This window comes from Aphelocoma coerulescens, chromosome 23 (genome assembly GCF_041296385.1).
Source record: "Aphelocoma coerulescens isolate FSJ_1873_10779 chromosome 23, UR_Acoe_1.0, whole genome shotgun sequence".
Taxonomy (NCBI): domain Eukaryota; kingdom Metazoa; phylum Chordata; class Aves; order Passeriformes; family Corvidae; genus Aphelocoma; species Aphelocoma coerulescens.
Genome location: NC_091036.1, coordinates 7,465,366 through 7,587,156, shown reverse-complemented (window position 1 = coordinate 7,587,156; position 121,791 = coordinate 7,465,366). Strand labels below are relative to the sequence as shown.

General features: G+C 53.1%; 6 protein-coding genes and 1 long non-coding RNA gene across 18 annotated transcripts in view; 2 read left to right on the top strand and 5 right to left on the bottom strand.

Annotated features, from left to right (window-relative positions):
- GPATCH3 (G-patch domain containing 3) overlaps positions 1-2,345 on the top strand; it is a 4,728-nt gene extending 2,383 nt beyond the window's left edge. Inside the window, exons 4-7 of the mRNA XM_068994397.1 lie at positions 615-674; positions 927-1,048; positions 1,221-1,348; positions 1,731-2,345. Coding sequence (XP_068850498.1) covers positions 615-674; positions 927-1,048; positions 1,221-1,348; positions 1,731-1,950 — 530 coding nt within the window. The 3' untranslated portion in view covers positions 1,951-2,345. The remainder of the gene's footprint in view (positions 1-614; positions 675-926; positions 1,049-1,220; positions 1,349-1,730) is intronic.
- A 735-nt stretch (positions 2,346-3,080) lies between these two features.
- On the top strand, positions 3,081-7,889 carry GPN2 (GPN-loop GTPase 2). 3 transcript variants are annotated; one of them, XM_069036174.1, is made up of 6 exons: positions 3,081-3,134; positions 3,688-4,133; positions 5,980-6,136; positions 6,424-6,584; positions 7,172-7,302; positions 7,725-7,889. In XM_069036174.1, exons 2-6 carry the CDS (start codon positions 3,717-3,719, stop codon positions 7,795-7,797), a joined length of 939 nt encoding a protein of 312 aa, XP_068892275.1. In that variant the 5' UTR covers positions 3,081-3,134; positions 3,688-3,716; the 3' UTR covers positions 7,798-7,889. The 3 variants fall into 3 exon arrangements, with proteins under 3 accessions (XP_068892275.1, XP_068892276.1, XP_068892274.1); XM_069036175.1 differs by lacking the exon at positions 3,081-3,134 and adding an exon at positions 3,136-3,157; XM_069036173.1 differs by lacking the exon at positions 3,081-3,134 and having other exon boundaries at positions 3,575-4,133.
- A 4,661-nt stretch (positions 7,890-12,550) lies between these two features.
- SFN (stratifin) lies at positions 12,551-13,929 on the bottom strand. Its single transcript, XM_069035999.1, is given in 2 exon segments — positions 12,551-13,724; positions 13,726-13,929. Coding segments are annotated over 2 exon segments (963 nt in total). The 3' UTR covers positions 12,551-12,965.
- A 2,555-nt stretch (positions 13,930-16,484) lies between these two features.
- ZDHHC18 (zinc finger DHHC-type palmitoyltransferase 18) lies at positions 16,485-28,687 on the bottom strand. Of its 3 annotated transcripts, XM_069036100.1 has the most exons (10): positions 28,428-28,687; positions 25,738-25,898; positions 24,208-24,357; positions 23,350-23,487; positions 22,868-22,916; positions 22,435-22,537; positions 21,138-21,247; positions 19,842-19,941; positions 17,993-18,084; positions 16,485-17,189 (listed from the first exon to the last, which is right to left on the bottom strand). In XM_069036100.1, exons 1-9 carry the CDS (start codon positions 28,685-28,687, stop codon positions 18,043-18,045), a joined length of 1,113 nt encoding a protein of 370 aa, XP_068892201.1. In that variant the 3' UTR covers positions 16,485-17,189; positions 17,993-18,042. The 3 variants fall into 3 exon arrangements, with proteins under 3 accessions (XP_068892201.1, XP_068892200.1, XP_068892202.1); XM_069036099.1 differs by lacking the exons at positions 16,485-17,189; positions 17,993-18,084 and adding an exon at positions 18,440-18,718; XM_069036101.1 differs by lacking the exons at positions 16,485-17,189; positions 17,993-18,084 and having other exon boundaries at positions 18,626-19,941.
- Positions 28,688-29,006: 319 nt separating this feature from the next.
- Positions 29,007-35,956, bottom strand: PIGV (phosphatidylinositol glycan anchor biosynthesis class V). 6 transcript variants are annotated; one of them, XM_068994449.1, is made up of 5 exons: positions 34,615-34,696; positions 31,652-31,805; positions 30,452-31,042; positions 29,897-30,337; positions 29,007-29,809 (listed from the first exon to the last, which is right to left on the bottom strand). In XM_068994449.1, exons 2-5 carry the CDS (start codon positions 31,736-31,738, stop codon positions 29,513-29,515), a joined length of 1,416 nt encoding a protein of 471 aa, XP_068850550.1. In that variant the 5' UTR covers positions 31,739-31,805; positions 34,615-34,696; the 3' UTR covers positions 29,007-29,512. The 6 variants fall into 6 exon arrangements, with proteins under 6 accessions (XP_068850550.1, XP_068850547.1, XP_068850549.1 ...); XM_068994446.1 differs by lacking the exon at positions 34,615-34,696 and adding an exon at positions 35,891-35,956 and having other exon boundaries at positions 29,897-31,042; XM_068994448.1 differs by lacking the exon at positions 34,615-34,696 and adding an exon at positions 34,819-34,850 and having other exon boundaries at positions 29,897-31,042.
- Positions 35,957-38,064: 2,108 nt separating this feature from the next.
- On the bottom strand, positions 38,065-91,753 carry ARID1A (AT-rich interaction domain 1A). 2 transcript variants are annotated; one of them, XM_068994441.1, is made up of 20 exons: positions 90,646-91,753; positions 70,153-70,365; positions 69,019-69,477; positions 67,882-67,995; positions 53,586-53,826; positions 53,155-53,244; positions 52,321-52,488; positions 51,306-51,621; positions 49,826-49,971; positions 49,636-49,745; positions 48,817-49,026; positions 48,142-48,349; positions 44,479-44,611; positions 43,986-44,158; positions 43,679-43,829; positions 43,422-43,553; positions 43,246-43,342; positions 40,668-41,532; positions 40,236-40,366; positions 38,065-39,801 (listed from the first exon to the last, which is right to left on the bottom strand). In XM_068994441.1, the coding sequence occupies exons 1-20, from the start codon at positions 91,735-91,737 to the stop codon at positions 38,077-38,079; spliced, it is 6,774 nt and encodes a 2,257-aa protein (XP_068850542.1). In that variant the 5' UTR covers positions 91,738-91,753; the 3' UTR covers positions 38,065-38,076. The 2 variants fall into 2 exon arrangements, with proteins under 2 accessions (XP_068850542.1, XP_068850544.1); XM_068994443.1 differs by having other exon boundaries at positions 48,817-49,023.
- A 4,684-nt stretch (positions 91,754-96,437) lies between these two features.
- LOC138098157 (uncharacterized) lies at positions 96,438-98,745 on the bottom strand. 2 transcript variants are annotated; one of them, XR_011146552.1, is made up of 3 exons: positions 98,654-98,745; positions 98,033-98,183; positions 96,438-97,425 (listed from the first exon to the last, which is right to left on the bottom strand). It is a non-coding gene; the product is annotated as an uncharacterized lncRNA (long non-coding RNA). The 2 variants fall into 2 exon arrangements; XR_011146553.1 differs by lacking the exon at positions 96,438-97,425 and having other exon boundaries at positions 97,950-98,183.
- Between the last annotated feature and the right edge of the window lie 23,046 nt (positions 98,746-121,791).

The window sequence follows — 121,791 nt, the reverse complement described above, 5'->3', positions numbered from 1 at the left end:
AGTCCAGGTCAACTGGAGCCACCAACACCTTGCCATGCCATGGCTTCTGAGCCTTCCCTTGGGCACAAAACTGGTCACCAGAGACCCCCCCAGAGCCCCCCGTGGTGCCATTGGGAGCCTCTTGGGTGGGCTCTGGGATTTGGGGAGTCTCTAATGCCATTTCCTCTGTGCTGGCACTGCTGAGGCACCACCTCGAGTGCTGTGTCCGGTTCTGCTGGCTCTGCACAGCTCCCTGACAGGAGAGGGCAGCCGGGGGGGTTGGGCTCTGCTTCCAGGGAACAGGGACAGGAGGAGAGGGAATGGCCTCAGGCTGGGCCAGGGGAGGGGGAGGGTGGACACCGGAGGCATTTCCTCATGGAAAGGGTGGTCAGGCCTAGGCAGGTGGTGGAGTCCCCATCCCTGGAGGTATCCAAGGAAAGACTGGATGTGGCACTCAGTGGTGACAAGGTGGGAACTGGTCACAGTTGGAGTGATTGGTCTTGGAGATCTTTTCCAGCCTCAATGATTCTGTGATCCCTTCCCATTTTGTTAGGGAAAATAGGGAGCTGGGCCACCAGCAAAGAGCTCCCCTGTGCCAGACCTCACCTAAAGTGCTGCTTCCCTTCTCTTGGCAGACTTTGATGAGCAGACGGCCGACGACTGGGACGTGGACATGAGCATCTACTATGACAAAGGTATCAGAGCTGAGCCACCCACCCCAGGGAAACCAGGGAAATTCTGACCATGCAGAATTTGGGGAGCTCTTTGTCATTCTTTGAAAGCATCCAAACCGTCAGAGAACCTGAAACAATGTTTTTCTGGTCTGGCAGCAAGCGTTGCCAAAAAGAACAGGTTCTGCCTCCTCTGCCTGGTGCTCTGGGGGAAATGCTGGTGCTGAGCAGCCTCCCTGAGCTGTGCTGCGCTGACTCTGGCTGCTTTCTCCCCAGATGGAGGGGATAAGGATGCTCGGGACTCGGTGCAGATGTGGCTGGAGCGGCGGCTCCGGGATGGGCTGGAGGATGGATCCGTGTCAGGGCAGCACATTGGCACCTTCGAGAGGTACACCAAGGTGAGCTCTGGGTGCCTGCTCAGGGCAGGAGGGGCTGTGCCAGGGGTGATGCCCATGGGGTGTGGGGTAGGAGGAGGAGAGGTCTTGGGTGTGGGAGGAGGGCAGAAGGCTCTGGGAAGATGAGGGTGGGATTTGTCCAGCAAGTCTGTGATGGTTTTTTCCCCTCTCCCAGGGCTTTGGCAGGAAGGTCCTGGAGCAGCAGGGCTGGACGGAGGGGCTGGGCCTGGGGAGCAGCAACTCTGGGATGGCCGAAGCTCTGGATAACGAGGGTCAGAACCCCAGGTGCAAGAGGGGGCTGGGGTAAGTAGCCAAGTGCCCTCTCAGCCCCTGTTCCCACCTCTGCCCAGGCTCTCTGGGCTCACAGCAGCTGAGAGGCTGCAAGGGGAGCCGAGTGGGGACAGGGCTGTGCCAGGGATCTGCCTTTCCCTGCACAGCTGGGGAATTCCACACAAACAGGCTGCTCTTCCTGACAATCCAGGGCTCCTTAGCGGAGCTGTGGTGTTGGAGCAAGGCTGGAACCACGTGCAGGTCTATGGAAGGTGTCCCTGCCCACGGCAGGGGGTGGAACAGGATGGGTTTAAGGCCCCCTCCAACCCAACCGTTCCAGGAAAGGAGCTGGGAAGCACAGGGATGCCTGGTGGCCTCTGCAGCCTCCCACCAAACCTTTCCTGCTTCCCTCCAGGTACCACGGGGAGAAGCTGCCAACTTTTATCAGGAGGAAGAAGCCCCGTGGGGACACTTCTGTTGTCATCTCCACCATCTACGATGACCCTGAGCCCCAGGACACGGGTGACCAACTGCTCCGGCGCCAGCCCCCCACGGCCATGAAGTACAGGCAGGACATGGCCTTTGTCCGGGCGTCCCACCCCGCCCTGGGCAGCCTCAGGTCCCAGCCACACTGAGCAGGGACTGTCACAGCCTTTGTCCTGCTCCCCAGTCCAGGCTGGCTCCTGGTCTCAGTGTGAAGCAGGGTGTTTATATATTTATTTTTAGTAAAAATACGGATTTGTAATAAAAATTGCCACGGTGGGGTTTTTTTCCCCACTAATTGAACCTTACAAATGAAAGGAAATGGTGTTCAGTAGGAATGGGGAAAGATGTTGGGGGGTTAAAACTTATATTCGTGCTGGGATCAACCAAATTTGTGTGTTTGGTGAGGCTGAGAAAGCAGAACTTGCAGCCTGAGAGCTGGGGAAGGACAAGCACAGACAGGGCACTGTAACTGTCCCACTGCTGCTGCCCGAGCGTTCCTTGGGCGTGGCGATCCCACACTGCTCGGAGAAACCCGTCGGGATGAAAGGCTTGTCCTGGCAGCCTGCAGAGGAATGCTCGGGGAGGCGGTGCCCTGCGGTTGGGCACCTGTGGGTGCTGCCTGCCACGGCTTTCCAGGGTGCTCTGCCCCGTTCTCCTGGCCCAGGCACGGCACAGGGGCGAGCCTCCGTCCCAGTGACCCAGAGCTGGAGGGCTAAGTGTGAATGGGGAAGGTCAGGCCCTGCGTGACTTCCTTAAGGGGTGAAGGGAGAGAATGCAGGGAGGGATTTCTGCTCCTACCTGACAGGAGGGTGTAGCCAGGTGGAGGTCAGGCTCTTCTCCCGGTCAGTGAGTGGCAGGACAAAAGGACATTGTCTTAAACTGCTCCAGGAAGGTTTAGGGTGGACATGAGGAAGAATTTCTTCACAGAAGGGGGGGTTAGACATTGGGAATGGGCTGCCCAGGGAGGTGGTGGAGTCACTGTCCCCCGGAGGTGTTTAAGGAAAGACTGAGTGTGGCACTCAGTGCCACGGTGCTGTTTGGTCAGAGCTAGGGCTCGATGCTGTCAGAGGTCTTTTCCAATCCTATTGATTCTGTGATTCTTTTGGAAAAAAAGCGGGGCTGGGGATGTGCTGGAGGGACAAGAGCCGGCACCGGGACTCGAACCCGCGACCCTCGCCCGGATTCGGGTCCCGGGTTCGAGTCCCGGCCAGGGCGGGGCCGCGCATCCCTCCGGCCGCCAGGGGGCGCTGCGGGACCGGCGGCCGCTCCGCGCCCGGAACGCGGCGCTGCGGGCTCGCGGCGACCCGGACCCGGCGCGGGGGCACCGGCGGCGGTGAGCGGCCCGCGGCACCGGGGGTACCGGGATCGGGGGGACACCGGGGGAACACCGGGATCGGGGGGAATACCGGGATCGGGGGGACACCGGGGGTACCGGGATCGGGGGAACACCGGGGGAATACCGGGATCGGGGTGAGTAGCAGGGGATGAAGCGGTCTGGGCAAGGAGGGGAACTGGGAGGGAGGAACGGGGAGTGGGGAAGGAGGGTCAGGAGGGCCCTAGGGAAGGAGAGGGGACGCGAGGGAAAGGGAAACACGGGGAGAAGGAGGAGGCGGGGATAAACGGGGTGTAGGCAGAGGGAGGGATTCGGGGGAAAAGGGGGTGATGGAGGAAAGAAGGCGTGGAGAAATGGGAATGTGAGGGGGAAAGGGGGATGTGAGCAGAGGGGGGGCAATGAGAGACGTGGGGGAAGGGGAGGAGGAATGTGGTCAAAAAGCGGGGTGCAGGCACTTTCCTTTCCTCTCCACCCGCTCCTGGCTGCGAATCCCAGCAGATCCCGTCCCTATAAGCGCAGATCAAACGATAAATGGGATGTTGTCCCGTCTCAGCCCGTGGCAGGAGGAGGAGATGAGCCACCATGTCTGAGGGCAGCAGGGGCAGTTCGCTGGCCTTTGGCCAGGTGGTCATCGGGCCGCCGGGCTCCGGGAAGACGACCTACTGCCACGCCATGCGGGAGTTCCTGGGCCGGCTGGGCCGCAGGGTGGCCGTGGTGAACCTGGACCCCGCCAACGAGGCGCTGCCCTGCCCCTGCGCCCTGGACATCGCCGAGCTGGTCACCCTGCCCGACGTCATGGACAGCCTGGGGCTGGGCCCCAACGGGGGCCTCATCTACTGCATGGAGTACCTGGAGGCCAACGCCGACTGGCTGCGGGACAAGCTGCAGGGGCTCGGGGGACACTACGTCCTCTTCGACTGCCCCGGGCAGGTGGAGCTCTACACCCACCACGAGTCCCTGAAGAACGTCTTTGGCCAGCTGGCCAAGTGGAATTTCAGGGTAGGGATGGGCTGGGTCAGTGCCTGGCACCCCACGAGCTCCAGGGGCCACGCTCTGTGGGCACAGAGCGGCACTGAGGGTACTCATGGCTGCTGTCTCCGGGAATTGTTTGGCCTTTCGTGTGAAGTGGCTTTATCAGGGAAGGAGGAGAATTTTGCCCTATTTTATGCTGGGAGGGATTGGCAAAAAATGGTGTGTTAGGGCTTTTAGTGGGATTAGGAGCAGGAACACAGATTCCTTCCCTCACGCTTAGCACAAAATCCCAGAATGGTTTGGGTTGGAAGGGACCTCAAAGCTCATCTCGTTCCAGTCCATTCCATGGGCAGGGACACCTTCCACGAGCCCAGATAGCTCCAAGCTGGCCTTGAACACTTCCAGGGATGGGACAAGCACTTGCTGTGCTCCAGGATCCTCCCCACAGCCCGGGTGTGTTTTACCCAGAGTGGGGTTCTGTGTGTGCCGGGAGCCTTGACACTGCCCTGAGGAATCCAGGGGCCATGCCAGGCCCCTCCTGCAGCCCAGCCAGGTCCCTGTGCACCCTGTGGGACGTGCTCTGGGCTCCCTTGCACAACGGGAGCTGCAGGTGAGAGCAGCCCCGGGAGCTGCTGACGCTGCGCTTGCTCTGCGGCGGGGCCAGACCATGAATGTGCAAACCCCGAGTGCTCTGAGCAAGAAGGGCAACTTCATTTGCCTGAGAATGTCACTGGGAATCTGCACATTAGAGCTTATTTTCATTGGAATAAATGGACATGGGATTGCAGTTGCTAAAATAAGACATTTACAGGGCTGTTTTGTGCTCTCCCAGGTACTCACGCCTGCCTGGGAGCCCCAGACTGGCTGGGTTCTGCTGCTGTGACTCAGCCTTAGAGCCCTGACTTGGAGTGACTTCCCCAGCTCTGGGACCACATTGTTACTGCCACACAAAACCCGGGGAACCGAACTGCTCGTTAGTGTAATTATTAATTATTAGTGCAAGCCACAATTGACTCTCCCAGCAGAACTTGGTGTGCTGCAGTTACTGCTCCCGAGTGGGCCTGAGCATTCCTGTGGGGAGGTGGGAATCCGGAGGCAGTTGTGTTGTTCAGGAGGGGAATTGCCTCAGCTCCCACCCCAAAAGCCCTGCAGAGTTCAGACGAGTGTGGAAACTTGAGCTGCAAAGAGAGAAACCCTGAGAAAGGGGGGAGCAGCTGCAGGGTGAAGTTTCTTGTGCTGGTGGTGGAGCTCTAAAAGCCTCCCCACAGCCCCTCCCTGGCTCTGAGCCGTGGTGGTCCAAGGGTGGGAATGTGGCAATAGACACTTTATATACATGGATATGTGTTCAGCCTGGAGAGAAGCTCCAGGGAGAGCTCTGAGCCCCTTCCAGGGCCTAAGCTCCAGGAGAGCTGCAGAGGGACTGGGGACAAGGGATGGAGGGACAGGACACAGGGAGTGGCTTCCCAGTGCCAGAGGGCAGGGCTGGATGGGATATTGGGCAGGAATTGTGGGGGTGGGCAGGCCCTGGCACAGGGTGCCCAGAGCAGCTGGGGCTGCCCCTGGATCCCTGGCAGTGCCCAAGGCCAGGCTGGACATTGGGGCTGGGAGCAGCCTGGGACAGTGGGAGGTGTCCCTGCCCATGGCAGGGGTGGGACCAGGTGAGCTGCAAGGTCCCCTCCAACCCAAACCATTCCAAGGTTCTCTGAGCCTGTGTTTTACGTGCAGGAGGTGGGAGGGGGGTGGTCCTTTCCCCACATGGCGCAGTCAGGTCTGAGCTGATTGTCCTGTGGCCATTCCAGACTGTCCCACGAGCAGCTGGATGGACTTGCCACAGCTCTGACCTTGTGTGTCCCTTTGTGCCCTTGCTGCCCAGCTGGCTGCCGTGCACCTGGTGGATTCCCACTACTGCACAGACCCCGGGAAGTTCATCTCCGTGCTCTGCACCTCCCTCTCCACCATGCTGCACGTGGAGCTGCCCCACGTCAACGTCCTCTCCAAGATGGACCTGATCGAGCAGTACGGGAAGCTGGGTAAGGGAATTCCATGGAACCACAGCGTGCTTTGGGGGCAGGGGACCTTAAGCCTCATCTCTTCTGCCTCCCTGCCGTGGGCTGGGACACGTTCCACTATCCCAGGTTGCTCAGAGCTCCATCCTGGCCTTGGACGCTTGAGGAATTTGAGGGGGAGGGATGTGGAATTGGGCTGTGTCAGGTGCAAATCAGCTCTTTGGGAATGGGGGTGGCTGGGGAAGCTGCTGTAGATGTCACTGTGCTCCTCAGCTTCCAGCTTGCCTTCAGAGATGCCTGTCTCCCTGCAGCTTTCAACCTGGATTATTACACCGAGGTCCTGGACCTCTCTTACCTCGTTGACCATTTGGCCTCCGATCCCTTCTTCAGGAATTTCCGCCGCCTCAACGAGAAGCTGGTGGAGGTGATCGAGGACTACAGCCTGGTGTCCTTCGTGCCACTCAACGTCCAGGTGACCCAGCAGGAGGGAACTGGGAGCCTTGCATGTGTAGCAGCTCCTTTTTGTCTGCTCAGAGCCACAGGGCTGGAAACCTGCGCTGTGAAGGGACTCAGGGAAACACACCCAGAGCTGTAAATGATCTGTGGCAGCCAAAGGAAGGGAAAAGGCTGATGAGCTTGGGGCTACCTGGGCCTCTTGTCCTGGGGTGGGGAATCCAGGCTCCCCCTTCCTTCAGCTCTTCTGGCCTTCATTTCAAGTCTGGTCTGAGGATCACCTAAACCCTTGTTAAATTAGGGAGCAGCAAACAGTGAGAAGATCGGGAGGAATACATCGGGGAGGGGGGGCTGGAAACGTCCTTGATCAGGCAGTTGGCAGAAGTGTCAACAGAGGCCAGTGGGCTGGGACAAGATGATGAAAGGGAATGAAAGGGTGGAGAGTGTCAGTACCAGTGTCCCTGTTTGTCCCTGTTCGTGTCCCCGGGGCTTCGGGCACTGTCCCGGTGGCCCAGAGCCCCAGAGAACATCCCCAGTACAGCCCAGCCTGAGCTCCTGCCTGTGGGGAAGGAGCAGGTTCCCAGGGAGCCGTGTCCCTCCTCCCAGGACAAGCAGAGCATGCGGCAGGTGATGCAGGCCGTGGACAAAGCCAACGGATATTCCTTCGGGGACCAGGAGCACCGCAGCCTGGAGGCGCTGATGTCGGCAGCTGTGGGGGCCGACTTCCACTTCTCTTCGTATCCTCTGTGGTGCTGAGTTTAATTTCTCTCTCCTTGGGGGACAAAGGCTGGGATTTGCAGGCCCAGGTTGTTCCTGACATCACCTGGTGGGTGATACACGTGTGGGGAGTGGGGAGGGCTCAGCCCAGCCCGGGGCAGATGCCGTGAACGTGTCAGGAATCTTTTGACAACTTTCCTCTCTCTCACTCTCCCTTGGTTGGGTTCTTTCCTTCTCCTTCAAACCATACAATTGATTCTCCTACACTTGTCAGGTCTGGGATCAGGCAGAGCCAGAAATAACTCAGGTGATGCTGCGTCTTCCTGATGGCCTTCAGGCTAATGTGAGGCTGGGCTGGTTCCTCGCTGAGAACGTTCAGAGCTCCTGCAGAAGGGAGTGTTTGAGCCCAGCCCCTCGTTTTCCTTAATTACTGTGTTATCAGCACCCTGGCAGTGCAGGAGAAGTATGTGCAATCTCAGGACAAAGCCGTGGAAGAGGAGGTGATGGATCTGTGACACGCCCTTCCCCCCCACTCCTCTGTTTTGACACCTCTCCTTTTCCTCCCCGGAGCTTAAGCTGTGACTCAGAGCAACTGAAAGCCTTTCCAGGCAGGGTCTGTACTCCCTCTCTGGGTGGGTTTGACCTCCCGAGCTTCGGCCCTGCTGCCCAGAGCAGGGATTTGGCAGAAGGGAGGTGGCTGAGGGTCTTCCCTTAGGAACAGAGAGATTGAGCCAGGGAAGGCAGGAATAGCAAGGAAAAGAAGCAAGATAAAGTCTCCTCCATCATGACCAGGACAGATCCAGAGAAAGAAAAATCAGCTGGAGCTGCCTCATGTGCAGGGAGACTTGAGGCACCAGTCCTGGGCTTGCTGCAGGAGCACCGTGCACGGGCCCCGTGCTCCGAGGAGAATCCAGGCCGAGACGCCTCCGCGTCGTCTCAAGGACAGAAAGATGTTTGTTTTTCTTTTTCTTAGAAATAATGATGGACTCTTTCTTAATAAAGCACTCCTCGGTCTCACTTTCATCTTATGAGTTTGCTGAACCTGAATAAATAAACCCAAGAGTGCTGCAGAGCCCGAGGCCAAAGCGCCTCCGGTGGGAGCGGCGGCAGCTCCGCGCCGTGAGCGGCAGCTCCGCGTTGGCCGGGGCCTGGCCCTCTCTGATCTGCCTGAGAACAGGCTCAGCGCTTGCTGGAGGGAGGGAGGGCTGTGGGACGGGAAAGCAGGTCACTCCTGGTGATCCAGGAGCGATCCGGAGGCTGGAGCGGGGCCGCGCGGAGCCCAGCGCGCAAAATGCCAGCTCGGCTCTTGGAGGCTTTTGGTTAAGAAAGCCCCTGTGTGACTCAGCCCATGGTTTGCATGTCGGGCCTTTCCCAGGAGCAGCCCGGTGTGTCCTCATCCACCTTCCTTTTCCTGGGCTTGCTGTCTCCACGTCCCAAATCCTGGGGCTTCCCCACCTGCCCATGGAATTCCCTCTCGCTGTCCTGCTGCAGCTCCCAGGGGCGGCAGCAGCTCTGAGCCTCGTGTGCCACTTGCTCTGCTCCCTGCTCCAGCAGCAGCTGGGGCATGGATCGGGAGGGCTGGGGGGTGACAAGTGAGGTGCCCACATCAGGGAGTCTCCGAGTGCCTCCCGGCAGCTCCACACGGGATGGGAGCGGGCACGACTCCCGATCCCAGCTCTCTGCAGAGTCAGCATCGCCTCTTGCCCAAGATCCTGCATAAAATACAACAGGATTTTCTCACAGGATGATTTGGCCCCTGGCAGAGGGATTGGAGACCGGATCCTCGATGGATCTGAATGTGAACAGTCTTGGGCAGCTGGGCAAGGAATTAAAATGAATTTTTCACACATCTCCCAACTCTGTGGCCAGGATCTGGAGACAAGGAGGAGCTCAGGGAGAGGACAAAGACATAAACACTTGGGCTTCAATCAGACCCCTTCCCAATGAAACTCAGATTTTAGATGTCAAGGTCAAACCCCTGTGCGCTGCCAGTGCCTCAGCTCTTCCCGAGAGCCCAGGAATTTCCCTGGGTATTCCTGGCTGGAACCCAGCAGCTGCATTTCAGTGCTGAAGCTCTGGAAGCCAATCTAACCATAACTGAGCTGAAATTCCATCCTCACCCTGTGGCTCGTGGCCTTGTCCTCGTCGCTTTGGAGCTCTGTAGTTGCTGTGAAGGGGTGGGAGACAGGATCATAAAAATATTAATTTTATAGTGGCTTTGTCATGGCTTTGAGAGATTTGGTGGCTTAAAAGGGTATGGTCAGGTCAGACTGAGTTATGCAAGAGCCATCAAAGCTTTTGTGGCTTTCTGGCTTTTTTATTTGAATGCCCTGGATATCTGCAGCCTCAGCCTTGCAGGTGCTGAGGAAAATGGGAATCAAGGGGGACGGAAACCACTCAGCTCAGGCCACGGATCCTCTGCTGTGCTCAAGCCAAGAAATGCTGAGGTCTCAGAGAGCTTCAGCCCCAAAACTGCAGCAGTTTTGCACCAAGGAACTTCCTATAGACGGATCAGGGGCTGAACCGGGACCCCCAGCCCAGCGGGGACCATCCTGCTCCTGCTCAGGGTGACCAGGAGGAGGCAAGGCTGGAGCCTGGTGTGAAATCCAGGTGTGAAACCCAGCCTGCTCCTGCATCCTCACATCCCCAGGCTGGGAGGGGACACGGCCGAGCTCCCGGGGCTGAGGGAGGTGACACTTTGGCTCCTATCGCTGCCTTGAGCAATCGGCCGGGGCCAAGGGCCAGGATGAGTCACCCCAACCGAGGCACATCCCTGGGAGGGGGCCCGGCGCTCTGCCGAGCTGGTCCTACCTGCTGAGCCCACCCTGACCGAGGGACTGAACCCGGCAGGGCACGGTTTTGGGGATGGAGGGATTTGAGCATCAATCACAGCCACGGATCTGGGCTTTGCTGGGTCCCCTCCCGGGTTCCAGCCCTAATTTGTGGCTCCATCACGGAACTCCCGCTCAAAAGCTGGGTTTCCCCAAGTGGTGCTCTCTAAGGGGGGTAAAAAACCTCTCCAAAAACCCCAAAGGCCCCAGAGCAGACACTGGTGCCAGCCTGGCAGGAGGCTGCCCCGAGGCCAGGGACGATGGACACCCCGTGTCTGGGTGCCCAGACTGGTGGTGCCTCAGCCAGGACCAGCCAGCCCCAGCCCCAGTCCCGGGCACAAAACCCTGGGGGGAGGCTGGGAGAGCTGGTGACAAGGACAGGCCTGGCTGTGGGTCCCACAGCTTCCACTCAGGATGGGCAGAGTCTTTTGCAGGCAGCAGAACATCCCTGCTGGCCCTCAGAGACCTGTTCTGGTGGCCTTGTCCCCATGGCTACCAGCCCCTGGGAGAGTGACTGCAGGGTGGGGGACACTCCCTGGCCCTGGGGCACCCAGTCCCTTTGCTCTAATGGTGTTTAGGACACTAAAACTCATATATTTGAGAGCTTTTCTGGATGCCCCTTCAGGGGTGCCGAGAGCATTCCACAGCCACTGGGCAAGGACCAGGATGGGGATCGAGGTCCTGATGTCTCCCTGGTCTTTCCACCTGGGTCCCACCATCCTGTGTAAAGCAGGGGGACAGAAGGACCCCAGAGAACTCCCCAGCAGCACAACCCTCTCACAGGAAGATCCAGGGCCTCCTTCCCAGCCTGGGAAAGTTGCCGGACCGGCTGGGAGCCGGGGAGCACCATCCTCCTACACGGCCCAGCCACGCTGCAATTTCAGCAGCTGTTGAAATCAGTTAACTCCTGGGAAGCCAGGGAGAACCCACAGCCCCAGGGATGGACAGACACCCCGAGTTAACCCTTCCTGGGCACCAGCACCCACAGCTCCCACCCCCCACCCTCCAGTTTAACCAGTCCGGGTGTCCCCAGGCCGTCGGGTCAGGGGCCAGCGCGAGCCCTCGGCTCGTTTTTCCCGTCGGCCGCCCCGCTTTGGGTAATTACAGGTCTGGGGCTGTTCCCAGGCTGGGAGCGCTCGGGGCCAGGCGGAGGCCGAGCTTTGGGGTCCCTCAGTGGGCTCTCCCCAGGTCCAGCCCTGACACCATTGGGGACCCCCGGGAGCCGCTGTCCCAGACCTTGGGGGGCCAAGGCAGCACCAGGCGATGTTGTGATGGGGCTGGGGAGGGGCTGGGGGTGGGTGAGGGCCAGGGGGGCTCACAGGGGTTCATCCCCTCTGCTGGGATCCGCTCCAGGTGTGAGCAGGTTCTGGTTTGCGCAGCCCAACCTCCCGCAGCAGAGCCCTGGCAAAGCTCCCTGGGTACCCCACGGTTCCTGCACGCACCAAGGGGTCACTTCCCTGCTCGTGCCTCCCTTTCCCCAGAGCCCAGGAGCCCCTGGCACTCCACAGGCTGGGATTTGGCACCACCAGGGCTCGGCACCGGCGCGTCCCCCATGTCCCCGCTCTGGGGCTCCCGCCGAGCTGGGCAGCACGTCCTGAGTCACCGCGCGTTTCCTCCCGGCACCCTGGTGCTTCCCATCAAAGGCTGGCTCCTGCCCAGCCCTGCTGGCTCTGGTGAGCTCATAGCCCAGGGTGCCGTGACTGTATTTTATTGTAATTATTTTTCGTGTTGAAACGCGCCGGTGGGGGGGGAAGGGGGAGGGAGCTGGGCCCTTCTCCGTGGCCTCGTGCCAGGGCCAGAAGTGCTGAGCTTTCACCTGTCCCAGCGCGTCGGGACCTTGAGAGGGATGTCCCCACCCCACCGACACCGCAGGGCTGCCCCTGTGCCACTGCCGGCGCAGCTTCAGTGGATTTTCCTCCTTGGACTTAGGGGAGCCGTGGGGGAGGAGCTGGGTACCCACACAGGGGAGTCAGTGGCAGGTTTTGGGGAACTGTGGGTTTGTACCAAGGGGGTGGGACACTCCACAGTGGGGTCAGGGACCTTGGAGCACCTCCTGGAGCAGCCAGCCCTGCGTGGGGCTGCCAAAACCCTCGTCCCATGGATGCCCAGCTCCCCAAGCCCTCCCACAGGCCGCAGTTCACCCCGAGACCCTGCTGTGGGGCTGGGGGCACCGAGAGCAGCCAGTGCTGGGGGACCCAGCTGCTCCCTGTCCCGATGGGATGGGATGGGATGGGATGGGATGGGATGGGATGGGATGGGATGGGATGGGATGGGATGGGATGGGATGGGAGGTGAAGCGGGTGCCCGGCGGCGGCGGGAGCTGCCTGGACACGTGTGCAGGGAGAGACGAGGCAGACGAGAGCAGAGGTGCAGGAGAAGGTTTATTGGAGATGCACAGAGGCTTTGGCAACACGCGACCTCCTCCCAGAATGGGGGGACTGCCCGGACCCCCCTCGCCCCATCCCAGCCCCTCACCTCCTCCTGTCGCTGCTCCAGCCCTCTGGGACAGGGGGTTTGGAGCTGGCACGAGCCAGACTGGACACCCCCCACAAAAAAAAGTTAAATAGTTGGGGGCTGGAAGCTCTCTGGGATGGAGGTACCCCCTCTCCTTCTTTTCCCCCTCCCCAGAGCAGAGGATGGGGGAGAGGGAGGGAAGGGCCCTGCCAAAACCACCCCCACTCCTGGTATCCAGGCTGGGGGGGCCGTGGAGGAGCTGAGACTCCTCCCCCCCAAAACCAACCAACCGAAAAAAAAAAAGAAAAAAACAACCAAAAAAAAAACCCTATGAAGAGATGCCGAAAGGTCTGGAGCGGGGGCAGGTGGGGGCCGGTCCCCGGCTCGGCTGGGGACGTTCAGTTCTTGGGCTCTTCGCCAGCCTCGCCGCCGTCTTCGCCGGCGCACTCGGCTGTCCATAGCGTGAGGTTGTCCCTGAGCAGCTGCATGATGAGGGTGCTGTCCTTGTAGGAGTCTTCGCTGAGCGTGTGCAGGTCGCCCATGGCCTCGTCGAAGGTGGTCTTGGCCAGGGAGATGGCCTGCTCGGGGGCGTTGGCGATCTCGTAGTGGAACACGGAGAAGTTGAGGGCCAGCCCCAGGCGGATGGGGTTCGTGGGCTGCATCTCCTTTTTGCTGATGTCCATGGCCTCTCGGTAGGCTTTCTGGGCCTTCTCTATTGCCGACTTGCGGTCATCCCCGGCGGCCACCTCGGCCAGGTATCGGAAGTAGTCGCCCTTCATCTTCAGGTAGAAGACCCTGCTCTCGGGATCGCCCTCCTTCTTGATGAGATACTTGTCCAGCAAGCCCAGGACGCTGTTGCAGACGCTGTTCAGCTCCTGCTCCACCTTCTCCCGGTACTCATTCACCAGCTGCGCTTTGTCGTCGCCCTCTTCGGTTTTGTGCTCGATGCTGGAGATGACCCTCCAGGCCGAGCGCTGGCAGCCCACCACGTTCTTGTAGGCGACCGAGAGGAGGTTGCGCTCCTCGTTGGACAGCTCGTCCCCGTACTCCACCACCGCCTTCATGAAGTCTGCCATGTCCTCGTAGCGCTCAGCCTGCTCGGCCAGCTTGGCCTTCTGCACCTGGTGGTTTCTTGCCATGGCTGGGGCGCGGGCGCGGGGCGGACGCTTGGGCGAGCAGCGGGACCGGGAGCCGTCGGAGCCTCTGCCGAGCGCTGCCGCCGGGATTCGCTTTTGGCTGGGCGTCGGAGCCTCGAGCGAGAGCAGGAGGAGCCAGCCAGGTCCAAGGAGTGTCCTCCTCCTCCTCCTCCTCTGCTTCCTCCCCGCCGAGCGCGGCCTTAAAAGGAAAATCGCGGTGAATCATCGCCCGCGGGCGGCGGGCGCTGGGGAGGGGGCGAGGGGGGCGGCCAACGCCCTGCCCTCCCCGTGGGTGCAGCACCCGCGGATGCCCCGAGGGTCTCCCCAGAGCCACCGCCCACCCCGGCACCCAGGGAACGCCCATCCCGCTGCTGAGAGGGTTTGGAAGGGCGACGGGCGCTGCGCTGTCCTTTGGGGAGGACGGGGACGCACGGCAGCGCTCCGCTCTTCCCACCCCCCCGGAGAAATGGGCCACGGGGTGCGGCCGCTCGTAAAAACGGGTTCCTCCCCCCCTGAAAAAGTCATATCACTGTCGTTTTTAACATGGTGATTAACTCGCCGGTAATTGCGAGGGCTTGACGGGCAGGTATTTATTCCCACAGGTGGGGAAACCGAGGCAGAGGCTCCGCACCTCTCCCAGGCGCCGCGGGAAGGACCGTCCCGAGGAGCGGGGCACGATCAGCCCTGGCCTTTGAGCCGCCCCGAGTGGGACCACCTGGAGCCCCCCAAGCACCCCGCGGTGGGAGGAGAGAGGGGAGACCCCGGCCCCCGCACCGCCCCGCTGCCCGCCTCCATCCCCGGGGCTGCCCTTCCCCATCCCACCGGGGATGCTTCCCATCTCTCAAGGTGTAAATGAAGAGTTTTAGGGTTCGCTTTTTGGAATTTTTAGGCTGTTCCCGGCTGGCCGTGGGCCGCGGCGGCGGCGCAGTGCCCCGATAGGGATCTGTGCTGCGCCTTGCGCTGAGTTTCACTCCCGAGCCTGTTGCCACACGCCGGGCGCAGCCCCGGCCCCGCTCCCGGCCCAATCCCGGCCTTATCTCCGTGCGGGAGCGTGCGGGAAGGGCAGGGCGGGGCGGGCGGCTCCGGGCCAAGGCGAAAAGGAGCGTTGTGGTTCTTTCAATGAGCCTGACTCGCTGCTTTGTTCCTCCCTGCCCACACCCGGCCGGGAGCGCCCCGCGATCCCCCCGCGCCTCGCTCAGCTCCCGCAGCGGCCGGTGCTGCGGATGGAGGGCGCGGGAGGGACATGAGGACACTTTCCCCAACCACTTCAAGCCCAGGAAAACACCCCCAGTCTTCACATCTCTCCCTCTGCACCCCGGAAAGGGATTCAGGGCTGTTCACCCCTTCCCGGCCAAGCTCCTGGCCCGTGGTGGGGTTGGGGTGCCCGGGTGCCATCGAGGGGCTCCCGTGGCAGCGGCGTGAGGGTGTCCAGCTCCACCAACCCCCCCACAGCCCCTCCGTGCCCCCCCCGAGTGCCACGTGCAGCAATAGGAGCTCCTTCCCCAGGTGAGCTGGTCCCGTGGGAGCAAGTTCCGCCCCGCTGAGTCGGGAAAAGGCGCTTCCCAAAGGAACGAGTGAGTAGGAGACCACGGCCTGTGTCCCACCCTCTGCCCGGCAGACCCATAGAGACCCTCCAAGAACTTCCACTGGGCACAAAATGCAGCCCCCACAGAGGGATTGGGGCCAAAGGGGCACCCCAATGTACCCAGCCTGCCAAAATCCACTTTCTTCTCTTGGAAAACCACAGGTGGGAATCCCTGGGTGGGTTAATCTGAGCTCGCACTCCTTCGGGCAGCAAAGCCATAGTTTGGGTTTGGGGTCTGCAGTCCCCAGCCCTGGGGAAGGATTCAGAGCCTGACCAGGATGATCCTGCCCCACCCTGCACTTGGGCTCTTTAACCCGTTGCTGGTTCCCATGGGGAGACCCCGGTGGGGTCCCCTTCCCCAGCAAGGACACCTGTGGGGTGTGGATGGCTTGGCCTTGGATCCGGCGGCTGTGGCAGCCCCTGCCAAAGGTGCTGAGCTGCTGCCAAGTTTTGGCAGTGCCGAGCTGAGAGGAGGCTGCAGGGACGCTCTGTTCCACCAGTTCTGTGGAGAACCAGCGGCGGGTGAAGGGCAGAGCCCCAGATCCCAGCGCAGGGACTGTGGGTGAGCTCGGCTGCACCATCACCCCACAGAGCACCCATGGGTGCCCCAAATGCCAAAGGGCAGCACCAGAAGGTGCATCCCAAACTATTTTGTGGTTCTGTGATCACCCCAGGAAGAGGGGCACCCAGTTAACCCCAGCCCTGGGGACGCTGCCCAGGCCAGCGCACGTCTCCAGCCCCTGAGCCGAGGGCAGGCGTGGGCTGGGCGCTGGCAGGAGGCAGAGGATGCTCGTGGCTGTTCCCAGCGGCACTGGAAGGATGCTCAGAGCCCGTCTGGCCACCCTGCCCAGCCCTGCTGCTCCCCCTGGCCGTGGGGACGCTGCCAAGCTCCCAAAACATCAGCGGACAACGCATTTTTCCAAGGGGTGCTCACAGCGCCCCGGGTCCTGCGGGCACTGCCCATTGCTCCTTCCCAGCCTGGCTTGGCCCTTCCCCCTGCACAGGAGGGTGCAGAGCCACGGATGGCTGAGACCGGCCCCAAACTGTGCCGCAGCCCAGTGTGGGAAGCTCCTGGCTCCCATCCCCGTGGCCACACGGCCGATGGCAAAGCGGTGCCAGCCCTCAGTGTCTTCCCTTGGCTCCCTGCTCGGGCCTGCCCAGGCAGGAGCCGTTCCCCTCCTCGAGCGGAGCAGAGCCAGACACCAGCGTAGAGTAAATAGGAGAAACTTTCATTTTGTTACAAAAGTAAAAGGCATAAATACATGGTGAATCCTACATGGCTGGGGCAGGCCTGGCTGCTCAAGGTGCTGAGGGGCTGGAACCCCTTCCCCTAAAACCAGAGCCGTGCTGAGATGAGGCTGGCAGGGGGGAGCTGGCCTGGGGGGCTGCAGGGATAAACTGACCAGGAATGAATTCCCATGGGGAGAGTCCTCCGGTGCACGGACACGGCTCGGAGGGGCTGGGGGGGTTGTGTGGGGCCCCTGGCTTGGCTGTAAACGCTCTGGAGTGATCCTGCTCCTTCCAAAATCCCATTGGAATGCCAACCACGACATTCCAGCATCTATGGCGGGCAGACACCGTCACTGAGTGTCCAGCTGGTGGCCACGGGGAGCCACCAGCGGCCTCGGGGTCCGTCCGGCGGCGGGAGACAGCAGGAACTCCGGTTATTGCACTCGTTGTTGGGGTGGCTGTATGGCTTCGAGCTCCGAGCCCGCGGGACGCCCGTCCCGGCTCCCGGAGGGGGCTGGAAAAGCTTTTCCGTGCCGCGGCCGCTTCCCCCCGCTCTGGGGGAGGGAGGAAGGCGCAGCCCTGGCGAGCGGAGGCACTCGAGGTGGTCATGGCTGTGGGCTCGGCTCCCGTGGGATCTCCACGAGAGGCAGAGGCTGCTGGGGCTCGTGGCACTGGATCCGCCCAGAGCGAGGAAGAGGAGAGGGGAGGAAGAGAAGGAGAGGGTTAGTGCCAGAAATAGAGGAGTGAGGAGAACGGGAGCAGGGCGGAGCACCCAGGCTCGCTGGCAGAGGGGGAACAGGCTGGGATGAAGGGAGGAAGGGGCTCCATCCCCGCCCTGAGGCCCAAGGAGCTCATGGGGTGCTGCAGGAGGGGGCAGAGGGGCAGCTCCACGGCCCACGGGTGACACAGGTCACTGACATGCCCTGAAGGAACTTACCTCGGCCACAGGAGGAGGAACTGGGTGTTGCAGAGAGGAAAATGGGCAGAGGGGCCAGAGGGGTCACCTGAGCCACAGAACAGGTCAGGAATGGGGGTACAGGGGCCAGCCCTGTCCAGGCCACAGCTCCCTCCAACACCAAATCTCTGCCTTGGCTGGGGTCTCCTCACACGGCCACTGCAGGCTGTGCTCCAGCCAGCCCCAGGCTCCAGAACCCTCTGCCATCCCCGGCCACACGGGTCCCACCCGGGTCCCACACGTGTGCCCATGCAGACTGGGTGGCTCCAGCCCATGCCAGGCCCAGCACAGAGCTGGGGGAAACCAAACCCATCCTGTTCTGGCAAAGCCTTCAGGTGCCCCCTCACCCTCCCAGCCCTGGGACCCTGCCCCCGTGCCGGTGGGATCCTGCTGGGATGGATGGGGCACACGGATGTCAGCACAGCTGGGGGTGATGGGCTCCGAGGACAGAGCTGTCATGCAGTGGAGATGAGATGGGTGGCTCGAGTGGGTGACAGGGAGAAGAAAGCACTTTCTTACCAGGTAACCCTCAGAAATCAGGGCAAACGTCCGGGGAAGGGCAAATCCCGTCAGGCTGTGCAGGAAATGGCAAAGTCCTGGCAGGCATCCTCCTGGGGAAGACACCAGAGGTTATGCACCTCACACCTGGCACGGGGCCCGAGGGGCTGGCACAGACGGGGAGCACAGATCTCAGCTGCGGAAAGGACACTGAGGTGACAACAGTGGGGAGGGGATGAGCCCCTGCCCAGCCTGGAAATGCGGGACAGCAAAATCCCTTCACTCCAGCAAGTCACAGCAGCACCAGCCGCTGCTCATCCCTCGTAGCAGGAGCTTCCAGGAGCTGCCAGGTGAGGCCTGAGCCTAACAGAGTCCAGCTGGCACATGAGAGATGCCAAACACCAGGACACACCCGCCCTCTTCTGTCTTCAAGGAGGAAAATAATCATCCAAGCAGTTAACTCTTTAAAAATAGAATTTTATTGAGTAACAAAGGAAACTGGTTTAAATAAAAACAGGAAGGAGTCTGGCCCCTGGTAACCCCCTCCTCACTGCTCCTCTGCCATCCCCCTGGCACAGGCACTCACAGAGTACAAAGCATGATGCTGGTGAACTCAGGGGGGCTGGGCTGCCCCCCAAAACCTGCTGCCCCTGCCCGAGGTTGAAACTGGTCTGTCTGCTCCAAGGAAACCTGACAGCAGCTCGGCACTGTGAGCCTCTGCCCTGGTGCCAACGTGCACAACGCTCCCTGCGCAGGATAGAAAACGTTCTACGTAGAAAAAAGTCCTACAAATTGTGCAAAAATATCCAGCAGCTTTTAATAACACGATTCAAGTATTGCTACAAGGTTTGTGACTCTCCCTTCGCCCCAAGGACACAGAGCTGGCTGCCTGGGTGCTCATGGGTGAGCAGCTGGAATGGCTCCCAGGGCACTGGGGACAGCCCTGGGGACACTCTGCTGTTCAGAGACCCAAACCAAGAGCACACCATGAGCTTATTGGAGACCAGCACCCTCTCGCTGCTTCCTCTGTGAAGCTCCACCTGGGAAGGGTGTGACCCTCAGGAATTCACACACTTTTCCGTTGCCTTTTGGTTTCCCGCAGTCAGGGCACAACCCAGGGAAGCTCCAGCTCCCAAACCTGACCCCTGTAGCTGTGACCTGCATCTCAGGAGAGTCACAGAGCACAGAGTGTTTCTTCTTCCCCGTTAGAGGAGGGGCCCCCCACTCGTGTCCTTGCTGCAGAATGTGTCTGACCAACTGGCAGGGCCAAAACACAGCCACCCCCAGCAACCAGCCAGAAACGGGACCAGCAGGGATCACCCAGGACAGCCTCACCTGCCCCAGCTCTGCTGGGAGCCAGAGTCCTCCCAGCTGGACAGCCCAACTGACCAAGGCACAGCAGCTTCTGGAGAGGGGAAGCTGCTCCAGCCTGAGAGACAGAGCAGCCCTTCCAGGTGGGCACAGGGAGTGGGATGTGTTCATGCAGACAACAGGGACACAGTGCCCACCTCCCACCTTGGCCCACCTCATGATTCCTGGCAGGATTCACAGAGATCCCCTGGAGCTCAGGGGTCTGGGGGCTCCCCAGGGACCCCCCTGCTTCCAGCACCAGTCCAAGGGTCCCATGAGCTGTCGGGCTCTGTCAGGCAAACCCCCTGACAGGCCACGTCACAGTGAAACAAATAAACAAAAAGTAATAAATAAGTGTAAAAAAAGAAGGCAACACATGGCTCGAGTCCTTGGCAGCTCTGGGTCCCAGGGCTGTCCCTCCTGAGGCCAGGGACGTGACAGGGGAAGGAACTGGCTGGAGCAAGGTGCAGGCACAGCAGGCACTGGGAACATCACAGCACTGCTAGGGAATGCCTCCTACCATGCTGGTGTCAGTTTTGGCTCCAAAGGAAGGGATTTCGCTCTTGGGACTGGACGGGGTCCCAATATCTGGCTGGATAAATCCTCTTCTGTCTATCAAACTGGAAAACAGGAAGGGAAAAGGAGTTCAGGGAATGAAGACTGGAGCTGGGAGCTCACAGGCCACAGGGAAGGCTCTCCTGGGAGCTGCTGAGCACAGCACAGGCAGGGTGCTGGAGCACGGGGTTCCTGCCCAACAAGAGCCACAGACCCGTCCCATGAGCCACAGACCCGTCCCATGAGCCACCCACCTCTCTTACAAGCCACAGGCCAGCCACAAACTCAAAGGGGAACTGGCCAAAGGGCTTCACAACATGAAACCAACATTAAAGAGGAACAAACTGGAATAAAACACTGTTCTCCTCCCCACAGCCTCCCAGCCTGGCTCTCTGAATGCACAGATTGACCAGCTTGGAATGGCAGCACCGCATTTTGGCACCTCTGAACCCAACAAAAAGCCTGGGGACACTTCAGGGAGCAGGGCTGGATATAAAATACAAACCACGCTTTACTCTGCTGCTGTTACACCGAGTTAGCACCACCAAGCTGCTTCACGACTCCAAACTGGATCCTCCAGGGATCTCCAAATCCCCAGGACAGGCTGGGAGCGCCAAGGCAGGTGCTCAGCTCCAGCGAGGAGCAGAGCAGGGCCTGACTCTGCCCAACTGCACCACCTTGTGACGAAGCTGCAGCTGTCCTGTGCTCGGGGACACTCGCAGCCAGGGAAGAGCCTTTGGCGGGGGATACTGAGCATCCCTGGTGATCTCAGTGCTGGTGAAGCCCAGGGTCTCTGCCCTGCCTGGTGTGGATCTCCCTTGGCTGTTTGCCACGAGGCTCAAGCCTCAGAGTACACGAGCAAAAATGTGCCAAGAATCACAGAATCATGGAATGGTTTGGGGTGAAAGGGACCTCAAAGATCACCTCAGTCCAACCCTGGCCACGGGGACCAGAAGTGCCTGTACTGGTATTGACCATCTGCTGCCAGATCCTTTGGTGCTGTTCTTCCCCTCATCCAACTGCAGGATTTGTCTTATCTCCAAGTTCCGTTAAACAGCTACAAGTGCCCCAAACTCATCATGTTCCAACACAGCTCATCTCCTACTCATCCATCTCCAGACTTTCTCTGCAGAGTGGGAAGCTTTCCTCCTCACCATCAGAGCACATGTGTTTGTGCTGATGTGGACCATGACAGATCTGTCCTTCCCAAGGCCCCCCTCCCACAGCAGGATGCAATTCCCAGTGCCTGGAAGTCTCTTACCTGGGATGGAATGGTCCACACAGCACTGCACAGCAGTTCGTGAGGATGCTTTTATGGCTGTAGGGATTGGCAAACTCCGAGCCCCTCTTGTTTGACCAGGACCCTTTGATCTGAAAGGGATGGACACAGATTAGGAGGGGAAGGATGCGAGAGCAGACAGTGACATGGTAATGGATCCTTGCTGCAGGGCTGGGAGGTTGGGAGCCCCCAAGCTGTGCCCTCCAAGTGCTGCACAGCAACGTGTCACTGCCACCACTGTCACCACTGTCACCATCTGCCACACCAGCCCCATCCTCCTCCTTCCCTCGTGCTCTCCGAGGCTGGCAGCCCATCAGAGCAGCTCGTGGTCCCTCCTGGGCCCCTCAGGCTGAACAGACAGCGAGGGGATTCCCAGCCCAGAGGCTCCTCTGTCCCCAGCCCAGCAGCTGCCCGGGCTCTGCTTTTGAAACCGCGCGTGGCACAGGCGGGTGGGCAGCTGCCACACCTGGCCCGGGCTGCACTGAACCATCACCAGCATTTACCAGCACATTTCCTCCTCTTGTTTTACTTCCTCTCCCCAGCTGCAGCAGAAGGCTGGAGCCATGGGCAACCAGGCCAGAGAGGCAACGGGCCACTGGTGCTCCCAGTGCTGGGGTACAAACTGTGAGCTTCACTCACACAGCCCTGAGCAGTTCTTCCACACCTCTGGATGTAAGGTGGAGGGGAAAGGGGAAAAGGCAAAAAAGAAAAGGGATGCAAACATGCCTTCTGCAGTGCTGGAAGATCCCAGCAAGGATTACAGGTACTTCTGGCCTGAAGGGTGAATTTTGATTCCAAGGATCAGACAGATCCTGCTTCTCCATACAATCTGCCCCACTCGGGGCATTCATTTGGTCTTTGGAGTCTGTGCACACCCCAGATTTGAAGGTAAATCTCATCAGATGTCTGTGCATCATTTGCTTATTAGAGATGAGGAACTGCCAGACACAAAGGGACTGGCCCAGGGTCTCAGAGGAAACCCGTGGTTACACGGGATGCTGAATTCAGATCACCAAGTTCACACCCAAATACACCTCTGGGCTTTTTAATCTCAGAACTCCTAATTTTAAGCAATGCCACAAACAGACTGGAAAAAACACACACGTGATGGTTCTAACTCAGCCACCTGGAAGTGCAGCCGTGGGCAGAGGCAGTTTGCTCTGTGCTGGGCTATCACAGGCAGTGAAACACTGCACTGAGGCAGCCAAGAGTTCCCTGAAGACCTGCTCAGGATGGGCCATGGACAGCCTGGCAGCAGGACAAGCACCCAGGTACTTACATCTTCATTCGTCGTCAGGTTGGAGGCGACTAAATAAGTGTGAAAACCTGAGAGGCCCAGAATAGACCAGACTGAGAAAAAACAAATCACCAGCTCCAGCACAGTGAAACAAAAGTCAAGGAAGTCTCAAGGAACAAAATCATCCTGCAAGGAGAGGCAGAGGACTGTTTGGTGAGGTTTGGGCAAGCTTCCCATTCCCTGAGCTGGTCCGCAGGGATCCACCAAGGCACAGCCTGCTCCAGCTCTTCCCTTTCCACCTCAACTTGCAAACTGGGAAACAACTCTGTCACCCACCCTTAGTCCCAGGTAGCCAGGGGGCTAAATTAATTTGAGGAAAGGACACCGGGGTGACCTGCAAAGAGCTCCTGGCCCCTCTCTGTTAGTGATTAGTGGTGCTGGGCACCCCGAGCAGCTGCTGCCAGCAGAAGGATATCTCGCAGGGGTTGTCTTCAGAGTGGCCAGGAACCCATCCCTCTGAGAGCCTGCAAAGCAAAATAAAACAAGGAACGGCATCCCAGCAGGCAGCCCTGCCCCTCCAGCCAGAACTCCACCCCCATGGGCCGTGTGGATGTGTCTGTCTGCCTGAGGAACATCTGCAGTCTGGAACGCTGCAGAAACGTCAGCGCACGGACACGGCTCCGGGAGCTTTGGGGGTGGTGGGAAAGTCACCTTCCCTGCCAGGGGAAGGGCAGATGCACCACCAGCTCATCTGCTCTGGGCAAGAAAATCCCATCCCCAGCCCCCAAAGTCCCTCTGCAGCGAGGTGCAGCTGGATCAGGGGCTTCCTCATGTCTGAGACCCTTTAATCCCTCACCTGGTGTGACCCACCCAGACCCTTGCTGTGCTGTGTCCCACAGGAGCAGTGACCCAGAGCTGTGCTGGGAGCACCACAGCCCCTCCAGGCCAGGGACTTACGCAGGGTGAGGTGGGTGACGACACAGGCGAAGATGAAGGCGGTGAGGAAGGACAGGGAGAGGATGAAGGCGTAGAAGTAGCGGTAGTTGCGCTTCCCCACGCAGTTGCCCACCCAGGGGCAGTGGTGATCGAATCTCTCTGGAACGAAGGCTCGTGGTGAGCGGGGCTCCTGCCACCTCGCACCCAACACGGAGCAGACTCTGCTCAGCCTCCCAAAATGAGGAGCTGCAAACCCATCTTCCCCCTCCACCTCGAGTCCAGAGGCACAAAGTTTCCGTGGTGTCTGTACCAGCCTGGGGACAGCCAGGCCACACACAACGAGGAGCCCGCTGCAAACCTCGTGCTTGTGGAACTGCATTTTCCAGAACCCTCTTCCCATAACCAGGGCAAACAGAGCCATGGAGTCTTGGATGTGCTGCCCCTTGCCCTGAGCCACTGCACTGGTGCTGCTCTGAATTTAAATGCGAAGGAGACAGCCCACCCAGTATCTTCTTTTATAATCCTTCAGGAGAAGCAAAAAGCAATCTGTCCAGGAACACAAGTGACAGGATCAGTGACAGGACCTGAGGGAATGGCTGGAGCTGTGTCAAGAGAGGGTCAGGCTGGATATTGGGAAAAACTTCTTCCCCCAGAGGGTGCTGGGCACTGCCCAGGCTCCCCAGGGAATGGTCCCAGCCCCGAGGCTGCCAGAGCTCCAGGAGCGTTGGGACAGCGCTGCCAGGGATGGCCAGGGTGGGGCTGTTGGGGTGTCTGTGCAGGGCCAAGAGCTGGATCAATGATCCCTGTGGGCCCCTTCCAGCTCAGGATATCCTATTACTGACCACATTTCCCCTCACACCCAGCCCCGTGCCCCCTCACCGACGCAGTTGTCGCAGACGCTGCAGTGGGAGGTGCGCGGGGGCCGGAACATCTTGCAGGTGTAGCAGTACTTGAGCTTCACCACGTACTTGTTGATCACCACCTCCATGGTGCGGGCCGGGGGACGGTACGTGGAGCTGCCCATGCTGTCTGCAAGGACAAGGAGGGGCACTCACACCCCTGTGTCACCCCTGCGTCACCCCCAGCTGCCTCCTAGCCGGAGCAGGGGCCGGCACATGCTCTCCTGGCTTGAACAGAAGACAAGACAGGATTTGTTGCAGGGTGGGCAGCCAAGAGCTCCAGTCAGCTCCTCGCAGCATTATTTATGGCCTGTCTTTGTTCAGTGGCAACGCTGCTGGGATGCCAAGAGGAAGCAGTAAGTGCCCAGTGCTGTGGGAACGTCAAGTAATTTATAAATAATGAGTGTAAAGCAGCAGCCCAGGAACAGCAGCTCATCTCTGCGTGTCCAGTGGGTCACAACAGCAACACAGGCTGTCAATGCACGTGTGGCTCTGCCTCTGCTGTGACAGGAACCCGGGTGGCCCTGGCAGGAGCATCCCTGCCACTGCCTGTCACTTCACAGCCTCCAGGGATTCCTCCTCCTCCAGGTTTAAACTGAGGATTTTTAGGGACACTGCAAGTTACATCCGTGTGTGCTGGCACTGCATTATTCCCTGGGGGCTGGAGACTGTTCCTGTGCACAGCAAAAGCTGGGAACCCCCTGTGTCACGTCGGCAGTTTTGGGGGTTATTCCTTTAAGTCATTCCCTAAAAAAGTACCTTTCCAACTGTGAGGAATTCTTTGAAAATAGCGATGCAACCATGAGCATGCTAAGAGGATAAAAAGTGGATTATATTAACAGTAACAGCTGGCACATCAGGCAGCATCTGCAGCCAGATTACTGCTTTAGGCCCTTATAAATAGAAACATGGATCACCACTCTGGGGATATTTAAAAACGATTTTTAAAGTCAGATGTAGAATTACTGCCTTGCATCTGTGTTCAGTGGGACAGATTCAAGCTGTCTCCCATCAGCTCTTCTAAAGCATTTATTACAACCTGTCACATCAACGAGGTCCACAGCTCCTGGATGCAAACATCTCCTTGGCTGTCCCCAAACCAGCATGACAGAGCAGTTTTTAGAAGAGGACAAACATTAGCCTACTCTAAAGAACACCCTGCAGCACAGCAGGCTCAATGGCAAATCACAGTATCAAAAAGCATTAATTATCCTTCAACTCTGCTGCCTGGGAAAGCGCTGGGACTAAACAGGAACAAAAAGCACCTGAGCTGCTCTGCAGATCCTCTCTGAGGCACTGCCTGCTGTGCCAGAGGAGCTTGTTGCACTTCTCACCATGACTGGTGAACACTGTCAAGCCTCACAGTCTGATACTCTGGATTCTTCTCCCCCCTGGAAAAACCTTAAGGAGTCAAGACCCAAAAAAGGGGCCTCACTGAGCCTGAAAGGTGCACAGACACACACAGAGCTACGCACAGAACCAAACACAGGAGAGTGGTCAGAGCTCTCACCAATTCGCTTTTCCAGGTCTGCAGCCTCACTGGGGGTGGCTCTGGGCAGGATTCCTGGGTCTCTGAAGCTCGTCTGGAGCAGGCAGCTGATGACAAAGAAGAAGAGGACGGCGGCGATGATGGGGATGGCCAGGGTCAGGTGACTGGCAAGGAAGGGGCAGCTGTTAAAAGATAAATGAAATGGAATTGTTATCAGTCATTGCACAGACCCACTGTCAGCTGGGACATCACACCACGAACTGTCACGGAGTAGAGGGCTCAAGCACTGTTGCTTTGTGGAGCCTTGTGGGTCAACAACCTTTTTGGAGGTATCAACCTTTTGGGGGTTATCAACCTTTTTGGGGGTGTCTTGTTCAGAGCCAGGAGTTGGACTCGATGATCCTTGTGGGTCCCTTCCAGCCCAGGATATTCTGAGTCTATGAACAGCAAGAGCCAGCCCCTAAAACACTGGAGTGGAACTGGGAAGAGGGGGTCTGAGGCACCAAGACACACCCAGGGCCCTGCACACAACCTCTTCGATCTTCTGCAGTCCCAGAACCACATCTCAAAAACCCACCAGCTGCCCCAAAGCCTGGTCACCTCTACAACAGCAGCACCAAGAATACAGGAACAACACCCTGAGCTGTGCAGGGATCAGAATCGCTGTGACCAGGATCCCACTGGGTCCAGCATGGACTTGGCTTTGATCCAACAGCTTTGTTGCCTCTGGATGACTCTGTGCCCTTCAGGGCATGCCAGATGTTTGGCTGAGGACACCTCCCAGCACCGGGTGCTGTGACAAAGCCACCAGGCACCTCAGCAGCTGACCTGGGGCTGTTTTTCCATAGATGGGGACCGGTGTGATCACACCCCACACCAGGGCAGCTCCGTTACCCGAAGGTGGCAGCTGAGGACAGCAGAGGACACAGCCCTGCACGCACAGAGCCACTGTCCACTCCTGCAGAGGACTGATCAGCACCCAGAGCCAGCACAGGACAGGCTGCCCCAGCCCTGACAGCTGCAGGCAGTGCTCAGGCTCTGCAGCACTCTGAGAGGATTAAGCAACTTTTGTTTCACCTCTCCAGCTCAGCTGTCCAGAACAAAGCAGCCACCGAGCAACAAAACCCCTTCAGTCCAAGCCTGAGCCCCTCAGTCACCAACAGAAAGGTCTGTGGAAAGGAGAGACGTGAGCTTGTTGTCACCCCTTTCCTGGGAGAACCTCCAGAGCCCACTCTGCCCCACCAGGGAACAAGAAATCACATAAATCAGAGAATCCCCAAATGGTTTGGGAAGGAAAGGACCTTAAAGCCCATCTCATTCCACCCCTGCCATGGGCAAGGACACCTTCCAGTATCCCAGGTTGCTCCAAGCCCTGTCCAACCTGGCACTGGACACTTCCAGGGATCCAGGGGCAGCGACATCTGCTCTGGGCACCCTGTGCCAGGTTTTCCCATAGAAACCATGAAGTGCAGACACAGGCAAGATGCATTTGCTGTCAACCAGCAAACTGCAGCCTGTGCAACAGAGGCATCCTGCTAAAATAACAACTTGGAGAGCCCCAGGGCATCTTCAAACACGAGAGAGTGACTCGGCAAGAAGGGAGGCAGAGCAGATGTCCTGGGTCCTCTGCCTGGCCACACAAAGCCGTTACTGTGCTGAGCTGCCCGGCAGCCCCAGCCCCGGTGGGTGATGCTGAGAAAGGGGTTTTTCCATCGGGATGCTGCGCCTGCTTCCCGCAGCTGCCTGTCCCTTTCAGCTCATCTGACTTCTCAGAACCTCTAATCCGATCAAATACTTTCATCTCCCCACCAGCAGGCTCGGGCAGCTTTACTCCGACACTTGCAGGGATAACGCCGTGATCCAAAGGCAGGCGTGGCCCCCCGCTCCAGGGAAATGCGGCTCCTGTCCCTCCCGTGACAGAAACAGAGGCAGGACATCAGAACCCTCCGAGGTGTCAGGAACCCACGGTGCTCCTTCCCCAGCTCCCCAGTGCAGCTCAGGACACAACGGGATGCTCCTGGCTCTCCCCTCTCTCAGGCTGCAGGAGCAGGGAGCTTCCCTGGACCAGCTTTCCAAAGGAAAGGGGCCTGGGGAGATGCAGCTCCCTCCTCCCCAGACTCCGCTGCACAGGGGGGGCCGAGCTCCAGTGCAGACCCTGGAGGTGGGACCCCGAGGCGTGTCACCATTTAGAAGAAACACCGTTCCTAGATCCCAGTAGTGGACAAAGCCCACGAGCCTTGGGGGTTTCCCGGCTGCAATTCTGGGCCAATTCTCTTCTTGGGAGCAAGAGGAGAGACTTGGGGGCTGCATTTAGAGGCCGGGAGGGCATCCTGGGGGCATGTTAAACCCCTTCCTGGGGCCAGACTGAGCAAACAAGGTGCAGAACAACCCCTGCCCCTCATAAATACACCTGGGGACAGGTGATGGGGCAGTGACTGCCTGCAAAGGGGGTCTGGGGGCTGTACCGTGGGAAAGGGCTCGGGGGGCACCGGGGAGAAGGGAGGGATACCGGGGATCCCACGGGGGGAGGATGTCCCCCAGCCCACCCCCTCCCAGCAGGGGGGCCAGCGTGGGTTGCCAGCTAACCCCGGCTCCCCCAAAGGAGGGGCTTAAGGAGGGGGACAGGCGCTGCTCGGAGCCCCAAGGGGAGGACCCGAGGCACGGACCCCGCACGGCTCTGGGGTCCCGAGCCCCGCCGGCCCCAGACTCACTCGAAGGCGAAGAAGAGGCCGCTGGTGGCCAGGATGAGGCCGAGCGTGAGGGCGAAGACGCCGCTGTGCCGCGCCAGCATGAGGCGGCCGCCGCAGTAGAAGCGGTTGCGGCCCGGGAACACCTCCCACTTCCTGCGGGGCCGCCGCGCCGCTCCGGCCCGCGGGGCGACGGCGGCCGCGGGGGGCGGCGACCCGCCCGGGCCCGGGCCCGGCATCGCCGCCGCCCCGGGCGGGATCTGCCGGTACTCGCAGTCCTTCATGGCCCCGCCGCGGCGCCCGGAGCCCCGGCCCGGCCCCGAACCCCGGCCCGGCCCCGCCCCGATCCCGGCCCGGCCCCGAACCCCGGCCCGGCCCCGAACCCCGGCCCGGCCCCGCCGGCCCCGCCGGCCCCGCCCCGATCCCGGCCCGGCCCCGCCCCACCGCACAGCGCCCCCTGCCGGCCCCGCCGCCCCACCGAACCCCGATCCCGGGACCCCCGATCCCGACCTCGGCCCCGATCCCAACCCCAACCGTGATCCCGGTCCCTGCCCCGATCCCGGCCCGGCAGAGCGGGCTGAGCCGCCTCTCCGGTAACTTTCACGTGTTTATTGGGGTCGTGCATGTGCCCACACAGCGCCCGCCACCCTCTCCGTGCCCCCTGCCCAGCCTGGCTCGGAGCCTGGAACCGTAGCCGGCACCACGGGAAAGGAATCAGAGTAGTCTGAGCAGCTCAGGGCAGATGCACCCTCCCTGGCCAACTGCTGTGCCCACAACACATCCCAGGGAATCCCCAAATCCCTCACACAGATCCTGCTATAAATCAGTGCCTGCTACAATCTCCCCCAGGAGATGCAGGAACCGAGGAGCATTCCCCATCCCAGGCAGGTGACGGGAATTTTGGCTGTCAGCAATGACAGCAGAGCGGGGCAGGATGCTGCAGCATAACACCACGGAGAACATCCCGTCTGGGACATGGTAACGGAGGAGTAACACCTTTGTCACTGCAACAACAGCGTCATCACAGCCTCGCCAGGCTTTTAGAGCAGGTGAGTTTCAGTTCTGACCAGAGCTCCTGTCCCACGGCCGGTCTGTGCCAGCACAGCCCGCTACGTCCATGGGAAGAAGTTGCAGTGCAGGATCAGCCCCAGCAGCCAGTAGCACAGGAAGAATCCCAGGATGCTCTTGCTGAGGGGCGTGATCAAACGCCAGTTCAGCAGCAGCCTCACGACGAGGTTGTCCGGAGTCCCCTTCCCACAGGAACTGGGAGATGCTCTGAGAAGAGGCTTCCCAGAGGCTGGATTGTCAGTCCCTGTGCTCCAGAGTAAAGGTTCGTGTTCCTGAAGCAGGTGAGCAGGGAACCAGTACAGGATGGGAGATGAGGAGCCAAGGAACCGGGTCAGCACCTGAAGACAACAGGCAGAGGAGAAATCACCCAAACTGCTGTGACTGTCACTGCCCCAGCCCCACAAGGAATCCCTCCTGTGTCCTACCTGCACGTGCATGCAAGAGAATCCAAATGCCAGCAGGGCCGTGGCATGGACCACGTACACAAAGGCAGCAGGGCCACAAAATCCATCTCTTGGCTTTCCCTTCTCTTCACTCTTACTCCTCTCTAGACCAAGAGTCAGGCAGTGCCGGGGGTTTGTGCTGACATAGGTCCAGGCAGCCCATGAGCCCAGAAGGGTGACAGGCAGAGCAAGCAAGAAATTTGGGAGCTGTCTGAGCTCAAAGTACCTTAGAAAGCCCACGTTCCAGTAAGTGTCTTGGATATAGGAATAGACCACAGGGAAGCGCTGGGAGCACCAAGGGGGTTTAGCCCCATCCATGCCTGCCACACGGTAGCCCTTGTCCCGTGCCAGCTGCAGCAGTGGCTCGGGAACGGTCTGACCCAGGCCCATGCCGGGGCTGCAGAACCTCACGTAGGCATAGTACTGAAACAAAGCAAAAGGCAGAGAAATCCCGGCACACATCAGGGCTGCTGAAGATGCCAGGCTAAGCACCTGCTTCCACATCAGAGGGAGCTTCCTTACGGATGCTGATCCCACCTGCAGCTGGAGGGCAAAGCCCTTGCCGCGGGAGTAGAGGAAGAAGCCAGCGTTAATCAGCCCGTTGGCACGGGCCCCAGAAGCCAGGGAGAAGAGCAGCCCACTGAGCCAGCTCTGCCCCTTCTCCAGCTGCCACATGGCACTGAAGGCCAGGAAGGCAAACATGCTCTCCGAGTAGGCAGCTGCCATGAACACGCTGGCAGGGCTGAGGGAGAAGAGCAAGGCCGCCAGGAAGGCCTCGCCGCGCCGCCGCAGCACCGCCCGGCCCAGCGCGTACAGGGCAGCGGCCGCCAGCACGGACAGCAGCGAGTTCAGCAGCGCGGCCGAGAGCAGCAGGCGGCTGCGGGGCCGCAGCTGCGGGGGCCACAGGCACGCCAGGGCCCGCAGGCTCAGCGGGAACAGCGGCAGGAAGGCGCAGTTGTGCTCGAACAGGTACCCGCGCTCGGCGATGAACAGGAAATGCTCGGCGTCCCAGCGGCCCAGCCCGCCCAGCAGCCGCTCCAGCAGCGTGTCCCACGGGCCCGGCGCACCCAGCCGCGGCGGGGAGAAGGCGTCGGCGGAGTGATCCGGGATCAGCAGGTTAAACACAGCCTGGAAGACAAGAGAGGGATGAAGGCTGGCAGAGGTGCTCTGGTACTGAGAGAACCGGGCAGAACTCCTGGGGTTCAAACAAGGGGTAAGGGTGGCACTGCAGCCAGACCCCCTCAGATGGCCATGAGGTTGTGAAAAGGTGCAAACACAACCTTTTGGGGTATTTATTTACATCTGAACAGAATAATGCTCTGGTACAGATCCAGCACGAAGCCCTGAGGAACTGGCCAGGGAAAGCTGCTCATGGCTATGACTGGGCTCTGTGCTGGCTGTCACAACCAAGGTCTCCCATGCTCAGTGCAGGATGTCTCTGGAAATAAGACTTGGGAGGAGCGTGCAGGAGGAGATCATTGTTCCTTTTCTGTGGATAAACACGCTTTGAGCCAAACCAGCCTCTTGCAGCAGCAGCGTGAAAACACAGCAAGTTACAAGGACATTTATGCAACTTTACTTAACAGCAACCTGTAAGTAAAACCCGTTGGCTCTCCAGAGGAGAAGATGATTTCCCCATTGTGCAGAACCAGCTCATGGATCTCAGGGGGTACTGAAGGAAGAAGCCTGGGAGCAGCAAACCCCAGCAAAGCCTCTCTGGCTGGAGGACAGACTTGCCTGCAGCAGCAGTGCCAGGGCCCGGCAGCGCCCGGCGAACCACACGACCTCTCGGAGCTGGGGGTCCTCCCTGCTCCACAGCTCCATCCCGTGCTCAGGAATCGCTTCAGTAGGTCACCGATGCCAGGGGAATTCTCCCTCCAGTTTGGGAAACCTGGGTTGGTAAACAGAGAGGACAAAGAAAGGGATTTCTGGCTTCAGCCTCATCCGTGAATGTTGCGCCTTTGTTTGCAGTCAGGCACTTCAAAGGGTGCAAATCTCTGTGAACAGGAAAGTCACGTATGGAAAAGATCATGGATCTGGGAGATGACGCAGAGACCTCTTTGATATTGTTCCTATTAAAGAAAAAATCCCTGACTTCTTAACCTTGGCCAAGACACTGAGGGAGAGAGGTTATAGTGTGTTCTCTGACCCTGTTCCTCACCGGGCCCGAGTAAATCCCTGGAGCAGACAGGCTCCTCGGCTGCCTCAGCAGGAACACCAGCAGCTGGAGCCAGGGCTGCGCCAGGCATCCTCACACACATCCAGCTCCAGTGCAATGAATGGGATTTAAGCCTCTTGTTTTTGGAATAGAGACAGAATTCATGTGGACTCTGAGCGTAACCCCCATGTCAGCAGCTGCTGAGTGGGGCTGGTGGTGCTGCCAGGAGCTCCCTCCTCTCTCCTGCTCCATGTTTGCCCCGGGAAGCCCAGAATGGATTTACTCAGCTGGCTCACGGCACCAGCTCTGCCAGAGCAAGGTGGAACTCAGGCACACAGCTTCCCCCAGCACAGGCAGCACCTCCAGGACACAAACTCTGCCCCACTCCACCCTCACCACCTGCAATTTCCCAGTATTTTGGCAAAGCCCCTGGCACCTGCCTGCCGAGCACACTGCACATGCTGAGGTGGCTCCCGTCCACCTCCTCCCTGCAAACCTCACCTGAGGGATTCAAACCTCTTTGTGGAGCCTCCCCAGTTTAGTTTCTGCATGTCCTGGGTGCCGTGGTGGCCCAGCTCTGAATCCCTGGCCCTGAGCCACGGGAAGCGGGCAGGATCTGCTGTGCAGCTTTTTAAGATAAAACATTTCTTCCGTTGGTTTCCCGGCCACCAACTGCTTTTCACTTTGAGAAACACACAGCCCAGAGCTCTCGCTGGGTGCCAGTGACACCACATCCTGCCCTTCTCTCTGCTCCAGCACTTTATAACACACAGAGATCCCCAAATCGATCACTCCACAAGCTAAAATCACTGAGCTTTCCCTATTGCCATTGTGGAGAAAAAACCCTGCCAGGTTGAAACTGCACGAGAGGGCAGAGAGCAAATCCTCAGCAAGGCAAAAACCAAGATCCAAACTGGCTCACTGACAGCTCCAATCTCCAACCACAGGGTTATGCTTCCTATTTAACCACAAATAAAAGTTTTGGGGTTGGTCCTATTCCCCTTGTGCTCCCCAGCACTCACAGAGCAACTGGTGGGAGGCACATTCTCCTGCATCACGAAGCTGTGACGTTATTTTAAGCGAGGGGACACTTCAACCCAGCTGTAAACTCTTTTAAAGCACATTCACAGCTGCAAATCCTATTAAAGCACAGCGGCAAAAATTGTCCCGGCACTTTAAATATAGTTTTTTCAAAAAGCACAGAAAAAGCCTCGCCTGAATGTGCCAAGAGAACTCAAAGCACGCAGCTTTAAAAAGCCTGTTCCTGTCACGACGCAGCACACCTTGTAACAGAGCAAAGCCTACAAAAGAGCTGCAGCCCACAAGCCCCGTTTGGATAGAGAACGCAGCATCGGGAATGGCTCTGCCCCAAAAATCCTGTGGGAAAGAGCACCTGCATGAGCACAAAAAGGAGAGGGAGAGGCAGAAGTGTGTTAAAAATATTCCAGCAGAAAAAGATGCAAAATCTTAATTAAAGATGTTTTCCTCTCTGGGTTCTGCGCTTCCCTTTGCTCTCAGATGTGAATCACGGTTTGGAAGCAGCGCTGAAGGAGGGATGTGAATAGGGACAGAGCAGAGGCTGGGTGAATGAGGACGGGAGCGGGGATCCGGCGGGTCCGTGCAGCCGCAGTGCGGGGCGGGGACCAGCCGGTGGCAGCAGCCGCTCGCCACAGAGGCATTTCCTCCGCACGGCCGGCAGCCAGCTCCTGCCGGGGGTAAGGAACCCTGCTCCAGCCTGCATCCCAGCAGTCTGGGCACCTCCTGGTACCCCTCCAACCTGCTGTGAGATTCAAGAGACGCTCCAGACATGTTTTAAAACCCCTTCTAACCAGGATGCCAAAGGAATACAGCAGGATTTTGGAAATCCTGTTTGCCTGGTGCTGTTTCTGTGGGCCTGGGAGCTCTCGGCCATCTCTCCTGCCCGGTTCCATCCGGAGCCTGCAGCTCCAGCAGTGCTTCCCTCGTATCTGAACGCAAACGGGAGTGTTTTTACCTGTTGCAGCAGCTCACAGGGGTGAACTAAACCTGCTCTGGTTCAGAACCCAACTGTGCCCGCTCCGCTCGAGGCTCGGCTGCAGCTCCGCATCCCACAGGGACGGGACAAGTCCTGCTCTGCACCGCTCGCCCACGGAGCCGCCGGACCCGGGACTCCCCCAGGGCTGTTTCCGTGGCTGTTCTCTGATGGCCAAACCCACACGGGCAGGAAGGGGACGCAGAGCTTCCCCCTCGAAGACAAGACAAGTTGGTGATTTGCAGAGGCCTCGGCAGAGGCTGGATGGTGGCTGAAGTGCACAGTGGGATTAAGGATTAAGGACAGCTACGACCTGTGTGTTTAGGAGCGCCCGGACACAGGAGGGCACACGGAACAATCGGGCCCTGAGCACACGGGGCTGTCCCGGGGCCGTCTCCAAACCCCCCCGGTTATCGCCCGTGCCGCCAGCGAGGCCTCACAGCGCTGGCGGGGGGAACAGACCCCTCACGACCCCAGCCCGGCCCCGCGCCCGACACGGGCCCTCTGCCGCTGCTTCCCGCCAGGCCTCACCGTGCGGCTCCTGCCGCCCAGCGCCGGGGCCGAAGGCGGCGGGGACACCCCGATCCCGGTCCCGGTCCCGATCCCGATCCCGATCCCGTCCCGGTGCCGGTCCCGATCCCGTCCCGGTGCCGGTCCCGGTGCCGCAGCGCCCCCTTGCGGAGGGAGGGACGTAGGAGCGGCCCCGCCCCCCTCCCCCCCCCCCCCCCCCCCCACCTGAGCGCGCGGCTCCCTCGCGCGCCGGATCCCTCGCGCCGCCCGCTCCCCCCACGCGCGCGCGCAACTTCCGGGCGCGCCCCTTCCGGCGTCACGTGGCGGCGGCGCGCGCGTGTGCGCGCGGGGGGAAGGGGCGGGCGGCGCCATCTTTGCTGAGGGCGGGCGGGGACGCGGCCGGGCCGGGACCGGGGACGGGGACGGGGACGGGGACATCGCGCTCCGTGCGGGGCCCGGCGCTCTGCCCCGCCAGCAGCGAGCAGCACACCGACCTGAGCAGAGCTCCCGCTGGGGCACAGGCTGGGCCCGGCTGCCCCCAGCCCCCACATCCATGGACTTCCCTCTTTCCCAAGCCTCGCCTGGCAGAGCGGCCAGAATGCAAAATCTCTTCATGCTTTGGACCCAAATCCTTCCTTTCCTAGAGGAGTTCGTTAAACGCCTCTCCCACCTCTCTTCCGTTGGAGAAAACTTGGTTTCACCCCCAGCCAGATCCGTGATTAAAAACTGTCAGGGTCTGGGCCTGCCCGGATCCACCCTGGAATGAAGGAGAAACCATCACGGGCTGCTGCGTCCTTGAGGAGACTCCCTGAGTGCTTTTAACCAAGCATCAGGCTTGGAAGAACTCACGTTTTCTCTGCTGGAAAAAAAAAACGGGGAACGGCAGAGTGATGGGGGTCGAAAAGGTGTTTCAAGGAATTCCTGTAGGAATGGAAGGATTTGGGTACAAATCAGGCCCAAAGCATCAAGGATTTGAGCTGCAGGCAGGCAGGGTCGGAGGGCAGGCGTAGCTCCCCGAACACTCCCAGTGCCATACTGGGAACACTCTTCTCATTTCACTCATTTCTCGTCTCTGCCCTTGATTTTCCCCGTTTCAGAAGTGCGCGGTGGCCGTGGCTGTGCCACACAAGTGCAGGGGAGCAGAATTACTCCCCTCGGCTCAGCTGGGTGTATAAATACTGGTGAAATGGGTCTTCAGGAGCACTCCTGACTCTCCTTTCCCTCCCCAACGCGGCATTCACTCCAGTTTAAATCCACCACCACCACCACACAAGCACACACGAGCTGCTCACGTTACCTGCTTCCACCTCGCTGATGGCTCCTTTCTGTCCAGGAAAAGAAGTGAAACTTCAGCATCCGTTTCATCAGGTTAAACAAAACTCCTGGAATACAGAACTGAATTATCAGGAAGCTGGGTTTGCATCGACGGAGTGTGGCAGAACAGCAAAGTCCAGCAGAGCCCTGATCTCACACCTGGCTCCCAGCGTTTTTTAAAGCCAAGGAAGCCCCGCACCATTCCCGTCTTTTAAGCAATCCATTTGAAGGACTCTCCTGCCAGGACGAGCTCCCACCATTCCTGCTGATAGACAAGACTTTTCAGGAAAAAGGCTCTTTGATTTTGGCACAATTACTCCCAGGAATCTGAAGTTTGAGGAATGAAGGCTCTGGGAACTGAGAGCTCCCGAGGAGCGGACTGGGAAGATAAAACAAGGGGAATTTTTGAACAAAAATGACGTTTGCCTTTAAAAAAAGCTGCTTTTTCTTTAATGAGCTCAGAGCAGTTCTAGCTACCCTACTTGCAGTATCCACTGAGGACAAAGCCTCAGGCTCAGTGAAATACCCACTTCCAAAGCCCTGAACACGTGCAGATCCGCATCCAAAGGATGTTCGCTGTTTGCTGAAGGGCTGGGAGCTCTGTCTGCTGGAAAGGAGGGGAGGAAGTCGAGAGTCCACGCCACGCTCCCAAGAAAATGTGAAAAATGCGAGGGCAGTGAAAATTTTCCATTTTACAGAGCTGGGAGGAACTGCCTCCCTTCCCTCCTCCCTGGGGGCCACAGCTTCAGCTCCCGCTGCAGATCCCGAGCCTGGGCAGCTCTTAGGGAAAAATTCCACCGGGGAAAGCAGAGCCAGACCAGGCAGCATCCGATCTGAGCGAGGCAGGCTTTGGCAGCACCTGACACTGCTGCACCTTGCAGGAGGAGCTGAGCTGCCCTCCCTGTCCTGCCAATAAGAAAAACCCTTACAAACATCTTACCAAGATTTAATGTACATTTATTCTTAACACGTGGAACATATAGTATAAAGATTTCATACTGAATAAATGATATTCATTAAGCCAAAAAAGGAAAAAAGGGAGGAATTTACATCAAGTTTTTAGCTACATCGTCTGAAATACAAATATGCAGAATTCATCACTGAAAAATCTCAATTGTGTTTCTTCATCAGGAACTTCAACTGAACCTAGAACTTTTTCACACCTCGATTAGAAAGAAAACAAAAACAGGAAAAAATAAACTATAAGTTGATTGGCTGCTGAGACAGCAATGACTTTATACACAGAGACCTGTACAGCATCCTCCAGGGAGGGATGTCTGGCAAGAGATTAAATAATTGTGTCTCGCTTTTGCAGGTCATCAACTCGTTAACTCGTCATACTATAAAGGGGTGGGGAGGGGGACAAAACTGCAGGAGTCTCAGGGTATGTGCAATGTACAACGTCATATATATATACACACGTGGCAGCGCTGGGCTGCAGCTAAAGGTTAAAACCAGTTCTAAGAGGTGATCTCAGGGTTATTCATACAATCAAGGAGGAAGAGAGAAAGAGGTCAGGGTGTTGTAGGTTCACACATTATACTTTGGGGGAAAAGCCTTTTTTTCTCCTCAACATTAACTAAAAACATTTTTAAAAACTACAGCTTGCTGCTGATCCAGCGTTTTTTTCTTTTTTTTTTTATCCATGTGAGACATTATTACAGTATGTTTACAGTTTAAGGTGTACAGTACATGGAGTTCTACACGCTACTGCACAGGCCTCCCTTGGACAAGGTCTGTTCACAACTGGTAACTTCTTGGTTCCTGCAAGATTGTGAATGTACAACGATAAACCACACAGCGTTCAGCAGTCACTTTTTGTCCTTCAGAGTTTACCATTAAAAACAGTTATGAAAGTGGTGCCTGTCAATGGGATAACACGGCAAGTCGTCTTTCCCCAAACTCACTGTAAACGACAGTAACTTTGGTTAAAATAAAAAAAGTCTTCTATGTAGACAGAACTTTGTCTCCTTTAATAAGGGATTCAGGACAAATTTGAAGGGCAGGGAAGGGGGAGAGGGGCCGGGGACATCTTTCCCCGAGGGAGAAGCAGGACAGCGCAGGGCAGACAGTGGATTCTGAGGTGGTTTTGCATAAATAAAGGGCAACAGTCAGTTTCTAAGTTCTCCACTCACGCACACGCACACGGGGGCTCGGATCCCACAGCTGTCATGACTGGCCAATTAAAAACAGTACATCACAAATAACTTGTGAAACCAAAGAGTTCATCAAAGGCGACACGGAGATGTCCAAGAGCCGCGACTCGTACAAGGTGAACTCCGAGTGGTTCTCGTCCACCTTGGCCAGGGCCAGCAGCGCGCGGGCGGCGCGGCGCATCATGTCCACGCTGGTGGCCTCGAAGGGCGGGCTCTGCATGTGCATCAGCCCCGCCTGGCTCTGCTGGAACTGCGTGGCGGCCAGGCTGTCCTCCAGGAAGCCCAGCAGGTTGCCGATGCTGCCCTTCTGCACGGCGATGGCTCTGGCGGCCAGGCTGTCCCCCTGCGCCAGGTTGGCCAGCAGCACCACGGCCATCTCCCGGCACACCGGGTTCTTTCTGTCACTGAGGAACCGCACCATGGTGCTGTACAGCTTCTCCAAGCGGCTGAACGGGGGCGTGGCGAGGATCAAATCCACGTTGTTGTCCTGGATGCTGAGTTTGCTGAGTGTTTCCAAAACCAGTCTCTGAGGGGAGAGGACAGCGTTGGGTCCCAGTGTCGGAAAGGGATCCTGGGCCTCTGCTGAGGGACACACTGCCCAGTGGAGGAGTCCATCCAGGATAGGCAAACAGATGCTTTCCGGGTAAGGGGAGAGGTCCAGCTGCCCAGAAATGTTGGCCAACGTGACCAGTGTGTTTTCACGCAGCATCTCCAAACAGTCCCACCACCACTCCACCTTGTTGCAGCTCACCCCTTGGTCCTGCTCCTCCTCTTTCTCGTAGGTCAGGGGGGCCTGTTTGCGTTCTGGATGCTTGTGGTGTAGGAGGATCAGTTTCCCTAGAATCAGCAGCAGCCCGGGGTGCTTGGACATTTCAAAGTCATTGCCCGGCACAAACGATAAACTCCTGATGATGTTGGAGACGCAGATGCAGCGCTTGGCCAGAGAGTCCTGCCAGTCCAGGAGGGTGCAGAGCGGCGTCTCGTCCTTACTGTGGGGTTCATCCTCCAGGATTTTTATATTTCTGTGGCTCTGAGCTGGACTGATGACAAAGGGAAACTTGCTGCTCTCCTTCGCCGTTTCCAAAGCTTTGACCTCTTCCTCTTCCCCTGCCAGGGAGCCCGGGCGTGCCGAGAGCATGTCGTCCATGGTGGCAGTTATCCTCTTCTCCGAGGAGCCGTCGGGCGGAGGAGCCTCCCCTTCCCTGGTGCTCGGGTTGCTCTCGGCTGCTGAACGTTTCCTCAAGGCAGAGGAGCAGGAAGCTCGTTTGTGAGGCAAGGGCAGCTCGGTCTTGCTCTCGAAGTGTGTCTGGATGTGCTCTGTGGTGTCCCCGCCGCCGATGCGCCAGTGCAGGAGCCCGCTGTCGAACTCCTGCACCCGCCCCAGCTTGTCCGAGTAATCCACCACGAAGGGGTCGTTCTTCTGCACCACCTTCACTGGAAGCTTGTCAAATTTGCTCACGAGCTTTTCCTCGCTGCTCTCTAGAGGTACTTTGTCCTTGCTCGAAAACGCAGCCTCCTCCTCTTCCTCATCCTCCTCTTCCTCCTCACAGTTCAGGTTCCGTGGCTCATCGTCCTCCTCCCCTTCTTCAGGGGAGGAAGCTGAAGATTTGCAGAACCTTTCGGGATCTAATAGTGTTCTTTGCCCTGGGTCTCCTACCTCGTATTCCTTCAGGATTCCAAAGATCTCGATCAGGCAGCGCCGGAAATATTCCACCAAGAGTTCCAGCAAGCCTGGCAGCTACAGGGGAGGAGAAAAACAGGAGGGGAGGAAGGAACAGCGATCAGAAAACAACTCAGGCCAACGCACGCAGGGCAGAGAGTTTAACCAGTGCTGGCAATTAATGGTTCTTCCCATGCTGGCAATAAATGGTGCAGAAGAGAGATTTCTGTCCTCTGAGAAACGGGACAGAAGCAGACACTGGCTGTCAGTACCCAAACCACCCCCCCTGCACACACCCTGTGCTCTCGGTTGTATCTCCCCCCGTTAACTCCCAGGGAGGGCCTTTGCACACACAGAGATCACTCAGGCCAGGGAGTGACCGCTCACAGCTGCCCACACCCCACGCTCCAGGTACAGGGAGGCTGCAGGAGCTGCTCGTTGCCACCTCGCTGACAGAAACCCCTGCAGCACCAGCACTTCAAAGACCTGCCCCAGAGAGCATCTGCACCCACCTGGCTGAGGTTGAAGGTCATTATGCTGTTGTCATCATAGAGCAGGATGTTTATGGTATCTAAGGCCCACGTACTTTCAGCCAGCAGCCCCGACTTCAGAGACATCATCACTCTCCAGGCTTCAGGAGTTCCTGTAACATAAACACATGATACTTCCAGCTCCTGGAGTTTCAAAACAAAAGGAGACATTTGATACTGCTTTTTGGACCCGTGAAGAGCAGAGCCTGGTTAAGATGACGTGCAGGCTGTGTCTGCCACCAACCTGCCCGTAGGCAATGCCAGCACGAGGGCTCAGAACACAATTAACCTCCAAAAATGCCTGTTTCTTTCAAAGCCAGCAGAGCCTTTCTGCTTGGCAGGACTGTGCCAAAGGGCCAAGGCAGCACCAATCCCTCAGAAGGCTCCAGCAGAAAGGTAGGAGGTTCCTCTTACCGATATCTTTTGCTGTCAGCCGCCTCCTCTGCTTCAGCACAGGTTGCGTGGCTTCTACCGAGCCCGGCGGGAAGGTGATGTCCCGTCGGATCATGGGGGGCTGGACAGCTGCTGGTGTGATGTGTGAGGCAGGCACGGGCGGCCCTGCCTTCTGCATCTTCATCCCCGAGTGCAGGAACGGAGATTTACTGGGAGAAGTGCGGTTCTCCAGAGGTCTGGGCAGAGGTGCTGGGCTGGATACCTGAGGAATGTGATTCTGCATGCTGGGGGGGGTCTGGTAGTTGGACTGGGGGGGCCTGGTCATGGGGGGCACGGGGGCGGAGGGGCCGTAGGGAGGTTGCCGGTTCCCATGGGAAGGCCATGGTCCCTCGTGGTTGACCCTCTGGTCTGAATGCAGGATTTCATCTGTTCGAGTGACCCCGTGGTAGGCGGGGCCCTGGGGCGCCGCACCCGAGCTCTGCCGGTTGGGGTAACTGCCGTAGCCCAGCTCGTTCCGGCCCTGCCACAGGGCCCCTTGCTGGGGACCCTCCGGGGCCGGCTGGATGGGCCCCCCCATCATCTGGGGGGGGATGTTCTGCTGGGCGCCGGAGCCGGGGGGAGCCGAGACCCGGTCCCTGCCGAACTGGAAGGGGAACTGGCTCTGGCCGGCGCGGCGCTCGGCGGGGTAGGTGCTGCCGTACTGGTTGTACAGGTCCTGCTGCGGCGAGGGCTGCGCCGGCGGCTGCTGGCTGGGCTGCTGCGGCTGGGCTGGGGGCAGCTGCTGCTGGGGCTGGCCCTGCCCCGAGCTGTAGGGAACGTTGTACAGCTCCCCCTCGTGCCGCTTGGCCGGGAGGCCGTAGCTGCCGTCCATCGGCCGCTTGTAGTTCTGCGGGGAGAGAAAGGCACGGACACGGTGAGCTGAGTGGGAATTCAGGATTGTTTCGCTGGAAGGGGCTGCAAAGGGAGGTGGTGGAATCACCATCCCTGGAGTTATCCAAGAAGTGCCTGAACATGGCACTCGGTGCTTCGCTCTGGGGGACGAGCGTGGGATCGGTCACACGTTGGACTCATTGATCCCAGAGGTCTTTTCCAACCCCAACAATTCCATGAAACAAACAAGCCAAACCGCTGGGCAGAGTCCCCAGAGCCAGAGGATCTGCCCCGCGGCACGGCCAGGGAGAGGCTCTGTCTCCTTGCTGGCCGTATCCGATGTGAAAGTTGGAGCAGTGGTTCCATTTCACCAGCCAAGGCCAATTCCTTGCGGCTGCCTGGGGAGTTTCCCTGTGGATTCTACAGGGATGCCTTGGGGGCAGGAGTGTGTCCACAGAAAGGACTTCCCTCTCTCAGCTCTGCTCTGCATTGACCACAAACCAGACCAGACACTGGCACTTGCTTCCTTCCACATCCAGGAATTTTATCAGACCCCATTTCTCTCACATTTCCCAGGTTTCTGCTGAAGCATCAGACAAAATGCATTAAAAACTGTTGTACTTTTTGCTTCTTCCTTTCCTGTGGATTTCAAAACACATTGCTGAAAGGAGCAAGAAGGCTTCTCACCCCTAATTCTTTTAAGTGCAAACAGAGAAAACAGCCAATTGCTGAGACCAAATTAAAATCCAGGATCTCTCTTGCCTCCAAGGTCTGAGCTGTAGCTGCTGTGGAGGCTATTCAGACACTCCACGGTCATGACTGGCTTCAGATGGAGCTCTAGGGCTTCAAAGATGACAAGTTCCAGAGTAACTCGAACTCTTGGCTCTGAGCCCCGTGGCTCTGGTTGCAGAGCCAAACTGCAGAGCAGTTGGAATTATTCTTAGCACAGCTCACTGAGTGCCCTCTCTACACTCTCCTAAACCATAGGACTTAAAATTATCAGGAAAACATTATGGGTCCTGGCATGGATACAAAGAGCAAGTCATATGTGAGGATTATGGAAAGGGATACACGTTCATTCAAACTGTCCCGAAACAAACCTGATGGGTTTGGGAACAGCAAGGAGGAGGAGGCAGCAGGGCAACGGAGTCTGAAGCCTCTGGCTGCAGGATGAGAAAGGGAAAGACCAAAAAAATCCCCTGGTTTGTGCAGAACAATCCACCTGAAACAGCCCTCCTGAAAGATCCAGGACTTACTCCAAAGAAAGTCAACACTTGGACCAAAAGTGTTACAGAAACAGGATGGGATTCAGAAAGTTCCAGTGGGACAGAGAAGCCCAGTCAAGCTTCCTGATCTGCTGCTTCCTGATCAGAGCATGCAAACCACACAACCTCCCTTCTCAGAACACTGTTTTGTTAACACAGCACTGGGAACATTCTTAAAACTTCTTTAAACTGTTTGCAAATGGGAAAAGAACTCTCCTGTATAAGATCAGGTTGGACAGGGCCTGGAGCACCCTGGACAGTGGAAGGTGTCCCTGCCCTGCCCATAGCACTGGATGGGCTTTAAGGTCTCTTCATCCAAGCCATTGTGTGATTCTGTGATGAGGTACCTAATTCTTCACATTCATAAAGCAAATGCACAACCCAGAGTTTCCATCTTCCCCTCTTCACAAATGGCACAGATAAAACTCTCAGCTGGGCAAATCAGGAGCTCTGGGATCACCCACCTGCTGCTGCTGCTGATACATGGTGGTTTGCTGGCTGGGGAAGGGGCTGCCCGAGGATGTGCCTTGAGTGGAGAATTGATTGCCATAGGAATCATGTCTGGAGAAGAGAGAGACGTGTTAGTGTCACTGTCACAGGCCCAGAGCCATCGGTGGGGACAGCAGTGCCTGGCACAGACCTCTGCTGCTGCTGCTGCTGCTGGGGGTAGCGGCTGGGCGAGTACATCCCCGACTCGGGCGTGGAGGGCAGGATGCTGGGCTGCGGGGTTCCGCTGCCCAGGTTGCCCTCAGGTCCCATCCCGGGCTCCGTCCTGTGAGGAAACAGAGAAAAAACCCCAGGTCCACTTAGGATCCCTCAGTGGAAAAGGGTGATCAGCAGAGTCGTGGCAGCGAGGAGACGTGACCATCCCTGAGGGCTCCCTGGGGCAGCACCCACCTGACCCTGTCGTAGGGGGCTCCGTAGGAGTAGTGCTGCCGCTGGCCCATGGCCATGTTCCCCATCCCGGGGCCGGCAGCACGGTTGTAAGGGTCACCCATCCCACTGTTGGGGCCCTGCCCTGAGGACATGAAGGGATCGCTTCCTGGAGCTGGAAGAGAGAAAGAACCAATGAACACACCCAGCTCTGCCTTAGGAAAAGACTTCTGATGTTCTGGGGAGGAGGGGCGAGCAGGGCGTGTCCTGCAGCACGTTCCAGCACACAGCCAGACAGGGATGAGGACTCCAGGAGCAGATGATCCCTCACCTTTCCTCATACTGCTGTAAGGATCTTTATTTGGCTCGTAAGACATGCGACCCATCATGTCAGAGGTATTCATGCTGGGCTGGTACCCTGGATTTGGAGTCATGGAGTTCCGTTTCTGGAACGTAGGATCACTGCCATCTGCAAAGGCATCCTGAAGGCCCACGGAGTTACTCCTGTTACAGAAAAACCCACAAAGACGACATTACAGAGGTCCACAATGCTCCTCAAGATGCTCTTCCTCACATGCTCCCTCTCAGGCGTTGCCATGCCCTCCAAGGGCCACAGTCCTGCTCCTCCAGGGTCAAGAGGAACTTGCCTTCCACAACGCCGTCCTCAGACCCAACCCCCAAACTGAAGAATATTCACACACAATGTTGCTGTGAGCCACAAAGGAAGGAGCAAAGCGATGGAGTCCCACCAAAACAGGCACCCAAGTCCCCAGCATCTGCAGCAATGACCCAGAGGTGACCCCACCCCAGCAGTGGTTCCATACCTGATGCCTGGCAAAGGGGGCATCTGACTGTGTGGCGTCGACGCTGGAGTTGGTGGCTTCAAGTCTCCTCCTTCTGCCATGGAGCTGCTGGTGGACTGAGGTGTCTGAGGGCCCTGCATGGAGCCTGAACCCGCTGCAAGAGGAGGAGCGTGGGCTGAGCAGCTTTGCACCCAAGGGATGCAACGCTGAACCTCCCAGAACATCAGCCTTGAGAACAGAGAGTCCTTTGAGGGAGAGACAGATGAAATATGCCCAAAAAAGCACAAGGAGCTCAACAGTTCAAGGGCAGGCTGGGCCAGGTTCCCCAGAAGAACCTGAAGCTGAGAGGTTGTGTCTCTGCTCATCTGAACCTCATTCCCTTTTCCACACCACAGCACTGCGCGGTGCTTCCCAAGTTACCCTGTCAGAGGCTGATGCTCTGGAGTGCACCACGTGGCAGGAACATGGGGCTTCCTGCCAAGTGACAACCACTGATGTGCCTGTCACCTTCACATCCCGTCCAGCCACGAGGGTGGGGGTCTGAACCCTGTCCTGGGAGTCTCAGGATCTCCCCAGTGACGGAAACCTCAGCTGAAGCCACCAAGTAGCTCTGAACGAGGCTCCTCTGCCTGCTCTGCCCTTCCAGAGCAGCGCATTCACACAGGGCAATTCAAGCACCACTCCCAAGGATTCCTGGAACAGGGAATGCCGGCGATGCCGGATCTTTCACTGGAGGACAAAACCCGTCCAGCAGGTTCCCTGCAAGTCCCAGCCTCCGGACGCTGCTTTCTGCTCCGCTGAGCTTTGGCCAAAGCCCCCGTGTGTAATCCAGCTGTGCCGGCAGCTCCAGGAGCTCTCCCCTGGCCCGGGATCGCTGTGACAGTGTCAGCTCAGGTTCAGCCGCTCCTCGCAGCTGGCAAGAGCTGAACTCTTTAATTAATGTTTCCATTAGTTCCCGTCCCCAGCACCCGATATCCCTCAGCTTCAGCCCTGCTGCTTGATGAGTCATTTCAGCTATTCATTAAAATCCTCCGAGGTCACGTCCAGGGCATGTTTGTTTACACCCCACCTTCCTGGCACCCTGTCCTCTGCTCTGCGACTCCCTCTGGCCCGGGGAGGTCTCGGGAGGAGGAAGGGCAGCGGGAGCTCCGGGGCAGTTTCATTCACAGACCCTCCCAGGCAGCCCAGCCCCGCTGCTTCCCCCAGGAATTCACTGCTGGCAGCGGCAGGAAGAGGCCCCGAGACATTCCCTGCGTCGCTGCCATTTGGTGTTTGTCCCCACCTCCCGCCGTCCCTCCCACTCACAAATTCACACGGAGCTGGCGCGGGGCCAGTTCCACGCTCTGGGAATTCAAACCCAAGGCGCCTCCCCGGGGACTCTGTGAGAGGGAACCTGCGAGGCTCTCAGGGAACTCCGAGTGCCCCTGAGGGAATTCCCAGTTCCCCCCGGCCACGATCTCTGGAACACTCGGTGTTTTGAGGGGTGTGATGGACACTGCATGGAAGAGCTCTGGCAGCAGGAGCTCCACCTCTGCAGCCTCAGGAAGTGGTTAATGGAGAATAGCACGGTGCAATCCTCACCATTCCCAAAGTTCTGCAGGAGTTAATTTGGCAGAACAGGCTGGAATGAAGAACAAGCCAAGGCCAACAGGTTGTGAAGTCTGCAAGGAGGGCAAACCACGTCTGTGGGAGAGCAGAGTCCTTCAGCCAAATGATGAAATGATTCAATATGTCCCACTGCTGTCCACAGGCTTCCAAACAGGGAATTTATTCTCATCCAGGTGATTCCTTGGGGGACAGGACTGTGTGGGGCCTGGAGGACACTGGGCCCTGGAAGAGCAGCATCCACCAGGACTCAACACTGCCCTAGGGCCGACAGAGGAATTTCTGTCCTGCCCCACACCCCCAGGCCCTGCTGATCCAGGGGAGCACAGAGATGAAGAAAAGGAAAGTGAAAGAGGAGCAGGGACACGCTGAGTGATTCAGCATAAAGGATCAGAGCCACCAGCCAGGCTTCAGTGCTGCCTCTGCACATTCCCAGTTGTGGGAGTCTGGAGCAAGGCAAGTTGAGAGAAGGGTTTAAACTGGAAATACAGCACAGCCCTCTCACAGCAAGACCCAAACGTGCAGAGTTTGGGATACGAGCCCTGAAAATTCCTTCTGCTGATGTGCTGAAGCAGGAGCTCAGCCCAGACGGCAGCGCCAGGCCCTTCACAAATACCACATGAGCTAAAACAAAACAAAAACTGATGCAGCCCCTAATCCACTCTGACACACACCTAGAGCTACAGCAAGTCTGAAGCGGCTTCCTAAAAGTCTCAGCTCTCTCCAAATAAACCCCAAATGCTCTCAACATGTTTGTTGCACTGCCTCAGGGGGGCAAGAAAGAGGTTTTGGAGAGAAAGTGGGGCTTGATTTGCGGCCTAGTTCAAGCAGAACTCAGACACCGCCTTGGACAGAGGTTCAGTCTAATGGCACAGAAGTTCCTTTATCTTGCACAACACACCAGGGCTGAAGCACTGGGACAGGTTTCCTGACCTAAGACATGATTTAGTTCTTTAAAAAAACCCCTGTAGCTGAAAGGAGAGAGAAATGTGGTGCCCAACAGAGCACTGGGACAAGCCCACTGTCACTGGAGGGTTCAGCAGGGCTGGGACACAACTGCACTGCACTCAAAAGAGGTTCATTATTCCACTCCTCAGGAGCCAGACAAAGATGGTGCCAGGTTTCAGAACCAAAAAGGCATTTTTTTGCAAACATTATAGGAACTTCAAAGCAGACCAAGTTTTTATTTCACCTACATGAGCAGGCTCCTGACCAGAAAAAGCATCTGAAGTTTTTTACTTATAAGACAAACTGGAAAACTCAAGCTTAAAGAAGAGTTGGCAAATTCAGCAGCAATTCAAGCAATGAACTCAATGCAAATGAGACAGAAAGGATCAGACTTTGCAAAGACTAAAGAGTACGATGTGCATGGCTGGCCTGGATGTCTTTTCTTTTTCTGTTTAACAAATCTGAATTGAGCATTATGCTTAAATATTCAGAAACAGGAGCACCCCATCAAATCTGAAACAACAATGAAGGTTTGTTTTAAAGGCCTTGATTCCTAAAGCACCCAAAACTTGTCGTAGGCCTCCAGTGCTCTGTGCACAAAGCCTCAGAAGGTCCTCCCTGGCTCCTGCGGAGGGCTGAGAGCAGGAATTCCTGAGGAAGAGGAGTGCACGCCCACAACCAGCCTTTTCTCCCAGCAGGTATCACTGGCATAGTCCAAACCAGCACAGCTTTTGCAGTGGGTTCCCAAAAAGGAGCAGCAACAAGGACTGCTGTTGGAATCACCTTGCAGGGAAACTCCAGAGCTCTCTCTCCACCAGACTCTCACCAGGCAGAGATGCAGCAGCAAGCAGAGAGGTGTGTGTGTGTGTGTATTTTTAGGTTTTCCTTTTTCTCAAGCTTAGTTCAGAGGTTGGACACACAAAAGCTGAACTATCCCAGGAGGCTCAGGTTACTCCCAATCTTGCCCACTCCCACATTTCCAAAGTATTTTTGTTCTACACAAGCAGAGAACAGGTGGGGCTTTTGTGGCAGCTCGGACCAGCCTGGCTCCCAGCACATGGGGTGTGCAGTGCCAGAGGGCCTCCAGCTCACACATCCACTGCACACCTCAAAGCAGGGTCTGGAACTCACCTGGAGATGGAGGTTGGATCTTGGTCTGGGACTTCTTTGAATCAGCAGCTGCAAAGATGTCTGGAGGGGGGTCCTCGCCCCTCTCGATCTTGCACTCGAAGGCGTAGAGACACTGGATGTACTGCTTCTTCAGGGAGCTGGCTGCGCTGCTCGACGTGCCCACGTTCAGGTTGGTGGCCAGCTCACGCCACTTCTTGTTTTTGTTGACCTGCACAACCAAACAAGAGGCTCTAAACTCCAAATCCCAACTGTACCTCCTCCAAGAGGAGAAATCAACCCTTCCCAGCTCACACAAAGGATGCAGTGAGGGCTAAGCAAAGCTACCCCAAAACTACTAAACTCCCTTCTTCACCTACAGAAAACTTTTCAGACTTACAGGGACAGACTGCAAATCAAATTAGTCAGCTGACAGCCAGATGCAAAGACAAAGACAGTGTCACCAATCTTTGCACTGGACAAAGCAGGGAAAAAGGGCTTGAATTGGATCTGGCCACAGACTGTTCTCACCCAGACAAAGGGAGAGCAGACATCTGGCTCACTTAAAGGGCGCTGGGTTTTATTTACAGAAATAAAACAGAAATAAAACGGGGCTAAATGGAAATTCATGGCTTACATCTGACCACAAAGCTGATTTTTGTGCTGTGGGCAGCTCTGTCCCCGGCTGGGGCCACTGACCTGAGTCAATCCCCCGATCTCCTTGACAGAGATGTAGAGCCTGTACAGGTCCAGGGGCTTCCTGCCCACGGCCGGCAGGTTGGTCATGCCCATGGCCTTCTCCTCAGTAAAGGCCAGGTAACGATCCACCCACAGCTTCCTCTCGGGCTCCCCACCCAGCTCGTACAGCTTGGTGATCTTCTCGTTGGTTGTAGTAGAGGAACTGGACTTCTAGGAGAAGGAAAGAGAGATCAGGACTGAGCGGCACAACAGCAGCTCCTCCACGTCCGAGGAGGCAGATGCCAGAACACAGGAGCAGAAGTGAGAGATCTCCTGGATCTTCTTGCTGCTGGCACAGGGATCAAACCTGCAGAGCATTTGTTTTCTTCAGGTAGCAAAGGAGGAGACCACGGGCTCAGAAACTGCTTTTTTGGTGGTTCTTTTGAAACTGGTAGCAGCAATGCAAAGAAAAACACTCCCTGAAGAACTTGTTTGCCTCCCTCTTCTGGCTTTAATACAGGATTAGTAAGAGGTTTGTTTGTGAAACAACTGCAGCACTTTAGTTACCACGTCCCAGCTGAGAGCTGACTCGCTCCAGGCCCACTCCACCAACAAACTCAGGTTTGTTTACGCTGCTTTTGGCAGTTTCACTGTGGCAGGTGATAATTCCTAATACTGAATTTGTTTTCCAAACGAAATCCATGACTCCCATAGGACTGGGAAACACTCCCCTCCATTTCTCACACTGTTCAATCCAAGTGAATATACAACACATGGCTTTATTTCCCTGGATGCTGAAGAGGATGGGAATCAATAAAAACAAAACCCCAAACATTTTACCTTTGACTTGGATTCTGCTTTGGGCGTCCCATCTGCCTTGTTGTTCATTTTAGTTGCAGGTGTTAATTTGACGTCCCCGAGTCCCATCATTTCAGGGCTTGCTGCCATCCCTGGGAAGTTAAAGGAATCTGTAACACTGATTATCCTTCCAGTGCAATGCAATCAATAAAATCCTAAAGCTCTGGCTTACCTGCGGAGTTGTTGGCCATGTTCCCCCCCATGGGGTAGGGTGGGCCCTGGGGGTTTATCATGCCAGCCATGCTGTTAATTCCCTGCCCATAAGGAGGTCCAGTGCCCATCATTCCCCCCTGATTCATGTTGGGATAACCAGGAGGCCTAGAGGAGGCAAGGAGGAAACAGACACTTACTCCACATATTAAGCATTAGGATCTTGCCTTCTGAGGAAGCAGCTTTGCTAAAGAAACCTAAAAAGGACATGCAGAAGTGGCTTGCCCCAAATCATTTTTCCAAGAGAAGAACAAAGATCAGGTGCTCTTGTAGAGCTCAGTACCCAGAGCCCAAGTCACATTCCCAAGAGAAAAAGGGATGCAAACCCTTTGGAAAGTGGGACTTGAGTTGTGAACATTTTCACCCTTCACCTTGTTCTCCTACATCCACAAACTGAGCCTCATTTCAGTTGGCAAATTGCCTTTAACCTGCAGACTCTGCAGCCCTGGGCAGTGAAGTGAGAATGCAGGGTTTAGAATCATGGAACGTCCTGGGTTGGAAGCATTATTTCCCATGTACTGCAAACCTCCCACACAGCTGTGGCTCAAACTTCTTCCTCAAAGGGACAGGCTTGGGTGCCTTTATTGGGGGTTTGGGAACTTGACCCCTTGGCAGCCACAGGTAAAAGTAGGAGGTTGCAGGAGCAGCCCTTGGGTGAAGATAAAGAGCACAGTGTCCAGTCGGACAACAAATATATCCACCAGTTCTGGGGGAACCCAACTTATGAGCACGTTCTTGGCTCCCATGGCGTTCTGGTAGGCCACACACACCTCTTCTGAAATGGGCAATAAAGGAAAAAACAACCACAGAAAATAGTGCAGAGTTCAGAGCTGAATTCCAGCTCCTTTCCCACAGCTGCTCATCAAGGCCCTAAAAGGAAGAAGTTCCTCACACTGGACAAGCAATGCCTTGGATCACACACACAGCTGGGTGGCTGCTGGATTTAGGGGCTGCAGCATCAGGGCAGCATCTCCACGTCACCCACGGAACAGAGAAGACCAGAGAGCAAAATGCAAAAACAACTGAAGGGATCTCAGAGTCAAATAATTTCACTGATGAAGATTAAAAATTCTCTAAATATGTCGTAAATGATGTAGAGAATCCGGGAATGCTTTGGGTTGGACAGACCCTAAAGATCATCCCCTGTTCTACTCCTGCCATGGGCAGGGACACCTTCCACTATCCCAGGTTGCTCCAAGCCCCGTCCAACCTGGCCTCAGATTCTTCCAGGGACAGAACAGCCACAGCTGCTCTGAGCATCCCAACACCCAGCTCCTCCAGCCTTCACTCGCTTCCTTTTTAACACTTCAGCTTGAGAACCAGACCTCCAAGAAGGACAAACCTTCCCGGAAGCCTCTCTGAGCATCTCCCCGAACACGGGTTATGCCATGCAGCCCTCTGGCAGCGCGACCTGACAGCGGGCAGGGCCTCTGCCTCCCTACCTGTTCTGGATGGAGTTGGCAGCAGCGTGCATGGCGGCGGCCGCGGCCTCCTGCGCCTTGCGGTTCATGCCGGCGGGCGGGGGGCACATCCCGCTGCCCACCTGGGGGGGCATGTTGGCCATGTTGGGGCCGTAGGGCCGGTTGCCCATGGCCGCGTGGCCCATCCTGCCCGGGGGGATGCCGCTGTACGGGGGCACTCCGCTCTGCCCGTGCATCTGGCTCCCGGCCCCCATGGGGTTCATGCTGGCCCCCATGCCTGGGCTGGGGTAGTTGGCATTGGACATGGCGTTGTAGTTTGGCTGCCTGGGGTAACCTCCTGGGGAGAGGGAAAGAGGGGAAGACAACATCATTGAACCAGTTAAGTTTATGAATCACCATAAAAATCTTCTATCAGCAAATATTTAAAGATCACTAACAGAGATGAGGGGGAGTGTTCACACCTCAACACAAAGTCAAAGTACTTGGATATAAGCCACGTAAAATGTGTTTTGACACAGCCAAGTAACAACATCGATTCAGAAGCTGCCTGAAACTCTCCCAAACCTCAACCCAGCACGGAGAGCTAAATGGCCCAGGAGAGGATGGAAAATCCCACATTAACCCTTCCCAAAACAGGCAACACTTCATCATCTTCCTCTCTGAAGAGAGCCATCCCTTTGTCACTGTTACATGGGATGCACAACCTGCTTACTTCGAAATCAGGAGGAAGAATCCTACTTTTAGAAGTACAACTATCCCTGAAAACAACACATTCCATCAGCCTCAACAGAAGCAAAGCTCTGGTTGGTATCACCCACACATTAAGAGGGGACAGATCAAAACATTTATCACGGAATGGTTTGGAAGGGACCTTGAAGATCATCCCATGGGCAGGGACACCTTCCACCACCCCAGGTTGCTCCAACCTGGCCTTGAACACTTCCAGGGATGGGGCAGCCACATCTTCTCTGGGCAACCTGGGGTCCCAACAAGACATATCAGGATAGAGAGAGGCCTTTGCTGGCTCAGTTCCCACCTTGAGGTCCGTACTGCCCGCCCTGGGGTCCGTAGCTTCCCATGGAGTTCTGCTGGTAGGGCCCCATGCCGGCGTGCATCTGTGCTCCCGAGGACTGCCGGGGGGATAAGGCTGAGCCGGGCTGGGGGGAGCTGTACTGGGGCATCTGGGGGTTCCTCTGCATGTACCCTGCACACCAGGAGTGAGCACATCGTTAGTGCGAAGCATCCAGAGCAGCCACTGCACACACGTGTCCCAGGAAACAACAACCCCCAGCACGGACAAAATCCTTCCAGCAACAGCCTGGACACATTTTAGTTGTTGCATTAAGGAGCCAGTGTTATCTGAGCAGATAACAGATCCAATTTCCTGTTTTAGCCAAGGAAAAAAACCCCCTTAGTGTCACAGCAGAAGCCAGTACAGCTCTGCAAGTCCTTGGGGCTTCTTGTTCTTGGTTTTTGTTTGCTTGTTTGTTTTCTCAGGGTGACATCTCCATACCTTCAGCCAGGAGAGCTGAAATTTTACATGCATTTTTACCCCCAAAATCTTACTCTCTCAGAGGGGAAAGGCACACAATATTGTTGTGAGCACCCCTTGTTTTGAAGCTTAAAGTCATGGGCAAGAACATGCACAGGAAAGCACGCTAAGAAAATAAGAGAAAACATCTTACAAGCCAAAGCACCAGCTTGGATGGAACATTTAGAGGACAAACAGCCACCAGCAGCTGAATTTACTGCAAGGTGCCTCAACACTTCAGCCTGTAATCCTGGGGCAGCCTTTCAGTGCTCTCTCCCACAGAAGCCGTGTCCCCAGGCCAGGTAATTTAAATAACCACATCCAGCTGGTGTGACCCACCTCGGTCCTGCGCGATGCTCGACTGGTTCATGGAAGGGTGCAGGATTGTGTCTGACTGGCCACTGGGTGGGCGGGGAGGCATCTGATTGCCTGTGCCACAAAAAGGAGAGAGATCCTCAGCAGCTGTTCGACACAGAGCCAGCGGGCAGCAGAGTCACATCCCAGAACCCCAAACAACCCCAGGCCAAGGGGATGCTGGCCACAGTGAGGAACAACAACAGCAAGTGGCCACATCGGGCAATGTGGACAATGGCACTGCTGGTTTACCAGCATCCCACCCATCCCACTGCATCCCTGGAAAGCTGCAGACATCTCTCCCAAACAAACGGGCTCACAGGACCTCAGTGACCACACAGTGCTGACACTGGGCAGTTCCTCCCCACCGGGCACCCCAGTTCAGCCCCAGCAGAGCCCGGGAGGTGTGGGGTTACCTGGGACTGCAGCGGGTGAGAGGGGACCGGAGCGGGACTGAGCAACGCTGGCTGGAGATCCAACTGGGGAGGGGGAGGGTCCTCTGATGCCTGGCAGGTGAGGAGAGGTATGTGGCGAGAAAGGAGACTGAGCTGGGTTACTCTGCTCTCCTTGGCTGCTGGAAATCCCTGATGTGCTTACTCCAGGGCTCAGGGCTCCTTCGGTCCCCATGGGCAGGTCATCTATGGAACCAGACAGGTCCTGCAGGGCACAGAAACACATCAGCCAAAGACGCAGAGCTGTGAGGCTGCTCCCTCACACACCACTCAGAAAGAGCATTTGTCCCTGGGCATGTTGCACACAGGAGTCAGTGAACTCTGTTTACTCTTGGTACCAAAGGCTGCTGCAGACTGAGGCAACTGCCAGACGTGTCTTATCCTGCTGCCAGTCTGAACCCGGGAGCTCCTGAGCTGGTTTGCTGATGGCCCAAACAACTGGCTAATTCTCCTACTTGCTCCTTTTAATTCAGTTTGGAGGTGGGAAGTTAAAGAATGCATCAACAGCAGACGTAAAACTGCAAACACAGGAGACAGTCCATGTGATCATGGCTTGGAAGGGAAACGTGGCTCAGCCCCTGAAAGACAGAGAACTCCTGCCTCACCATAATTAATTCATAAACCTCCTATGAGCTGGGAAACTACTCACTTGAGATGGATAAAAACAAACTAAACAGAGATTTAAAAGAAAACCATAAAATACTCTTCAGGGTTCCCACTTCCCTTTCTTCAAAGACAGCAAAAATTAGCAGTTACTGCATCAACCTGTAAAGTTTAGCTTTTCTCGAAGGCAAGGCTAGAAAACACCCTTCCTCCTGCATGTATTCACCTTGGAGAAGAAAAGCACAAAAAGCCTAAGAGAGCTGAAACCTCCAATTGCCACAGCAGCAAAGCGACAGCATCAAAAACCAGCTGGCAAGTGTGAAAATGGGGATAATTCCAAGGAGTTGATGTGCAGATCCAACGTGCCCAATTGTGCTGGCTGGTTGATAACAAGGTGCATCAGCTGTTCAGGCTTGGCCTGCAGTGAATGAGTCAGGGAGAGCCCAAGCCAGAGGAAGTGGCAGCGTATTTGAACAGAAAGCTGGGAAGTTGTAACTATTCCAGGGATTAGATAAAATCTCTGCCAGAGGTTCAAAGGATCACAGCAGGTGAAGAAGTGGAGGCCAAAGCTTACCAGGACTTCACTTACTCTTCCTAAGTCTTCCAGAGCAATCAGCTCTGAATCAGAAGGGTTCTGGGTGAGCCCTGAGGGAATCCCAGGTCATTTTCCCCGCACAGAATTCAGCTGAGCAGCACGAGCAGCGCCAACCTCATTTAAGCCCCACGGAGAAAGGCCGAGCCAGCTGATAAATCACCTGGACACCCTGGTTTCATTTACACTGATGGCACAATTCCTGGTTCAGCAGCAGTTCAGGGAATGTTTTCCCAGCTCTGGCAGTGCAGAAGGACCTGGGACATCAGATACTGCAACTCCTCAGCCCTGGGAAGCAGGAGCCCTCCCTCCTAACACCTGCCTGCTAGGGGATGTGGAAAAGCTCTGACAGCACATCCAGGAAGTCATGGAGAAGAAGTGGAGTTATGGAGGAATAAAAGCCAACACAGGTTACACCCAACCACCTCTTCACCCCTGTGGGACTGGGGCATTCAGGAGGACAGAGGGCAGAGCTGGGCATCAGCACCACGTTCAGCTGCTACAGTGGGACAATTTCCTCTGTTTTAATGGAATTTGATCAAAATGCTTCTAACAAATGCTGGCAAATGTCACATTGGAGCTGCAGAGCCCAGACGCTTGGTGGGATGATCTAGTGCAGAGCCTGTCCTCCCTCCCCTTCCATTACTGCTCCTGTTGGAGAGCTCATTTCCTGCACCACAGTCTCTGAGGTATATTTGCTTACTGCTCAAGTATTATCTTCCTGAGGGGGGGGAAAAAAAAAGCTTTGTTTTATTTCAATGAAAGCTAAAAAACTGCAGAAAAAGCCTAAAAATAGTGTCTGAGATCTCTCGCAATTTTCACTACTTTCCTATTGTAACATCAAAAGCATTGCTCCTTTATGCAGCTATTTGGGTGTTTTTCCCTGGACAACTTTGACAAATCCCACATTCCTACTGCGGAAACCATCTGAAGTGGGAGTAAAGAGACATTATTTCCAACATTTTGCATTAAAAAGCATCAACCAACATAAACAATCAAGAGCAAAACACTCCTCTCCCCGAGATTTACTGCACCCAACTGCAGACACTGATACAAGACACACAAAGAGACTCCCCCCAGAGCCAATTAAAGGATCAGAATGTCCAGCCAGGAACCAGTTCAGTCCAGCCTACAACTGGATGGAAATACTGGCATGTCCCTTCAATATATGAAGGTAGTTTCAGTTTGAATCACCAAGTGCATCCAAACACTGTTTTCCTCATCGCTGAAATGGAGGCCAAACCCATTTCCAGCTTTAAAATCCACACCACCAGGAGCTTCTGTGGTACAGAATTCCAGAGCAGTTAAACCTGGAGAGCAGAGGGGCAGTGCCTGGGCTGCAGAGATGAGGGGCTTTTAGGCTCAAAGGAAAAAAAAAAACACATTAAAAATGTGCACCTGAGACAAATACTGGCATGAAAGAACAGCTACAGACAAAGTGTGCAAGGTGAAATGTGAGCTTCCTTCCTTTATCTGGAGATAAGTGCTTCTCCAAGGGCAAGAGAGAAGGTTTTGGATGGAGGGACCTCAGGATGTGCAGAGGTCACTGCTCCATGGCCTGGGCAATATTCTACATGAACTGGGCAGCCTAAGAGGGCAAGGCTTGGTAGTGCCAGACACGAAAATATCTGCGAGACATAAAATGAAATAACGTTAAAAACAGTTTGAAAATTAACTCCTAAGAACTAGGTAATAGTTCGAATGTTCTCCTAATAAATTAACTCCTAAGAACTAGGTAACAATCTCCAGAGCTCATGTCTTCAACCTTGCCTGTGGATCCATGCTTTGGTACCCAAGTCACTTAAAAACATCCAGGTTTAATTAAGCAGGTGGATATGGGTGGCTTTACCCCTGTGAGCGGGGCCCCTCTGCTTTGCTGACACAACGTGAGGGACCCCCAGAGGAAGAGCAGTGCTTTAGCTGTGCATCAGGCTCCCAGATTATCAGTTTAAATGAGTTAAAAGTGAACTACACATCCCCCTTTCCTGGCTGTTGGGACATGAGTTGAAACAGGACCATGAAAATCAAGTAACTCCTGAAGTGACTTTCACCTCCAAAGATACGTAAATTTTATGAATTCCAACAATAAAGTCATTTTCCAGCAAAGAAGGGTTCTGCCAGCACAGCAGCATTTTCTGAGTGTGTTATTCAGCAGGACTGAGCTGCTCAGAAGGGAAACTCCTGCAAGGGGAAGGAGAAAACACGGACTGGAATGTGTGAGCCCCAGCAGCTCACCAGTAGGGAGCTGGTTTCCTCCCACCAAATTCTCTCCCGAGATGTCAAGCACCAAGGCACCGTGGGTTAATTAAACCTAAAGGACACCTCCAGCTCTGATACCCCCAAACCAGGGGAAAAGGAAATCCCTGCATCTCCCTACAGGTTGTTTTCAGGGCAGCCGTAGCAGAGAAGCCTTTAAAAACAATAAAACCTCCTGGAAATAATGGAGACCTGCTGCCGTCAGTGGGTTCTGGACGAAGCCCAAGAGCAGAGGGCCTGGGAGGTTTTATTTGCCTCCCACGGAGCATCAGGAGGAGACCTGGAAAGCCACGGCAGCAGCGGGAAAGGGCTCTCCCCTTCCCTGCTCCCGCCAGCACAGCCAGGGAGCCGAGACAGGAGGTGAGGCTCGGCAGCAGCAACTCTGCCAACTCAAGGAAACGTCAGGGTCTGGAGAATTTCCTCACGTGTTTCCAATGTGTTTTTTATGCATTTTATTGCTCATCTGCCATGCAGATCAAAAACGCTGGAGGGATTCCAACTATTTCACACAGAATCTCACACTCCAGGCTGGCTGCAGCCCCAAAGCCTGAGTTTCTTCACTTGAAATACTGCCCAGTGTTATTTTGGGATGTGACCTGATAGCGGAAGCCCACGGGGACCCTGGAACGAGAGCGGTTCCAGCTGCGATTGGATGCCCGAGCCTGGCCGGTGCCAGCGCGGGGCTGTCGGTGCTGCTGACAAACAGGGACTCGGCCCCAACGCCTCCTTTTCACACCACAACAAAACCATGCCTGAACTCACACAGTTTGGTACCCAGAGGAGGGGGCAGGGGAGTTCATCCCTCACAGGGAAAGGGTTGCAAGTCCTGGCATGACCAGCACAAGGAGCCGAGTGGTTTGTGCTGGAAGCAGCCGAGATTCTTTTATCTGGTAGCAGGAACCACCACCCCTCTCTCTGATACAGCTCATTTGTTAAACAAACAGAGAGATGAAACAACGAGAAATACTTAAGATCAAGGTAACAAAATCCCAGAGGAGCAGAGAGACTCAAGGCTCTGTGTCGGCCCATCCCCCTGATCTGGAAGAGCAGGAAGACTGACCAGAAAGCAAATGGAATTTCTGAGCAGGGACTGCAGCCTCCCCTGCCCATCCCCAGCCTCAGTCCTTCCACGTGGGAAGAGGGAATGATCTCCGCACGATCAGATCACCAGACAGTACTCAAGGAAATTATGGTCTGAGATGAGCATGTGGTGGAGCTTATAAATTCTGTAAGGCCAGTTGTTTCCATAAGATGCTCACAAGCAAGACCAGAGAACAATGGCTAAATTTATTCTCCAGTTCTTTCTGAAAGGGAAAAAGCCTCTTCCTTCCTTCTAACTGAAATACCCACTTTCTATTACAAGCTCCTTTTTCTGTGCAGTTGCTTTTCCACTTACTCAAGAACTACCAACATTTAAAAATCACAAGCTTGTCCTTTTCTTCCCCTTTATTTCCACACCCAAAATACCTCAATCCTCTCCATCACAACAATCACACAGCTGACTGGCAGGATCTCCCTGCTATTTTGGGGACATGGATAGACTTGTTCCTCCTTTGGCAGCACAGACAACTGAATCCTGCATCTCATGCTCCACAAAACACTCTCTCCTGGAGACTTCCCCGTGCTCCATTCAAGCCCGCCCACAGTGACAGAAGGCTCTGGAGGCCCTGCAGCCCCAGTGCCTTCCTGCTGTGCCCCTTGCAGGTTGCTCCCCCAGCAGAAACCAGAAGCTGGAGCTTGGGACCAAGTTCAGCTCCAGTGGAAACCCAGTTGATACTTTTCATCCAGAGAGATTTATCATCCAGTGTCTCCAAAGCTGACAAATCAAGAGTCAGAACAGAGATCTTCCAAGTCCTGTCCTATCCCAAAAACACACAACTCGGACCAGGGATGACCATCGTTCCCCTTGCTCTGCTCTTCTACCACCAGTTACTGTGGAGAGGAACGCAAGTCCATCTTTCCAGCACCAAAAGCACCTTCTGGAGCATTCCTGGTGTGAGGATGGGCTGGACAAGACACAAAGGGGAGGAGGAAGGACACGTGCAGCGTGTCTTTCCCATAAAGCCTCTCACCACGTCCAGAACCTTTCTGGAGACCCTGCAAGTGGAAGACCCTGGTCACCCTCTGTCCCTGAGTGCTCTGTCCCGTCACACTTTGGGAGGAGTGAGAGAGAAACTAAAACCACGGGTTTTGAAGCTGCCAGTTTACCTACCCCTGATTTTATGCTCGTATTTGTGTGGGAAACACGTCCATCCACATTCCCAGGATGACTGAAGACGAATCAAATACATCCAAAGCCCAGCAACACGAGCTGGTGACCCCTGGCCATGCTTGGCTTCCTCCACTGCCACGTGGCTCTTGCCCACCACTCTCCGAGGAGCTGAGGAGCCCGGTTTTAGTTCAACAAGGAAGGATAAGTTTTTCCTGGCGTAAGAAACTGGGAATGCTCAGAAGGAAGCTCACTGCCACACCAGCACGGGCTGCACGCTGCATTTCCATGCTTTAGGAAAGCTCTGTGAATTCATGGCCTTGCCCCTTCTCTTACATCCTCCTTCCGAACGGGACAAGACCAGCAGTCAGAAGGAACAAAGGGATTTATTTGCAATGAAGTCACTGGGATTGGCCCCTCGGATACGTCCCTGGAAGCTCAACCTCTGATCTGAGCATGATGATGACATGAGGGCAACTAGAAATCAGACAGCTCTTGAGTTCAGCAAGAGAAAAAACATCAAGATCCTGGTACCAAACTGAGTGTGCCATAAGGACCTGGGAGTCCTCACGTGCCACTCACTCATCCCCACAGTCCTTAGGGAGAGGAAGGAAGCGCCAGACTTTACTACTTCAAGGGGAAAACACCTGCCCACTAAAACAAACACCAGTGAGGTAACAGCAGCAAGGCTTCAGCCTCTGCTACAGAGTCCATATTCCCTTCCCTTCCAAGGAGTTTTAGCTCCTCTCAGGCAGCAGCGCTGACAATTACAAACCTAAGATGGGGACTGGAACATGCCAGAGAGATTCGTGCAGTTTCCTTGCTCAAAAAAGAAGCTGAAAAGCTCATTCTTCCAGGCTGGCTCCAGACAAACTGGGAGAAGCTGCTGGCTCGAGCTGCACTGCAGGGAAGGGAGCCTTCGGAGAGGAGGCTGGCAGGAGGAGGGGCTCGGTGCCACACGAGAAATTTTACTCTGATTGCAAAAATAAGCTGCTGTTCTAATCCAGCTCAGTAAATCTAGGTGAGTCCGGTCGGCTGGCAGAGAGCAGGCACAGAATGGAGCAGGGAGGAGGACAGAGGGAAGTGCTGCTGGCTCTGCCACATTCCTGCACCGGGAGCCTTGCGGAACAGCCGGCGCTGCTACCGCAGCAGCCATTGATTTTTCAGAGGTCGATACTCCACTCCCACAGATCTCCTCGGCAGGAGCTTTAATCACATCTCCTGCTCCTACCCTGTGCCACTCCTCCTTCTCTTCCCCCTCCAAATAAAATAAAATAAAGTAAAATAAAATAAAATAAAATATATTTTTAAAAAAGGGAGGGCGAGGGGACTTTCCTCCCCCTCCAAGCATGGAGCAGATGAACAAATCTCATCTTCTCAGTCTTTGGAGAGCAGAGATTCAGAGCTGTAGTTGCAGCACTAAGTAGAGAAGGAGTAACATGATTCATCCACAGAACAAGATGTCGCTGGAGGGAGAACCCGCCATGTGGAAGGGCAGCATTCCCACCCGGAGAGTGCTGGGCTCTTCCGCAGGACCCTGGGAGATGCAAAAGCCAAACCCCACACAAGAGTTTCCATTTAACCCTTTGGAGGCTGCTCATCTGATGAAAAATACTCCCAGCTTTAGATAAACATTGGTACAACATCAAACATCCAAGGCAGCAGGGAACGGTGGAATTTTCCTGGACAGAGCGGTGTCACTCCAGCTGTCCCAGAAGCTGTCCCGTCCATCCAGCAATGCTGCCACACCAAAGGTGAAACCTCCAGCTCCTACAGCAACACTGACCCCAAAACAAGCTGCAGGAAAGAGGCAGGAGGATCCTGGGCACAGGAAAAAGCAACATGGCAGCAGCACCAGAGGATGCTCTCACGGGATTTCTGATGTTGTGGGGATGCAGGGATCTACAAGTCGAACCCGTCAACGGGAAAGGCTGGTCTTGGGAAAGGCAGCTGCAGGAGGGAAATGAGTGCAGGCCTTAGCTGACAGACCTGTTTATTCAAAGAGCTTTTGTTTTCCTTTTGCAGGATTTTAGGCCTCCTCATCCAAGTCTGAAGACAAATTCCAGCTCACACAAAACACAGAATCATGGAGGAGGCAGGAAGTCCCCCTTCCACTGCCAGCCAGGAGGATATTCCCATTCCCCAGCTTCTCTGGAAGGCGCTTTCCAGGCTCATGTTCCACACAACGAGACTCCAAAGCATTTAGTCATCCCAGCATGTGATTGTGCCACCGTGCCAACCACGCCAGCCAGGGTGGGCAAAGGGAAGCAGCAAAGGCAGGAGGCTGAAATTATTACAAAAATAAAAAGGCCTCTGCTCAGGCAATACTTTGGATTTTAAGATAAATCAGCTTTTAGTATTCTCATCAGCCTCTGAAACAATTAACAGTGACGGGATAATTTTCTAAAAAAGCAGGAGAAAGATTTTAGGATGGAACAAGATTTCTAAGGTCTCAGGCATTTGCAAGCGTGGTGAATCCCGTGGTCCTTTCCCTGGAAGGTGTCCCCTGGCCATGGCAGGGGGGTGGAACTGGATGATCTTTAGGGTCCCTTCCAACCCAACCCATTTTGTGATCCTGGACTGATTCTAGGATCCAGCAGCTCCTTCCCAAACTCCGTGGTACCTGTGGGAAGGCAGCGATGGCCCCTTGGCATTGGGGCATCTCCAAAGAAACCATTTCCATCCAGAGCTGTCTGCAGTGCCACCCCAGGCCCGGGGGTGCTGCTCCGGGTGGGATGGGGAGACTGGAGACACATTTGGAGAGAATCAAGGAACTGCTCCTCTCTCCTGGCTCAGACAGGTGAGCAGGCACGGGAAATGGTAACATATCCATGGAAACCTGGCCCAGGCCAGGCGCTGACGTGGGCCCGGTGCTGCCCTCGGGGTCAGGGCACCAGAACAGTCCATTCCTGGAGATGTCACTTCTTGTCAGTTCAGGAAATTAAATCTTTTTTTGTATTTCCTTAAATAGAGGCTTCTACTTTACAGATTCAAAATCGTAGTAAAAGCCAATCATACAACTCCTCCCATTACCAGGACTGGTTTGGGATCCCAGCGTGTGGACCCATCCCAGCCCATGGAGCAGCTGAGCCTTGGGCCCCTGCCATGCCCCACACGTGGGCACCATGTGGAAGGAGTTTTCCCCATGGCATTTATGATCCCACATGTCTCCAAGACAAGTCAATCCAGTGTGCCAGAAGCACAGTAAGAGGGAAATGATTCCTGTGGAGCGAAAGTTCAGGTGTGGTGGTGTTTAAAGCACCACAGGGTTAAACACCCTCAGTTATCCCTGCAACTGCTCCACGCAGCAGAGGAAGGTCACACCAACAGAGCCCCTCCCTCCCAGCACGGTGGGTTCACCCTCTGGCAGGGCTCAGCTGCGAAGGAAAGGGCAGAGGAGGAGGATCAAACGTCCAACATCAGACTCACAAGAGGCTTCCACACCTTTTAAAGGGTCGCCAATGGCGCCAAGTCAGCAGCAAAAAGGAAGTGAGAGCCTGATTTCCCTGCCCTACCCCACGAGCAGCTCGGAGAGCAGAGGGTCGCCCTCACGGGAGCTCTGGCACAGGAGCGGCTCTGGATCCTGCGGCAGCGCAGGGACACGTGTGGCAGAGCACGGAGCACTGCCTGGGATCCCAGACCAGAACTGGTCACCCTGCAGCAATTTCCTGCTCCAGCACTGACCTGCCTCACCCCCGTGGCTGGGCCTGAACAAACCAGAGCCCGTCCTGGGCTGGGGGAGCTCCGGCCCCGCGCTGGGTCCTTGGCTCCGCTTCCTGCGGGGTCCGGCCCCGGCAGCGCTGCGAGGCGAGGGAAGGGCTGGGGTTTGGGGAATGTGAGCAAGGCGCAGGCAGGAAGCTGAGCTGAGCTGCTCTAGACCAGAATAGAAACAGGAAACGAGCCCGGCATCGAGCACAGCGCAGCTCCCGTGGCTCCGGCAGCGGCTCCCAGGGGATGGATGCTCCGTGCGGAGAAGGGGACGAGCTCCCGGGGTGGGGAGTTCCCCTCGGCACAGGGCGGGATTAGCTCCCTTCAAACCCTGAGGAAGGGGTGGGAGGAGAGAATTGCCACATGGACACACAGCAAAGCCGCCCTGGGGCAGGTCCGAGGTGTGAAAGGTGTCAGCGGAGCGGAGCGGCTGGAAGGTCAGGGTGGCTCTGGAGCAGCATTCCACACTCTGCACAGTTAACAAAATATAAACACTTGGAAAAAAGGCACAACCTTCTCAAGGAACCATGCAGAGATGGTGGGCACAGTCACACAACAAGGAAACCTCGGGCAGAGGAGCGCTGAACAAGGAACAACACATTTCTAACTCCCGCTACCACCACAGCTTGGGATAAAAACCTTTGGATGGGCACAAACTGGAATGCAGGGATCTGCACTGCCAGTGCTTCAGGTGCTCCTGGGGGAAGCCTCAGGGTGCTGGTGGCTTTATCTGCATATCCACTGTGCTGCCCTGCTTTGAAATGCACACAGTGCTAATCCCTCTCCTAAGGCAAGCAATAAGACAAGCTCAAAAGGCCAAATACAAACCAAACAGAAGCAGGAAGTCCCATATGGAAAGAGAAAAAAGGAGAGGGGAGAAAAAAAAAAAAAGGTTTGAAGTGACCAGCAGATTCAACTATAAAAGGTTCTTTTTCCCTGCCCCCTGAAAAAGTTGTCAAAATTATTCACTTTAAAGTGAAATTTTAAGGAAACAGGCTGCCTCCCCTCCCTCCATGGCAGCTCTGACAGTTTTTTTGCTGCATTTCAGCCTGTTGCATTGATTATTTCCAGGTCAGGGGACGCAGCTGACAGAGTTCAACTTTATTCCACTTCAAGCACTCCCAGAGCAGCTGAAATGACCAGTTGGAAAGAATGGAAAATCCAAGCAGTGCTTCCTGACAACCTCCAGTGTCCAAACGCAGTAACTGCTTGACTCAGGGAGAGATAATCAAACCAAAACCACCCCACAGCTGCTGGGGACATTCACTGACAAGAGTCTTCTGCCAAAGCTCTGCAGCCTCATTCCTCTCCCCACCCAACAAAACCAAAGTTTCTTAAATCCACACTGCAAAGACCCAAGGCCAGAATCCACAACCAGAAGTTAAACATGGATTAGGAATGCTTTCAGCTGGTTGTAATCCTTTCTGCCATTGATAAGACACTTTTCAGATCAAAATTCAGAGATGAACCAAAGTGAGACATCACTGAATAAACAAAATAGTTTCCCAATAGTGCAAAATAGCAAAATACTGAGGTTAAAACTATTCCCACTCTACAACAAGATGAAAATAAACTGCCCAGAACAGGGAGGGGGTTTCTCCCTCAGGCTCACTGTACACCGACCAAACTAAGGACATTCTGGGGTGGGAATTCCAAAGTTTTTGCCCCAACTGCCCAGTTTGCTGCCACAAAAATTCAAACATAACCTTGCTGTGCCAGGACCTCCAAAACCCTGCCAGAATCCATCCGCCTGTTTATAAATGCCTTTTGGGGCCAACCTGGAAGCTCAAACAGCAGAGATGCCAGCTTCTGTGGCTGGGGAGGGATGAACAGCCTGGTGGGAGCCACTGCCTCATGCTCCACATCCATCCCAAAGACATCAGGAACTCCTTCAAGGCAGCCCATGAGACAGAGACTGGGGCAAGGTAAAACCTGTCCCATGTTCCATAATGGAGAAAATCCCTCCCAACAAACCCTGAACTCCAAAGAACTCTGCAGCAGAGCTGATCTGCAATCCACACCCAAATGGATGTTCCAACACCCGATTTGCTTCCCCCAGAGCTGCTACCATGGCTGCACAGAAGGAAGTTATTACCTGGAAATTTTTGACTCCTTCAGCCTCAAAATCCAAGACTCAAAAGTTAAAGGCACCGAATAAACTGGATACGACTCTCCAGGAAGAAATTTTGCTAAGGAGAAGAAACTTGGGAATCTCCTGGGAGAAACAGATTTATCCCAAGGATTACTCTTCCTCTATTACACCCAGACACAAAAGAGTACACTTCACTTCTCCTGTGCAATTGCAATCTAAGTTTAGTTTGGCTGCAATCGTGATGGAGCCTCCCTTGGGAAGCAGTGAATTTTACAGAGAAATTCCTCACCTTGCCTGCTACAGGAAGGGAGAGGAGCCAGGACACTCACAGGGATGCAGAGCTCTCTAAAAGGCACCAGGGAGCCCTGGTTAGCTCAGGAGAAAAGTTCAGTTAATGACACAACAATCATGACTGGGAAGGGATCCTGAAGGCCCCACCCAGAACAATCCACAGGACGTTCCTCAGGCAGATCCCAATAAAGCCACAGGAGCTGAACAACTTGACAGTGTCCCTGCCAGAAGATCAGCACCTCCTGAAAGGGTGATGGATCAGCCAAAGACATATTCCCCCTTTATTGCTTAGGATTCCAACATGAACACTGATGCACAACATCAACGTGCAAAGGCCCAGGACCGAGTACATAAATTTAACACCTCTCAAGAACCTAAAAAGCAGGAACCTCCTTTTCCTGCTGGGGCTGATCTGTGTTTAATTAAAGATGATGCATGGCATGCTTTGCCCCAATTCCAGGATACCCAGTGAGCTATTCCACCCACCCACCACCACCCAGGCTTGGGAAAGGGCTCAGGACTCCGTAACAAAATTAAAAGCCCACAAACAAACTCTGCTCCTCTAAGTCATCCATAACGGCAAAACAGGGATCTGGGAATCCTCCTGAGCAGGATAAAACTTTCTCAACTAGACAGACTGAGCAATATCAGGAAGATAAAAAGAAATTGATAATGCCCTTCCATGGAGCTCTTGTGTTCCTGAGCATCCCCAGGCCAAACTCCGTGCAGGAGATTGATCACTGCAAACTGAAACAAGAAGCATCCCAAAGATCCTGCCTTTCAACACCCCACAGCATCCCTGTCTGAGGCCTTTCTCAGCTGGTGCTGCTCTTTGCCCTACAGGATCCCAATGAGACAACAAGGAATTATGAAAGAGGTGCAAGGGAGTCTCCTTTTTTTAATTTTTTGCCTGCTAAGGAAGAGAAAAGGCCGAAAACACACCAGGGTTGGGTAAGCTAAAGACTGCTTGATTTCTTAAATGCAAATTATTTTGTGGTAAAGCCAGGAAAACCAGATATTCCCTTGTTTCTAGGCTCCTCCACTCTTGCAGCTGAGATGGATTTCTTTTCTTAGACTCCCTTCGGGAGAAGGGACAACTTGAAAAGGGCCAAATATATTTAACCACAAGGTATAAAACAAACTCCCACTTGGTGCTGAGAAGGAGCCACTTCTGCAAAGCCTAGTTACTAATGCCTATAATCCGAGTCAGAGGGATCAGTAGGATTCAGGAAGGCTCCATCAGCAGTGCCTCTGAAAGGACTTCCCACCGTTCTGAGCTACAGCAATTTCTTCAATTACTTCAGTGGCTTCACTTCTCCTGTGCTGCTTGCCAGAAGATGGGTCACATGGAAGAACTTGTGGAGAGGCAGAGTGGAAAGAAACATGCTATTTAAAAAGATTTTTTCTTCCCCAGGCCTCAGAACAAATTAAATCTTTGTAATCAGGGTCCAAAAGGGAAAAAAAAAAAAAAAAAAAAAAAAGAGGAGGAAAGAAAAAAGCAACAACCCACAACTACTCCCATTAGGTGGTCAGAACTAGAATCACTTTGTATTTTGGGTGACAATTTGTACCCACGATCCGAAGGCATATTTCAAGGGGCTCATAACAAAGCTGTTCTCATTGCTGGGAGCAAAAATAACTCAGTTCTACACACAGCTCACTCCTCTGGCCAATCCAGCTGCAGCTCCCAGCACTGACTTAGCCAGTGGCTAAAGAAAAAAAATAAAAGCTCACTCACTTCCTACTGGTTAGAACAAAAGTTACCAGCAAAATCAGAACTCAGCAGCTCCAAACTTTTCTTCCAAGCCAGAGGCACAGACCAATTGTGCAAACTAACCTAAACTTTCAATCTTTTTCTGCTTTCTTGATGTTTGAACACAAAATTAAACTACTCTGGCCCAACACCTGCTGGAACACTGGGCACTAACCTCATTCCCAACTGGTCACTGCACATCCAGCAAGCAGATTTAGGATGCCAAAGAAAATATAATTCTCCATCTGCCAAGGAAGGAGCTACATGGGACTGATCTTCCTCACTCCAGGTACCAATCAATTTGTCTTTTCCACCAACTGTTCAGTCAGACTGGACCTGAGAAGCTTAAATCAGCAGCATAAGGATCCAATGAGACAGAAAAGGCAGTGGTGCTCCAGTGCCAACCACCAGTGCCACAGTGGGACAAGGAACAGGAAAATAAGGCAAAATTGAGGATTTTCCCTGGAGGTCAGGGCCTGTTCTGACAGCAGCCAGGTACCTCAGACATGGCACACAGAGAGCTCACAGAATGAGCTGCTTTAGGTAGAACCTGCAGACCAGAGCACTCAGGGTTAAACTTTCCTCTCAAATCCATTACTTTTGTAAATTACATTCAATCTCCAGTGGGAAGCCAGAAGCTAATGACTTAGTAAAAAGCACAGGCAGCCTCCACCATTCCCATTTCCACGTGGAATACTACCAGTGCTCATTTCTCCTGCTGTGCTCCTGATTGCCCTCGGCCCAGGCCCCACTCACCGGCAGGCTGGAAGGTCTGGACTGAAGATTCAAGTTCATGTCTTCTTGCCCTTTACTGGAAGCCATTGAGGGAGCAGAGGATGCCTGGGACCCAAATGAGTCTTGAGATAACTCCTGAAACATCAAGAAACACACAAAAAAAAATCACGAATGGGAATACAATGAAGCCTCTGTTGGAATCACTCTGGGATGTTCTCACATTGTGGAAGATTTATGTCCCCTTGGTGACATTTGCCCAAAACAGGAGGTGAGAGCCAGGAGTCAAAGCCAGCACACACAAACACTGCCCAGCTGCAGCTCAGAGCTGGGAGTACAGGTCTCAGGCCATGACAGAACAGCCATTCTCAGCTTTCCCTTATCACAGATCCCAGAGATCGCAGGCTGTCCTGGATCTGCCCGCTCTTCTTCGTCACCTTCACCACCTCACCCTCGCTCCAAGTACCTCGTTACACAAACGAGGCAAGTCAAGTAAAACCTTCCACTCCTCAAAAGCTGCCCTGGGTGCGTTGCAGTGTTTGCTGAAAGCTCCCAGCCAGCTTTGTTTCTCCTCCCCAAAGGCAAGTTTTACACTTAAGAGCAAACTCTTCCCTTACCCTCCACGTGTGGCTCTGCAAACTGTGCTAAACCAAGGACCTCTGGGAGCACCTGGAGAACCCCCACAGAGCAGCATGAAAACCATTCCATTATGGAATCCTCTACACTGATAAAGAATCACTGAGATTGGAAAAAACCTCCAAGGCCCTCAAGTCCAACCTGTGTCCAATCCCCATCTTCTGTCACCAGCCCAGAGCCCTGAGTGCCACGTCCAGTCCTTCCTTGGACACCTCCAGGGCTGGGGATTCCAAACCCCCCTGGGCAGCCCCTACCAACGCCTGACCAGCCTTTCCTTGAAGAAACTCCTCCTGAATTGCCAACCAGCAGCATTTTCTCACTGATAGCCTTTAAAGCTGCAGTATTAGCTTGCCTTTGCTGGTTACCACATCTGTGAGCCACAGGAGAAGTCACCAGGTTTGACCATTTCGTCCCGCCCACTTTGCTGCGTGCAGTTCAACCAATTTCAACGCACAAAACAGAAGATGCGCCCCGACATTTTTTGGAAAGGACTTTGAGAAGGAAGCAGAGCAGGAGGCAGCCTACCTGAGGCGGGGGGAAGCGTTGCTGGGAGTAGGCCGAGGGCTGCTGCGGCGGCTGCGCCGGGGGGTACGACGAGGAGGGCTGGGACAGGGCCGAGGGCGCCGCGGGCTGGGACTGCTGCTGCTGGTAGGGCGACTGGGACTGCTGCTGCGAGTAGGGGGGCTGGCTCGGGGCGTGCTGCTGGGCCGAGGGCTGCTGCTGGGGGTACGGGCTGGGCGACTGCTGATGGGGCGGCTGCGACTGCTGCTGCGAGTACGCCGGCTGCGAGGCGGGCAGCTGCGGGGCCTGCGACTGAGGCTGCTGCTGCTGCTGATACGAAGGCTGAGAGTGAGGGGTCTGGGATGGAGGCTGCTGCGAGTAGGGAGGCTGCTGCTGCTGCGGATGAGGGCTCTGCTGGTTGTAGTAGGGAGTCTGGCTCTGCTGCCCATACGCGCTGGGGCCCTGCTGCCCGTACGGAGGCATCTGCAGAGGGAGAGATGGAGTTGTGCCCGTCACAAAGGTGTTTCTCACTCACACACACACACACAGATTCTGCTCAAGAAGCAGAAATTCAGAAACCTGTGCAGAGCAGTAATGTGCTGGAAATGCCACTACCTAGATACTTCCCAAACAACAGCAGAAGTCACTTGTGTGTGACATTATTCTTGGCAGTAACCAAGTTTTAACAGGCATCATAGCTAAGTTTTTAGGGATCCCTATCTGACCACCCTTCAACAAAAGTAACATTGAAAGGAAAGACTGTTTACTCCAACAAAAAAAAAAAAAAAAATTGCCTTTTGAATCCTGCAAACAGTCCAGCAGGCGCCACTTGGATCATGTAATGAGCCAAAACTGACCTGGAGTCATTTCTTGTGCAAAGAACAGCTGTGTCTCTAACACAGCACAGAAGAAAGAGGATCTCCCTCCCCTGCTATTTATTTTTCCCTTGTTGGAGTCACTGCTCTGCCACTGCCTCTCTTGGAGAGACAAAGATTCCACAGGGTATCAATCCCACCTGGATGCAGGCGTGGTACAAAACGCAGCCTGAAGAAATGCCTTTTTACCCAAATAACAGATTCCAGCCTGGCTGGAGGGACTCACGGCCGTGTCTCTCTCCTGCCCCTGCTGTAACAGCCTACGGAGCCCTGGAAGCTGTACCTGCTGTGCGTAGGAGATGCTGCCCATCGTACTTTGCGTCCTGCTCTGCATTCCCATGGGGTATCTCTGGGGGGTCTGTGGCCCATAGGGCTGGCCGGGGTAGCCGTGTCCTTGCTGTGGCCCCGCCTGAGGTCCCTGCTGTTGCGTGTAGGGGTTGTTCCCTCCGTAGGGCTGAGGCCTCATCTTCCCCATCTGATCCATCGGGCTCGACGGCTGCAAGGCAACACGGGACACGTGAGGCACATCCACAGACACACAGGAACTGCTCGTTTCAACATCGGAACTTCCCAAAAACCCCCGGGGAAAACTCCAACAAGTCGGCACCAAGGAGAAGCTCATCTGCCTCTTCCCAGGCGCCGGACCCCAGCTTTACATTTGGAAACACAGCAGGATTCCTGCTGCCCTCCCAAACCCACCATTCCACCAAGAACAAGCCCAATGAGAAGTCATTTAATGCTGACATCTCTCCCGTGGCAGGACAGGAGGAAGGGGGGAAGGATCATCAAGACAGATCAATTATCAGTGTAAGTGGCTTTTCCCCACTGTAGGTAGTATTTGAATGTCCAGATATTCCACAACAAGGTAAATTTAGGCTGAAAATTTAAATATTCACAAGAAACACTGCTTCTTTCACATATAACAAGGTCTCCCAAAACACTACAGGCTGTTAATTTACACTTATGCATTTCAATTAATGCACATTGATGCAGTAACACTGGGCAGCGCTGCCGACATCCACAGTCTTCAAGACTGCGTTTTCATTTTTGAATATTTTTTTTACATGTGCTTTGTGTCTGCTGCCTTTTGGAGAATAAAGAGTTTCTAAATCAAATTTATTCAGATGCACGCAAAAAAATTTGTCAACCTGGAAAGTCAGGTCCCTGAGCTTTAGAGCAGAGACAATGAGATGAGTGAATAAATGCAACTTTCCTTGGACTTCTTCATCTGTGCTACCGCTGCCTGGAGCCAAGATTTAGGAATAGTCAATCGAATTTCCTGAAAACACTATAAACCTCAACACTGTAAACCTCAAACCAGGGCTTTTTCACCTTGGCAGTTATTCCCCCACTAAAGAAAGGGCTGTTCTGGCATGGTGACCTCTAAATGAATCCCAGCACAGTCCTTAACCTCCATCCCTTGGACTGAATGGGAATCCTTCCCTGAGCTCCTGGTGACCTAACTAATCCCAATTAGATGTTTTCCACAGATCACCATGACAATGGACTTTCTGTTACACCATCCCTTCCTGCCACCAGCCCTGGGGTGGTGTTTGTACAGATCCACCCTCTCTTGCTGAGCTCAGGTGCTTGAGGAGTGGCACTACAGGTCTGCACAAGCACACATCACACACAGCTCAGGCTGGAAACCCCACAGAATCCCGGAGACCAGAGCAGGATTCCACTGATGTTTGCAGAATCCACCCTCTCGGGGGGGGGGAAAGAAGAAGTTCTTGCAGCATGCTGCACTTGAGAAAAGCCTTCCCCAGCAGCCAGCACAGCTTGGAGCCCCAGCACACATTTGTGTGCCCAGCTGTCTGTGGAGTGTGGCTGCCAGGGAGGCTCAACCCCGAGCCAGCACCGAGCACAGGGACACCACGGGCAGCTCGTGGGGCTCTGCTGGAGCACCAGAGGCTGGGATTGAATGGAGATGGCAGGAGAAGCCCCACTGTTGGGAAAAGGGAGAGGCTGCTGGCTGAACAGGAATTGGGCTCTCTGAGAGAAATTTGTGTCAATATGGCACAAGCCAATGGAGAACAAAGTCCAGGTGCTCTGCTCTACCCCAGCTCAGGGCACCCATGGAATCTGCCAAGCTGGAAGGGACCCACAGGGACCATCAGGTCCAACTCTTAGCCCTGCACAGGGCACCTCGAGTCACATCCTGTGCCTGAGAGCGTTGCCCAGAAGCTCCTGGAGCTCTGGCAGGCTGGGGAAAGCCAAGCCCTCTGCCAGCACGGCGTTTGCCATCCTGTGGAAGCTGTTCCCAGCCGACCCCGCGCATGGCACCGGAGTGACTCTCCCTGCAGAGGCGGATTTTGGACGCCCTCCCACGCTCAGCTGTGCTGGATGTTCCCATTCTCGTCCATGCTCACACCAAACCAATTCTGAACAAGTTTTACTCCACGTTTTATGTTCAAGCTACCACAGATGCTGCTGCTGGGGAGCAGCACGGGCAGAGGCTGCAGGACTCCGAGGCAGCCCCAGATCCCTGCCCTGGCAATGCCGTGCCCCGAGCCCACACCAGGCACCCACACGGGGCCTGTGCCAGCTCAGAAAAGGAGTTTCCATTCATGGGGGCAGAAAAAAGAGATCTTTGAAGGCTCTGGTGGAACCCTCAGAGCTGCAGGGCCTCAGTCCTGAATGGAGCACCCATGTGGAGCTCCCATACACCCTAAAGGATGCAAATTGTGTTTACATCTTCCCAGCAATTGTCCCTGATGCTTCCCAAGTCTTGCCTTGTGGGTATCCCCTTGCATTACTGACATCTTCTGCTGCCCACATTATCTCCTTTGGTATGTAAAATCAGGGCCACCAGGAGCTTTCCCAGCCCCTGCCTTTTGACTTCAGCCTGCTCTCACCACCCCCAAGCACTCACATCCTTCCTTCCACCTGACAAAGTGCAACTTTGGGGTTACTGACTGAATATTTCAGCATCTTTTCAGTTTGTTACTTGCTTCCTCCTGGTTGTAACTCACCTTTGCAGCCCTCTACCAAGGGCAGCTTCTCAAATACATTCTTTTTATTTTCTTTATTTTTTTCTAAATACACTCACACCACATACTGCCACTCCTGCACTGATTTTGTTGTCTGTGGTCACCCACAACACCAATCATCTCTTCAGGGAGGAGAAAACAAGGTGAAGATTCACTTTTCCATGACTCCTACAGGAAGCATGACAACTACTAAAAAACTTCCAAGAAACATTTGGAACTGTTTATGCAGCCATTAAAAAAAAGAAAAAAGAAAAAAAAAAAAAAAACGAGAGAGAGAGAGAGAGAGAGAGAAGAAAAAACCCGAAACACAAACCCCAAACATCTTTCCAGGATGTGACCAAGTCACCTTGACTGCTCAGCGTAGGAGGACACGACGTGCCTCAAACTACCACCCTTCCACCAGGCCCTAGCACAGAGAGGGTGCTAAAAACAAACACCAAGAGCATCTAAATTGCAGCCTTATGGATAAAATTCTGTCACCAGAAGAAATTTAAATGCCAGTTAGTTCCTTCATTAGGGGTTATTTCATACACACACTCCTGACTCGTAGCAAAGCTAATTTGTGCTTCCTGGGGTTGCCATGTACATCTCAAATGCTGCAAAGTGTTGTTTCTTCCTTCAAAATATCCCATTAATTCAGAATATCCCACACATCTCTGTTGCTGATGGGGCTTTAACTGCTCTGGACTTGGTATTGTTCCTCTGGCTCAAAGAGTCAACCATCAGAAACTTCCTTGAATCTGCTGCCTCAAAACCCTTTTAGGGAGTTTAACTCCACGTGCCTCAAGAAAAGAACAAAGACGAAATGTAGGGATTGATCCAAGGGCTCATGTGAAGATGTTGGGAGGAGCAGAGGCTGCACAGCCCCTTTGCACACCCGTGTCACACGAGATGGGCACGCTGGGAGGAAGCAAGAACATGTCAGGATAAATAAGGAAATACCAAACCCCGACTGCAAAAGGCTGGAAATTCTTCTCTGGGCTGATACATGGGAAATCCTTTCAATAGGAAACCACAGGAGTAGATTACTGTGATTACACTTCAAAAGCAAAGGCCCTGCCACAGAGAGACATAATTGAGAGAAAGTGTTGCTCCTTGATCACTGAAGTCCAGACCCCCTGCTTACACCTCCCTGCATTCACAGAAATTGCTTCTATTCTCCCTCAATCCCACTATCTCTGCTGTTGTGTAACACCAGTAAGTACCAAAACTCAGCAAAACATTGTCCTGCCACCAGTCAAACTTCCAAAAACAAAGTTGCTTGGTTTGGTGTGTAAAGAGAGTGACCAAAAGCCCATGTTCCAGAGAAACTGCAGAGCTTTTGGGGTAATTTAAGATATTTCTAGACTAAGAGTTTCTAACAGCAAGCCCAGAGTGAGCTTAAATTGCCGAGTTCAAAAGCTCTTCAAATCACTCTGCGTGATGTGAAGGGTGTCAGGCCCCTATAATGAGGCAGTGCAGTGAAACCAGCTCTTCTTCCAAACAACACCGGGGTTTTCCGTAAGAAACAAAAAAAGCTTTAAGCAGACAAGAGGATTCCATGAACAATTCTTTTCAGATTTTGTCCGGTGGAAGAGAAATTTGGCCTCTTGAATGAAGAGCTTGGTTAAATTGGAGGGGACTTGCTATTGGTCCTGTCAGGAAAATGAGTAAAGGGAAGAGGCAAATCCCACTTCGGAAGCAAGAGCCAAACCCTCCACTGCTGTACAGAAAAATGGAATTCTGACCTTCCCCATTACCTTATTACATATTTGTATTTTATTAGGCCAGAGGAAGAAAAGGAAGGAGAGTCATTCACTGAACTCTCCAGTTTCAAATCAGCATCATTCAATTATTGGCAAACGTGGGTGTTGGCCACAACTGGTTTCTTCAGCTGTCCTCCCTGGACCCCCCAAAAATAAGAAGGCCAAAAAATAAGAAAAAAGCCCTAAGCTCTCACCTTGGCTTTGAAATCTTTTCCTGACCAGCTTTATTGTCCGTTTTTTGTGATAAAAAAATAATAAAAAGCATTCCTGGCTGTTTAACCGAGAGAAGCCCTAATTGATTCCCACAGTCATTAACCTGCATTTTACCTCGGAGAGTGGTAGTTAAGGAAGTCGGCACTGCTATTTATAACTCATCTCAAATTGAGGGCAGACTGCCTAAAATCTAACACATCCCAGCTGTACTCCTGTTTGAACTGGGGCCAAGGGAATTTTTTAAAGCAATCTTGGCACTGAATGAATGACACCAACAGTATGAGCGCGTGTGGTTGTGTTGTGGTGACGTAGCGCTGGAGGTGGAAGGGGACGGGGGGGCCGCACTCCGTAATCCCTCTCCCAAGCCCAGCTCAGCCCCGAGCCGGAGCCGCCCACCCAGAACCAAACACAGGAAACGTCTTTTCCTGTGGAACGCCTTGAAGTGAGAAGCACATGGCTAATCTGCATAAAAGCAAAGCCACGCCACTCCTGCCAGGAAGGTTGTGCTCGGAATCCCTGGCCGTGGAGCCGCCCGCCTGCGAGGGCTTGGACCCGCGCCGGGAATCCCAGAAAGGGCCGGGAACAGATGGGAAGGACCCCGGCAGCACCAACCATTGTCTGGCTGCTGAGCACTGGTACAAAGAGGAGCCTGGAGAACCCAGAGGGAGGTGGCAGCTGCTCCCTGGCCACCTCAGTTTGGCCGGAGAACGGGGGCCACCGCAGTGAGGTGGAAGTGGCCAGGCTGAGACGATGCTGAGCAGTACCAATGGTGGTTAACACATCCCACAGGCTCAGGGACAAACTGCTCACCTCCGCCAGCCTGGATCCCCAGGGGATCTCACTGGAGTGAAGCACATGGGTCTTGCAGAAGAGGGACCAGGGATTCAATCTCCCACCTTTAAGCCTTTGTCCTAAACCAAACCCCTGCCCTATTTCCATGTTCCAAGGGCACTGTGAGAGTTACGCTGCCTGCAGCACCAAGGCACCAAAGCCCTGAGCAAGACAAACCCCATTTCCCATGTGATGTTGGGTGTGATGGTACCAGCTCACAAAGCACAGGGCTCATGAACAAGTGTGAAACATAGGGAGGCATTGCCCAAAGCTGGCATGAGGCCCTGGGGATCCACCAAAACCAGCCAGGCTGTAGTGATTCCACAGCTGAGAGCAGCAGCTCCTCTCCTGTGACAACACCACTACCGTGGCTGATCCACAACACCACCAAAAGCAGAACTAATGGGGACTGGGGACACAGCAGCACCCAATGGGCAACACGCGAGGCTCCAGCAAACCCAGTCTGAGCTGGTCACTCGCGTTTGCACATCACGCACTCTCACACGCATCTGTGTCTCCCAAAACTCCACACACAGGTGACTCCAACTCCTGCACAACTGGAAGAATGATCACAAACCAACAACTGCCCTCATTCAGGAGCAAACACTGCTCACCCTCCAGTGGGGAACTCTTTCATCTGATCTATTTAAGGTGTAACCGGCTGTGCTGAGGTCAACACCCCAGCCTGAACTCGCTGCCTTTTATAGCCCGGGTCATGCTCCAATGCCTCTCTTCCCATGGTGGTCTGCTTTTAAAGAGGGACAGAGGAGATTCAGGGGAAGCTGAAGTTAAAATAAAGACCCTCCTGCAGGACATGAAGATGCCCCCAAAAGAAAACACCTTGAAAACCCCATGGTAATAAACACTCCATGAGGTGTATCCACCACCTCACTGGGACAGTTTAAACAACAAGCCTGTTTCTCTGACAACATCATCACAGAAATGCGCAGTTCCTTTTTTGCTTTTCCCCTCCCTTTTAAAACTTGAGAAATCCGTCGACTTCCTTCAGTCTCTCAGCACAATCAGGGCAGAACACCGAGCCCATGCCAGCCCTGCTCAGGTCCCACCAGGGACTCTCCTTGCCTTCCCCCCAGGGCAGCCTCATCACTTTGGGAGCCCCACTCCATTCAGGAAGCAGGCGGGGGTGCTCTGACTCACACCCATAAGCCTGGAGTGCCAAAACCTCACTTCTGGAATACAGTACAGGGTTACAAATGCTCACCCCTTGGAAACGTGCAGGACAAATCCATTTTCACATAAGCTACGGAAAAATAAAACTCCTCCCTCGCCCCCACAAATCCCAGAATCTAACTTGGATTTGGACACGTAACCAGGAGGTGATGTATCATCGTCTCATTATCAATGGCCGATGCAGATTAAAGTCTGGCTGCCAAAACAAATGACCTCTGCTCCACAGTTTCAGTTCTGCAACCAGAAAGAGATTGGTTTTTCTTCTGATTTTTTCCAGTAGGTCAGAGTTTGACCCAAGACACTTTCTATTCCTCTAAACCTCTGCTAACGCCCCAACCTCAGAACAAGCTCATGACACCAACACAGGAGAACAGGACTCTTTCTGCATTACTTCAGTCACCTGCTTCTATCTGGAGCTCCTGCAAGCCTAAAATCTGCCCTGCTCAATGTTTATCCCCTCCTTGATCATTTATTACATCACTTTCTTTGGGGAGATCTGCTGTAAATCCAGATCCTGAGTTGTACCAGTGGAAGGAAGACGAGTGAGTTTCTCCCAGCAGCCATCCTGTGACCTGTATCTCCCTGCTAAACACAATCCAGTAATTACCCATTAACGTTTCTCAGCAAGAGCCCAGTCCACACATCTCAGAGGACTTCCCAAAGCACAGCTCTTACTAATATTCTTCTAATTGATTAAAACTGACCAGAGTTTTGATTACAGGATGTATCATTATGGAACATCTTATTCCTGAAAGAAGTCAATCAGCAGAAGGTGATGTGGTGGGGAAGTGAAATGAGAGTCACCCCTCAAAGCCTCACTGGAAATAACCCGACAGCAGCACAGTGTTCATGCCCAAGTACAGCAGAGTTGGTGTTATTTTTTTTTTTATTAAAAACCGGAGGGTGGGAAGGTGCCAAGCCTGCAACAAGCACCACGATGGTTCCTCAGGGACACCTCTGTCTTCAGGCTCAGAGCACATCCCTGTGGAAACAGCACAAGGGATCCCCCACCACCTGAAAAATCAGGCAACAACCAGAGGACTCATTCCCTTTCCCTCCATCTCAACTACTTACACCATGGCAGGACATTCTGACAAACACCATTTACTGACTTAAATGCAGCCAAAATTAACAAAGGATTAAGATTACTGTACAATAGCTGATGACCAGCGAAATTTTCAGGCATTTCCCGGGCAGTCAAGGTCAGATGATGCAGTTTGTTATTCAGACTGTGAGATCCCTGTATGATTTCTATATAATTTCTCCAATAATTCCTACTTACATTTAAAATACAATTTCCTTCTATCCAAAGAACTAGGTAACTAGCTAGCTATCCCTCACTCTCAGACTTCAATTCACTTTACAAGCACATTATTCAACCAGCTCGCCCCAGGATTCCCCAAGTGCCGCTGCTGACTCCTCCCAAAAATCCAAGCAACACCAAGATGTAAAGAAAACTGCGCCTGAGCTCCATGGGAGATGATCCCAAGGAACATGTGATCGTTGTAATGAGGTGCTGCTCCTTTTAAGATGGAAAGAAACTTCCTTCCTGAATATTAAATCAGGCTTTAAGTTTAGCCAACCTCCTACTTCTGCTCTAATGAACTGGAGGCAAGTCAACAAAAAGACGCTCAAATGTCTCATTACAGCACTCCCGTTCCAGCCCGTTTCACACTGGAAGGAGCAACCGAGCTCGTGTTGTACCACAGGAATGGGACCGGGCCAAGAGCAAGCCATAAAAAAAGCAGGAGGAAGGGCTAGGATGGAGGAGCAGAATTACAACTCAGTGTCACCACTGCTTAAGTGATCTCACTCCAAGGAGTACGAGAGCAGCTGTTCCACATCACCAGTGAGTCCCAAAATATTTGCTCCAAACAGCGCTGAAAACCTGAAAGGGCTCCAGATGCCCCATAAATACATTCAGACAATGCAACCTGTGGCAGACTTCAGTCATCCAGCTAATTCCCTGTAACCCCTGCTTCCTTTAAAACAAGCCCTGCTGATCTCATGGACAGATGTCTTTTGCTACTGAACACAAAGGATGTTTTCCAAAATCGGATGTCTGAAGGAAGAGCCAATGCTAGGGGGCTCACTGGAGTTTACTTTCTAGAATAAAGGTAGTTTTATCAATTCATTAAAAGCCTTTTCTGCGCAGAAATCTGAGGGTGCTCGTGCACACTCCAGAGTTGTTAAGACACCTCCAGCACAGCCTCCTGGGTTCCTTTCTAAGAACACGTTCCCGGTAAATCTTCATCTGTAAAATGCAGCAACACAGGTTTCTACCCACTGTCTGAAAGCTCTGTATTTGAATATCTCATCACTTTGCAAATTCATCTCATTTTACACCAGAATAAACAGTGGCTGAACAGACTCAACTGGACAGACAAACTCCCATGACCCCTTCCCATGCCGGGATCGGCGTTCCCGGGGAGCCCCCAGGATCAGCTTGGGGCTCTGAATGACCCCAGGTCCCCACAGCTCCACCTCTCCTACCACACACAGCACCATGAGGGAGGAGGACACAGCCACACTCGTCCTTGGAGAGCTGCAGCTCTCGGAGGTGCCTCATCCCAGAGCTCCCTCTCATCCAGGGTTTCCACAGGAGCTGCGTGTGGGGGCCTGCAGCTGCTCCGAGCCATGTCTCAGCATTACACAGCCTCTCCCCTGCTCCTGCAGAATGACTGAATTTATCTAAAACTGTGCACTATGGAAGACCAAAATCATCCAAGAAGTCTGAGGTTGGGGATGAATCTGTGGAAGAAAGGCAATCCCAGGTTATGCCAACACAAACCCCTGTGCTCCATCACATCCTCGCCTCCCACAGCTCAGATTCAAACTCACAGCTCCACAGTGGACATCACCCCTGCCTTGCGTGGGTCAGGCAGCTCTAAGAGCCCCAAGGCACAGCCCTATCCCAGCCAGGAGCTTAGGATAAGCATCAGTGGTTACTCCAAGAGTCCCTCAGGTACAGGAGCTGTCACGGCACACGGTGCGTGGCACCGGCATCAGCCCTAGTGTCACCTCATTAGGAAGCAACCTAGTGAATCCCAAACCCCCTCTCATCCCTCCTGACCCTGCTGTGTTTCGTATCCAGCACGAAACAAGGTAGCAAAGCTTTGTTTTGCTAATAGGAAACAGAAAAGTTACTTTATTTCCCTTGTCATTACAGCAGCTGACAAATTTGGGTGCTATTTTTACAGATTTTATTGAGCCTTCTCTTATTTTAGCCTTAAAATTCAACCTTCAAGCCTCCCCTTCAGTTCCACGGAACCAAAAATATTTAAAATTGCAGTAATGACAAGTTACCATCTGCATTTACTGAGGACGGGCTCGGCAACTTTACAGCAAAGCCACAACCAATCTCCAGTATTTACACCCAAACGAGCTATTTGCATCCAGCAAAGCAGGGCTGTCATGCCTGCCTTGGGAAGAGGAGGCTGGGGGAGATGGAAAGTCTACGTGGGCAAGAAACTCGGAACTGCAGCCAAGGCAGCTCCAGACAGCAGGGAAGACACTCCTGGAGCCTTCACCAAGCCAAGGCCGCTGTGATTCAGGTTCACTACAGACATCCTGAGTGACGCAAGGTCCTTGTTACTTAAAAATACTAACTATCTTTTCTGAAAAGCCCACCAGGCCTTGCTCACAGTGATTACTGAAGCCTGGGTCTGTTGCCCCACACTCATATCTGTCCTTGGGCTTTTATTTCATGTCCGTCCAGAAAAATCCAGATTTCTTTCCAGGCAGAATGAACAACGTGGGGAGTTGCTTAGCGAGTTAAGAGGAGCGTGTGCTGGCAGCTGGGGAGAAGATACAAGAACTCCCAACTGTGCCAATGCCATGGGGGGAGGAGGAACAGCCAACGCTGCAAAGTCTTCACTGGTTCCAGGAACAGGTATAACAAGAAACTGTAAGACAACTCATAGGAGGAAAGGAAGATGAGACATGACTGCACCTTGACAGCAGTGACAACTCTGAGCAGTTTATTGCCATTTACAGAGTGATCAGACGTAAAGCTCACCTTAACTCCTTCTCCCCACTCCGCGGGAGCGGCGCCGTGGCCTCGGCACAGTGCACTTCCAACACACTCCACATTCATCACTAAAGCCAGTAAATCCATGCTCTGAGGCTCAGCAGCAAATTACACCTGGCTCTCCTGGTACAACACCCTGGCTGAGTTATTCACCTGAGTGTGAGGCAGCAGATTTAGCACCTCACTCCAAGGAGAAGGCAGGGAAGGGGTTAAGGGCCAGAACACAGCTGAAAACCAAGGAGCACTCGATTGCTCTGGGATGTTTCATACAACACTAATCACTTCATCTGATTTTAATTCCTGACACCAAATCAGCATATAGCTTTTCAAAGGAAATCTTGTCCCAGATTGCAAAGTAATCAATCACAATTAACGTGGAAAGCAGCTTTTGCAATGCCATCATGGCCTGTGAACTGAGCAGGAAGGACAGGGAAGGAGCTCAGAAATATCTTTCAAGTCCAGGCAGACAGGATAATTTGGGATAGGATCAGTCTGTCAGTGTCTCCTGCACATCCAAGAACAGACAGCAGCCAGTCAGGGCTTTTGCTTCTCTGGAGCATGAGCTGAGTAAGAGTGGGTTTTACGCCAACACTCTCACTCCCCCCGAAAGCCCCTTCCCCACCAATGTGCCCTGTTCCAGGGGAGCCACATTCTCCCCACAGGCTGCTGGAAACCACATTTCCATCAAGACAACTTTTCCTTAAACCAGAGAAAACTGTCAAGAGGATGGTGCCAGTGACAGGACAAGGAACAATGGCCATAAAATAAAACAGGAGTTCCACCCCAACATGAGGAAGAGCTTCTTTCCATGAGGGGGGCAGAGCCCTGGAACAGCTGCCCAGGGAGGGCTGGAGTCTCCCTGTGTGGGGACATCCCAAACCCACCCTGTGTCACCCGCTCTGGGCGACCCTGCCTGGGCAGGGGGTTGAACTGGGACATCTCCAGAGGCCCCTTCCAAGCTGTGATCCTGTGAAAACTGTTCTAGGTGTAACCCCATGCCCAGAGAGAAGTTCTGATCGGGCAGTGAGGGCATTAACCTGGATTCTGAGCTATAGTTTTGAGCACCTCTCTGCCACTTGCAGGGTGCAGAGCCAGGGAAAGGCTTCCAAAACATGGAAAACTCCTTGTTCAAGCCTCGCTGGTCTGCCACAATAACTGAAAGACTTTGAGACACTTTGATACTTAAATGCCTCCTATCAAAACACTGTCCAATTATCCACGTATAATTAAAAAAAAAAAAAAAACCTAACGTTCAACTCGGCGATACGCAGCAGCTGCCCAGAGTCCTTCCCAGGAGATCCAAAGCACTGCAATCACCACAAGTGCCCAACAGAACAGTAAGTAAATGAGTTTGGGGTTTTTTGTAATAAAAACTAAAACCCCCCACCCACGCAGTCCGAGGGGCAGGAGTGCAGGACTCCTGAGAACATCGAGACAACACGTGCAGCCACAGCACATAAAAAAGGCAGTTTCTGGAACACGTGATCACACTCGGTAAACTGGCCTTGAATGGGAAGTCTTTTCCTTGATTAGCCATGCAAGCCCCAAAGTCAAAGATAATTTAAAGAGAAAAGAAAATCAAGTTTTAACTAATTCACTTTCACCGTTTCAATGGATCTCCTGCACGGAGGTAAGAACTTTTGTTCAAAGCCTTCCACAAGGGCTGAGGGGAGACCACCTCCAGCCTGGCACTGGCTTAATTATTTACACAGAGTTAATGAGTACCAGACTCTCCTCCTAAACTTGCACAGGGTGCATAGTCCTACACTCATTTGGACTTTAAATCCATCACCAGACTGTTCTGAAGTACAAAGCTCCAAACAAGCCTCCAGGAAGGATCCCACAGAGAGCAGAGTGAGCCTGGGACCCTGGCAGAGTTCAGGTGGCAAAGCAGGACAGTCCAACCCCTCCAACACAATTCCCACAGCAACCTGGAAGCAAAGGGAGACATTTTGCAACGTAACCAGGGATTTTATCTCAAGGAAACAGGGGCCAGGCACAAAGCCACACATTTAAGAGCAGGTTACTGTGCACTTTTGCCTCTGCTCTCCACACCTGGAGAGACCAGGACAAGAGCCATTCAATTAACACGATTTGAGTTGGACTATTTCCCCTAATGTCCAGTGCTACAGGCAGCAAAGCGCTGAGACACGGAGGCAGCTCCACTGTGTTCGTGTGGCCTGTGCCCAGGCGTAGCTGGCCGTGCCCTGGAGCAGGACACGGGGGCTTGGTGACCTTCCCAACTCACCTCGAGATCTGTGTTCAACATGGAAAACATCATTACCAAACAGAAAACGCAGGCAAGGAACCGACAGCGAGATCTGCCAGGCAGCACAGCCCACACTGCACCTTCTCCTCACCAAAATGATCAAATTCAACGCTGAAACCCAAACCAGAATGGCCATTTCCAGAGCAGGTCCCTCCCTCTCCTGTGCTTCATGTCCACAGTGCTGGGTGAGCAGGTACAAACCCCCTGCTCGCTCCCAGACCCCCTGGCTTTCCCGAGGTGCAGCTGGAGCTGTGGCCTGGGCCCAGGTTTTCAAACATTCCTGCTGGTTGTTCACAGGCAGGGTGCCAGGACGTGCTGACATCAGAAGGGAAATGGTAATTTTCAGGGTTTCTCTTAGTCAAACCTGAATGAAATTTCACAAGTGAGTGGAGGGGGGGAAAGTACTTCTTTAACCCATTCATCCTCCCCGGGGGGGAAATTCCAGAGCCCTCCCAACTTCAAGAATTACTCTTTGAGAAAAGAGTCTCAGAATCTCTCAGGATGGAAAGTCGTAAGCGGCAGGAAGGGCCACCTTTGGCCTCAGCCCCTGAAACGCTGCCTCCTCCCAGCCACATCCAGGACATCCCCATCACATCCCACCAAAACAAAATCACCTTTGGTCCCCTCTGGCTCCCCACATGGCCAAGCACCCACAAAACCAGCACAAGCAGCAGGCTCTGCTCCACCAGCTGCATCAGGGCTCCCAAAAACAACGGCCTGCGTCTAACCCGGAGCTTCTTGGACCAATTTAGGCTTAATGTTAATTATCCAGGAGAGAGAGGAAGTTACTCAAAAAAAAAAAAAAAAAAAGAAAAAGAAAGAAAGTTAATAGCAATTGAATTTGTCCTTGAGAGAGTTTCAATTACTAGAGCTGGCTTAAGGAAATAATGACATGCTGGTTATCACATGAAATGCCAACAACTGTAATGGAGCAGCAGTTTTTTTGGAGTTATTTACACAAACTGATTTTTCACTGGAATTTCATAGGAATTAAGACAAACACACTGTCTCCACTCTCTCACCCTCTCATAAAGACATTTCTTTACCATATTAACTGAATTAACCAATCCCCTTATTTGAGCCTACACACTTTTGTCCCTTTTTTCTCCCAGAAAAATAAAAAGAACATGATTAGAAGTTAGACTCCAGCTACATTTTACTCTGAACATCTTGAGCAAAAAAAATATTTGCTGAGAAATTCCAAAGCAACTTTTATTAAGTTTACCTGTCATTATGCAGCATCCTTTACAGTTCACTACAGAGAACTCATGCCCACGTTGTGTAAATACTCGCTGAGCTGTCACTTACAACTCAGAAATACCCCAGAAAGACACTGTGGCAAACCTGGAAATGCTCTTCTTGATGTAGAGCAAAAACCCCCAGAACTGCTCAAGCTGCAGGACTGAACTGCTGAGCTACGACACTGGGAGTGCAGGTGCACGAAGAGTCAGGAATGGGAACCCCTCCGTCACCCAAGTGCCAATCCATGATTAATCCATGCCTGATCAGGACATGGAACTGGTAAAATACGTACAGGAGCTCAGTCCTGGGAGAAGCAGCTCCTCCTGTTCCAGCCCTGGGCGCTGCTTTAAGCACAGAGCTCCATTAAAAGGGTCTCGACCTTTTTTCTCTTCTCAGCTGAAGCCAGGGAGGGAAGCTGGTGTCACACACAGGATGAGCCTCAGAGGATCCAGATTCCACTCTCCACCCTTCCCAGCCCTGGTGCCTCAGCTCTTCCCAAAGTTCCCACAGCAGCATCTCAGCTGCTGAGGAACAGTCACTGTGGGAATTCAGACCCCACGTTCCACCCCTGCTTAAGAGGGAGAAACAAAAGGCTGCCTGAAACCCAGCCCCGACAGAGCTTCAGCCCTAAAGAGCCCTAAGCAGCATCTCCAGAGAGGACGTTCAGTTTGGGACTGGAATTTTCCTGGACTCAACTGATGGGCACAGAGGGGTCCTCCTGAGCCCCCCAAAAGGACACATGGTTTATCTCCAGAGGAACTCCCCTCCTTTTCCAGTGAAACCAAGCAGGCAGCAGCTCCCCTGGTGCCACCCTGGAGCTGGTGGGCAGGAGGGACCCAGACACAGCCCCAGCAGTTCTGTTCCAATGTCCCAAAAAAACAGCTTTTTTCTTCCCATCCCACCTGTCACTTAATTTCAGCTGGAGATTTATGGCTCTGGCTAACAGACATCCAGTCCAGTTCTCCCACTGCCTGTGTATAAATTAAAGACTGAAATTTTGCAGTCAGCACACAACAAAAAAAACTTTTGTAGGACTTCTCAAAAACATTTTTTTCCCAGCAGGAAAGTATCCTTCCTTTCTCTCCCACCAGAACAAAAGGGAAAATATTATTTTCCACCCTTACTGATGGTTTAAGGACCATTCCAGAGGGAAAAAGCAAGAGGATAAATATTGACAAGCTTATCTTTTCCATCCCCCCAAACCACATTTGCTGCTGCTGCTCCTTGAGAGTTTCCAGCATTCCTGGCAGGAATTGGGCAATGGCACTGCTGGCGAGCTTCTCCCCAGAGCAATCCATCACACAGGAGTCGCAATACAAAGAAGAAATCAGACTCACTAGCCCAAGAATTTTAAATACACAGCATAAGAACTGGAAAGGGCATTTTCTCCTCTAATATTTTAATTATCCAGAGCACAGATGCAGAGGGTAAAAGCTGGATTTCCAGTTGGTGGCGTTCCTTTGAAAAGAGTAAGGGAGAAGAGAGGTGGAAAAGTCGTGTACGAGGTAACAGATAAAACCAACAGCTGCACTATTAAGCCTAATTTTAGACATTATTTTCTCTCTGAAGGAAAGCTGCTGGGATTTTTAATACAGCTCTCATGGAACGTGTGATACGTCTGTAACACAGGAATCACTGACCAGAGTCCTCAAATGAGACAACAGAAAAGACCCAAAGCATTATGAACACACCAAGCCTGTACAAAGAGTCAGGCACAGCTTTGTAACAGAGCATTTGACTGTCCTGCCTCCCCCCACCCCAGTTTCTAATATTATTTAAGAGCAGGGAAGAAGTTCTGCCTGCTTGTTGAGGGAAAACAGAAAGTCTTCCTGTTTTCAGAAACAGGACACAGAAGTTGTAGCAGGTAAAAGGAATAAAACTGGACAGTTTCAGGAAACTACTAAGTATTCTAGCCCCTCAAAAAAGGCCAGAAAGTCAAACATAAAACCTTTCAGAAACCAAAGTTCTGTCTTGCAACCAACAACATGGCTACAAGAGAGACACCATAGGGAGAAACCCTCCCCTAGCCCAGAAAATAAATAAGGATTCACAGGGCAATTTAATTAAACTTCATTAAAAACTGTATGCAAGCCTTGCTGACCCCACGTCACCACAACGCTCAAGCAGTTTGTCCCAGGTTTCCCAGTAAACTGGTGGTGATAAGGGCAGGGAAAAGTAAAAGCTCCAGCTGAGAGTGAGGATTGAGTTGGACACCTCCAAACTGGGCATCAGGGAGATGGTAGTGCAGAAAATGAGAGATTTTAAGAGAATCAGGCAACTCCTGGCTTACTTCAGACTGTTTAAAAAAGATGAAGCAGCAAAACCTCCAGTGTCCACACCAGAATTAACAAGATTTTACCAACAAAATCAAAGTAGCACAATTTTCCTGCTTTTTCTAAGACAGCCAAGTCCTAAAATCGCTCATTCAGAGAAAGGAGATGCACCACTCTCCTTTTTGTTGGAAAGCTCCAGTGCACAACACACAACTCGAGGGCTCCTGACATTACAATCCAAAAGCAAGGAAAAACCACGAGCCAAGAGGAGCCAGGTCCCAATTTCCCATTCCAAGACATCGCAGCTCACTGGCAGCACAGTGCCTTTTGGTGCCAATTTAGCTTAAAAACCATATTTCCAACAACGTTTTTCATGCCTCACTCGCTACTAAAGTCGGAATCAAAGTCAACAAAAAATAGCTATTGTATGGCAACAGGCCCAAAAGGTTTTTTTTTTTAATTAACATATGATTTTTAAACTGCTTTCACTGAACTTAGAACAGAGGCCTTGAGATGCCGGGGCACCTATGGGGAGGTTATCCAAGATGTCAATGTTTAATGTGATCCAAAGAGTTCTCCCATTACAGGAGACACTTTGTTGTAGCCAAAGCCTGAGAAATGCCCATCTATTAAAGGCAGGGAAGTCGTTTCTCCCAAGCAGTTTCCTTTAAATCCCAAGACCCTGGGAAAACTGGTGTGTTACTGAGAGCTGCTACATGCTCTGAGGGGAAGCAGGTGGAAACAAATCCATGGGAGAGCTGGAAAAACTGAAATCCAGGATCCCTGGTCTAGCTTCTTACAAGCCATTCCCACAGCAAACCATGGATTCCTCATCCCACACACCACAAATCAGCCATCCTGATCTCCTGATACTGCTCTGTGTTCGCCAGCTAGAAAGATCATGTGGAAAAAACACAAAGTCCCCAAAACCACAGAGCATCCTTGTCTTCCCTGGGCTCCCACTCAGCACCTCCTCCCTCGGACCGGCTGTGGGTGAAGTGCCCATCAGGGTTACACACAGGAGCCACCCCTGTGTAACTCTGTGGGGTGACTACACGCTCCTCTCACTGCAGGGAACATTCCACCCAAACAACTTTCACGCCACAAATTACGTGGCCTTTCCTGATGAGCAAAGTGACGAAACCCTCGTGGTGGCATCACTCAGAATTCCTCAAGAGTACCGGGGTCAAAGGCACCATCCTGCTCCTCATCCCCAAACTCAGGTCCGTGACCCCCAGGATACCCAAGTGTGCTCTTCCCACATCCTCTTCTCCCGGCCTGCACCAGGAGATGTTCCCTGGGAGGTTTCTCTCAGGTGAGTCGCCCTCTGCTCTGCTCTCCCCGAGTTTCTCAGGAGTTGGGTGGGAAGTACCCGCTCTGCTCATCGCTGTGCAAGACAAAGAGAAGACACAAAGCTTTAAATTCTCCTAATCCAGGGAATTTAGGAGTACACAGCACAGGAGGCTGTAATTCAGGGCTGGAGTATTATTACTAATCAATCTTTACTTGTGGGCAGCACAGATGACACGTGGAAGCTTTTTTCATTAGATACGTCTGCCCTTTTCTTTTTCCGGCAGAAAAAAGGAATTGTCAGTTTAAGTCCAATAATCCTTGGCACAAAAAGAACTGGGGGGAAAGTCACTTGGGTTTTGGGATGAAGGAGTTGCTGCTTTACCTTTTACATTCAATGTTTGTCCTTCCTCAAGTCCAACTAATTCTCAGAACAACTATTAATTAATAATTCCAGTTTATGGGACTACTTACTCAGGTATTCTTAATTCACTGTGTCAGCAGCTCGTGGAATTAAGTGAAATTCATTTTCCAAGACAAAATAAGCTCCTTTTACAAATTTGTACCAGCGCACTGACAGAAGTGAACTGCAGGGAAACACCTGAGAAGTTCAACCTGACCCCATCTTTTAGTACACATTTTATCTAAACTGAGATTTCTCAGGATATACAAAGTAAGCACTTTGTACTTGCATCCATGGAACACAGGAACATATTTCCAAGTAGCTGAAACCTTCCCTCAGGATGCTCCACCACTCACTACCAGTCACCACTGGCCGTTTGATGGCCCCAGCAGAGCGGATCTGCTCTCTGGGAGAGCAGAATTCCAACCTGACAGAAAAGCCAATCCAGCCATTCCAGGTGCTGCAGCAGAGGGTGCCTTCGGTAATCAAGGCACAAACAACTGAGAAGTTTTCAGATCAGTGCAGAAGTCCTGAGCAAGAAGGGAAGCTCTGGAGGCTGCAGGTCACCCTACGTGGTATCAAATGTCTCCAACCCCGGCCTGAAGTTGGAGCAAGGTACACAGAATGAAAAGGGAAGTTTAGTCCTGCACGAGGACACCACAGGCCTTGGAGATGCAAGTCTGAGCACAGAAAGGAAACTGGTTTTAATCAAGGCTTTCAGATAAAGATACCAGCACCTCTTCTCCCTGTATCTAAAATGTCTGATGCTGTACTGCCTTCACCTCTGCACGTTTCCCGGCCATTCCTATTCCAGTAAAGGGGGAATTCTAGACGTACAACAATAAAGACAATCCTTAGGCTTGCTGTTCCTAGTTTCACTCCTCAGAAGAGCGAAGAGTTGTGACACTGCTGAGCCCGACCACAACCAGCACCTGAACGTCTCTAGGAAGTGCCTGTATTTATGGGGGGGAAGGAAACATCAGTTCTCACTCAAAATAAGTCAAAACGTGCCCTAAGACACACAGCTGGAGGCTCCTGTCCTGTATCACAGTTCTGTTGACTGTAAATTGGTAATTCTTGGTAACTGACCGATTTCAGCATTTTGGCCACAAGTTTGGTTCTGATTATTTGGTTGTTTGGGGATTTTTTTCCTTCTTGCGACTGTAAGACACCCCAGAACCCCCCACATGCTCCCATCTAATAAAGAACCCAAACAGCCCCAGTTTTGAAAAGGGCCAAAACCAGGCAGGAACAAATGCATCCTCAGACCCATCAAAGAAATCATTTATACCAAGGGGAAAGTCACATAACCAAAATAAACAGCAAGCCCATTGTGCGAAGCAGCCCTGCCACCGTTCCGACAACACAGACTCTATTCCAGGCTGAACCCAACATCACAAGGAAAATAAACCCAAGGTACAAACAAAGTGCCCTCGCCTCCCGTTCCGTCCGGGGCACGGGGCAGAGGGATGCGGGGCTCAAGGTCACGCCGGGGGGATGCGGAGAGGGGCGCGGGGCTGCCCCGTCCCGGGGCTGGCGGAGGAGGCGAGTGTGGAAGTTTATGAGCTCATCAGGATGGTTGTACCATTACATCAGAGGCAATTATAAATGGCCAAGAGCAGGGGATGGGGAGCCAATCAGATCACAGATGGGATGTCAACCTAAGACCAACTGTCTCCTGGCTTTGACAGAAGGATTTTACCTCCATAATTCAAATCCCAAACCCAAGCGATCCGCACTCGCTGCTCCCATCGCCCAGCTCCCCGCCAGCGCTCCCGCCCCGGCCCGCGGCCCCTCCGCCCGCCCCGCGGGCCCCGCGGCCCCGCCGGCCCCTCGCAGCCCTGCCCGCTCCGCCGGACCCCGCCGCGGGACCCCCCCGGGGGGGCGCCGGGGGTCGCGGGGCCGCGGGAAGGCGGCGGCGCTGCCGGGGCCACGCGTTTGTCCCGGGCGCGCCCTTCGCCGCCCCGGCCCCCGCGCCCGGCCCGGCCGGGCCCTCGCCGCCCGCCCCGACCCGCGGCCCCCCGGCAGAGCCCCCCGGGGCGGCGGGGAGCCCGGCGGCGGCGGCCTGGGAGCCCCGCACAAAGGCCGGGGAGGAGGAGGAAGGGAAGGCGGCGAGGCAGCCATTTTAGAGCGAGCGAGCAGCACAGACAATGGCAGCGCCCGGCAGCGCCGGCCCGGCGGGGGGAACCCGCGGGAGAGCCGCCGCCGCCACCCCGAGCCCCGCGCCCCCCGCCCGGCCCCGTGCCCGGACCTTCCCTCCCCCCCGCCCGCCCGCCCCGCGCGGCCCGGCCGGTACCTGCTGGCTCCTGCCGAGGCTCTGTCCCCCGCCGCCGCTGCTCCCGGGGCTCATGGGCGCGTGGTGGCTCCTCGGCGGGGCCCCGCCGGCCGCTGCCCAGCCCTGGCCGCTGCCCCCGCCGTACTGCGAGACCATGTCGGCGGCGCCCTTGGCGGCGGCCGCCCCGTCCTGCGGCCCGGCGCTATAGTCGCCCCCGGGGTACCCCTGGTAGGCGCGGGCGGAGCTGGGGGAGGTGAGGAGCTGGTTGAGGGTGGGGGTGGCCGTGGGCTGCGGGGTGGTGCCCCCTCCTCCCGCGCCGCCGGCGGCCGAGGGACCCATGACCCCGAAGCGCTGCTGCTGCTGTTGGAAGGCGGCGGCGGCGGCGGCCGCGGGGGACTTGGCGGCCGGCGGCGCGGAGCCCCGGGGGGAGCCCAGGGCGTAGGCCTGGGGGGGAGGCGGGTAGGAGCCGGCGCTGCGCCCGGCCGCGTAGTAGGAGTTGTACTGGTGGTTGGGGAAGCCGTGCTCGGCCCCGGCGCCGTGCGAGTTCTGCGGAGGGGGCGGCCCCGCGGGGGCTCCCGCCGGCCCCGGGTAGTTCTGCTCCAGGCCCCCGCTCTGCAGCGCTGCCATGCCAGGGCTTTGTTGTCCGCCATGTTGGTGGAAGGCAGCGGCGGCGCCCCGGCCGTAGGGCTGCCCGAAGCCGTAGGCTGGCGGGGGCAAGGCGGCCGGGTGGGAAGGGGGCGGCTGCTGCTGCTGCGGCGGCGGCGGCTGCGGCGCCCCCACCCCGTCGCTGCCGCCGCCGCCGCCACCGGGCGGCTCCGGGAGGTTATTGTTCAGGGTGGCGGCGGCGGCGGGCCTGGGGCCCGGGTTCCCGTTCGAGCTCTTCAGGTCGGACTCGGCCCCTGCGCCCCCTCCGTTGCTCTCGGCCCCGTCCTGCAGCTCCTTCCCCGACGGGCCCTCGCTCTCCGCCTGCTTCTCGCCGCGCTCCGCCGCCGCCGCCTCACCCCCCGCCTCCTCCGGGGGACAATCCCGCTGCTGCGCCTCCGCTTTCTTCAGCTCGGATGGAGCCGGGGCGCCCAGGCTGCTGGCGGCGGCGGGGGCGACCTGAGCAGCCATGATCCCCCCCCTCCCCACCCGGCCACCCCCCCGGACCGGTCCCCCCGAGCTGCTCCCTGCCTGGCCGGCCGGCGTGAGGCCTCGCTGCTCTGCTCTCCCCGCTCAGGCGGCGGCGGGCGGCTCTTCAGGGCAGCGGGGGCTCATTCCCCCCCGGCCTGCTCGGCGAGGCGGGGAGGGCTCCGCTGGGCTGGGCTTCCCGGGGCCTGGCCCCGCTGTACCTCCTCGGTTGCAGCCGGCGGAGAAAGGGGAGGAGGAGGGAGTGGGGGGGAAGGAGGAGGAAAGGGGGGGTGGGGGGGGACCCGGGACGGGGCTCCCGGTGCGGGAGAGGCGGGAGGGAGGGAGGGGGGACACGGCGGGCGGGCGGGCGCCGTCCCCGGAGCGGGGCCGAGCGGCGGCGGGGCCGGGCTGGGCGAGCTCCGACTCTGCTCGGCCGAGCGGGCTCAGTCCGACACGAGGCTCAGCGCTGCCATTTTACCCAGCGCCGCGGCCGCCTGCCAAACCCGGAGCGGAGCGCAGCCCGGCCCGGAGCGGAGCCTCCCCCCCGTCACAAAGGAGGAGCGGGCCGGCCCCGGCCGCCGCCGGCGCGGAGCTGCCGCCCGCAAAACCCGCGGCGGATCGGCGGAGCCGGGGGCCGGGGGGCAGCGCTCCCCCGCCGCGGCCGGAGCCGCCCGGGGCGATCCCCGGGGCCAGCGGGCGATGTCCCGCGGCCGGAGCCCTCCGGGGGCGTGCTGGCCGCTCGGCGGCCGCCGGCCCTGGGGTTTCTGCCCGTGGGTTACCGAAGCGCCTCTTCTTTGTCCCTAGAAATTCCATTTAGAATTAAGCCCTCTGCGAACTGTTAGCGGTTGTCATTTCCTCTCCGCTTGGCCGTGTCCCTCTGGAAAAGGCGTTGGCGGCGCGCCAGGGCTGTGACTGCACGCGCGGACAATCCAAGAAAGTCCGGCTCCCCGCTCCTGCCAAGGCGAGGGCGGTGGGCACGGAACCAGGAATTCCCAGATCCAAAACCACCTGAGCGCGTCTAGACACAACACGTTGGGCAATGGGACAGGATGCGCTGGCAATCAGAGCCTAACGCCGTGCTGGAGCTCCCCGGCTGTCAAGAGGTGAACTGGGAATTAGGCCATGCTCTTCTGCAACACTTTCAGACCCAGATTCCCACCTCCTCCATCCCGGAGGCCTTGGCAGAGCGGGAGGAGGGAGGAGAGCAATGTACCTGGAGCGCCGTCCTGGTCACAGCCTGACCTATGCCAGGGTCTGAACCTGCCTGTTTTACTTCAGATGGTGCAGGGCTGCAGCGGGCCGTGGGAGGGACAAAAAGATCAGTTATTGGGGTTATAAACACCTAGTTCGTAGAAACTGGGACATGGATGTCTGGTAAAAATTGCAGGCATGGTGTGGGTTAGGCCTGGGTCCCACATACTGGTGTTCCTCTGGAATATGGAAATACTTGGAGAAGTGAGGTTGAAGTAAATACAACTTTAAGACAAGAGAAAACATCAGAAAACATCAGTGGGTGGGGAGTCAAAAGAGACTCTGAGGTCTGAGACTGCCATTTTAGAACATCACCACAGAACAGATAATGCAGCAGAAGTAACCCCTGTGCAGTGACAACAAACAGGGCTTGGCCCCAGCCCAGGACCCAGCAGGACACACCACAAGGAATCCCACTGGAACTGGTGGCACTGGGCAAATGCGAGTCCAGAGCAGGAGGCAAAGCCTTGGGCAGCGGGACTGGGTCCCTGCCAGCACCGTGTGCCTGCTGGGGATCAAGTGAAGGTGTCAGTGTCTACTGACAGCAACTCAGCCCTCACACCCATTATAAAACTTATAATATAAAATATTTATCATCTAGAGTGCAGGTGGCGGAACAAAGGGGGTTATTCCAAAGCTGGAAAGTGGGAGGGTAGGCGGGATACGGTGATAAATAGCAAAATTCTAAATGTTTTCTAGAGCAACAAACTGCCCCTCAGGCTTCAAACAAAGCACAGTTGACTGTGCAACACAGAGTAGATCCCATCCAGCAGATTGGCTGGTCGGTCCTTCTCCACAGCTGTAAATAAACTATTAGGGAAAAATGGGTAATAAATGATGATACTGGTATTGTGATGGTGCTCAAGGCTTTCACGAGGGTTGGAGCCCCAGTACAATGCTAGAATCTCACATGGGAGGCTCTGTGGCTTTAGTGAGATATGTGTGTGGACCACAGGGAAGGAAAAACACCAAGATATTCTTCTTCAGAAGAGTTTGGAAATTGTGGAATCTGCTAGAACAAAAATTGATCTACATCATCTCTTCAGAAGAGTTATTTGATGAAATCCTGGGTTCTGGAAAGACAAAGAAGAAGAGGGGGAAAACTTTCCTCCAGTGTCAGGCTGGACTCTCAAAAGTGAAGTCCAGTGGTTCTATTAATGCCCATGGTGCCCCACAGCACCAAAACACTGTTCCTTGGGTGTTTCATTTGCACTAAACTTTAAAAAGCACAAACCGGAGAGAATTCTGCCATTTAATCCCAGAACCAACCCAAGTACCCACCTGCCCAACCCCAAAGCTACATCTACTTCAGGGAGCAAAGCCCCACCATCCCACTGAGCATCACCAAAAGTTTAACCACTTCACTTCAGGAGCCAGGGAAGCAGCTTGGGCGCATCCAGACAAAGATCCCATGCTCACATCTCTCTACCTGTGTCCGTCTTTTGGAACCCCCTTCAAGGAGCGCTATGTCAGACTATGAAACCCGGTGTTGATAGTAATGTGAAAAGCAGCCTGGATTCCCCAGCCACCCACACAATGAGGAGACACTCACTTTACCAAATGTTTGTGAAAGCTGCAGCAGATTTTGGAATACGCCTCATCAATGAGGCCCTGGCACTTTACTCAATACTGAGGCATTCAGTGAATTCCCAGCCATGAGGACTGGGAAGCAGATGACAGCACAGTTCTTAACAACATTGCCACCTAAGAGCTGAAAATCCTCCCGCCAGTCCTGCCGTCCCGGGACGTAGCGGCCATCCATCGGGACCGGCAGCGACTTTTCCCTGCGGCACATCCACACTTTTCCCAGCCGGAGCCATCCCTGCTCGGCAGCGGCGGCCGTGCTCCCTTCCCCATGTCCCCGAGTGCTGGGCACGCTTCCCTCAGCCCGGCCCGGCTCCTGGCTCTCAGATAGGCTGGGAAACCAGCGCTCACATGGCACTGCAGGCCACCGCCACCGCGCCGGCTCCTCCTGACTGGAAGTCTCCTTCATGAAGGTGGCCGTGCCATTTAACCCAGCACTAAGGCAGTTTAGGAAACCTGGTCTAGATTAGAGTACTAGAAACAGGAGTAGTGTCTCCCCCCTCCACGAAAAAAAAAAAAAATCGGGCTCTGCCAACTGTGTGATGGCAAATATGGACTGAATCGTTGACATGGAAACCGGACTAAAGTCAGCGCTGCCTCGGCTCAGCTCGCACACACACAAGTTATCATTATCCCAGCCTTTCCCTGGCTACAAACACGGACTGGATCCCGGCTGCCGGAATCGGCTGCAGCGCCCGTGATAAAGTCTGAACAAGCGCAACCAAGGCAGAGCGAAGGGAGCTGGGGAGGAATGGATGTGGCTGTGTGGGGAAGGATGCTCTTCCATTGCAGCGAGAGTGCTGAGATGTGCACGCCGGACCCGAGAACAAGAGACCCATCTATTATAACTCATGGGGCGCCCTGCAAAAAATGGAATGGAGTCAGGAGGGTTATTGGCTGCACCTCAGCTTCTTTTACAGGGTTTTTGCTAAAGAAAATCACATTCCTGTCAATATGTTTATATTTCCCCAGCCTATTCCTTGCAGTGTTTTAGCTGCTGTTGTATCTGGGTTAACTGCTCTCCTCGTGGCTCCATCACCACTAAGACTGATATTATTTGAATTATTTGTTTGCTGGGCATCATGTGAGACAACGCTCATTTATCCACTTCAAAACAATGCTAAAATATTGTATAATCTCCCTTTCTGGGGAGACACAATGGCTCTGCGCTGTGAGTGCCAGCCGAAGGTAACTCTGTCCCTTCGCTGAATGCAGCAGCTCAAAGGCAGGCGTGGATTTTCCAGGGGTTTTGCTGCTTCCCACGCCAGGTTTCCCCGGGCAGGGAGCGAGCCCCCGGCTCGGCCGCCCCGCGAGAGCCCGCTGGTGACATCTGACAGCGAGCTGCGAAACTTTGGATGCATTTTAAGGCAGGAAAGTGGACTCGGCCTGACTCGAGGAAATGCATTATTTTAGCAGCACTGGCGAGGAGGAGGAAAAAGCGAAGCGGAGTTTGCGGAGGGGAAGGGACGCGGGAGCGCAGCCCCCGCGCATCCTGCGCGACCCCCGCGGGCCGGGGGCAGCCGGGGCTGGTGCCACGCGTGTCCCACGCCCCACGCCCCCGGCCCGCCCCCGAGCCACCCGAGCGGGGGGAAAAGTGGGACAGCGCAAGTTTTGGGGGCACATGTGTGCGGATTCGGGCCTGAGCGAGAAGAGCAGCTCTCACCCTGCAGTGAAAATAAGGCTGGAGATGGAATTTAGTAATTCCAGGGAAAATTGGGGGATATCGGGAAGGGGAGGAAAACAATAATGAAGTGCAGGGAAAGACGAACCCCATTTATTCTATATCCGGGGGTGCACCCCGGCTGCCCTCGGACAGCGGCGCTCCGGTGCGCTCGGGGAAGGAAGAGTAAATCTACTTAAAAAAAAAAAAAAAAAAAAAAAAAAAAGGGTAAAAAAGAAAATCAAAACGCGGACCGGAGTTTGCAAAAACCCCTGCACTGGATCCGGAGCCAACCGTCTGTTTTCCCTGAATCCCACCAGATTTGGGAGCTCTCGGGTGGGCTGGCAGAGAGACCGCGTTCTGCTGCGAACCCCACTGTGAAGAGTTAAAAAAAAGGGGGAAAAAAAGGCTTTTAAAGCTGCAAAAAGAGAAAGATCTGAACTCTGGGCCTGGATTTTCCCACTGAAGGAAAACTTATTGTGTTCAAAATCCTTGGGACCCGGCGATGCCGTGCGGGTGGGGTCAGCAGCAGGTTCTCCTGCCTGGAAAAAGCCTTTCCCCCATCTCGGCGCCTCTTTTCAGTGGGGTGTAAAAAATACCCCACTGGTCCCCTCCCGTGAATATCTACCCTCCTAAAGTGTATTTCTAGAGAAGTTTGAGTTCAGGCGTCACGACTGGGGAGGGGGGTTGCTGCGGGAGAGGCAGGCGCTGAGAAAGAAGGTTTTTTCCCCCTTTTCATCAAGCTCTTGCACTGCCATTTTCCCGAGGCAGGGAGGGAGCGAGGGAGGGAGAGCGGAGCGACAGACAGCGCTGGCGAGGAAGTTTCTCACGGCAACTGCGGGCTGGATCGGGAACGGAGCCTTTTGTTCCCGGCAAGTTCAGCAGGAGAGAGAGTTGGAGTCTGCTGGAGAGAAAAACCAGCGGAGAAATAAAATGGAGGGAAGTAGGAAGAGAGGAGAGGGAGGTGGTGCTGGGCTGAGATTAATTGCAGAGCACCGAGCTCGGGTGTGCGCGGCATTTATTTAGAAAGTTGGTGTGGTAGCCTGAGGCAGAAATCCCTCGTTAAGTGCATGGGAATGAGTGAGAGACCCAAGGACACGCAGTGCTGGGCAGGAAGTGGAATTTTCCAAGGGGTTCACATCCTTCGGTGCTCTTTTTGCCAAGATTTGCTTTCCTCGCTCGATGAAGGCTGCCTCCTAGAGACATCAGGGGAAAGGCCTTAAAGATGTGGCGTGCTCTAGGCCTGTTTAAACTGAATAATTAAAGGTTGGGGACAGCCTCCCTTAGAGATTACAGCGAGGTCTGAAGACCAGATGCAACTCGGGGTACTGCCCTGCCTCCCCTCTGTCTCCCTTTCTCCCCAGTGAGTGTTGAAACATGGTGCATTGTGACCGTGGTCTCTGAATGGGGCGAAAAGTCATCTAAAACACAGCCCCCCCCCCTCGATTTAATGCTTAGACGCACATCCAATACATCCCGTATTAATATCCACAACTGGTTTTGTCCCCCTGTACACGCTGCTAACCCTTCACCCCAAACCACTCGTGCTCTTTTCGTGTGTGCAGACCCAGAATGCGAAATAAACTTGTCTGAATTAACCCCCAAATCGCTGACAAACATCCATCCCTTTAGAGGGCACCCAGGAAGGGGGAGCAAAACTTTAATCCCCTCATTATTTGTACACGCGGTCCAGGTGGAATTAAAACACAAGAGCCTGATCACAAGGAGAGCGAATTTTTCAGCACAAGTTTGGAGTTTAGTGAGGTGTCCCGAAAATACGGTTTGATTAAAAATGTTCATCACCTTGTACCTTCCTGGCAGGGCAGGGGAGAAGCTCCGGTGCCCTGTGAGAGCGCGGCGTGGCTGTGACAGCAGCTCAGCGAGACACCACGTGGGAAAGCCGAGTTCGGGATTTAAACGTGCTTTTCCACTCCGGCCGTGAGGGAGGGAGAGCCTGAGTTGGGGGAAAATAAATAAATAAATAAATAAATAAATAATGAAAAAAAAAAAAAAAAGGCTTTGCGTGGAGCTCAGAAGCGACCTCTGTGGCTGCCGGGGACTGAAGTTCAAGAGCCCCGGGCTGGGAGCGCGGGGCTGATGCGGCTCGGGAAAATCCAACAGCAGCAGGAATGGAAAAGGGGGCTCGGGGCCGGGCCCCCCGGGAAGCGCAGCAGGGCCGGGAAGCGCCGTCCTGGCCTGCTGGGAGCGGTCCCACCCCCGCATCGGAGCTGGCTCCGTGTTGGGAGCACCCTGAGCTCCGCGGGGGACGCGTTCCCCGAGCCGTGCCCGGTGCCCCCCGGTGCCCCCCGGTGCCCCCCGGTGCCCCCGGTGCCCCCCGGCCCCGCCGCAGTTCCGCGGGCAGCGCTGCCCGAGCCCCAGCGCCGGCCCGGAGGAGCCCCCGGGAGCGGCCCCAGCCCCACCGACCTGAGCGGCGGCTCGGCCCTGCCCTGCCCTGCCCGGGCCGGGGGTCGGGGGTCAGCGGGGGGCACCGGCGGTCCCCGTCCTGCCCGGGCCCCGTCCTGCCCCTCCCCGGCGTGTCCCAGGGAGCCGCCCCGCACCGGGACCTTTGCGGGCCTGGGAAAGTTTAACAGGGAAACGTCAGGAAGCATCAGGCAGGAATTTCAGCGCATCCCATGTTTTATAGTGGCGTTAACTTTTACATATTGGGAGTAATGAGCAGCTAGGCTGTTAAAATCAGATGTAAATAACCGCCCCCCTCCCCCCTTTCTCTCCTTTCCCAAAATGGTCCAAATCCGGTTTACCTCTGACTCGACCCCCACCGGGACAGAGGTGAGAGCACAAACCCCACGGTTTGTTCATGTAGGCAGGAAAGCACATTAAACCCCACGTATTAATTAACAGGTCAATTAAAATAAATATAATTTTGCAATGGTTAGTTTTGGTTATGCCCCCCCGCCCCCCAACTTTGTTTTAGTGAAGTGGGGAAACATATACAGAAACCTTGCTTGCAGTAGATGCTTTTTTTTTTTTCAAACGGAGCCCAGATGCTGGTCAGGATTAAGGTTACACCAAACACATTCTACATTGCCATTTTCCAAACAGAATAAAGCAGATGGAAAAGATGGAAGAGGATAAAGCAGGAACGGAGCAGCAGTGAAAACTGCAAGCCCTGCACTAACGCTTTAGAGGAGTGAGCTGGGATGCCAGGAGAGGCAGAAAGAAAGGAAGCAGGCGTAGCGCTGCTGCATATCACATTCCTCACAGTTAAAACGAGTATCTTTAATTAAACAGCTGTCAGAATTTGGGCTTTAAACCTTATATTTAAAACGGGAGAAGGAAATTGAGCTGCAGCTGATCACTGCGTCTCCTTAGGGCTCAGTCCTAGGAGATGTGAAAGCCACTGGCCGGGGGCCATCAGAGTACTTAAGTCTCTTCGTAATTTTAAACATCAGCAGCCCTGGTGATTCTAAGGATCTACTCCCTTAAAGTTAGCCATGCACTCAGCACTTTGCAGGATCCGCCCAGCACACTCAGAGCAGCTCTGAGCTCCAGAACATGAGTATCTGCACATCTGAGAAACAAAGAAAATCCTCTTTTCAATAGGCTAAACATTTTCTCTTTTTCTCTAAGACACACCAGTTTGTCCACACTGGGAAATTGGATCAGACTGGAATAAAATCTCCAGGGGAAGTTAGCAGAATCTGTGCTTATTTGCAAAATACCACCATTTGGCAAATTCAGATTTTAGGTGAAATTCTACAATAGCGTGGTTTACTCAGCACTGTGACTCAGTTACATGATGTGCTTTGAAAATCTCTTGCAAAAACTGACTTTAAGAGATTTTGTTGGTATTATATAGACACACACACGACACAGAGAAGGAACACACAAACTATTAAATATTCATGCTACGGGGAGAACACTTAGTAACGTCCCTTCACTCCAGCTGTACAAAGGCAGGCACAAATAACTGGTGAAAAAATTAATAATCCAAAACAATCTCAATATGCCACAAAAACAAGGTGTTGAGCAGCTTGCAAACATTGGCCAAGAAAGGATCGAACAGAAATTGTCCTTATCTACCTTTCATCAGTCCCCATAGATGTGTATTTCCCAATCTGAATTCTGTAGTGAGCCCCCCCGGGGAGTGTTGGGACTTCCTACACACACAGGGTCTGTGTGTGGGGATGGGACTGACTTTCTGCTCCAGGCCTTCACCCAGTCGAGCTCAAATGGCCCAAAGTCACCTTCTGAATGTCACAAGTAGGGACCTCAGTGACATTTACTCAGAAACAAAAATTCAAACACATTCTGATCAGCTTTGCTGGAACTTTCAGAGTTCAGCTGTGGGACTGTGAAATGAGGTCATTTTTATCTATCAGTTATCTCTGTCTTGAGAGAGGCCCGTGATCACACCTCAGCAACAGCACTGCTGGTAGAGGCTGGGATATCACACACATGTTCACTAAAACAAAGGCATTGGCCAGAGCTGCTTCTGTAAAACAGAGCTCCAGACATACTGAAGAATCGTAAAAAAGACATAATTTTCAATTATTTATAAAAATATTGAGTATATCTGGCAAAACAACAAAAAAACCCACTCCAAATCCAAACATATAATGGTTGGTGCTTGCATCCCGATCTTTGGAATTAGATCCTGAGTGAAACGTGATCAGAAAGAGTCATAGTCATTAGAGCTGTCAGAGAAACGTGCAATTAACTGTATTATGAAACAAAGCATTTAAAAATATTACTTTTCCCAGCTTCAGGAAACATAGTTACTGACCTCGGGTTTTCCTGTGCCCTGGGTTCACCGAGGGCACTGCAGCCCTCCCCACGCAATCCTGACCCTCTAGAATCACTGTCTTCCTATTGTTTCACTTACCCTGTCTATTTTTAGAGTGTATTTTGTTCAGGACTGCCTCATACATGTGTGCAGAGTGCCCAACACGCTTCATTTTCTGTTTAAACACAGGGCTGAGAGCAGTAAATAATGCTGAGGCAGCACGAGGAGCAGAACTTCTGCAGGGCAGTGATGAGCCATGGGCTGCAACGAGCCCCTGGCACTTATCAACATCCCACAGGATAACGGAGCCCAGGATTCAGCTATCATTGCTCAAGAAACTTCTCATTATCATTATGATTTAAAGAACTTTGCAAATACTTCAAAATTCATTACTTTTCCCAGTTTAATAGCCACAATGCAGCAAGTTTCTTTAAAAATAAAAAAAAATACCAAATCAAAACAGCCACCAACAAACAAAATCCAACCAAAACAAGAAGCACTACAGCTGAGCCGTGATGCAAATGAGTAAACTTATTTCCACCACTTCTAGAGGTACAAAAATAATCTAAATTTCACACCCAGTTATGGGGAGAGAGGAAAAAACCCACCCCAAAATCAAGCCAGAGACTGTGAAAGTAATGTCCAGACAATGAAAGACTAATTAGCCTGACCTCAGTGAGATGCAAAACTTAAATTATTTTTTCTCAGGAGGGGAAAAAAAGTAGAGGAATGTAAAGAGATGAAATGCAACAAAAGTTGCAATCATGCCAGACAAAGCTGCCTTTGACAAGGCAGCAAATTTTTCGGAGTAAAAGAAGACACAGTAGATCTCACCCATCCCAAAATCAGTGAAGTGTTTGGTCTGGTGCATCATGTAAAAATACCAGTTAAATTGGAAAATACAAAGGTCAGTGCAAGAGAAGTTTGTGGGTAAAATAGGACTAAAAATCCAGTGCTGGATTGTGCTGAAATGGGACGTTTTGGGCTAGAGAGCGAGTGCTTTGAAAGCTCCTGCAGCTTTGGTCTCAGAACGGGTGCCATTGATGGGTTTTAAGTGACACAAGCACAAGGAACTGGAAAAGGAGTGTAGTTACTGACAACATCCAAAGGCATCAGTGCAGAAGACTGGAATATCCTAAATGAAGAACTGGATGAGGTTCTGGAACAGCACAGGAATCCTGAGGAATGGGCTGGTGGAATGCAGTAATAAGATTAATGCAAATCACAAGGCTGTTCACACAGGGACTGACAGCCAAAACTCTTGTAAACTGGGAATTCACCACCGTTAGCAGGGAAGGATGAAGACTCAGAAGTGTTATTTAGTCACAGAAATGAAGATGACAAATGGCATCTGAAGACCAGGTAAGGCATATCCAGATGTTATGGCAACGGCTCTCTTACAGAATTTTGGATACAGTTTCTATTCAAGAATGACATGTGAAAACTGGAATAATCATAGAAAAAGCTCCCTGAGCTGGTTACAAGAGCAAGGAATCTGTCAGGAGAGAAGAGTGAAGCTTCCTTTCAGCAAACTCCAACAAAGAGAGGGGTGATAGGGTGAGTTTGTATACACAGACTGTGGCTTGAAGACAGTATTTGAACTTGAGGGTTATGCTGGCAACAAATACATATCTAAAGGCCTGAGTACAATTAAAATGGTTGCTAGAATAGGATTATTATTATTAGAAATATTATTTTTATTAGAAAATTATTATTATTATTATTATTATTATTATTATTATTATTATTATTATTATTATAACTAGAATCCTTCTTTCCTCTGGGGAACACAGACCCAGTGGACAACTTTGACAGTTTTGTCATTATTTTCCCCACTTTTAATCAGTGAAATGAGAATAAAATCTCTGTAATATTGTGAAGATGCATTTATGGTGGTTGAAAAGTATTCAGACATCGTAGTGATAAGTGTAACAAAAAATCCATTACAACTAGTAATTCTGTATTTACTGCAGCACTTGAATTATATGCAATAAATAAAATATGGAAGCAAACATCAAATAACAAGGATAAAAGAAAACTCTGAATGAGACAAGAGTTTGAGAAGGCAGGTTGTATGACTCGATTTATAATTAGAGCTTGCATCATGGTGCAAAGAACTGGATTTGGGTGGGCAAAAGTGTAAGAACCACAGACAGGAAAACTGAACACCCTGCTCAGCTCCCTGGTAAATTCATCCGGGTCACAGGAGCGTGAAGAACCACGGAACAGAGAGTGAATTAATGTGGGCCTGGAGCACACACCAGCTCAGCACATTCCCTGTGTCAGCCAGTGCTTGGAGGACTCAGCACTGATCCTTGTGTGGCCGAGCCTGCACACACTGTCACTGTCACTGTCCCCTCAGCAGGGAGGGCTCCTCTGCTCTGCAGGGAACTCTTCAAAGAGAGAGATTTCCAAGGGAGCAGCTTTCCAAAATCCCAGAGGACTGCACCCCTCAGAAGACCATAAAGGCTCACATCATAGGTCTGTTTGTCCTAAAGTCTTTCTGTTTCCATCATAAGGAACCACCAGGAACATGTATCACCCATTTCTTTCATCTCACGTCTCTTCCCCACTCCAAACAAAACATATCTGCTTTAGCAAAATAGCAGCAAACCAGGGCTGCCCTTCTGGGGATCTTCTGTCTTACTTACCTGCCCACTGGAGATGTTTTCCATCCCACTGTTGCGAGCTTCCTTGGGTCTGCCACCTCTTCCTATAAACAATGACACACACAAGCATGGAGCCAAAAAGCATCTTCAGTTTGGGTGTTTCCTCCTTTTTTTCTTTACCTTTTTCTTTTTCTCAGTGTTCTCACCAGAGGACACCTCACAGCCATAAATTGTATCTTCATGTCATCAATGTTTTGGACCAAATGAGAGCCCTAGAACTTATCTGTTGTTGTTTTCTTCAAATGCCTTCCAGATTTAATTTTTGGCTCATCTCACCTCTAGCAACTCTATTAATTCTTTAAAGGTGCATTAGCTAATTATTCTGCTTGCCTTGTTATTGGGAGAGTGAAACATTTAGTAAGAAAATGATAATCTAAGACTCAGGCACTATAACTATGTTCTCTCCCATTTGCAAACAACCATTCCTGTCCCAACCCAGAACTTCTAGGGACACTGAGATTTTCAGAGTAATAATAAGACAAAACATGTTATCATTTCCATCCAATATTGTGAACACACATTATTTCACAATTCCTCTTCCATCAGCAAGCTGACACACTTGGAGTTCAAGAGAACAGTGCACTTGGAAAGCCTCCTCAGATCTTTGTCATCCCCTTGTTTCCAGGCATGGCATTTTCAGAGGAGTTTTTTCGCAGCCAAGGACCAAGACAGGAGCATGGATGAGGAGGGGAGGATCTGGGCAGGCAGTGGTTGTAACGGATCACAAACTGAATTTGAGTCAGCACAATAAAGACAATACATCACAGAAATATTTAATAAGGCTGCTTTACGTAGGACACCCCTGACAATTCTCCTGCTGAACTCAGTGTGATCTCAGCTGGAATATTCTGTCCTCTTTCAGGTTCCACATAAGAAAATAAAACCAGATGCAAAGCAACTGGAAGAGCACAGAGAGAGCAACAAGAATGCTGGGAGGCTGAGGAAATCTAACCCTCAAGAACAAACTGAAATGCTGGATTTGCTTAATCAATTAGAAAAAAAAAAAAAAAGAGAGAGAAAATAAAAAGGAGAGAGCTCATGGTAGAATAGAGGGCATAAGATACCAACAGTCCATTTTGCTAGAGGACAGGTCAGCAATCCAAAGTTCATGGGCACTGGAAACAGAAGAGGAGATAGACCATGTTTATTCTTTGAAGCCCATAACCCTTGTTTGATTCACAGACTGTATATGGGAAAAACTCCAGGTAATTTCTTGAGCCAAGCACAAAAGATCACATATATACATTAAAGGCAGATCCCATGACACAAACCCCAGAGTTTTCAGTTAGAAGTAATCAGAAATCCGCTCTCCCACAGGTGGCAATGGGCTTCTCCATGTTAAGGCATGTTTTCATGGATTTACCACTTTCTTCTTCATGCAACCTTGCAGCCTTTCAGAAAAGAAGTTGCACAGGCAAAAAACCAATGGATGTCAGGAGAAAAGGAGTAGCCATTTGTCAGGTCGACCCACCGAATCCCTAAATTACTGAGAATTCCCTGTCAACACATTGTGAAAAATAACGTACAGCGGAGTAGCAGAACACCTCTCTGTGGGATAACTGCCCAGAATATCTTGAGAGGTAAATTAATACAAGAAAGAACCAAGAACCATGCACCCGATTAAGAGTGAAAATACCTGAAATCAGCATAACAAAGTGGGGTGAGTGCACTTGTGCTCAGGATGGTTAAACAGCTGTAATTAGATCAAACAAACTAGATTGATGTATCATCCCTTTGTAGCTGTGGCCTCAGAAGGCAGGTCAGGAGCTAAGTTCAGTAAAACAGTTTTAGTGCTGCAGCTTTTATCTAACAAGGCACAGCCACACACTCACTCCAGAGTAAACAGTACTCAGGAGAACTGATGAATTCCAAAGAGAGTTTCTAGAGAAGATGCTGTTCTTTAATAACAGCCTTAACTTTTGTCAGAAATAAAACTCTCCTAATTAATTTAATAATAGACCCTTTGGATAAACAATGCACAGAATTTCAGTCACAAATTCATTCAAGGCATTTGAAGGTCTTTATTGAGTTGTTTCCCATTCACTTAAAGTGTCTGCACAAAATGGGTGGATTCTAATTTGCTTTGTTCTTTCAGAACCTTTTAATTAAATTTTAAGAAAATCATGTAGAACAACGTTGCGTGAAATATGGTCACTACATTTCAGAGACGAGCAAAACATAAGGTAGCAGATGGTATGAAGAGGATATATGTGAAGAAATGTAAATAGCAGGGAACCTCACCAAATCAAAGATGTGAGGCAGAACTGAAAGCGCCTGCAAGACCCCTGGGAGAGCTGAGGAGAAGAAGCAACCACTGAGCTCAAAGGTATCAGCCTTTCCTTGCTCAGAAACGACACAACACCAACAGGAAGCTCTAATCTGGTAGAGGGAGCGACCACTCATAACTCAGGGAGGTGAGATTGTTGTGAAGGGTCCTTAGAATGAATATGGGAGGAGTGGAGGGAAACAAGGACAGGTGCCAACAAATGTATTTATCAAACACTCTTGGAATTGAAAAGATACCAACACTTCAGAACTGTAAGCAATGAAGACATTATAAAGGAGCTAATAGTAGAAAATAACCTTGTATTGAACACAAATGAGATTAATTGTTTAAGTTAGGCAGAAGACCAAGCAAAGAGAAGCTTGGTGTCATCAGAAGAGTTGTGAGCAGCAGAAACAGGGTGACTCTGGGATTGGGAGATGTTACCATTGTTTGGTCCAGAACCTGCACTCCAGGTCCTCCGAGCTGCTGTGATGGCACTGATTCCTGGCTGGGAGCCACCTCTGCCACAACAGAGCCAAAGAAATTAGTGAGTGGATTGTGCCATATCTGTGGATCAAAGCAGAGCCTGGGTGAAGACCAAGGAGCTCTTTCTAACCTTCTGATAAAAAAAGTTAACAATACTGTTAAAAAGAAGCCACCAAATACCAGAGGATGTTTAAGGGTGAAGGGAGGCATCCTTGAGGTGCAGGGCCCAGCTGATAACTGCAAGTCCAGTTGAAGGAGTAGCTGGAAAATGGTGACTATTCTAAACATTTGTATTTCAAATAGCTGGTAAGCACATTCCCATAGCAGAAATCCAAAAACCTCATGGAGCCTAAATCACAACTATTCCCATTTTGTATCTTCTTCTGCCCCAAGCTCCATTTGACTGGGTGATTTATGAAGTGAGCTCTGGCTGTGCGAGGCTTCTCTCCTTCTGAATGGAGGAACAATTCAGATAAGGAACAAATCTCTTCTGAGTGAATAGAGGAAACTGGACTTAACTGCATTGACTAAGGTATTTATTGTACATCTAGGCCAGAGGAAGCTTAGCACATTTAATACATATAAAACTGCAGAGAGCTGCTAAGAAGAGCAGAAACCAAACAAAATGGATTCAAAAGTTCCTTAATAATTTAAATTAAGCCACCTTTAACAGGAAAGCAAGAGCAACAGATATCTATCAATTCCAGCGGCTAATTCCAGCCACCCACAGGAACTGAGGAGCAGTTGGCTCTCTGTCCCCTCAGGCACCCTCAGGCTGAGGGACAACTAAATTGTAATCACATAACCCCCAATGGGCAGTGCTTTTGTGGCTGTCGATTTCATAAACTGTCTTGAGGTTCCTTGTCATGGAAGACATTGGATATAATTACAGACAAAAAAAAAATAACAACTCACAGGCCTGGTCCTGGGCAAGGTGCTTTGGCACTTCAGCAGCTCAGGGGATCATCAGCTCTTTGTAGACAGGAGCCCAATGCTAAGAGATAAACTGCAAGAAATAAATCTCTGTGGTACAATTCCAATTTATCAGTTCAGAAAAGACCACATGCAGAACTCCTGAAACGCAATGAAATCACAGAATTAAAAATTTTGAGTGCAAACCCCAATTTTAAGTCATCCATTTACAATTGTTGGTGGTGAATCCATCTACTCCAGATGGGAAGAGGTCACTCTCTTCTTTTTCCAGGGCAAGTCTATGAATAATTTGAGTGATTAAAGCTCAAATCAGGTGTGAAAATGAAAGACCAGGAAAGCACATGGAAAAGAAACCACACTCACAAAGAGAGACTCAGCTTTCATTCTGGAATTGGGAAAGGCTCCCTCCATTCCTGTCCTGCCACAAAATACAGGTGAGCTCGTACATTTTTTCCCAAAGAGTTGTCACTTTTAAAGGCACATTGAAATCTTATTTTTACTTTTTAGGTCTCCCTTCTTCCATTGGAGATGACCTAAATTTTGAGCTGAAGCACTCACAGCATCCTCGCTTGGAATAGAAAACAACAGCAAAAAAACATCAGGCTGTGAAAAGAGGCAAAATAATAGGAGGGAAAATTACAGTGAAGTCCTCCCTGAATAAGAGGAGGTCACAAATGCTGCAGAAATAGAAGCTGAAGTGGGGCTATCCTGAGCCAGGGGACACAAAGTGGTTGCATTTACAGCCCTGGCAGAGGACAGGTGGGCAGGATGTGAATCGAAGCAAACGGCTGCAGTTCTGGGAATACCCAACAGCTCTCAGCATCTCCCTTCAAACACAGCGCTGTGCTCCCGGTGCGAAAAATGTCACAGATGCCAACATCCAAGAGCCTCCTGTCACAAAAAAAAAAACCCTACAAAAACTTGAATGCTTTCTAGGAGTGTTCAAATGGAATTAGACAGCTACAGAAAGGGGTAGAGGCAATATTTTATATGCTAAAGAGAAAAATGTATGGGAACACATAGAGAGACCAATAATCAGCAGTAGAGACTACTGAACATTCATGCAGCTCGTTATTAACAAAACAAACCCCAAAATGGACTTGCAGATACATTGATTTTGCTTTATTTTATCATTTTAAACAGAGAGCAGAAACTAAGATTATAATCTGTGCCTTTTTAAAATTCCATTCAACAGATGTTCATAAACAGACTTGAGCCAAATTTCAGCTCCCCAAAAGGATATTCAGCTGGAGAACTTCTACGAATGGATGATAAAGTCCCGCTTTTCCCCTTGTAATCATTGCTTTTCTGAGACATCAAATCCTCTCTTAGCCTCATTACAAGTTCCCACCAGCACAAAATGTATTTTTCATTTCCATTTCCTATAGTATTGTTTTCCAAAAATGGCATTTCCCAGCACAAGACAACTCTCCTTCACTCCTTTTTTATGTCACCTCCTCAACACGAAAGGATTGTCTCAGTGACAAGGCTCTGTTCTTCTAAAAAGATGAAAAAAATCCAAGTGGTACTAATAAATATTTACTTAATGTAAAGAAAAGGAAATTCAACAGTTAAGGATGAAAATTACGGGGGGAAAAAAAAGGTATTTGGAAAGGCAAGGCTGTAAGAAGTTCAGTGCTGTTTATGAGAACGGCTGCTCAATGGCTCCTTCTGGGACACAGCGAGATGACTTCTTTAAAAGTATGGTCTAGAAATACCCCCAAATCACTGAAATTATAAGTCACCCGAGTATTTCAGCTGCAACACAAAATTAAGAAATATCAGGACACATAATGAAAATGGTGGAATGAAACCAGAATTGCACTGACTTGTCTGTGTTACAAGGGGAAGGGCGGGGGGGGGGGGGCTGAAGTGAAAGGTTTTATTTTTACTTAATTACTCTCAGTGCTCCCTGGGGACTCCTTCCGAAACGTATTTTGTATTTGGACCTAAATGCAAGCAGGATTCAGCCGTGATCTTACTCCTTATGACAATACATTTCTTAAATTAGAAGTCCCACAACTGGAATGTTGACACCACTGCTGGTTCCTCCAGCACCTCAGAGTCCCTCCTGTGTTACCCATCCATTAACCCGGGAAGCAGTGAGAACAGGGGAACACAGACTGTTCAAAATTTAAAAATCCATCCACAAAATGATACTTTGTAAGCTTATAGCATCTTTCATCCATTTCAATGTATGTGGAAATGGGAAGTCGCAAACACTTAAAAAAAAAAAAGAAAAATCAACAAACCCACCTAACTTCAAGGTATTTTGAAATGATAACATATTAATTGAGTGAGCATCCACCTGTGATGCGATTTATGAGTCTCCTACTGCAGCATTTCACACATATTCAATCCACCTTCTGGTTACAGCGTGCAAGTTTGTGGTATGTAGAAGGAACAGCAGAGCTGGTTAAAGATTTTCTCTTGCTTCACATACTCTGCAAGCTTCTCATTAACTCATACATGACTTTAATCAGTGCTGAAGCACACACTTCTTTCAGCATGCAGAAGGACTGGGCTGGGGAAAAAAATCCTCCATAAAATATTATTGTTAACCATGAATTAACAAATAGAAGGGCAACGTTTTCCTAAAGTGGCTGCTGATTTTCATCTCTAAAGGGTTAAACCGACCTTCGCTGATCCAGAAGAGGTAATAAAATAGAACTTTAAGGACAAAAATGGAGCACTTCAAGAGATTATTACGAAGAGCCACATTCAAGAAGACAAAACCTTATTCTTAAAGCACAGATGCTTCTGAAACAAGAGATCGCACGTTTTTAACAGCACACTGCCAACCGCTTATAATGAATAAGCAAAACGAAGGGAATCAGGGTGTTTTTTTTCGTTTTTCCTTGGAGCTCAGAGGGAAGGGGCATTCATGGATATGGTAGCAGAGCCAGCTCTGCACTTCTGCAGGGCTGTGGAGCTCGTGCTGGTCGGTGTGTGGGGGGAGAAAACAGAGTAAAGCCTGAGAAAAACCCATCAGAGCTCCTGTCCTCCCCTTCCAGCGTTAATGGGAGGGATACGAGTCCATGGGAGCTGCAGTGGGGGATGGTGCTGGCGGAGGGGGTGGGGAGAACCGAGCGAGGCCTTACAACCATCAGCAGCTCTTGTTCTTGTTCGTTCCAGGCTTAGCAGGAGGATGTGAAGCTCATGGAGCCGGCAGCGGGATGGGGGGGGGGGGGGGGGGGAAGCAGCGCAGGATCATAGTTTAGCTTTTGTCCCCTCTCCACAGGGTTAGCAGGAGGACACGAGTGTCACCGGCATAAGGACAGGGCCGGGGGGGCACGGCCGGGCTCGCAGCTCCCCGCGGGGCTACCGGCAGCATGCGCTGGGATTTGTGGGGTCCTGTGCGAAGTCACAACACCCGCGGGCGAGGTGTGGGGGGGAACACGGGGCAAACTTCTTCCAACGTGGCGGCTCCGCTTATCCAGCACGGCGAGCCCGGGGTGCCCCGCGGGGTGGGCCGAGCCCCGGCCTTATCTGTGGGGCGCAGGGAGCGCGGCTGGGCGGCCGCGGGGAGGGAGGGAGCGAGGCAGGGAGAGCCCAGGTGCGCTCACAGAGGGAAGGGGGGCACCGGCGGCCCCGCGGCCGCTCTGAGGGCGCTCCGTGCCCGCAGCAGCAGCGCGGGGCTGAGGCGCGACCCCGGCCCTAAACCAGGGGAAAGTTTCCCCAAACTTTGGCGCGGGGGTCCCGTCCCCCCTCAGCGACCCCCTCACGGCTCCCCCCCCCCCCCCAGCGGCTGTTCCCGCCCCCGCCGCAGGGGGAGGGGGGCGCTGTTCCCGGCTCCGCGCCGCGTTTTCCCGCTCACCCCCCGCTCCCCGCGCCTCCTCACTCCTCCGCGCCTCCGGATCCCTCCGCCGCAGCCGGCGCTGGGGCTTTTTCACCTCCCCCACCCCCATCGCTTCATCCCGATTATCCCGCCCGAAGCCGCGGGAGGAATGCGGGAAGGGAAACGCTTCCCCCGCCCTGTTCCTATAACAATGTCCCGGCTAAGGGACCGCGGGACGGAGCCTTTTGCCGAGTGAGGGAGAGGAGGCGGTTGGGACTACTTGGCGTTCCTGCCACGGCCTCGGCGGAAGGAGCGCGCTGAGTGAGAGGCTGTGCGGTCCTGCGGCTCTCCTCAGCGCTTCCTGGAAACTCCCGCTTAGGAGCGAGGGGGGGCGGGAGCGAAAGAGTCCCAGGCCGGGAATGGGGGGTGGAGGGGAGAGGGGGGCAGGGCACAGCCCCCTCCCCGTGCCCGGACACCCCCCGAGCCCGCTGACACCCCTCAGACCGACCCCCACCCCCTCTTCCTGTGCAGATGGAGCAGGGAGAAGTAAGGCATAAACTCACTCGTAACCGCCGTGTGGGGTGGAGGGTGAGTGGGGGCTGAACCCCTTTTCCCCCTCACAATCCGGAGGGTGAAAGGGCAGATTCCTCTTTTCCCCCTCAGAACACGGGGTCTGGAAGAGCAGGCTCCCCTTTTCCCCTCGCAACCTGAGGTCTAGAAGTGCTGAACCTCATTTCCCCCTCACATCCTGGAGTGTGGAAGAGCAGACTTCCCTTTTCCCCTCACATCCTGGGGTGTGGAAGAGCAGACTCCCCTTTTCCCCTTACAACCCGGGGTGTGGAAGGGCAGACTCTCCTTTTTCCCCTCACAAGCTGGGAGCGCCTATCCCCAAAAGTGAGGGCTGGGGAGCGGGGAAACACAAACGGGGTGGGGTGGGGGGAAAGAGCCTTGCATGGCCGGGGGCCAGAGGGAAGAGACCCCCCCCAGAAAGAGCCCCTTTCCCCCCGAGTTCCTTGGGATGGGGGCGATCCCTGGATCCGGGGGGCTGGGAGCGGGCTGAGGCGGCGCGGGGGAGGGGAGGCCGGGCTGGTAAATGCAAAACGCTGGTACAGAAGCGTTTTAGCACAATCGGGCTGGAAAGCTCCGACTGCAACGGGCTGAGAACAAAAAAAAAAAAAAAAAAAAAAAGAAAAAAGAAAAAAAAAAAAAAAAAAGAAAAAAAAAAAAAAGAAAAAACGTGAAAAGGCTCCTTTGCTGCCCTCTGCCTGCCGAGGCTGCGGGGGAGCCCGGCCGCCTCCAAGGCTGGGGAAGGGCTCACATTGCCTGGGTGGAAAAACTGAGGAATCCGGGCCAGCTCGCACACCTGTGGTGCTTCCACAGAATCAGTTAGGTTGGAAAAGACCTCGGAGATCATCGAGTCCAACCTTTCCCTGGCTCTGGATGCACTAAGTTATCCTTTTCCCCACGTGTGGACGTGCTCCTGTTCACCTCACTTCCAAACAACTTCAGTAGAGGGTAAAACTCCTTCCCATTAGACTCAGCTGGAGAATGTGTCCAAGCCAAGAGGGCTTTGGGGTCTGCACTTTAATATTTGAATTATTTAACAACACAACAGTACAAATGCCTAACGTATACAAGCCACAGAAAAAAAAAAATAAAAGGTGGAAAAAACAGGAGGGTGAAGCGAGTGTGCTGATAAAGGCCTGTGATACACAAACACGGGCAGTAAATACCGTGTGGTTCATTAGATACGGGCTGGGGCAATCCTGCCCTGCAGTTAAAGGCCTCTCACTTCCTCTGCCTTCTCCAGATTGGTGCCTTGTACCAGCTCCTCTCTCCAGCTCGGCCGGTTCCCAGTTTGCCACCCTTTAAGTGTGGAGCTGTTGATCCTCTCTGGTGTTACAATGCAACTCTTTGATGCCAAAAGCCCATTCCTCCACTGAATCCACAAGTTTCAGGGATGCTGGGACTACTCAGGAAAGGCAGGCAACATGTAATGAAATTATGTAGAAGAGAAAGATCCATTAGAGCAAGGAGATACCCGTAAATCCTGTTAGCAGCCAAACATTTCCATAGAAATTTCCTGATTCTAGATGCCCGGCACCTTTCCTATGCTTCCATTTCCTTAACACTGTTCCTAAATCCCTACGTGGCTTCATTTACAAACCTAAACCCCAAATGTAAATTGAGGGGGGAGGATCTCTTTGAAGTCTTGTCTCCTTGGGTTTTAGCTCTAAATTCTGTAGTTCAGGGTCTACTGGAAAGGGCAGCCTCCAGCTCTTGGACCAGGAATCATCCCTTGGCTTTAGACTCCTCCAGCACCGCTCAGTTAAGGATGAGCTGTGCAAATATCTTTTAGTTACTTGCTCTTTGTTGTACTTTTATTCATTTGCTCTTTGTACCCCAGTCAGTGCAGAACAGCTTGCAAATACATGGATTTATTCTGTCAGCTTCGCGCTGCTTCCCTTAAACATCAAAATATTAAAACACAAAAGCTCCCCGATTACTCATCAGCAGATCGGTGGCTTTACACACAGACAGCTTTCTCTGGAATAAATTAAAACAACTCCTTCAAAAAATTTGGGCTGAGTTGGATTGTTTCCAGATCCCTCAATAAAAAAGGCAGGTCCCAGTAAACGGCTGCTATGGAAAACCTGATCGCTCACCACACTGTGATGCTGGTGGGCTTGGAGTAACTGAAATCCTGTGTTTAGAGAACAGGAGATGGGAAAATGTCATTTTGTGTACATGTCCCATAAGAATAAATCATCCTGGATACTTCAAGGGGATAAAGCGTCCCCCAACAAAGAGCCGGTTCCACAGCCTGAATTGAAAAGCTTGATGTTGCCTGGTGGATACTTTAGACTATCGTGGGAGAATTATCAAAAGCCTGAAAAAACCCCAACACATTAAACCAACTGAAATTCTTGGACTGCAGGAAATTCGAGTGTTGGAGAGAAAAAAGCCCACAGCTCCCTGATTTCAGGAATTGAGGGAAAAAAAAAAAAGTGGTGTATTCCTACATGTTCTTGTCTGAGCAAGTTGTTCATCCTCTAGTTTTTATGGCAGCCACTCCAAGACTGACCACTTTAATACTCCCTGCTCAAGTGTTTGTAGTGATTCCTAAGAACTGTGAGAGACAACGTGCCCAACACTGGGATCCTCAGAGCGGCTGCGAAAGGTAAAGATACACCTTGAGAAATCTTGGGTCCTGCAATTAAGTCCAAATCAATTATTCTGGATGAATTTTGTTCAATTAATGGTGTTAATTGCCTGCCTGGCAGACTACTTAGAATTTGAAACCATTTAATGGCTGGTACATAAAGATTTTGCAGTTGGGAGTGATTCGTTGGTAAGAGATCCAATACAAATCCCTGTCCGGCTTCCCAGTTTTGTTGGCTCCCCAGTGCCAGGTGGAAGGGCAGTCCTGCTTGGTTTGCAGTTGGGCTTTAAGTAATTACCACATCCAGGGTACTATTTACACCTGTATTTTAAACATTCTGGCTGACAACGTTTCTTATTTTTAAAGTTCTTCAAGTAACTCAATCCCAAGCAGACATTCTGCTGAATCCAGACTAGCAGACTCCAGTAAAAAAGGTGTTAGTTTTATAAAGCTGAGCACATTTTAACCAGGGAAAGCTGAGGTTATGGGGCCGGAGTACTTGGAACTCACTGCATCTGAAGTGATATCACTGAAATAACACTGAAAGGCACTGCAGGAGACTCTGCTTTTCAGCTTCCCAGCCTCCTGCCAGGTGTCTGGCAGAGGATGAGGGAAGTTTACAGGACCTTCCCAATTAGGAAAGGAAAAAAAAGTAGTTTAAAGGATGTATTTGTGAATCAGAGGCTGAGGAAACGTCATGAGAAGGGAATCCCAGTGTTAAGGATAGAAACCTTCCTTTGCCTCTGTGCTCAAGTGGAAGCCCCGGCAATGCTGCTGCCCAGTCACAGCTCCCACGTAGTGGGGTGGAGATTCCTCAGAGATTATCCAGCCAAAGCAAACACGCTGGAGGAGTTAGGCAGGTGCTTTTGGAGGAGGTGGATGTTTCAAACACACTCCTCAGCCCTCCACATGACCTGTTTGGGATCCTGCAAGGCTGAGTTAGTCCTAAGGCCAAAGGAGTAAAATGCAGATGGAAGACAGAGGTGTCTCCTCTCCATGGCTGCCACGGAGAGAGCACAAGACAGCACAGAAATTTCCAAGGCATCAGGCTTGTTTTTCAGCAAAGACCCATTAGTTACATTGTTTTCTTTGCTTTTGACAAATCAGTTCAAGCTCACACACATCCTGTAGGATACGTTACACTGGGGGCTTGAGCCTCTTTCATTTCCCAAACAGCTCTTGTCACCCTGTTAGTGATCATCTACCAAAGCGCCTCATTGCACATCCCTCATGCCACAATAATTCCCATATTTATACCCTTTTTAATGAATGGAAGATGCATTGGTGGATAAGCCAGATACAGCATAAATATCAACAGAAGTGGCCAAGCTTGATTTATGTTTTCTGGTGCTGGTGAGTTGCCCTCTTACAAATCTTTTTGCTGTTCTCCTGGCCTCAACAGATTTAGAATGGTATTTCAAAGACCACTGATGACACCATTCAGTAGCTGGCACGACAAAGAATTCATGGATGGAGTTAATAAGGGAGATAAAAGCAGTCTGTGCCCCAAACCCAACATTTTCACAGTGCACGTGGGCTGGTTGTGTGAGCCAGATGCAGAGAGCTCCAGGGATGCTACGCCGCAGTCCTACAACCCTAATTCCTGTGCATTTAAGGCTGTATCTGATTAGGCATTTCTGTATTTTCCGAGTGTGTAATTATCTAGCACAGTACGTGCGAGTCATGGAGTAAACCCAGTTGGGAGTGGAGCACTGGGAAGGGGAGAAAAGGTCTGTACGTGGGTGGGTGGGTTTGTCTGTATTGGTGATTGCAGCAATCGGGGAGTATAGCGTGGAAAAAAGCCTTTCCTGGAAAGAAGCTGAGATGAAATCCTGGCATTGTGCTGTGAGCAGTTATCACCTCCCTGTAGACCACGAAGGAGGTGATAACTAGATCCCAGATCCTTGTAGGATCCTCATTAGGAAAAAATTCTTTACTCAGAGGGTGGGGAGGCCCTGGCACAGGGTGCCCAGAGCAGCTGGGGCTGCCCCTGGATCCCTGGCAGTGCCCAAGGCCAGGTTGGACACTGGGGCTTGGAGCAGCCTGGGACAGTGGAAGGTGTCCCTGCCCATGGCTGGGGTGGGATGGGATGGGCTTTAAGGTCCCTTCACACTCAAACCACTCTGTGGCTCTGGGGTTCTGTGATCCAGAGCACCCCCTTGGGTATAGTCCCAAGCAGGTGACAGCTGAAGAAATAGAAGTTTCAGGCTTCTCAGAGTTGAAGAATTAAGGAAATCCAAGTGTCCTTGCTGTAAATGCAAGGTAAATTATTCATTCTCTCTCTCTCCCCCCTCTTTCCTCCCTCTAGTTCAGTTTTTCTTTTCATGCTTTAATCGTTTTGACACCAAGCTGTACAAAAGTAATTTAAAATTAACATGACTGACACTTGGTAGATAGCAGGACCCAGTGCAGGGCTCCACCTTCTACTGGGAACTGCAGAGAGGGGCTCTGGATTGGCTGCAGGACCTGAGGCAGCTGATGGGGACTAAGGAAAAACACGGCAAACAATTAATTTGCTAATTTAGTTTTCTGTTTAATTTGAGACCAGAAAATTGTCAGGCACTCATCAGCCCATGAGCAAGGCTGAGTGGACTCAGGGCAGTGCTGCACTATTGGCAGCAAGGAGGGGATGTGTTTGATTAGCCAGCAAAGCAATTTCTCCTGTGGTACCGGTGGCATTTCACAACGTTTGAGCTCTGAGGTTCTGCAGTGTGGCTTTCGTGTCACCTCTCCCCAGTTTGGTGCATTTTGTACATCTGACAATGGTCTTTTTTTCACTGGGAAAGAGGTGACATGGACATGTGTGCTGCAGAACAGCTGGGAGAAGTTGTCACCTCAAACACAGAACATGCCATAGCCCGTCACTAACCCGGTGCTGCCACACGATGCCTCGGTCAGCCGGAATTCTGACAGGGATAACTCTGCACACCATGAGCGTAACGGACCTGGATCGGGACTAATGTCCTTTGATGGGGAAAGAAATGCTCTAATTTGATTTCCTCCCTTCAGCTGCCGAGTGTGTAATTTCAGATCTGTGCAGAGCAGGCCCTTTACGCTCAGCTTTGGGCCTATTTTTGATTGATTAAATTGAATTGTATCTATTTATTTCACGCATCCAATTCAGGATTTCACTAGTGGCTCATCAGAGCGAGAACGTGCACATTTATCGGGAGTGAGAACTCACCACAGCCCTCAATTTGCTCTGATTCCTTTGCCGGGATGTGGTGCTGTGCGGGCGAGGAGCTGGGAACGTGTGAAATCAAGGAATTGGTTGCCAGCAGAGGGAGCGTGGGGCAGGGCCGGGTTCAGCGGGGAGTCAGTCAGGAAGGAGGATGGAAACGGGACCGGCTCCCGAGGAAGCATCGCACAGCGCTCTGATAAAAAAATCCCGAGACTGTTGGAATATCAGCACGATTTGTTTCCTTAATCCAAATGAACCGAGAGATGGAATCTCGTTTGCAAATCTGGGACCTTCTTGGCCTCCCGAATTCACAGATTCCCTCTTCCCGGCTAAGTGATGCTCCTGGGAAGCCCAAGTCACTAGATGGTACTGTTGCTGTTCAATATTGACGCCTCCGCGGGCCAGCTCCTTGGGAAACTCACATTTCTGCCGGGAGGGAAGGACGGCTGTGTAATTTGTGAGGGAGACGTGAGCGAGGAGTCGGGGAGAAGAAGTAGGTCAGAGCTGGTTCCTGGGATTGGGCTGTGGGAGGGGGAGCAGAGGGTTGGCAAAGATTTTGTCAGGGCTGGTTTGCTTCCAGGTTTGCTGCCCAGAGGGGGCACAGGGTCAGGCCCTCACATAAACTCTGTGAAAGCTGGGTTTTGGTCAGCCTCACTCGTGGTTAAGCCCAAGCAGAAAGATGAGCCCTCTGTGGCCAAAGCCTGGGGAAGTTTTTTCAGTCTCTGACCTCAGGGCACACAGAGTCACCTCCTGGCAGGAGGCAACACAGCAAATCATAGAATCATAGAAGGGCTGGTTTGGGTTGGAAGGAATTTAAAACTCATCTCATTCCACCCCTTGCCGTGGGCAGGGACACCTTCCACTATCCCAGGTTGCTCCAAGCCCCATCCAGCCTGGCCTTGGACACTTCCAGAGATCTCCACCTCTCTACTAAAAGCCAACCCGCAGTGAGGGACTGGTCACACAAATTCCTGGAGCGCTCTGAAATCCCCCCAAGCTTTCCAATGACATCATTGCCCGAGTCCCATCCCTGTTAGGAGGTCACCAACCTCTCCCTGTCGAGGGTAACAAACAGGTTATTGTGCTCTGTGCTGCAAACAAGCCCCAGCCCTCCTGACTCCAGCCCCAGCGGAGAGTGGAGGAGCTGCTGCCTGCCTGGACTGCACTCGGGTTTCTGTTAGAGGAGAAAGTCAGGCCAATTAAATCAGGCAGCATTGAATCTCTAATTGACATAAATGAGACAGACAGACAGCTGGGAAGACTGGGAGGAGGGGAGGGAAAGGGGAGCAGGTGCCCTGGATGGGAAAGAGATGGAAATCCACCCTAATAGTACCACAGCTTTCCTTATTCTATGTGTTTACATTAGCCAGCAACATCATGGAAAGTGTCTGAGGCCCTGCTGAAGAGAAATTAGTGAAATAAATACAAGTTACAACCATTGTGGAGTTGATTAGAATGTTCCTAAAAATCTCCAAACAAACCCAAAGAAAAAAAAATCACCCTCAAAAAGAGTTCTGAATTTGCGTAGTTAAATTAGGAAATCTGGTTTTTCCCATGCAGTTTGAACACCAGGCCTTGCAGCTGAACAATTACAAAATCATTTAAAATCATATTTGTTTAATTTTCTACATCTGAGCAGTGCTTGCCCAGGTATTTCCCCCTCTCCTTTTACCAGGGAGTGCTCTTTTGTCTTTAACAGACCTTTCAAACACTAATTTATACAGAAATAAGTTATTTAAATTCATACATTTCAGAAGGATGAGGCATAAAGGGGAGGAACTCACCCAGGTCCCACCCGGCACTGCAGAAGGAACCAGAATTACCAGCCCTTGCTCTGCCTCGCCCAGGGTGTGCCCTGATGGAAACTGTTGGACTTTTTCTCCAAACACACCTCTGCTGCTGTACAGGTGAGAAGCAAAGGTTGCAAAGTATTCCCGAGTGGATGCAGGTAACAAGGAGGGGGAAAATACAGTTTTGTGGTGCTGGTGAATCCTCCAGTAGCATGACAGAAGAGCGATTTGGGATAATCTCTTACAAACCAAGCCATATCTTAGTTTTAAAATAATCAAGATTTGCACATTGTGGTGTAGGAACCAGAAATGTTTTTCATTTACATTTCCACAAACTTTTGAAATCTCTTCCTGAATATTTCAACACATTCTCCTTCCCCATTTTCCCAGCTGGGATAATTTTTTGCCAGCACAGGCAATTCTTCTCGGTATCCATGGGAATTGCCTCCATAATTAGACGTGCACCCAGTGCACAGATCAGAGCGCTCCAACCCAGCAGCTGGAACTAGGAGGCAGGTCTGATTAAATCTGCTCTGCCACGAGGAGAAAAGCCAGCTTTAATGAAACATCACAGGACTCCCTACCCCGTCTTTAAACAGGGCAGGAAAAGGGACTCCGGGATTACTTTGAGAGTGGCTGCTCGTGGTGTGCTCACAATTCATGGAGCAGGAAGCGAGCGCTGAGTGATCCAGGGCCTTGAAACTGGGGATCTGCCTCATTAAAAAGGGGCTGATTGCCAGCAGCTTATTAAAGGGGCTCACAGTCTGCCTTCAGAACAGCAGTAAAGATTGGAGGGGTCAGCAGGTGCAGATGGAGGTTTTCTCCTTGATAGTTTCTCCTCAAGCCAGTGAGATCAGGGTCAGCTTGTAGCGGAACAGCTTCCCTTCCTGCCCTGCCCAGCCGTGATTGTGTGGATCCACCAAAACACACACAGAGCCAGCCAACAGCTCTTTTTTTAATTGAATCCCAGAAGGGTTTGGGTTGGAAGGCTCTTAAAGCCCACTCAGTCCCACGCCCCACCATGGGCAAGGACACCTTCCGCTAAACCCAGCTGCTCCAAGCCCTGTCCAACCTGGCCTTGGACACCTCCAGGCATGGGGCAGCCACAGCTTCTCTGGACGATATTCATGGAAAGTAAATTATTTCTATTCCTGCACACCTGGTTCTGCAGGTACAATGTGCTCTTCAGGAAAGGGAGCTGGTGACAGAGGCAGATGGTCGGATAGAAATTATTAATCCTATACAAGTTTTTTATCTTTAGTTGCTGCTTCCACTTGGTGTCACAACCCCCATGACTCCTGGGGGCTTCCCCTTTTTAGAAATAGAGCTGGAAGTTGGGGTGGAGCAGACATGTAAAAATTCCAAGTGGTTTGGTGGGTGGGAAAAAAGCGACTTTTAACAAATATGCCAGGGCTGGGGGATCAAACACAGCTCTGGTCTAGACAGAGCCACACTCCCCGCCTGCCTCAGAAGTTCCTACCGCACCAGCTGACAGAATTTAGCATCTCGTTTCCCTAACATGATTAAAATGCAGCTCCGTGTCCTGGGGTACCGACAGACCCTCAGATCTCTCCGCATTCCAAGCCACGTTTCCATTTCCCCTGCTGGAATCGCTCCCTTTGGAAACGCGGCCCTGCAGACGAGCGGCGCTCACGGATCCCAGCAATGCAGGGATTTAACCCTCGGTGCTTTAGCTGGGGTTTGAACTCAGCCCTTCCTGTAATTCTATGATTTGAATATCATTTTCACAACCCTCGCAAGCAGCAGATGAATGAGAGATTCCTGGCTTTGAGTCAAAAGTTGCGGTAATTAAATGTTTATAAAACACTTTAAGCATGCGAAGTGCTGTTATAGACAAGGAACCAATAGATCAGATCCAGTCAGCAGATTGGAGCCGGATTTTAAGGCACACCAGCAAATGGAGCCCATTTCCCCCACTACATCTCTCTTTTAGAGCTGCTAGCAGAGGGTTATGGAGGCCATCACCAGGTTCCTTTTATTATAACCAGAATAAGTGAAATCAGGATCACTTTCATACATATGAATATGTATGATTCTGAAGTTTTCTCCTCTGTAATAACTCCAAGCAAAGGGCCAGCTTGCTGTTCAGTTCGGGAAGGAACTACCCCTTGAGAAACAAAAACTGCTGCTACTTCTGATCTCTCCCATAAAACTGGAGAGCTTCCACCTGTTACAGGTTTCTAACACCATCTGCTGTTTAAAAGGAAGATGGCATTGGAGCTCAGCAGCACCGAGAGCTTGTTTAATAAACCAGGCGCGACACCAGCGAATCTGGAACGTTTCTGTAATTGCCACAATTCCTTTTTTTTTTCTTATTTCAAGCCCTGAACATATTTTGACTTGATCTTCATTATGAAGTGAATTATTTCTTCGCTAGAGGAAGCAGAAACTCAGTGAGCAGCAGCTGAATGTCAGGTCCACACCACAACAACTTCAATTTTCATCCGCAGCCATGGGGCTGTGTCGTTTCAGCACCAACACAAATTTCAAGCAGTGTCAATCTCTCCAAAGCTTGGCCCAAAGAACCG

Coding starts and splice junctions, on each gene's coding strand:
- GPN2 (XM_069036174.1), top strand. CDS start 3,717: ATGTCTGAGGGCAGCAGGGGCAGTTCGCTGGCCTTTGGCCAGGTGGTC. Junction 4,134..5,979: donor TGGCCAAGTGGAATTTCAGG/GTAGGGATGGGC, acceptor CTTGCTGCCCAG/CTGGCTGCCGTGCACCTGGT. Junction 6,585..7,171: donor TCGTGCCACTCAACGTCCAG/GTGACCCAGCAG, acceptor CCCTCCTCCCAG/GACAAGCAGAGCATGCGGCA.
- ZDHHC18 (XM_069036099.1), bottom strand. CDS start 28,687: ATGAAGGACTGCGAGTACCGGCAGATCCCGCCCGGGGCGGCGGCGATG. Junction 25,899..28,427: donor GGCCTCTTCTTCGCCTTCGA/GTGAGTCTGGGG, acceptor ATCTTTTAACAG/CTGCCCCTTCCTTGCCAGTC. Junction 24,358..25,737: donor AGACCTGGAAAAGCGAATTG/GTGAGAGCTCTG, acceptor TTGTCCTTGCAG/ACAGCATGGGCAGCTCCACG.
- PIGV (XM_068994446.1), bottom strand. CDS start 31,738: ATGGAGCTGTGGAGCAGGGAGGACCCCCAGCTCCGAGAGGTCGTGTGG. Junction 31,043..31,651: donor CCCTGGCACTGCTGCTGCAG/GCAAGTCTGTCC, acceptor CTTGTCTTCCAG/GCTGTGTTTAACCTGCTGAT. Junction 29,810..29,896: donor TCTCTTGCATGCACGTGCAG/GTAGGACACAGG, acceptor TGTTGTCTTCAG/GTGCTGACCCGGTTCCTTGG.
- ARID1A (XM_068994441.1), bottom strand. CDS start 91,737: ATGGCTGCTCAGGTCGCCCCCGCCGCCGCCAGCAGCCTGGGCGCCCCG. Junction 52,489..53,154: donor GAGCATCGCGCAGGACCGAG/GTGGGTCACACC, acceptor CCTGGTGTGCAG/GGTACATGCAGAGGAACCCC. Junction 43,343..43,421: donor CAGCAGCAGCAGCAGCAGAG/GTCTGTGCCAGG, acceptor TCTCTTCTCCAG/ACATGATTCCTATGGCAATC.